The 139921-nt window shown below is 40.7% G+C and overlaps 12 protein-coding genes across 19 annotated transcripts; 6 read left to right on the top strand and 6 right to left on the bottom strand.

The window, feature by feature from the left end:
• Positions 1-8433: 8433 nt before the first annotated feature.
• Positions 8434-20301, top strand: nkpd1 (NTPase, KAP family P-loop domain containing 1). The gene is made up of 6 exons (XM_072380787.1): positions 8434-8624; positions 10562-10628; positions 12992-13108; positions 14396-14724; positions 16224-17654; positions 19894-20301. Exons 2-6 carry the CDS (start codon positions 10610-10612, stop codon positions 20176-20178), a joined length of 2181 nt encoding a protein of 726 aa, XP_072236888.1. The 5' UTR covers positions 8434-8624; positions 10562-10609; the 3' UTR covers positions 20179-20301.
• Positions 20302-21364: 1063 nt separating this feature from the next.
• LOC140302047 (LIM and senescent cell antigen-like-containing domain protein 1) lies at positions 21365-29405 on the bottom strand. 2 transcript variants are annotated; one of them, XM_072380786.1, is made up of 10 exons: positions 29253-29405; positions 27751-27907; positions 27536-27602; positions 26215-26335; positions 25859-26008; positions 25595-25745; positions 23923-24015; positions 23763-23811; positions 23573-23648; positions 21365-22944 (listed from the first exon to the last, which is right to left on the bottom strand). In XM_072380786.1, the coding sequence occupies exons 1-10, from the start codon at positions 29279-29281 to the stop codon at positions 22830-22832; spliced, it is 1008 nt and encodes a 335-aa protein (XP_072236887.1). In that variant the 5' UTR covers positions 29282-29405; the 3' UTR covers positions 21365-22829. The 2 variants fall into 2 exon arrangements, with proteins under 2 accessions (XP_072236887.1, XP_072236886.1); XM_072380785.1 differs by lacking the exon at positions 21365-22944 and adding an exon at positions 22951-23345.
• A 4188-nt stretch (positions 29406-33593) lies between these two features.
• Positions 33594-40583, bottom strand: LOC140302050 (F-box/LRR-repeat protein 3-like). Its single transcript, XM_072380788.1, has 6 exons — positions 40294-40583; positions 38422-38617; positions 37147-37311; positions 36930-37052; positions 36238-36409; positions 33594-35814 (listed from the first exon to the last, which is right to left on the bottom strand). Exons 2-6 carry the CDS (start codon positions 38614-38616, stop codon positions 35174-35176), a joined length of 1296 nt encoding a protein of 431 aa, XP_072236889.1. The 5' UTR covers position 38617; positions 40294-40583; the 3' UTR covers positions 33594-35173.
• Positions 40584-48861: 8278 nt separating this feature from the next.
• tgfbrap1 (transforming growth factor, beta receptor associated protein 1) lies at positions 48862-59704 on the bottom strand. 4 transcript variants are annotated; one of them, XM_072380780.1, is made up of 13 exons: positions 59506-59704; positions 57171-57886; positions 56541-56735; positions 54706-54860; positions 54515-54597; positions 54064-54244; positions 53815-53975; positions 53239-53296; positions 52991-53134; positions 52513-52656; positions 51532-51691; positions 50946-51409; positions 48862-50118 (listed from the first exon to the last, which is right to left on the bottom strand). In XM_072380780.1, the coding sequence occupies exons 2-13, from the start codon at positions 57865-57867 to the stop codon at positions 49930-49932; spliced, it is 2631 nt and encodes an 876-aa protein (XP_072236881.1). In that variant the 5' UTR covers positions 57868-57886; positions 59506-59704; the 3' UTR covers positions 48862-49929. The 4 variants fall into 4 exon arrangements, with proteins under 4 accessions (XP_072236881.1, XP_072236884.1, XP_072236882.1 ...); XM_072380783.1 differs by having other exon boundaries at positions 57171-57881; XM_072380781.1 differs by having other exon boundaries at positions 59510-59704.
• Positions 59705-60616: 912 nt separating this feature from the next.
• Positions 60617-68866, top strand: cul4a (cullin 4A). The gene is made up of 20 exons (XM_072380784.1): positions 60617-61214; positions 62245-62360; positions 62766-62870; positions 63373-63441; positions 63532-63605; positions 63684-63846; positions 64050-64139; positions 64224-64306; positions 64583-64650; positions 65187-65305; positions 65400-65592; positions 65759-65863; positions 65974-66084; positions 66443-66528; positions 66631-66738; positions 66970-67083; positions 67169-67274; positions 67367-67539; positions 67689-67841; positions 67939-68866. The coding sequence occupies exons 1-20, from the start codon at positions 61073-61075 to the stop codon at positions 68032-68034; spliced, it is 2274 nt and encodes a 757-aa protein (XP_072236885.1). The 5' UTR covers positions 60617-61072; the 3' UTR covers positions 68035-68866.
• A 1090-nt stretch (positions 68867-69956) lies between these two features.
• lamp1a (lysosomal associated membrane protein 1a) lies at positions 69957-77002 on the top strand. Its single transcript, XM_072380776.1, has 9 exons — positions 69957-70459; positions 73658-73764; positions 73876-74095; positions 74419-74580; positions 74685-74905; positions 75002-75127; positions 75227-75293; positions 75404-75571; positions 75764-77002. The coding sequence occupies exons 1-9, from the start codon at positions 70405-70407 to the stop codon at positions 75901-75903; spliced, it is 1266 nt and encodes a 421-aa protein (XP_072236877.1). The 5' UTR covers positions 69957-70404; the 3' UTR covers positions 75904-77002.
• Positions 77003-77307: 305 nt separating this feature from the next.
• Positions 77308-83873, bottom strand: grtp1a (growth hormone regulated TBC protein 1a). Its single transcript, XM_072380777.1, has 8 exons — positions 83224-83873; positions 81701-81852; positions 81451-81609; positions 80564-80688; positions 79440-79536; positions 78785-78957; positions 78084-78269; positions 77308-77942 (listed from the first exon to the last, which is right to left on the bottom strand). Exons 1-8 carry the CDS (start codon positions 83301-83303, stop codon positions 77850-77852), a joined length of 1065 nt encoding a protein of 354 aa, XP_072236878.1. The 5' UTR covers positions 83304-83873; the 3' UTR covers positions 77308-77849.
• Positions 83874-88205: 4332 nt separating this feature from the next.
• adprhl1 (ADP-ribosylhydrolase like 1) lies at positions 88206-92966 on the bottom strand. Its single transcript, XM_072380774.1, has 7 exons — positions 91748-92966; positions 90383-90547; positions 90149-90274; positions 89845-89985; positions 89533-89660; positions 89298-89430; positions 88206-89217 (listed from the first exon to the last, which is right to left on the bottom strand). The coding sequence occupies exons 1-7, from the start codon at positions 91959-91961 to the stop codon at positions 89048-89050; spliced, it is 1077 nt and encodes a 358-aa protein (XP_072236875.1). The 5' UTR covers positions 91962-92966; the 3' UTR covers positions 88206-89047.
• Positions 92967-94104: 1138 nt separating this feature from the next.
• On the bottom strand, positions 94105-100295 carry dcun1d2b (DCN1, defective in cullin neddylation 1, domain containing 2b). 2 transcript variants are annotated; one of them, XM_072380773.1, is made up of 7 exons: positions 100193-100295; positions 98243-98459; positions 97983-98151; positions 97736-97866; positions 97542-97624; positions 97184-97280; positions 94105-96414 (listed from the first exon to the last, which is right to left on the bottom strand). In XM_072380773.1, the coding sequence occupies exons 2-7, from the start codon at positions 98415-98417 to the stop codon at positions 96329-96331; spliced, it is 741 nt and encodes a 246-aa protein (XP_072236874.1). In that variant the 5' UTR covers positions 98418-98459; positions 100193-100295; the 3' UTR covers positions 94105-96328. The 2 variants fall into 2 exon arrangements, with proteins under 2 accessions (XP_072236874.1, XP_072236873.1); XM_072380772.1 differs by lacking the exon at positions 100193-100295 and adding an exon at positions 99403-99503.
• tmco3 (transmembrane and coiled-coil domains 3) lies at positions 99940-110270 on the top strand. 3 transcript variants are annotated; one of them, XM_072380770.1, is made up of 16 exons: positions 99940-100248; positions 100446-100507; positions 101005-101158; positions 102197-102510; positions 102785-102952; positions 103670-103849; positions 104021-104221; positions 104338-104466; positions 104572-104664; positions 105470-105656; positions 105838-105955; positions 106050-106245; positions 106360-106510; positions 106628-106707; positions 106822-106971; positions 108304-110270. In XM_072380770.1, exons 4-16 carry the CDS (start codon positions 102253-102255, stop codon positions 108415-108417), a joined length of 2025 nt encoding a protein of 674 aa, XP_072236871.1. In that variant the 5' UTR covers positions 99940-100248; positions 100446-100507; positions 101005-101158; positions 102197-102252; the 3' UTR covers positions 108418-110270. The 3 variants fall into 3 exon arrangements, with proteins under 3 accessions (XP_072236871.1, XP_072236872.1, XP_072236870.1); XM_072380771.1 differs by lacking the exon at positions 100446-100507; XM_072380769.1 differs by lacking the exon at positions 99940-100248 and having other exon boundaries at positions 100334-100507.
• A 3171-nt stretch (positions 110271-113441) lies between these two features.
• Positions 113442-119531, top strand: grk1a (G protein-coupled receptor kinase 1 a). Its single transcript, XM_072380775.1, has 7 exons — positions 113442-114143; positions 114547-114674; positions 114942-115099; positions 116233-116316; positions 117739-117863; positions 118324-118525; positions 118923-119531. Exons 1-7 carry the CDS (start codon positions 113442-113444, stop codon positions 119213-119215), a joined length of 1692 nt encoding a protein of 563 aa, XP_072236876.1. The 3' UTR covers positions 119216-119531.
• A 1752-nt stretch (positions 119532-121283) lies between these two features.
• Positions 121284-138680, top strand: LOC140302447 (transmembrane protein 255B-like). The gene is made up of 9 exons (XM_072381270.1): positions 121284-121462; positions 122120-122262; positions 122413-122475; positions 133612-133701; positions 134532-134625; positions 134955-135051; positions 136552-136711; positions 137342-137488; positions 137843-138680. Exons 1-9 carry the CDS (start codon positions 121399-121401, stop codon positions 138071-138073), a joined length of 1089 nt encoding a protein of 362 aa, XP_072237371.1. The 5' UTR covers positions 121284-121398; the 3' UTR covers positions 138074-138680.
• The last annotated feature ends 1241 nt before the right edge of the window (positions 138681-139921 follow it).

Genomic DNA, 139921 nt, shown 5'->3' with positions numbered 1-139921 from the left:
TTCTAAAGGATACATAGTCCTAGGTCTTCTTTGACATGTTTTGCATTTCATTATGCACCAAATGTTTTCAGTTGGTGAAAGATCTGAACTGCATGCAGGCCAGTCTGGCACCTGGACTCGTCCATTATGAAGCCATGTTTTTGTTTTAGATGCAGTATATTGTTTAACATTGTCTTGCTGAAATATGCAATGTTCCAAAACCTGTATATACCTTTCAGCTTTGATGTTGCCTTTCCTGCCAGTTCAAAAAACCCTAATGCACCCCCATACCATCAGAGATGCAGGCTTTTGAACTGAGGGCTGATAACGAGACAGATGGTCCCTCTCCTCTTTATTCTGGAGGACATGGTTTCCCAATTTTAAAAATAAATCATTCTAGTTTGGTTTCGTCTAACCACAGAACAGGTTTCCCCTTTGCCTTGGCCCATTTTAAGTTAGCCTTAGCAGTGTTTCTGGATCATGTTTGCAAATGCCTTCTTCTTTGCCAGAGCTTTAACCTGCATTTATAGATGGCACAGTCATCTGTATTCATAGATTAATACATTTCTGGAAGTGTTCCTGAGCCCAAGCAGTGATTTCCATGACAGAGTTATGTCTGTTTTTAGTGTGGATCACAATCCAATTTGGATTTTCAGTCTTGCACCTTGCACACAGAGATGTGTTCAGATTCTCTTCATACATTGATAACATTACATACTGTAGATGATTGAATATACAAAGTCTTCACAATTTTACATTGAGGAAGATTATTCTGATTTTTTTTCTTTTTGTGCTGATTGCCAAACCTCTGCAAATCTTAACCTCTGAGAGACTCTGCCTCTCTAAGTTGCTCTTTTTATTCCCAATCATGCAGCTAATATGTTGCCAATATATCTAACTAGTTGCAGTATGTTCCTCCAGTTGTTTCTTTTCAGTGCCACTCATTTTTCAGACTTTTGTTGCCTTAATCCTAACGTTTTGATACGTGTTGCTAATGCTTTTCCTGAAATAGTTAAACGTCTCATTTTCAACATGTTTTCTACATTCTATTGTGAATAAAGTACCAGTTTCTAAGATTTGCATATGATTGTATTCTATTTTTATTTACATTTTGCACACTGTGCAGCTTGGGACTGTGCACTGACAGTCCCAACTTCTTTGTTGGGACTGTCCATCAAAACCAGCCTGAACCTTGTTGCCAAATAAGACCTTTAAATTGTCAAAAATGTTGTTGTTGGGCTCTCCATGCATGCCTCCTTATGTGCTTCCTCCATCACTAGGCCAATTTTTACAACAACCGCTTGATTAGGATCAATGAACAGTGATGTTTATGGTTCAAGGAAGCAAATAATTTACAGTCACATACACAGGAGCTTGACAATATTCAGAGGAAAACACGGAGTGGAGAGCTTGACGTGATTCTTTTGGCTCTGATGAAATTAACGTCATGAAAATGGAAATTGCATTGAATATATCAGGACAACAGCAAATCAAAAGTGTGGAACGACTTGGCCAGCCTGAATCTTTCTGCTATTGAGATAAATAAAGTGGCTACTGTTTGAAAATGCATGGTGTGTTGTTTTGAAATTTTTGATTTTGGACACAAAGCACTGAACATCCTAAAATATTTTCATTTGGACAGAAAAGTTCTTCACATCAAATCTTTAGGAATACTTCATTTGACACAGTGTAGGGTTAATACAACACTGCACAATGTTCACTGTGAAAGCCACAGCTCCAGCCTTAACTATATATTGATCTGTGCAATTTAGAACTGCGTCTCTTCCCTCCAGCTCAGATCTCTGGAGGGTGAGCAGTACTGCCTCATCATACATACATTGCCGACATACAACAACACAGAAAAGGTTACATATGTGTATACAAAAACACACTGTGGGAAGAAGGAGGTGTGTGTGCATGAGAGCGAGTGTAGGGGAGGGGGGGGTTACACTCGAATACATGACTAATAGACTGTCGACACAGATAAATTACTTTTTAAGCAACAGAAAATTGCTCTATGTTCCATTCACTGAACACTAGTTTCCCCTCTATTCTCGCTCTGTCTTCTCTCTTTCTTTGCCTTGTCCTTTCCCCCTCCTCCTTTTCTCTGCTCCTGGCTCACACCCTCTTCATCTCTCCACCCTTGCAACACTGACTCCATTCTTTTCTGCCAGCCCCTCTTGTTCCTGCCCTACTGTACTTATATTCACTTTTCCGGCCTTGTTACCAAAGCAACAAGTAGCAGAGCTTTGAGAGGGTGTTTTTTTCTGTGGTTTGCTGAAGGAGGAGATAGAGACAGATCTGAAACTGCAACAATTGTGGAATTATGCAAATGAATCCAACCAGTGACAATGGATTAGAGCAGACTCTTACACAACTGACAGAGGGGGTTGGAATGAGCTCTGAGAGTCACTTTAAGTGATTCTTGCCTCATTTATCAGATTCATAGTCATGTCAAGATGTCTGCATGTCCACTTTTTTGCCTTTCTCAAGCCTTTTGAATAGATGCATCACATGGGTCCAATGTAAACAAACCTGATATCTTTATAGTAAATTAAATGTCTTTTAAACAAAAAGCAGAAGTAAGAAGACACAATCGTCACATCTTGATGCCTCTGCTACAGACAAATCTGAATGTGCATGTTTTGCTCTGTGTCAGTTTATAATCAACTTTTTTTTCCTGCTTTTGAAAGAAAACACGAGCAACTTTAACATGACACTTCATGTTCAGATGTCACCTAATTTTGGGAATGGCACCTGGATAATGTTCTATTAAGGAATAATAAGTATTCTTCACATTGAAGGCTCTACACAGACAGTGTAAATATCACTTATTCTTGCACTCTGAAATGTTTAATTTGGAACATAAAAGGTGGTTATTGCCATGAAGGCAAGTGCAGGAAAAGGGATTCAAAACAGCAAACCAAAGTCAATTAACATCACATGGTTAGGGCAAGAACTCAAAACTTCTTTGATAGGGTTAAAAAAACAATTATGATTAGAAATGGAAAAAGAAATCTCTTTACAACATGACTGTTAGCCCCATGGACACCTCATGACCACCAGGTTGCATATTCTTGGAACTTAATTATATATCACATAACTTGCACAAAGTGATGAGTCATGGGCACATTTTGGGGAGGAGGACAGTTTAAAAGAAACTGTGTGACTGAAGGGCAAGAAGGAAACGAAGGCAATGAACAAAGGGAGCATAGACTACAAAATAAGCAAGTGGTAATGTTAAAAAGAACACAGAAAAGGGTGAAAACTCACTGAACCCAGACAGAAGTTAGACAATGGCAATGATGATAGTAAAACCAAGCCTAATTAAACAGGGAGATAATAACAGAACGTAATATTAAGAAATTCAAGGTCTAAAAAAAAATATAAACAAAGAGAAAACAAACCCCGTAGACCATGACAATTTCTACTTTATACACAAACACATTTTCATAGTCTCCTGCAACTATGTGACCAGCACTTTTGTGAAATTGTTTACATCAGCAACTGGTGCTGGGATGACTGCTATGTGTTCAGGACTCTTTGGTGCAACCTCACAACTGGCCTTGGTGTTATGATGCAGTGCGTTGTTCCATGTGTGTTCATAAAATATAAACCAAACCAGGTTTAATGCAGTTTCTTATATGATAAAGTAATTAATTTGCAAGTGTGCAGGGAAGACTGCAGGCTGTGTTAACTGAAAAACTTGAGTATGAGTGTCAAGATTCTCAAGAGAAATGTGTGTGCACGAGAGAAGGAATTGGAGGGGTAGATAAGAGGAAGCTATGGAAGGAAAGGAGAGTCAACACTTGTATTTTGCAGTGCATCTAGCTATATCCTCTTCTTTGCCTCTGATAGGGGGCAGATTTCATTATGGCCTAATAACACCCTCCAAGAGGTCTCAAGATATAGCTATTCTATCTCCACAAGAACTGCCATGGTCTTTACCGCCACAATCCAGCCCCTGTCAACAGCCATCAACCCCTACAACCCCTGAGCCGACTGATATTGACAATAAAACAGGAGGCAGGATCAGCAGGTTGCCATGAATGTGTGCACACATGCGTGTAAGTTTTCGTGTTGGTGAAAAGGTCCAAGAGTGGACACTAAGAGAGGGGCTCAGTGTGCACATGGTAGCTATACTCTCACAAGGCGGGATAAAAGCAGATTTCAGGGAGGCATGGAGAGGAATACAGAGAGGCAGGCGCACAGAAAGAAAAATGTATAACGATCCCTGTTGTCAGAGCCATGACTTCTGGACAGCTCTGGTAACTTGCATTCTGCTGCAAAGGAGATTGAGAATTGTAAGCCTTGTCATGCATCATAAATGTAATACCATATGGGACTGTAGCTCTCACACATGGCAGAGAATCGGGAATTTGTGCACTACATCAAGATGAATACATTGCCTTTTATGAGGTTGTGAAGGACATATTGTGCAGCAGGCCTCATAAACATATGCATGTTTCTCTTATGAGTTTTCCGTAGAAATGAAGAAAGTCTTACAGGATGACTGAAGAGGCTTAAGAGCCAGATAAGCACAGACACTATTTACATTGAAATGGCTTTGTGGGGAGACGATGACTAGAAGTCAAAATGGAAAAATATGAGAACGAGATTATGTGATCTTTGGTCTGAATGTGAATAGAAACAAGGCTGAAGGTGCAGGCAAAATAATTGTGCATAGGAAGTTTGCACTGATAGATACAAGATCAGCATGCATACCATGTCTCGTACCTGTGCTCCAGAGAGGCTCTTCAGGGCAATCTTATCACTGCCTTTTTTTTTCCTCCTAATATTTTCTGCCGATGTTTCAAAGAAAAAGTGGATTTTGTGTGGGTGGAGGAGGTATCATCTCATTGTCTCTGGTGGAATTGTTAAAGCAGACACTGTCTATAGATCTTTGGGGGTCACAGCATTCAGAAACCTCCATTTGTTGTCGCAATCCTCCCCGTGGTAACAATGAAGGACAATCAGTGGGTGCGAATCAGCACGTGGCAAGAATCTGGACCCCTGCACCTCAGGGTGAAGACCCTATCATCTTTGCTTGGTGCACAGCTCTGCAGAGGGAACAGATAAGCTTAAGACATCATTCCAAGATTTTGCAGTGCTTACACTCTGGCCGTTTGTCTGTCCTCTCCCTGTGACTTGGCATCGTCTTCACAGACGCTGATCAATAGATCTCACCAACAAGAGGTCTTGAGGCCAATTAGGCTGGGCAAGCAGGGCCAGGGCCAAGTTGGTGTAAGGCTGCGTGTCAATACTGAAGCTTGTCTGTCCTTAGGAAGAATGGATAAAGAATAAAGGCAGATATGATTTACATGAGTGCAAATGTACTCACTATCATGAGATTTTGTGACCTCTTAAGTTAAACACTGACCATGTCAGGACCAGTAATGTTGGGACAAAAGCCCGTTCTTAATGAGGCAAAGGATCATTTTTGAGGTCCTGGTTAGGGTTAGGTGTTAACGGAGGTTAGGTTAAGGTTAGGATTGAAGATTAATGGGTTATAGTTGAAGCTTGGCTGACTATAACAAATGTGAGTCAAAATGTCCTTACATAAGGGTGCCTGAGCTGGCTTGTTTGTGTGCATCTGTGTGTATGTATTCTGCAGTCACTGATTTACATTTAATGACACTTTCCAAGAGAAGTTCCATAACATCTTAATCCCTAGACCGCACCCCATTTTCGATAAATGCCTTCTTCCCTGTCTGGTCCACTCCTACATACCAAATAGAGCAGGGAGATGAAGGACTGCTGATCAAATGTCACAGTCCTGCTTTCATGTACAGTGCTTCAGCACCCTCTGTTGGTGTGTTAGTTGCCACATGAATTTTGAAAAAATATGTCATATCATTAGGCATGTGATCCTGGCAGCTAGGATGGGCTTCCGCCCCCCACAACCCTGAGTAGGATGAAGCGTGTATGGAAAATGGATGGATCTGACTTATTTATGCATCCCAGCTAATGCAAATTATCTTTAGAGTGCCAGCTCTTGCCACAAAACAACTGCCATCCAACAGACCTTACATATTACTATATCAGTTTAATTTCCCCATTGCCTTTAGCAGAAGATTACTCCAAGATGCCCCAATCCTGAGTCGTAATTTATCTGTGTCTGATGCTTATCTCAGATTAATCACTAAGCAAAATTATTCATCTTAATTGCAAAGTTTATATAGTGAAAGGGCAAAGTGTGATGAGGGGTGCATAGAATGGGAGATGATATCCACTTCATTTGGTATTGATTTTTTTTTTTAAAAAAGACTCCTAGCCAAGCAATAAATGAGAACTGTCTTTCACTTACACACACAGTCTCACTCTCTGTGTGACAATCAAGTTAATTAAAGCAGTTGAACAATCAGGTACTTGGAGTAAAGACAGAATTATTCACCCTCAGGCCAAGCCCTTTTAATCTTAATCAGGCATACTCTAATTAAACTTCATCTCTGCAATATGCCTAAAGATTTAGTCTTTTCCTCTCAAGAAGATTTGGTGTGAAGTTGTCAACGATACTTCCACCAAATGTTTGGTTGCAAACACAAAAAAAACATCGTGTTCTGCTGATCACGACGTGTTTGTGAAAGTTACAGGAAGCCAGCTCTGTTATCACGTAATTAGTGGCTTTTGCTTACTGTGATGGTGCCTGTCCTATGAGGACTCAAAAATATTGTTGCAGCAGTGAAACATTCATAAATGACAACTTTATCCTGGGATTCTGCTAACACTCTAACACTGTAACCCCATAAAAAGAGATGTTGAAAAGCAGATGTTTTTAAAGGTATGGTAAAGAAGCAGAAGTAGGTGCAGAAAAGGTGGCATTTATGAAGGAAACCTTCATAAAACAATATAGACTAATTGACCCCAGGAGTTCCAACCAAACTGGCATGTGTTTTAAGGAACAATAACTTACCTCACGTTTATGCAACAAGTGACCTTTTCAGATATTCCCAGTGAACTCAACCAGGGGCTCTCATCTTAGATTTAGTTCAGGGTTTCAAAAAGGCTTTTCAGGAAGGTAATTCTTCTTATGCGGGCAAGATGTGTTCTTGGTCTTTAAGGCTCAAGTTTAATGAGGAAATTTTATCAGACAAAAGCCTAGAAGAAATGGGGGGGGGGGGGGGCAATGAAAAGTAACAACTTATAATTTGCTCATTTTAAATATCCACAGCACAAAATAACCTGAAGTATTCTTACTTTAAAAGCAACATTTCTGAATGTCTTGGCAGCTTCTCGGGTTTATAATGATATACACCTAAAGTATAGGCAGTTATAACCACTAATACAATATACATAATGATGGAAACGTGTCCTCTTTGTCCCTCCAATCTCAGGCATCACATACAGAACCATAAAACATTAACAAACATTAACAAAACATTAAAATTGGAGTTCAATTATTCAGCCAACTCAAAATTCTTTAAAACAAAAATTATGAAGTGCAACACATAAATGATTATGTTGGAGAAGATTAGGCCTAAGGACATATCACGTGCCCTTTGCCTCTCCCTCCTCTTATCAGTGTTGTAAACTCTCGGTTGTACAAAGTTCACCTCACCTTTAACAGCTACTGCTATTTTAACATCAAAAGTAGAGATCCTATATTACACTTTTCTGATGTTAAATCTCTCAAATGAAAAAAGTTATAACCAGAGCATACAAGGTTTTGTGTTACAGTGTAACATACAATATATGTTTACACCAGTTTTTCAAATACATTTGAACATGTCTTTTCATATCTGTCGACCAAAGATCGTCTCAGTCTAAAACCTTTTAATTTCAACCGTGATGCACAAGAAAACTGAGCTGTGTACATGCTTTGAATGAAAAATTAGAACTTTCTGAATTGTAAGCAGCTACCTTGATTTTTTTTTCTTCCCAAGGACAATCTGATGTAGTTTGTGCACAATTTATGTTGCAAAGTGCAATGCGACACCGTGATATAAGTAGGGTAAAGCAGAAAAAAAAGTAAATATGCCAAGGGAAATTACGCTTTTAGCTTGTTTTTCAAAGCTTGACTAACCAGTAATGTCAAAACAAATTCTCCTCCGAGCAAAATGCTTTGGTGTCAGTGTTTTGGCATCTTAACTGTTTTGCATGTCAGTTCCTGCCGAGCACAGCGATCCACTCATTCCCAACCTGGGGGACTCCAAACTAGGAATGCAGGTCATGAATCATGCAGACCCAAGGCTCCGGCATAAAATGACTAATTTGTTCCATTTTTCCATGGACTGAAAAAGTTGGACAGTTGATGCCAGAAGCTATTGGAAGAATGGGGATTTTTCTACCTTGTAACGATTTCAGGCACTGTCTACTTCACAGAGATTCTGTGAATAAAAGGAAGATTGGGAGCAGGAGTAAGGGCTCGGAAAAATGAGAATGGAAAAAACATGCAGCTTCATCTCTCGGAGATAGTGTAATTCAATATTGTGCGAGACCTTATTTCCTGGAAGGCATCAGGCCCATGGACACAGCGTGTGGTTATCAGTTGCCACTCCTTCCTCTTTTCAGTGTCGTGAGCTCTTGGTGATATAAAGTTCACCACACCTTAGCAGCAGCTGCACATTCTCTCTGTTTTAAGATCGAAAGCACCGATTGAAGATGACTTAAAACAATGATCAGAACTGACATTTAGAACAATACAGGTAAGCTTGTGGAACCAGAAAAGCATTTCTACTTTGGAAAGGCATTTCTGTTGTAGTTTATGGAAGCTTAAACCATAAAGAAGTTTTATGATTATGGTTTTCTTCACTGTTTTCACTGGCTGTACCATCAAAGTCAAATATAAACTTAATCGTAAATGGAAGGCTGTGTGTAACTGCTCAGCAGTCAGTTTCAATTTGAAAGTCGAGTTCAGACAAGAACGAAAGTAGAAAATATGTTGCCAACATGGAAGGCGACTGAGTACTAATATTTATTGACACAGCTAAACTGACATAATAGTAAGAGCAGCTGAAACCCGTGGAGAGCTGTACCCAGATGTTAGGATATCCTCTGAAAAACATTTACTTAAATGCATGTGAACTAATTATTGAAATTTTATTGTGAGTTGTACTGAATTTATTTCACTTCTTTTCTTAAAAAGCCAATTCCAGCATTATACCATTTGGGTAAAAACATGTATCACTTTGGGAAAAAAAGGTCTGGCTGCTCTAATAACTATATTGTCCATTAAAGAAACTGAGGAATCATTCATACTCCGAGATTAACAACTTCCCCAAAAGCTACTTGTGGAAATCCAAGTACAGAAATGAGATCAGGTGTGTTGGTTGTGCCCATTCCTTAACATAGGTTACTGGTTAATTACTGAGTCTGAGTCTGATTACTGGCAAATTTTCACATTTCTAAGAAAAAGATATACTGTTGTGAAACATGCAGTGATCACAAAAACTTTCAGCAGGCCGTAGGGTGAACTTTGTAGAGATTCAAAAGCTGCAAGAGGCTCTTAGTACGCATTGGAGAAAAAAAAAGAATGAAACACAGAGGGAAGGAAGGAAAAATGAAAGAAAAGAGAGAAATTAAAATTTTTGCAAAAGTTCACAGTACTTTTGAGGAGAGTGCACATCAACATCAAACTCAATCATGCTTTGGGGCTCCAATGCTACCTCGAGACCTGGTTGCTTTACAGTCATTGAGAACAATGAATTTAGAATTGCACCAAAGATTTCAGGGCACCAGTCTATGATCTGAAGCTATTTCACCTCCTGAAATGGTCCTTTAAGGTTTTAAAGTAATTGTGATGCTGTGACATGTCCTGATCAGAGGTGTTCCATCCAGACAGCCCAGAAATGCTGATTAACAGAACCCGACTTTGTTGGAGGAAACCCGTAGAAATAGCTGATAAACTTTTTCTTGCAGCTGCATTTCTTTACGACAGAAATCATATTAACATTGTTTTCAGTGAAATGATAACAACCAGTGAATACATGTATTAATGTGGCTAAAACAGTACGGTTCAAATTAAATATTGGTGATATTTTCATTCAAATTTAGTAATAAAATCTTATAATCTAATAATCTAATAATGTGGCTGTGTGTTTTTATTCAGTAATGATGCAGTTTTACATTTTGGTAGACTATAACTTTAAAAAGGACTGGCAATTATAAATATTAGTCAGTCACCTGCATATAAATGATCACCAGTGGTGAATGTTAATCAGCAGTTAATGGATTGTGGTGCAACACATTTGTACAGAATATAGGCAGTAAAAAACTCATTTTGTGTTCTAAATAATTTAAAGATGTCACGCAAAGGACAAGCAACTTGACTTATAACCCCATAAGTATTTAAAATACCATCAGTGAATGATGTATTGACAATTAACACATCCTCTGATTACATTTCATAAATCTATTATATCAATAAAATCTATAATAAATCTACAATGAATATTCAAACGTCACATCTCTCTGAAATGACAACATCTCCTGATAAGAATTTTTTTTTGCACCGTCAAGAGGAGGGGATGCGAGAGCAGGAAGTGAGGCGAGACCCACAGCTAAACAGATTACACGCAGCTGCAGAAACATCTCCTGTGCAAAGTCCCGCGCTGAGATCCCTGCTGTTTCTCATTTTTCACAGATCGAAGACATTTTCTGTGAAAGCCGCACGCCCCATCACACAGTCATCATGAACGAGCCAACAACAGGTGAGCTTTCTGCAGCACATCACATGTATGTGTATGTGGCAGAGTGCCTCCCTTCTCCTCAGAAAAAACTCTAAATTTACTTTCACTTTCACTTTGCCAATTAAATTCTTCCAGACACCCTCTGTTAACATTGTAAATGTCTGCATCTGTGGTAGCGACACATGATTTCCCCCTCATTTTGTTTTTATTCTGCTTGGTGAAAATACTGCCCATCTGGGTGATATTAATCACCTGCAGTGAAAATATGTGAGTCTGTGTGGTGACACCTAGCAGGAACAATCACAAAGGTGGTTTGGGGTGCTGTGGCTTGTGCTTATTTGAATAAAATAATGGAAACAGCCTGTTGAATAACAAATCTATTATTTAATATTGCATTGGAAGAGCAGTCATTTGTCAAGTGTTCTTGGGCAAGACACTGAACCCTACGTTGCCTCAAAATGGTGGATCTGTGTGTGAATATGTGTGATAATGACAAAGCACCATGTAGCCTGTATAGACTAAGACATGCTGTATGATTGTGTGAGTGAATGTAGGCACAAAGATAATTCTATTGTTCCATATTAGCTTTAGACAAACTGATTAGGTTGATAGTGAGTTAGAGGATTATTGGTTTAACTCTGCAGTGACTTAAGTAGCTGTGATTTCTTAATGCTCTGAGGTTTCTCTGAACATCCTGGGTTATCCTTCCTCGAGTCCTCTGTCTAACCCCAGCCCAGCGTGACATCAGTTCCATCGAAAACATAATAAAACTCTGCAAGATTTGTTTTGAGACTGTAGACATTTGCTCCAAAATTTGCCCTCTTTGGAGGTTATAATGTCGGGAAGGTTTTGTCATATAATGATGCACAGAAATCAAGAACGGAGTGTCTGCAGAACATAAATAAATCATGTTTATGCACCACAATGATTCTTGTTTTTGTAAAAACATTGGTAGAATAGTCCCTAGACTCTCATTTGAAAACATACCGAACTGTGCCGATGTTTTGATCAACACCTCATTTCTTTATATTTTGCCTCTAATGAACCAGACTTTCGGGTAATTTTGTAAAGTGGTCTTATGGAATAATTCTCCAGGCTTTCTTAAGGTCATTGGCTGTTTTTTCCCACTCATTTTCAGTCCAGTCCTTGTGCTTGACTATTCAGATTTTTGTCTTGTTTTGTTTTTTGTTTGTTTATTATGCTAATTAACACAACTATAACAACCTAAAAAAGACACCCAACTCAAAAGATGAACCAGTATTGTGTCTGCACACAACAGGCATCTTAGCAGAGAACCAATTTTAAATTATCTTTAAAATGTCTTTGGGCACTTTAATAGAAGCGTGTTATAAAGACATCTTTGAAAAATGGCAAAGATAACACAGTTTAACAGGCATGAAATAGTATTTTTGCACCAACAAGGTGCTTCATTAAGAGCTGTTAGCTGAAAAATAGTCCAAACTCAGATTGTTGTATAGTGTGTCCTTAGAAATTTGTGGAAACTGGACAACTGGAGGATTAACATAGTATCAGGTCTAAAAAACGACAGTAGATGAAGAGTATCTGTAAGTGACATCCTTAAGAAATAGGAAAATAATCTGATAAAGCCCTGATGCACAACTTGAGAGACGTATCTCAGCTTTCAGTTAATCCATCTGCTCTTCACTGAAGCCTCATCAGAAAAGGTCTCCATGGAAATGTGGCTGTCAAGAAGCCATTTTTATGGAGGGAAAAACAGGGTGAAAAGTCTGAGGTATGCCAAATGACACAAGAAATTGATTGAAAATCAGAGGCAAAAGGTCATATGGATTAATGAATCCTCCCCTCCTCCACATTATTGAAGCAGTGTGGGATAATCTTGACAGAGAACATAACGAAAGGCAGCCAACATCAAAAGAAGAGCTTTGGAATGTCCTCCAAGAAGCATGGAGAACTATTCCTGAAGACTACTTTATTTATTTTATGTTTGAACATGTTTAAACAAATTGTGGCACATACTTGCCATGTTCCTGATAACATATAAAGAAATCAGGGGTACTGCAAGACTTTTCCACAGTACTATAATCTATGCTTTGGTAATATATATGTCATTCAGTTAAGAGCAGCATCATACACAATAAAAAACTAGTTCCCTTCAATCTAAACTGCTGTCTGTGATAACAGTAAAAAATGGTCCAGTTCTTTCCATGTGTAAAGAAGATTCTGTCCCCTTAGTTTGAGGATTACTGTGGAAGTTCTGAAAGCTTACTGCATCTCAAATAATCCTTCAACGCAAGGTTTTTGATAGAACATGTCTTTGAATAAAAGCGCAGTGGCTGAATATATGTGGATGTAAAATGGAAATACAGAAGAATTTTACCATTTTTTTGTAAATCTGCTTTCAGATGACATCTATGCATACGCCCTGTCCAAGACCCTGACAAAGGTTTCATCACCTGCCACTGTGGGGCTGTACTCTTTGTGTCAGGACCGAATAAACATGATCCTCAAACAGATGGAAGGTATACACCATAAACCTCAGATGATTTGCATGCTCACAGGGTTTATGACACTGTTGCTTCATCAACAGTGTTAGCTGTGAACATAATTGTGTGGAAGTATGATCTGCAGACTGCAAACTGTTCCTGTTTACAGTAATGCTGTGCGACACGATATTACAGCACATAAAGTTATAGCATATGCGGTCTGAACATAGCCGAGTTTGTGAATCGAGTGAACACCACCTCAGAACTGGTACAGGCTTTAATGACTTCTTCACAAGTGACTGACTCAAAGTGGAGATTGTGTTTCTGTTTTGTAGGCCTCTCGGGGATTCAGACAATAATTCTCCTAATCTGTGTACAGAGAAAAAAGAAAGATTCATTTATCCCAGTTAGAGGCGTGCACTCCTCACACTCTTCATACATTTCTCTCAAGACATTTCTTTCACATAGGAAGTAAATAATAGTCATTACAGGTGGTTGAGTTTAAAGGCAACCCTTTCAATCATTACATGTAATCAAACAGTCCTCTCAGTATGGATTATGAAAGAGTAAATATAAGCGAAACATACGGCCCTATGTTCTGCTTATATTATGGCAGTATCTGCAAACCTTATGTCTGCAACTTTCAGAGAAATGTTTAAAACTGAGTGAAAGACACCAGGAAAACAACAAATCACATTCGACAAATGAATTCACCTTGCACCTAAAATACGTGACAACTGGAACCTGAAGATATGAGTCTGTTTATCAACGAGTGACACTGGGCAGACAGGATGGAGTGGGTGCAGGTGTAGCGAAGGGCTCCCATAGAAAAGACAAGTTATTTTGTGTTACCCTGAAGGTCCTGCAGTGAATGGCTGATTTCTCTTCTTTTTTTTAACCTTGGCAGATATACTGCACATGTTGGACCAGGCTTGATAATAAAAATCCACAGAATAATGGGGCTCCAAGATGTTGCAGGACAGATGATAAACAGTGTTATTCATGAACTCTACATTCATTATTTGTAATCTTGTCTTTCCTCGTGACAATGAATTTTGGCAGAGGAGCCAGACTGATTGTTTTCTCTGGTGCAGGTTTCAGATTTAGTGCCATGCTGTTGGGCATTTTATCTATTACTTGGAGCCCAATGAGCAAAATTCACCAACTTCCATTTATCTTTAACGGTTTTGCATCCAAGCCAAACTTCCATTTGCTTTACAAGTCGAGATATCACTCTGCTTTAATTTCATACAAACCATGCATGCACCTCAACCACCTACATGATCCTCAGAGTAATTATTCTAATTCTTTATGTTTTCTTAGAGTACATGGACCAGGAGGCTTCAAACATTGAACAGAAATGTGATGAAAGACCAAAGCCCCGAACGGCTAAGCCTTCGGTTATTGGCTTTCTGGCCCTTATTGGCCGGATGCTCTTCTACAGACCTGTCTGGACAGAGAAGAACCAGCATCACTGTAACGTTAGATTCATTTATGTGCATTTTAGTGCTTGGCATTTTGCAGGCAGTGACCTGCTGTGGGCAGGGATAGCCATTCGACTGATTCAGGCCATGCAGATGAGCTTTGGGAAATTACAACTTGTGCTCTATCATGTGGTTCAACATGATGAAGAGGATGAAATTGAGAAGAAGGTTTGTAAAGATTTTCAATTTTCTTTTATGAAAAGTGACCAATGCTTTTTTGGGAGGCTAGCTTTTGTTCAGTATGTGGTTTCAGTTTGTCGTGCACGTAAAAAAGATTTCCAAGGTTACCAAGATTACTCTAAAGGGAGGTTTTCTCTCCAGCAGAAGACACTGGTCCTGACTGGCCATTCATTACTTACTTCCATTATTGAACCACTTCCCTCATAACGTTTAAATGCTGAAATAAAATTACTATTGTTCAATTCAATTCAGTTTCATTTATATAGTGCCAAATCAAAATAAATGCCATCTTAAGGCACTTCAAAGATACAGTCCAATACTGTCACATATCGATTGACATATCAGTCAACTGAGGTCTTACAAAATCTAATCTCTATAAAATGGACCAACAGACCGAGATAATGCTATTGGGAATTGAATATTTCCCAAATGTAAACTAGGCTCAAAGTAGTAAGATGTAAGGGAATATTAATACAGCGAAATTCTCTATAAAGTTTCTCTCAGTGCTGTTTTCTTTGTCAGACGTGTAAACGTGATTTGAAGATTAGCCCATTAAGACTGTATCAACTCAAGGTTGCTTAAAGCATTTCTAGACTTTTACTCAGCTCTAATAAAATCCTAGCTATATAACTGCAAGTGACTTAAAGAAAACATTGGTGCAGTAAATTCAGCTATACCTACATGTACGACGATCTCCACATATAGACATGCACTTGTGCAGTCCACAGCATCAGGCATACTTAAGTTAATGATTCTGTTCCACTAACATACAATGGTCCACTTAAATAGCCAGGTTGGACTTTGACTGTAGTTTGACTCAACTTTAGTGTGTGCGCAACACAACAGCACGTTTGCGTAGTGGCTGGTTGGAACAAGCAGCTGCACAACACCATTTCTCATCAATCAACTGACTTGGTTTCTCCTTCAATTTGTCACCTGTCTGCTTTCAGCAGAAAGAAAATCAATTTTGACTTAAGAATCACAACAAATGAGAAGACAAGATTATAAATAGGTCCAGTAACTTTGGAGATGTTGCAGTATTCAGTTTCCTCTCGTGGAATGTAAGTGAGAATTGATGATTAAGAGAAAGTAACAATATGATTAAGTTCCAACTTTATATGATGTTTTGCTGTCATCGAATTTAAGAAGAGCTACATTTTTTTGATTGAAAAGTAAAATGTCTCACTTTTAGCATTTGATATGTTTTCTGTTCTATTGTGTAAAAATAAATAAATTAAAAAAAAATTAAAAAAGAATAGCACATTATATTTGTTTTTAATTACATTTTACACAGCATCCAAACCTTTATGGAACTGGAATTCACGACTATGTTAAAACAAACGTCGTATGATCACCAGTTGCCACAAGGATCCATGTTGTGAACACAGTGAATGCCCTTAGATATCTATCTAGAGACTGTTTATTTCATTTTGGACTGTTTCGTGTCTAACCTGCTTCTTGCTGGATCTGTTCTTTTGAAAATTCAGGTTGTGAAAGACGGTCCCAATGACTGGGATTCTAAGAAGATTTGCTGCTGCCCCCTGTGGTTCCTCGTCCCGTTCATTCTCGCGCTCCCAGTTATCATCCTGGTATTGCTGTTGCTTTATGGTTTTCCTAAAGATGAAATGTTACCAGGAGATGGGGAGAATGAAACAAATGACCATGTGAGTGTCTTCGGGGGCCTGTTCATTGCTTCATTAGGAGTCCCTGCAGTGAGTGCACTGAAGTTTGCTTTTGAGATGGGTAAGAAGCTGATATTCAGCCAGGATCTAAACATTAAGAGGGCGATGGACAATGAGCGCATCAGCAGCCAACTAGGCTTCATGAATGAGGTCAGAAAGGAAATGTGGTTTTTATCGCGCTTCATCCAGTTTATGGAGGTGTTTGAAAGGAGGAGGATTCGCATAGTGCTGAAAATCACCAATCTGGACCGCTGCACACCCAAGAAAATCACAGCAGTTCTGGAAGCCATCAATATTCTGCTTTCAGATGAGGAGGGCCCATTTATTTCCATTCTGGCGGTAAATCCAGATGTTCTTCTAGAGAAAGTGAACTTTTCAGATGGATGTTTCAGCAAAGAGGACAGAGCTTATGCACTTTTGAATCGTATAGTAACTCTGGCCTTCACTGTCCCACCACTGAGTGAAGATTTAAAGCGTAATTTATTTTACAGCATCACTAGCAATTCAAAATTCCCTGACAAACACAGAAAAAAGAGATCGTCAGCAGATACATCTGTTGTGGAGATTGCATTGGAACGAAGCCCGTCAATTCCACTGATCGATAGAAATACAGAAGCACTGGATGTAAAGGAAGACGAAGTAGAAGATTTGTTCAGGAGAATCCTCACCAGCAGTGAAAGGAAGCTAAACAAGTACATGTTAGATGACGCCATCTCTATGAGGAGGGTGATCAACTCAGTTCGGGTAACTGTGATAATCATGACGGCCCTAAAAGGAGAGCTTTCTAGACCAGAGAACATTGCAGCGTGGGTGGTCTTAGCTAATCAGTGGCCCTGTCGACTCAGCTGGATCATCCAGTGTGTGGAAGATGCCAAGCAGAGAGCCGCTATTGATGGGAAGAATGCACATGGTGATCAGTCACAGAGCTTATGGGAGGTCTTCAATGAGTCCAGGGAGGAGCTGTATGTGATGAGAGCACAGATTGAGGACCTTCTCGAGCAGGATGGAGATCCTGAGATGTTTGAAGAATTGCTCAAGGATGAAAATTTTGAATTCACTGTAAACAGCTTGGCGACATTCCAAGTGTGGATGGTGAATCTGGATCTGTCGATCAGGAGGGAGCTGGCTCTCATCAGAGGAGCATCCAGGCTGAAAGGTTCTGGTTGGATGAGGGATCTAGCTCCTCTGCCAATCACAACTATCATCAAAATGAGCACAGCGGATGTTTGTAAAGAGGTGAGTACTTATTTAAAGTTATAATCCTTAAAAATTAAGTCTTGGTTGATTTAGCAACACCTAAAGTTTGTGTTAGTAACCTAATTTGCATAAAGAGACTAAGTGTAGTAAAATTAACACTTAAAATGTAACTTGCCGGGTAACAACTTCACTGACTTAATGTATATAAACATAGCAAGAACTAGAATTTATTTTAAAAAATGTCTGTTAGCTTTAGAAACAAAAAACAGCTTTTCAGTGTCATAGCATAAGAAATATGGCATCAGTACAGGAATGTTGATACAGACAATGTAGATAAAATAACAGACCACAGCCTAATAACTGTGAGATAACATATAGAGACACTTTTCCCAAAACCTAGTCCTCCCTACATGTTTCTACACTGTAAGTCACAGCGTTGTTCGTCAAGCTGCAAGTTGCACTTTTAAAGTGAATTTTGGATGTTTTCTTTCCACTGGCCCGTTAAACCTTTCTGCTGACGATCGAAGAATTTATTTTCAAATCCACCGCATCAGAGCATCTGGTTCATATCCTCTATTTAAACTCTTTTTAGATTTTAATTCAACATCGAGTCAGTTTCCTTTGGAAGCCAAGAGCGGCCTCGCCTGCAATTATCTCAAGATCATGAGTTGATTATTTTGTATGTACTAGGGATGGGATTTTTGAGGTCCAATCAAGCCAATTAAAGTCAATTCGTCGTGACGTCACCTGTTGCTTTCCTCACAGGTGCAAACTACGACAGAAACTGCGAGTAAAACATTAGCCTCCTCCTGGGTAGTCAACAAAAAGTAGTCGACTATGTGCGCTGTTCTAACTAACCGACAAATCGATTAGTCGTGCAAATCCCTGTGCAAATACCTTGAGATAACAAAGCTCTTTTTTTTCTTTATATAGGTAATAACATGTTAATTTGTTGTGATTTGTAAAACAAAAAAAAAATGTTATCATTAGAAAGCGAGCTCGGGTTTTTCAAGATAACAAGATAATTACTTGAAAATTACTAGCTGCCATGTTCACGTGATTTCATATGCATGCATGTGTAATTCTGTGTGCTGCAGTGAGTTTAGTAAATATCTGTTCTTGAGTGGCGTCCGTGGGCATAGAGTTGAGCCTCAGCCAGTATTTGCTCTTTTGGCAATCACACTGTTTGTGCTGACAGGAAAACTTTATGATGTTAATTAATAAATTAAAATAATCAATTATTTTTGCAAAAATTAGCCTAGTTATCTTGTGATAACAACACAATTAACCCGTTAGCACTACAAAACAAGCTAGTTGTAATGAGATAATTAACTCATTTTTAAAGCATGGTCTCTCTTGGCTCCCGCAATTTTCAGCATTAAGTATTAACAGATTCAATTTTGATTGTGAGTAAAAGAAAATTAAAAAAAAAAAACAGGTCAGGGACAATTTCAGCTTGAACATGTGTTCATCTCTTTATGCTCAGTCTCATAACTCTCAAAGGAACAACCACGTAGTCCTTCCTCAAACAGCGACACTGAACCTCCCAGCGTGTCACTCGTCTTCATCTCAACTACAAAAGCACCGAATCATAGCTCCTTTATATGAAGCTTGTATGCTACCATAAGAATCAAACATTCATCTCATCATGCAATGAGCAGTGTAAATAAAACCAGATCTTATCTCATGCAGCCGGCCGATTTTGTCGTTGGTCAAGACACTAAGTAGAATTTCTAAAAAGGCTATTTTGTTTCCATTTGACATTTTCCCTCCATCTTTTTAGACCATGTTATCTGCCATGATCTACACAAAAGTTTGTCAGAAAGTTATATTGTGAACATGAACTGAAGCATGTCTAATTTAGTTAATAGATAAATACATCACATGCTGTTTTTGAAGATTTCTCTTTTTTCCCCCTATTAGTGCCTTTATATGACCCCCAAATCTGTCTCACCATCCTTAAAAGCTGTTGTACTTTAATAAGAAAAAAAATCCTGTGTAGCTAAATTACTTAATATTTCTCCATCTCACAGATTCCTCTTGAATCAAAAGAGGTTAAAAATTAAAGAGGAGCTCTAAACATTTATTTGACAATGAAAAGCTCATTTACTGTTACTATTTAAAGAGGTAAAGGCGTTTTACTGAAAATGCTGTTAGTAAATTTCACTGAGATCTTTGTCACAAAGCTGTATTTGTTATGCACAAGAGGAATTATCAACAAGAAATTATTTGTATTACTCCACCATGTTTCCAATCTTATATTTTCTGTTTTTCTTAGATGGAAAGACTGGAATATGACAGTAAGTACATTGATATTGTGAAAGACAATAAGCTGAATGGCTCTGCACTGGTTTTTGGTGACACAGACGACCTTAAAGCCCTGCTGGGTATGACCTTTGGTGAGTGGGCAACCTTCAGACTTCACTTTTTGAGTTTACCCTCACATCGACGATCACATTATAAGAACAAGCTGCCATCACCTGTTCATTCCGAGGACCACCTGTTAAAACACGCTCCCCACCATTACTCATCTAATCCCAATCTGCTTCACAGCTGCATGTAGAAATCCAAACCATCCCAATTAACCGGCTTTTACCGGGACAGAAACAGTATGTTGGCTAATCCATTACAGATGGATTAAATCAAAAGACATTAACGGTGCTCAAAAAAAACCTAAATGTGAAAACCATCGTTACTTTCCTGTGTGTGCTGCATGGGGCTAACTAATACGCGTAAAACAGAGCAATGATAAACATAGCATGATAAATAAATGTTGTGGTGTAATGTCTTTCAAAAAGGCTTTTTGCCTCCGCCTCCAGCATGATCTATGGGATGACCTGTGGGCTCAGGGATTTGTGGCTTTTATTTACTGTGCCGCTAACTTTTATCCCGTCTCACTGATTACCTGCAGCTAAAAAGTCTTCACGTCTTCCCATTTGCTCCCTCATTCATTTTACCTGTTCGGCCTATTCTCTACAGATCCTTTTAGGGGTTTCAGCTCTTCACTCCAGACATTGTCCCATACAGAGCATCGATGAGGCGCTGCAGGCTTTACATAATACAGGAATAAATTAGATATATTGGTCTGGTTTATGACACTGAATCCTAATGCTTAATTTTTTTTTTGTCTTACTTGAAGGTCTGGTTTAATCCTCTATAATTGTGAATGAATAAAAAACAACATTGTTTTGGAGCAAGAAATGAAGTGCGTGTTAAATGACTAACACATAGATATATATTTACTTGAGCTGTGATGTGCCGGCACTGCTGCGGTATTATTTGAGTGTTCAGTCATGTTCCTTAAATGCTTTTCTCAGCAAGTATTTTGAGATGTCGCAGTATGAGAAGCACAAGTGACAACAAAGTTAATGATGCTAAACTCCCATTTAGCAGTGTCAGGCGACCTTTAGAAAAACATCATCCAAAAATTTAAAGAAGCTGTGAATCACATGAAGAAACAAACCAGCTGCTGCCGACAGTGTTAAAAAATCATTTGCAGTAATTTACTTTTTTTTTTTTTTAATAAAAATCAGCCGATTGTCTTTCTCTGTAATTATTTTGCATGTGACTCAACAACTGTGCCTACTCTGAAACCTGTGAATGTTAACAGCTGGTCATACTGGTATGCTTCTAAAACCGTAAGTCGTCCCTCAGTTAACATCAGAGCGTTAAATAGATGGTTTCATGAGGAAATCCTTTACTAGAGATTGAACCAGCTTTATTACTTAGTTATTACATATGAATCAAACTTAACAGAGATGTCCATTTTATTGATCATTCATCAGGAAGCACAATACTGTATGTGAAGTACAGTAAGCTAATTCTGCATTTCATGCAATTCAATTAAATGCAAACTGGAAAACTAAATGTAAATTGCTTCATAATAAAAAACGCTCACCCAAGCAAATCTGTTTGTTTTTTTTTCTTTTTGTGCATAGCACTTCTGATTATTTCAAAATACATTTCAAGCTTACAAACAGCCCGAGCAATGTGCTGACTCATTAGCGATATTTTCACATCAAAGCATTCTCATGTTAAATAAGCGGCAGGAAATTCATTCCATCTGGATCCCTTTGAACTTTTCAGAAAGTTGCAAATGTTAATTTAGCTAAAAATATCAAACACCCCCGGGGCATTTACACAACACAGCATAACATTACATTATCATACACCCAGAAAGGGACTTTTTTCTCTACATTAATGGGTTATTTCAAAAGGTGAGTCAAGGATTGTGAGGTCTTTTGAAGACAGCTGCACCTCTGCCTTAAATTCCCCCAAAGTAGATGCTCACCTGTAGCCATGCAGCAATGCTTTGAGTGAGTTATCTGAAAATACTCTCCCTCCTGCTGCCTTACTCGTCGACATTAAGGCATCGTGAACCGAGTATTTAACATCACAGACTTCTGACATACATTTATCACAGTTTGACATATATCACGATCACATAACACGCCAAAGATGAAACTTGTTCACAGTAAAAATTAATTCACAATTGCAAAGAGGCACCCAAAGAAAACAGTGGTTATTCTTTTACTCACACCGAGGTACAAAAGATCATAATGAAGACTATTTCATTTCTGCTTTCAGTAGACACCGTCAGAAATAGATACGAAGGCATGGCTATTCTAAATGTGCAGGCAAGTTGCATTTAAACTTTTACTGGCATTTACATAAACTGCTCTCAAAAATCAAGGCACAGGCGTAATTAAGCTGAAGAATCCTTTTCAATAAATGTTTTACACACAACCGCAAACAAATTACACTCAGAGGCTTCATGAAGTGGAACATTGCAAGTATCTTAACTGAGAAAACAACAAATACAGGACAAAGGAATGTATTTAAAAAAAAAGAAAAAAGAAATAAAACAAGGGGAAGAAAATCTGCAGTTTGTTATGTAAAAGATCACAGTGGTAAACATGTATTTTAAAGGGTTTCCAGGTTTCTATTTTCTTTCATACTTTCTTTCGTTTTGTTTGTTTATTAGCAGGATTACTTTAAAAGTTAAGGCTGGATTTGCACTTTATTCCCCTGGAAGAGAGGAAGGCCCCAGCCTATAAGTGATTATCTTTTTTATGCCGATCTGCATTAGAGACCCACTTTTCTCTTAATGAGCTTCAGAAGACTACTTTTAGATTCACTGCAGCCGTTCCTCTGGATATTTCATCACCAAAAGACACAGCAGGAGCACTTGCGGCTTCTTTATCCTGAGACGGCTCATTTTCGTCCCAATGACTCCGCCAGCTTCTTGAGCCTTTTCTTTAGCTCAAGAGGAAACTTCTCATAACACTTTTTACAAACAGGCTTCATGTCAAACTCTACAAACTTGTTCCTGCAAAGATGAAAAAACAAACGAGACAAAAGGATAAACAACAACGAAAACAAACGGCTGATATATCAATTGTGAAAATAACTAGCATAAAACTGAGCCTTTACTGCAGTCCAACAGAGCCATGCTCATATTTAATTCATGTATATTCAGAGGCTTCCCAGACAGGCCACTAACACTGCTTTAACTTTAGAAAACAAGGAACACCAGAGAAGGAGAAAGGCGGCGACAGGAGCAACCAACGGACAGTTGTTCAGAATAATAACTACAGGCCGACGGCAGGCTTTTTCTTGCGGTCTTTGGCATCACGCTCACGTCGGGCGAGGCGGCGTTTCAGCTCCTCGGGCATGCGTTCATAGCAGTGCTTGCACACTGGCCTCAGGTCTATTTCAACAAACTTATCTCTGGGTTACCGTAGATGCAGCAAGCGAAGCATGTCAAAGGAAATATCAGAGGAAAAGAGCCAAAGAGGAAAGTAGTGTAGGAGGAGAGTGAAAACACACACACAGAGGCGTTAATGCTGGAAGTGTTAGAGAGAAATGAGAGAGCAATAACAATAAAGTGCTCTAAACGCACAGGTTCTGATTTTCAAGTTGGTTTGTTAAGGCAACGAGTGCACAGTATCACTTACTTGAGAGTGAGTTTGGTGTTGCAGGTGGAGCACGAGAAACAACTGACACACCAGGCTTTGTTGAGAGCAGACACAACTGTAGGCAAAGAATGCATTATGATCACTCGGCTGCTGTATCTTAAAGCAACACTTTGTAAATTACTGAACCATGCACCATACTAATTTAGCACTTTATCACACGGATACTCACCATCGCCCTCAATCACACGGTTGCAGAGATAGCACACGTCACCGAAGAGCTTGACGGCAGAGAAACGAGGAGATTAAGTGTTGATCGAGAAAAAACACCGGTTCTTTTATTTGGAACTTCACCAATATTGCAACAACTGTGCCAAAATGTTACTTCTCACCTGGTTATAATGAGTCTCGCAGTAGGCCAAACCCTTTCTTTCATAATGGCGATGACCGAGGAATGGCTTCTCACACTTGGCACACACAAAATGCTGTAAACAAAAACAAAGGCTGCTGAGGAGAAGGGGTACCTCTGATGAAAGCTCAAACAAAGACTTGTGGAACTGGCTAAAGCGGTCGGTGCCAACACAGATGGAGTGGGTGCTGACTTTTTGTGCAGTGGTTAGAAACATAAACATTATGCAAGCCTTTTATGGGCATATTTACTGACGGGGAAAAGTTACTGATTGGACCCCGAAAGGAATACTCACTCTGGAAATACTGGTGAATTCCCACAGGGTTGGTTTTGTTTTGATTTATACCACATTTATCTAATGGAGGAACGAGTCAGTGGTGAAGTGCCCAGAGTTGCCCGCCTGTGGGTAAGCTTCTAGATTCATTTAGCAGAAAATAAAAACATCCATCTGCCTTTGCTGCTTGATAGTGGTGTTCATTTCGAGCCACACTAACATCACAACAAACACCAACGACAGCTCTCTGCTCTCTACAAGGACACAACCTTTAAACTTAAAGCGGCAGCGGCGCGCGGCGATGATGTCATCCCAGTAGACGAGTGTGTAGAAAGCCCTCTATAAGCCCCCCGATAGCTGCCAATAACAACAGCATCGCAGCTATGAACTAACAGAGCTATAGTACGCGTTCATTCATTCATTCGTCTTAAAGTATTGGTGAAATAAAGACAGATAATGCCTTATTTAGAGGCTGCATCGTCTATGCCCCGTTCGCTCCGTTATATGGATCTCGAGGAATCTAAATATCTTCCGAAGGACGCCGACTTTCACCAAACTGTTCTCAGTGAGTAGATGAACATATTTCAAGCCAGAAATAAGGTCAAGGTTTAAAAATACTGGAGTTCCCCTTTAAGTGTACAAAACAAAGGCTGATAAATACAGGTAGGAACACTGAGTTTAGAATTTTGAAACAGAGGCGTGTGGTTGTAAAATGTACGAAGCACATAATAAGAGTAACCGGCTGGGCTTTGGCTGACAGCCGAGTCTCCTTTCTAAAGCCTGTCAGATGTATCCCTTAAGTGATTAGAAGCTAAATGTATCGAGCCAATTACCATCTTTAGCATTAGATTGCCTGCTACACACGGTTTATAGCCTTGAGCTTTTTGAAGACTATGAAACTCAGCAGTCAAAACAACACATCATTTGATCTTCTGCATTCTGCTTTGAGAGAATTAATTCTTTCACAAGTAGCCGAAAACTGCACTGCTGATAATATGTACTGTAAGGAGGGGTTACCTCTGACATCTGTCCACCATTATCATCCTCCTCCATACTCCTTCTGAAGTAAGTTTTTAACAAAGGAAGTTGTGCCATTTAAGCAAGCGAGCCTATCGTGAGTCTTTGTGTTTAATGACATCGTTGATATTTGGACCAAACTGGCAAAAAAACTGTGTCTGTGCTTACTTTTTTTCTTCCAAAATCGTTCCATAATCATAAACACAACGCACTTGGTTTAGGTTTCTTCAAATAAATCCCTGACACGAAGCAACCTCCTTCGGTCACATAGGCCTTGCCACAATTCAAAGCTTCATTTGAAAGTGTAGGAATGCAACACTGCATGAGGTGTACTGATGAATCATCTCTGTGCTTGATCACAAACCTCCACGTGCCACTGCTTGCCCATGGCATTGACCACACGTCCTTCGATAGGCCTCCTGCAGGCACCACAGATCGGAACACCCATCTTGTCGTGGCAAGGCAAACAGTAGAGTTCTCCCTTCAGTTCTCGGGCATCTGCCGTCAACTCCTTGCTAGGGTGACAGAAACATTTGAGCAGATGAAATGGTGAGTAGGTCTTAAAAATACCATAGAAGGAGATCATTTATCAGGGGATTTTATGTACTAATAGTGATGTAGGACTGACCCACAGTTGTTGCAGTTGAAGTGATCTGGGTGATATGGGTCATTCTTAAAGATCAGCGGCTGCTCCTCAATGATCGCGTGGCACTTCTGGCAGATGTACTTGCCCAAGCCACGAGCTTTCTCACGGTTGTGGCATGGGCGACACAGGTGCCTGGGGAGAAAAAAGAACTAAATGACTAGCTCTGTCAAGAAAGCTTAGATAGTCTAAAATAATGTTCTGATGCACTCCATCATAGCTGTAAATAATTCCATTATTTGTCAAAATGCAAAGCGAGTAAGCAGCTTGGTGAGCGTGACCACCTGCTCTACAGGCTGTCGTGCTATTTCATTAAGACTTCAATAAGACTGAACGCTTACCTGCCAGCATTTTTGACAAATCCCACATCTGCAAGCACAGCCTGGCAAATGTCGCAGCAGAAGCAGTCAGGGTGCCAGCTATTGTTCATGGCCTTAATGACACGACCTATGATGAACTCCCCTGGGAGAAACAAACCATGAGGGAGAGATCAGCCCGAGTTGAGTGTGACTTTGATTTTCAGCGGGGCTAAGTGCAGTTTTACAACATGTTTCACTGTCCGATTGTAAGACAGCATTCTGCATTACTTTCGTTCTATGATCACAACACAAATTCAACTGCACTTCACTTTATGTTCTCTATGCCCTTTAGTGCACCTTGGGGAACATAAACCTAAACCTAAGAGGGGGGAGGTCTAAATTACAACTAGAACATTTCTGTGAGGGTAAAGATCTCATCTACCAAACAAAAAAATTACCAACAGCGATGCTTACGTCTAAAGTGGGAGGGCTACAAAACAAAGAGTAATGAAGAGAGACAAAAAGGATGAATGCTTTGATTTATACTACCACAAAGAAAGGGGAAGTCTGTGAGAGATCTGTCAATATAACACCAAGCAAACCACAAGGCTCATCTCATTTGTCTAATTTGTCCTCCTGCTAGTGATGATGCTGAGCAACACTGTCCCCTCGTGTCTCTCCTCATCCTCTCCACTCAAATATAGGGTGGGAGGGGCTAAAGCACGAGGAGAGACCTCAGAGTCGCACTGATTGGGAAATGAGATGATGAAGTTTGGGAACCGACGTTATAGCCTGAGTGCAATTGAAACAGAAAAAAATTAGATGAATACTTAAGCAACTGTTTTATTTACAGCGCCACCTGCTAACCACACAACGTGCTTGTCTTGTAATCAGAGCAACACTGATTTCCCTGAAATCTGGGCCATTTGTCTGGGATGTAAAAAATTTGTCTGCAACATGTGAAATCTGACACAGAATCTTGTCATTTGAACCAGGCTTCAGAGAGTAAAGTTCTCACCAACTCAAGGTTTAAGTTCAAAACTCCCAGACTGACACTTCAGGACGTCAGTCCACTCATCGCTCGTCTTTTTACAAAACAAGTTATTCCTAAATAAGAATACATCCAACTGGCCTTAAAGAGGGCTGAACCCTCTGCTCAATCAGAACATTTGTTTGCGAACCAATCAAATATGGACGATTTTTAGAAAACCAAACATCTGAGCAACAATTTCTACTCATCCACACACAAAGGCCCAGAGAGACAAAAGCTGTCCCTCCTTTGGTCGCCGGGTTAAGCGCAGCAGGGATCATCTTTCTGTATGTTGTGAGCACAAAAATAAAAAAAATCAAACACAACACTTACCACACTGGTGACAGCAAGGTGCAAAGAGCATCTGGAAGTCATGTTCACAATATTTTCTTCCCTCAAACTGTAAAAGAGAAACATTCAAAAATGTTTGTTCCATACTGCATACCCACACAGATTGTTTTTAATCGAAGAGCATGGCTTATTGTTTTGCTTATGTCTTAAATTAGACTGACTAAGAGTGACTAATATACGGTATTGGAGTGCACTACCTCGTAGAAGAGTCCCTCGGGAAACTGCTGGAAACACTGAGCACACACAAAGCACTGCTCGTGGTACAGCTCTCCATTACTATTGACTATCTTCTCAGTTGGAGCGAAGCCACTCTTACAACGCTCACAGGCTGCGTTGGCCAGGGCATTAGCAATGCTGTTGCAAGAGACAATAAAGCACATTACATTATACTGTATCATACATTACTCTCCTGATCCCTTGATCCCTAAATCAATGGAAAACTTTTTTAAATCAAAGGCATATGCTTTATGAACTAAAGAGAAATATGCTTGTTTAACACAAATGCACTGAGTATAGGTTTGTCCAAGTGATTCATTCTTATCGATTGTACATAACTCGAGAACTTAAAATAAGAACTTGTTGAATGGACATTAAAAAAAAAACATGAGAAAAGTGTCCACACTTTGAGTGAGTGGGTTGAACTAATTGCAAATTATCGGTCGTGTCGTTTCAATTCAAGACCGACAGAATTCAATGACAAAAAAGACTTGTTCATACAAGCAGGTTCAGATTTGTTCCAGTGAAAATGATGTCAATCTGCCAGAATTACCGAATGCTGAAAGAAAGCCATACAGTTATGTGGAAATTTGCTCAGCGTTGATCACATTTATGAAACAAGTTATTCTTTGAGGGCGGCGCCGGTGAATAACTGTGATGCAAGTCTGGGCCAATGTTTAACATTTCTCCTACATCTGACTGCTGGACTTGTGTTAGCAGCTGTGACTCAGGGAATGGAAATAATACTTGAGCTCACTGCACAGCCTTTGGTAAAATAATAAATGTGCAGAGTTCTGAGTGAGACTGACTGCAGGATGGAAACACACGTGATTATTAATGAACTGTTAAATGAACAAATTCTCCTTTTCTTAAACACATGCTCCTCCACACGTTCTGTAAGTGTTTCAGTAAAGTCAAAACTGGGACTGAGACAGTGAGTTGAATGCAGAGAAGCTAAAATTTAGTAACGGACTAAAACATCAACTCACACAAACAAACCGAGTTAAAAACAGTTGTTGTACGTTGTCCCTGTACGTTGTCTCTAGTGTTTTACATTCCATGCAATAGTTTATCTGAAAGCAACGTTAAAACATTAGTTTCAAGGAAAACTGAAGTGGCCGTGAATGTTATTAATTCGCATCAGGTTGACAACTACAATAAAACTGTGAAAATTATCAGAACTAGCCTCTACGGAGCCGATAATTAGCATGCTACCTGTACGATGGGGAGCAAACATTCTTCACGACAATGAAAATACCTTTAACCTCTAACAAATAACGCATATAGTGTATATGTTAATCACCAGTGAGATCTCAGTTTATGTCAGAGTATGTATATTTTCCAACCAGCCTTAGCCCCGTGGTTAGCCACGTTGCATAGCTAATAAGACATTAGCTTTAGCTCATTAGCTTCCGAAGTTAGCTGACCGTTGATGGGTGGACGTGAGGATTTTAACGGATTGCAACGAACTGAAAAGTCATACCTGCCCGTCATTCCTGCCACCCCCAGCATCACCTTTTAACAAGACAACCTGAGGAACGTAGTTGATCAACTAAAAACGGGACTTGTTTCTTTTACGGAGTTAACGAAGTTTGCCGACTTGTATGAGCTGGCAGGGGCTTGTGTCCTGCCCCAGTGGGAGTGACCGCAAAAAGCTAACATCGTTAGCTTTCCACATCAGCAGCAAACTGAGCTGTGCTGGGAGATCATGCCAAACACTTTAGTCGAGAACTTCTGAGATTCACATCAGACTGAATCACAGAAAGCTTGATTTCGTCCAAAAAAATCTAATGAATAGGGAGGATTGATCAGTTATTGCAAAATGATGTCCAAATCTATCAGAGGCCTGTAGATTTTTTTTAGAACTGTAGATATTTTTCAGTTCAGTAAATCTTATGTATGGTTTTTGGATAAATTCCTCCTCATGATATTAGGAATTAAAAATCCAGAATTGGTCATTAAAACGAGGACATTTCACGCTTAAATCTCATTATACTGTTTTTACATTTACAATTGTTACAATTTTACATTTACCTAATAATTACTTAGAACCCTGAAGTATTGCTATATTCCTCTATTCTTGTTTGATTTTGTGTTATTTTGCAAAACAGTTTCACAAAAGCTGCTTTGTCTGTGCCACGCTAGCTTCAGTTTGGCAGGTAATACTTAATTGCTTCAGTAGAAAGCAACTAGTCATCCCTTCTTGACTCCTGACTTCTCTCATCTGAGAGGCTTGGTTAAATATCTGACAGCTACTTAAGTTAACAGGCATAAAAAAAAAGCATCCAGGAGCGACTGGGTCTGTTCAGAAGAAAACACAGGGAGACGGGAGGTCTGTGGAGGTAAATTGCTCAAAACTTTAAGAATTATATTACTCAGAGAACTTTTTTGCTTCAAAGAAATCAAAGGAACAAGCCAGCACACCAGTAATGAATGGCTGTGATCTTCGGGTTCTCAGGTTGCACCGCAGTAAGAGTTAGTAGTGGAAACTACAGAATGAGTTCAGGGACACTTCTGAAAACAACTGTGAGAACTTACATCTGCAAATGTAAGTTAAATCTAAAAACGAAAATAGAAAAACTCACATTTTATGTAATAAAACAAACAAACAAACAAAAACTGACACCATATTTAAGATTTATGTGAAGCGGAAAAATCCAACAGTAGTGATGATCCAGGGTGCATTCGGGCTTATGGGGATGGGTAACTTACACATCTGTGAAGGCATCATTTATGTTGAATGATAAATTCACATTTTGGAGTCACATATGACACCAGCCGGAGGGGGAGATTTTCAGGGAAGGCGTTCCACATTTCAAAAACACAAATCCAAACCCATTAATTAGACTCCACTGTAAGAGTCTAATTACAAAACTGGCAAAAGTCTTTCATCAACATGTTGTGCGTTCTGAAACAAAAAACATGACAAGGAAAATGAGCTTAAAAAAAGAAGATTATACTGACACCAAACGGCAACACTGTTGAATGCACTCAACTATTCAGATGGTACTACTGGACATTTAAATGTTTTGCTGCAAATACTCAAAAAGGTAGGAGGAAGAAAAAAAAAACGTAATTTAACCTTACCAGGAAGCCATTATCCTCCAGCGCCACCAGGCAAAGCTGACACCCACCTCAGGTGTCAAGAAGAAAAAGTGTTAAGTGTTCAAAGACATGTCTGAGGTAGGAGAGGCAGAAACCAACCACCTCTCAAGATTGTGCCAAGAAATGTCCAAAGACAGATTTTTCAAAGGTTTTATGGTCAGATAAAACGAGAGTGACTCTTGATGGAGCAGATGGATCACTAATGGACACAGAGCACCGCTCTGAGTCAGGCACCAGCAGGGTGAAGGAGAGGCCCCGTATGGACTGCTATCATTAAGAATAATGAGCTGGAGCTCTTCAGGCTGAAGATGGACAAAAAATCCAATCTCAAACCCAGCCGACGGTTTGTGGAAGCTGTTTTCTTCTGTCAAAATGCACAAAAACAACGCCATTCTTCTGTCTCAAATCTCAGCCCCAAGTCTTCATGGCAAAGACTGTGAAATTCACTTTTCAGCTGAGATGTTCCAACAACAGCTTTCTTGGTTGCAGTTTGGTTCGACAGCCACATGTGAAAGCACAGACAGACAGAGCTTTTCAAACAGCTGTCAAATAAGTGTCTTTTGAGAGGAAATGAAAAATATTGATTATTCTGTCAAGCTAAACTAAACTAAGACCTGTACAAAGATGGATCTCCGAAATCCTCATAAAACTAACAACAGAACACAAGTAATCTGATTTCATCATCAGTGAAATGCGACCAGCTTGTTTCCCCTCCAAGAAATATCACTTTTAAAATCCTAAAACCTAATCATTTTCTTGGCTTTGGCTGTTTGACTATTATTCGAGTGTGTCCTGTTGTCTCGTGTCTGTATTTATGTCCTTGTTTACTGTTACTTAGGGAAGAAGCTGGCTTTGAGGTCGGGCTGTGATGTATGTAGAGAGTTTACTCATATTTCACACCGTTGTTCTACTCTTCCGAACATCCCTCTGGAATATTAGAGGCTTGATCTCACCTCATACATGGTCGAGTTTAAGCGTATAACCTTGGTAGAGAGATGTTTTTCTCCAAAGTGATATTTGGCCTATTTTTCTTTTTAATAAAAACATTGTATTTCTATTAGACCTACAAACTGTTTGCAATAGTGTAGAGCATTGAGACTTAATGTTATTTGATCCATTGAAGCTTATATGAACCCAGCTTTCAATCGTCTTTTAAAAAACTGTTTATGGACCAAAAAAATCTAATAAAAATCCTCCATGCCTCCCATTTGAGGGCAGTTCAAAGAAGCATAACCGAAACCTTTTTTTCATCCTGTTGAGGCTTTGCATTCATATCTCTTTTAAGACCCTTTCTCAGCCCACTTCATCCCACCGAACAGTGAGCTCACCATGGTTTCATGTGCTGTACACAAAGCCAAAACTGAAGGAGGAAGATCAGCGCTGGGTTTCATCCTCAAGACGATGCGAGGGCAACTTCGACAACTTGATCTGCTGATGAGAACCGTTACCCCATGAAATTGTGATCCAACATCTTCTTCAGTTTCTCATTACACCAGAATGCAACATAAACGAATGACTTTGACACGTTTTATTGTTTTAAGGTCAGCTTCGCAGTATTTCACTCCACTGGGTGGAGTGCACCTCTGTGCAGAATGACTAAACTGACCAAAGCGAAACTCACTGAAGCAAGTGTGTTGTTTATAGTGTTGAGATTATGTGGAGCCATTTCAGTCAAATTAAGTTTGGCAGTGTTCAGTTTTGCTTCTTTTTCATGTAGACTGTACCAAAGCCCAGTGATGAGGAAGCCAGTATGATCGCTTATTTTACGTACAAACTGTTTATGTCAAAAATAACTCCAGACTAAACACGCTTTCATCCAGGGTTTCTTTTTAATGCGACTATACACTTGACTCAAATATTGCATCTTTACATCTTTGGGAAAAGTACAAGTTACCTTCCTGTTAATCGTTTCAGTGCAACGTGCCTCGATTCAGCTGAACTAAAGACACCACACTTACTGTGACCTCCACAAGGAATACGCTGCAGTCTGTTAGCCGGTCCTCTAAGGTTATAATAATCATCTTCATGCATCCATAAGCACTTAATACAATTAGAAAACAATAAGCAGCAGATGGCATATTTCTGTAAATGCAAAGTAAAATTAACTGTGTGTCAGTGACTGACGTCCGCTGACAGACCAGGCCGACCTCCAGACAGTAAAATTCATATTAAGACGTGATTTTACACCGCTGCAGACTATTATCACAATTACTGTTTGTCAATAAACTGCAAAAAAATAAGAAAAAGAAAACAAAAAAGGGACAAACACCAACACTGTTAACCAAATATCTATTCTTAAGAGAACAAGATGGTTTACAAGATGATTTACAAGCTTTATTGCACAGCCCCACAGCCCAAAGCGGTCATCTTTTCAACAAGTCCACAGGCTACAACATCGTTGCTAATTCCATCTTTTAATTACCGTTTTGCTCCTCTGTAACAGATCAAGAATGAGACATAAATATTTCATGCCTACACATTCAGGCAAGCGTTCAGTTACGTGAACAATGAGCTGCCACAATGTCCTGTCTGCAGGGCTGCACAATTTCCTCATTAAGATCCCATTTTCATCGGTTACATTCAAGCATGCAGCAGAGCTTCTGCCCGATGTGGTGCATCATGCTTTCACTGAAGACACAAAAAGTGATCCAGAGCCACCATCAATCTGATTAGTGAGAATTCTCATTGCTGCCCATGTGATTTCTCACAGTTTCCTCAGCTTCCCCAACACTGATGTCAAACAGCATCGGAAAATAGAGTAACTCGAAAAAACATTTAATAGAAATGAAACATCTATCTCATCAGCTTGAGAATTACTGATGGTGCGTCCCTAAAGCTTTATAAATGCTCAGCCCAAACATAGAAATAATATACTTTATTTTATAGGTTAATAACTGTGGAACGGATAGTAGGACGGTGCATGATTGCGTTGTTGGGCAAGTCCGTCTTGCCAGAATAATTTTTGCCTGTCAGACAAAAAAAATAAACAATTCTATCTCCAAGTATATAACTCTAAAATGCTTGTTAAAATTGAAAATAGCTGTTCAAAAGCAGGTTAATGACCAAAAGAGTTTCAGACAAGTGCTAAAGATGACCATCAATTGGCTGAAAAACATTTACATTTCATATCCTAATGGCACTGAAGCTCGTGTTGCTAAACTTGGGACCTTCATTAGAGGAAAAAGTGCATCAAAAGCATCCATTATATGTATAAATAAACTGTATAATGTCAGTATGTTGAATTTTTCCATCCCACTTCTTTTTAAATATATACTTTGATATTAACAATAACAACTGGGACACGAACCAGGAAATGCAGAAATAGAACAACTGTGAATTACAAACATGTTAAAACGTCTCTCATAGATATTAACACAGCATTTTCAGAGTTAGATTAGAAGTCTTTTGAGATACCTGCCCTCACAAATGGCTGCTCTTAGAAAAGGGAAAAGGTTACTGCCTTCAGCTCAGTCTCCGTCAAACAGAAGCCAGAGAAGGAGACGGGCAGGTTTCTTTTTTTCTACACGAGACGCAGAAACACATTCGGAGACGTGAAGCGGCGCTACGCTGAAGGAACGGCGGGAGCAGATGACACACCGGCCGAAAACTCAACAGACACGGACAGATTCAACAAAGAATCCAAGTGTGCCGCTGCCTCCCTGACGGAGCTCACAGGACCTCCATCCAGACAAAAGCAGCTTCACATGCGTGGAGGCAGACCTTTTACAATGAAGTGCTTGTCATTACTTCACTTGTGTCCGAAAATTAAAAAAAACTTCCACGAAAGTTGAAATTTTGAATGTCAACAAACATTAGCTTATAATGGTGATCATCCCCATCTGATACATGTCCCGCACCAGCTATTAAACAAAGATTTTTCAAACTGCCTGCCTACAAAAACAATGTGCATCAAGTGCGATGATGGCACTCATTTTTCATGAGTTAAAGCAAAAATTTAAGCCGTTTCTTGCTTTTAAATCAAAAAGCTTGTTACTAAGTCCAGTTATGATAAGGCATATTGTATATTCAGATATGTACAAAACATATATTGATCTGTTTGCGTGCCACAAGTACAAATGTGGTGCATAAAAATTCCAGACAATCCCATCAGTTTCCACTGATGCGTCACCTCGAATACCCCTGACATAATGACAGAAATACATTCCAAAATAAAAAAAATCATAAACACGGAGCAGCAAGGTGGAGTTAAAACGAACGCTACATGATTTTAAAAGCAGATCAAAATCCAAGCCGGTGTCATTTCCTGGGAAAAAAAGACCTTTCTCACACACCAGATTTCTACCATGTGGGCATCATGTCTGGGAACCAGACGCGACCCAAATGCTTTGACACCTCCCAGTGGATATCATCCAGCTGATAACGGTGATCTGGAACCAGCACTTCCTCCATGATGGAGAGCTGCGTCAGCCTGTCTCCGCACATCTTAACAAACTCCACGAAGGCGCTGCAGGACACTTCGCACTCTCCCAGGCCGATGGCGGACAGCTGCGTGCAGCGCTGGGCGATGCGGATGAGCTCTTCGTCCAGCGGCCGCAGCCCGTTGGCGCACACCACCAGCTCCACCAGACGCGGACAGGTGAGCCCGACGCGGCCCAGCACGTCTTTGCTGACGGAGCGGCCAAAGTAAAGGTGCGTGACGGGGATTTCGTCGCGGAAGAAAGGGCCAAACTCTTCCTCGTAGAGAAAGAAGTACATGACCAGATTGAACTTGGGAGAGTGGCGTACCATGGCGTCCCAGCTGCTCTTCTTGATGCTGTGGAACTGTTGTCCCGGGTTCTCACTGACCACGTCAATGCGAAGGTGCTCAAGGTGAACGTGCTTCTCTGAGGAGAGCGCGATGAGGAGCTCGTCGCTCAGCAAATGATAGTTGAGCGCCAATTCTCTCAGGCCATGGCACTGATCAGCCACACACAGGATGCCTGCAAACAGAAAGTGTATTAGACAGGTGATGTGGGTGAGTGAAAGAGAGGGTCTCATCAAAGTAAATCTGACTGGCATTAAAAACACAGCAAGCAGGCAACTCGTTGGTGGCGAATCTGTCAACTAATAAAGTGCATTAACGTGAAAAATATTGATAATAAATGTACAGAATTTTAAGTTATTTTTCCTTTAAGATGCAACTAGGTGTTATTGTGAGTTTTCCACTTATTAATCAGTAATACAGTTCAGATAAAAAATGAGTTTATACTGGAGTTCCTAAAATCTTTTGTTTTAGACTGACATTGGCACCATGCAGCCCAGTAATTACTATGAAGCAATACAATCCCTAACTCTGTTAATCAGTGACTTCCACACCTTCTACATACACATATATACAAATATATATATATATATATATATACCTGCGGGTGAAACATGAGGGCAGCTGCTCATTTTCAGCAGTTTGAGTGTGTCACTGTTGTTGGCCACCAGAACTTTGAGGGAGGGGTCATCTACAGGCGTGTCATCGATCTTCAGGGAGGACAGGGATTTGGAGTTGACAAAAACCACCGTCAGGGCTGAGATGAAGTGAGACTGGTGAACAAAAAGCAAAACACAACAGCATTCAGTGGCCTTGTATGCTGGCTTTACTTGCCCACAAAAAAAGCAATTCAGCATGCAAGCAACACGCTGAATACAAATCTTTGGACTCCGGATAACAGATTTTAGGAAATAAAATATATCTGCAGGGGAGGATGTGAGCTTTGAGATGGTTTGCATTTACTCCCACGAAAAATCTGAATCCTGCATGCAACCAGAACTCCTTCTTTACGAGCAGATATACAGCAGCTGGGTATTTATTTCTGGCCTCAGCAGACTTTGAAAAAAAGAAACCAGGCACGTGTGCAGCAACACCACCTTATGCAAGATACGTCCCCTGAGATTTATACAGGAACAAAAAGGCTGGGAGTGACATTTCAATACGACAACTTGGGAGTTCTTAAATTCAAGAGCTTCCCACAGGCACTTGGCATCAATCATTCCCGCTGTATTACAGACATTCATCAAGGATCAGGGCAATAAACCGGCGATTTGTCACATGCCTTCGGCTTACCTTGGGCATCTCCATGAAGCTGGGCCTGGCTGTGGAGATGAGACCCAGAGTTTTCAAAGAACAATTCACAAGCTGAGAGAGGATGTCGCACGCTGCCTCTGCAGACTCTCTGCTGCTGTCCACCTGCATGCACCACAGAGAAGAATTCACAGCAGGAGTCAACCTCACCGCACGCTCCTTCTTTGTCACTTTAACAGCAGACTGCTCTCCGTCATACCTTGACGCTGACGTATTGTAGGTGGTTGGAGTGCCTTTTGATGATCTGTTTGATTAGGTCTGGGTGCGTTGCCTTCAGGTAGGAGCTGGCTGGCTGGTTCAACTCGAACTCAAAGCAGCGCCACAGTTCGGGCATGTGGAAGGCCTGATTCCAGCCCCGGCAAACCTGCAGGGACAACCCGACTCACTTCACATCCGACAACTCAGACATTTGTTTTCTTAACCTGTGCAACAAAACAAAAAATGTTTTTTCTCCTGTAGCCAACTGACAAAATATGACCGCCAGGAAACATCTTTTTTAGCCGCTGTGGCCTTCACTCCAGCAAAGCCACAACTGCTGAACAAACTGCTAAAGTTTAAGGCCTAACTGAACCAAACTGAACAGCTGTCTGAATGACTCGATGCAGTTGTTTGATCCGACAGTTAATTGGTTACTTGACAGCATTGAATAATATTCACACGATATTGTTAATAAGCGTATTAACAACCCGCGTGTGAAGAATCTGACAGAGAGGACCTGGCTCCATGAATTTGAGGGATTTTGTTATTTTGGCGTCAGCTCAGAGTGTGAAGTGTGGTGGAAGAAAAACACAGCTAGTTTCCACGGTGTGGAGAGATGTAAAGTATACGTGAGCAGCTGAGGCATAAATCTCATGTATTTTGGCGCTTCTGTAAAGTTTTGATGCAACATGTTCGCTGTGCCCTAATTATTATGCTATGTTCTCATATCGGTGTTGAACAACCACAAAGTATCTGGATCAGGAGGCCATTCTGCTTTGTGTTTGTGAAGTCAGTGACGTGAAACTGAAAGTTTTTCAGTTGAGTACAACCCCCCCCCCCCCAAAGAAACAATGAGCTGAACTAACAATTAGCCCAGAGCCAAACTGTGTGCCCGACCGGCTTATCTTAACGCGCTGCTGTCTTCTTTTCTCCCAGAACTCCTCGGACAGGACTACTGAACAATAAATGGGGGAACGTGCTTAACATTTTCATTTGGTCTGCTTTACTTCTCCATCAATCTCCATCAAAGAAAGTGTGTTGGCATGGTAACGCCTGTGTTACGCTTTAAAAAAAAAAACAAAACATTCAATTCAGGCTTATATTCAGGTCTCTAATGACTGATAAGACACTATTGAACCTTCTCTCCTTCTGAAATCAATTATAGTTGAGGTAATATCTGGGTTAGTCCATTCAGACTGTCACAATAAACGCATCTTGCAGGCAAATACTTTCCACAAAGAGCAGCAACAGAGGCAATGTAACATCATATGAGTACCTGAGAAGCATAAGCCCTGTCCAGAAGAGGCAGGTACTGGAAAATGTGAAGCAGAATCTCCTGTGGCAGACTCTCCCATCTGGCTCCCTCGTCCTCCACGCTCTTCTGCTTGCGGGATCGTTTAAGAGTCTTCTGACACCCACGGCTTGGGCCTCCTCCATCCTCCTGCTCATTCCTTTCAAGACCTCGTTTCATCCTGGGTAAACAGAGGGGTTTCACAAGCTCTTGATTACTTAACATGCAGCGTGTTAATCCTTGTTTTAACAAGCCCGCAGTACATAGCTGGTAAGCTGATAGATGGTTACGGATGTAAATCATTTCAAAGTCACCCTCTGGTTAAGAAATCACTTTTTTTTTTGTCCCCGTTAACGTGTCCAAAAAATATTTATGTGTTGTAAGATGTGAGCGCAACATGGCCAATAATGTTCGGGCTGAAGCTTTTTTGCTTTAAATACGAAGAGCGTCAGCTACAGAGTGTGAAAAGGTAACGTCAGAAAGTCCGAATGTTCCACAGAGAGGAGGAGGAACCAATCCTGATACATGCTGAGTGGTGTTTGGCAGCTAATTTGAATAAGGAGCAAATTAAAAGTGAGGAGGGCAAACCAGGAGACGTTAGTGATGGAGAAAACCAAGAAGGAGAAGTTTCCTGTGTTTTGCTCCTGTTGAGAAGAAGTCAGAGGTGACATGCCCCGTTTATAGCTGCGGCAGCAACAAACACGATTCTTTTAACTCTGCAGTATTAAAAGGATAATCCTAGGGAAGGTCAGGCAACCACCAACACAGAACAACTCCCTTTTCTTCTCTCTCTCTTCCTGATTCAACGTACAGCCACTTAATGATAAATAGATACTCAAAAAAAAACATTCAGAGTGACAAAGCCAGCTCGTTGGACCATGAATACATCCCGCAGAGGATCTCTCTCTCCAACTTGGTCGCCAGCAGGCTCCCCCCAGGTGAGCAGGCATTTTGACATTCCCCCGTCCATCACTGAATGCTTCAGCCTATGACGGAGTGTTAGTGTGATGGTGCACTTGTGAGAACCGACCATAGTCGAACCCCCGCACTTAGCCTTGCTATCCACAGGACACCCACCCTCACAGTGGGCTGCTGTGAGGGCAGCAGTGGGCTGGATGGGGGATCCCTGTCCCACGACTCCCAGTCCCAGCCTGCTCCTCAGAGCCTTACATTTCACATAGTTCAGCTGTGTGACCTTGGCTGTTGGAGTGTTATTTAAGTCTTACAAAAGGGTAAGACTCAGATGATGAGGTAGCTTTACCATCGTGATCCATTGTTGCTGTCAGTAAAACAAACCTTTCCATGTATGAGCTCACCCTCAACTTGAAAATGGTTTAAACATTTCTGCCTTTAGAATAAAGACATTAAAATATTACATCAAATAGGCGTACTTATTGTGTATTTAGACTGACTGTCCTGTGTTTGCTTATGTGTTTATCATGTGTGTGTGTTACTCAGACATGAGTCAAAGGCTTGTGGTGCAGCAGCTAAAGAAAACCCAGTTTCAACAACCAGATGCCTTCCGTGAAAGCTTCCCCAGCTCCCACAATGAAGACGTTTTACACGAAGGACACGCCTCCCTCTGCTTTTATCAGCCAAGAGTAAAAAGTCACATGTTAAAAGTTAGTTTAACTTAAACTGTTTTCAGTCCGCGTATATGGTCACGAACGACGCACTGTTGGCGACATATTGACAACACAACTACATAAACCAGGAATTAGCTCAACCCAATCGAACCGCGCATCCTGCTAATTATTACCCAGCTGTGGCTACTTATTATAAAAACACAAACCAACGCAGCTTGCTTGGTTCGTTAAACTAACTTCAGATAATTTGTCTTCCTTGTAATTCTCTCACCTGGCTTTCACCTCCGCTGTCGGCTGTTTGTTTTGAAGCGATCACTCAACGTCAACCGGGACCGACACAAGAAAACTGCGTTCGAGCTGGCCGACCGATCAAACACATTGGACCATAGGGCGGCACGGTGTGACGGGAGGATAGCAAACACCGGCAGGAGGCTTTCGAAGTGAGATTTCCAAAAGTGTTGAGGGTTTTCCTGGCGCCTGACCTAATTTCGCTGCAGAACTCTGCCCGACTACTTTGCGGATAAGCTAAAGATGGCGTTTGTGTTGTTGTGCGGAGCGGATACAGGGGGCTGCAGTTGTAGTGAACAGTCGGTAGGGGGAGCTGTTTCACCCATAGGCATTTCCCAAACCGACAGGGGGCGCTATGATGATTTTACTAAAAAAAAAAAAAATAAATATATATATATATATATATATATATATATTGAAAGTTTGAGAAATTCGCTATTTAATCACATGTTCTTAACTGTATGCAGCGCATTAGGCCAGTACCTTAGCGGGATTCTGCTATGTTTAAGGTTTATAAAATTATATAAAATTATAATTTTGGTTCAGGGCTTCAGTTATGAAGTGCCTTGACTCACATGCTACAAAATTTTAAATCAAAATTGAACCGTTCAGTTATTTCTATTAAACAACAAAACTATTTGCATTGTTTTTTTTTTGTTTTTTTTTATTCAAATCAAAGCCATTTATTGACTATTTTTTTAAATAATCTTTGATTGCATCTTGTGATAATGTAATTTAGTTTTTGTGTGGTGAAAAGTCTGCAGCACTTGACAGCAGGAACTCTAGATGTTCAGGCATGTGAAAACAGACCTGGAGCTATCTTCAAAATCGAGAGGTCAAGTCAGCTGTTGAGTCATGCTGTGTTCATGCCAACTTGTACATGGTAACTGGTAGGTCAGCATTGCCTCTGATTAACAGCGTTCCACTTCAATTTTATGGCACAATACACATGAAGAGGGCCAGAGTTCATTAGGTTATCTTGACTGAAGATACGCAGAAAAAAAAAACGGGTCTCTTATTCACGGCAAAATTAAAGCTGTTGTCTCACACAGGTAGTGGCGTTTGCCACCACAAACAATGTCATCCCAGGAGTTAAGCCAGTCATCTGTTTCAACATTGTCTGGGGGTACGATGGCAACACAGTCCTGCCCTATATTATCCGTGTCCCAGGAGGCTATGGCGTTATTTGGCTCCAATTCCTTCCAGTACTTGACATTCCATTGGATCCTGTCCCCATTGACCCAGAAGTGGACGTTCTCCTTCACCATGTCTTGCAACCCAATCCAGGCAGAATGGAAGTTTTCTTTAGGATGGTTCATTACATACTGAACAGTCATGTTGGTCAAGAATGCTTGGTCTTCAGCATTTTGAACAACAGCCAAGTCCCCCATATTATCCAAACAAATCCTGCGAGCATTTTCCCACTTTTCTGTGTCTTCGGATAGAAAGAAGCAGCGTGAAGCGGGCTCAACCCAACCAGGCAGACAGGACGAACACTCCAGTGTGTCATTGTCGCAGAGATTCCATAGGAAGGACAGTCTGTCTGAGGACAAGATTGAATGCTGCTTTTGATTTTTTGCCCTAAACTCTGCGCTGCCCTTTAATATTTTTCTCAGCTGGATATTTTCAGCTGACAACAAGGTAATATTGTACAAAGTGGTATTTAAGAGCAGGTTCAGCTTGTCATATTCATTTTCCAGTATGGTAAAGTGGAATTCAGAAGTTCCTTCAGCTGTGCCACATTGTTCCTCGCAGCCATTATCTCCTCTGACAGTTGATGTGATTTTGCTGTCGGTCTTTGTTGACTTATCACCACAGCAAAGACGGCGCTGGTCACAGCAGAGAAAAATGCACTCAAAATCATGATCAAAACAAGTTTCCAGTCAGATTTCATGCAGCCAGGAGGCTCTTCTTTGCCTGCTGCATCTCCAGTCACTGAGGCGTCATCATCTGCACTAAAGACAACAAAAACCCCCCAAAAAATCTGAAATTAGATTCAAAGATTTAACACTGTTCTCACAAAACGTTATGCAACAGAACAATAATCCAAAACACGGCAGGGAATCTACTACAGAATCTCTGAAAAAGAAAAAAATCAAGGTGTTACAATGGTCCAGTCAAAGTCAAGACCTCAGCCTGATGGAAATGCTGTGGTGGGCCCTTAAGAGAGCTGTGCAGAAACAATTTTATGCAGACCACAGTTATTTGAAACAACTTTGTAAAGTAAAGTGAGCCAAAAGTTCTTCACAACAGTGTGCAAGATTGATAAAGTCACATAGAAAACAATTACTTCAAGTTGTTGCTACTGAAGGTGGTTCTACAAGCTGTGGAATCATGAGATGTTCTTAGTTTTATACAAACCGCTTCTCCATTTTAGCCTTATGTTGGTTCAGCAATAAATGACGCAGTGTAATATGTCATGTGTTGGAGGTCATCTGAAGTCACATCTAACTCATTTTAAAACCCTCAAACTGTATTTTGATAAGGGATTAGTGGCTAAGTGATGTAACCTCTGGGCTCTCAGTGTCACAAAGCAGCTTCACATTTTACTGCGGTGAATCTCCATAGCAATTTATCACATATAGGGTATCACTCAGGGATCCTGCTTTTTAGTGTCGACCCCAGGCTGCTGTTCAAGGCAAGGTTCAGCATGAGTAAATGTATCACCCACTGACCAATCAAATCTCTATTAAAATTTGAAAATATTAAATAGACATTGTTGCATGGACAGTGAGGATTTCTGTCTCATTCACCTCTCAGAATTGAACTGATTAATTTCACTTAGAGTGAGAAGCATCATTATGAGAGATGTAATCATCTTTACGTACAGAGACAATGATCAGCCCCTGATGAGAATGTGATTCACAAACAGTGACCTAAAAGTGTTCAACCTCTGCTAAACTGCAGATGCTTACTGAGAGAAAGCATAGTCTCAGTCTCAAGGACAGTCCACCATATCATCAAGTAATGATAGAAGCATAGTATAATATAGATATAGTCGAATCATGCCATCATTATGATTGATATACTTGAGCAGAAAGCAAATTGGTCAGGTCACATAAAACAACTTTAAAAAATTATTGATTTTTCTGAGTTTTCACCAGATCTGGCATTTGTGGCGGCATCGCAGTGAAGATTACCAATTTTGAAAAGCTTGTTAAGGTACTGTGATCAGGAAAAATACATTTTTCTCTTTCTAAAAATATTAACTTCATGGTGCAAACACAACACAGGGCACCATCCAAGAGTGAATAAGTTGATAGTCTGTCACTGCCATCCTGAAGTGGCGGTTATAAAGCTAAAACCATGGTTGGACTGTTATCAGGAGTCTGTGCTCAGACATGGAAAACTCTATCTGCAAGTCAAATCTATACAACTTAATAGGAGGTCACACTGAAATGCCCCTCTACATACAGGTGTGTGTTACTGTATTTACATGCTGTTCATATGTTACGCTGACCCTGATGACTATGTTAGACCTGATAATAGAGTCATTTTTTTGTCTCTGAAAAACCAAAGAGACTATTTTTTTCTTTTAAAACTGTTTGTTTTTTATTGCCTGTCCTTTTCCTCACCCAGTTTCTGGTCTTTCTCCTTCTTCTCCTCTCTTTCCTTCCCTCTCACAGTTTGTGCTGTCAACGAAAAGGCAAAAATAAGAGCCAAACAAAGAATTCAGAAATGTATCCAAATCCACTAATTAAAAGAGTCGAACAGAATGTTAGGGTGCTACAAATGCAGTTAAGCACTTTAGAACACATTTGCAGGCTTGTTGGAGAAAAACTGAAAGTGCTTGATGTTTAAAAGCATACAGTGAATATGCAGTCCTTTTGAGCCACTTCTTATTTCCCCATATATTGCCAGAAAAACAGAGAGTAGGTACAGTGATTGATTGAAAAATGTGTAAAAATAAATGTAAATACAGTATATTCGGCAAAAACAGATATTATACAATTCTAACCAGCTGAAAGTCAATGTTTGTTCTGAGCACCTTTATTCTTCAGCACAGCCTGAACCCTCTTAGACAAGCTTTCTTTACATTTCTTTAAGTAGTCTTTGCAGTTCTTTGGATGTTGGCTGCCTTTTGTTCCGTTTTCTGTCAAGATGATCCAACACTGCTTCAATAATGTTTAGGTCCAGGCTCTGGGGAGGATTCTTCCCTCCAAAAGTTCTGTTTTCACTGATTTTCAGTCCAGTTTGTGTCATTTGGCATACCTCAGCCTTTTCTCCCAATTTACCTTCCTTAAAAATGGCTTCTTGACAGCCATCCTGCCATTTCTGATTAGGCTTGGACCATTTCTGATGAGGCTTGGGCCAACAGTACATGGATCAACTGAAAGTCGAGATCCATCTGTCAGCTCCTCTGGCAGCTTCTTTACTGGATTTTTTCTCGTTTCTCAATTACATCACTTTTAGAAACTGTTCATTTGCTGAAGATAGTTTTACAGGATTTCCACTTCTCTTTTTGTCCCCCACTTATCCTGTTTCCTCAGATCTTAAGAACAAACTGTAAACTATGCTGATATGGCAAGTTTTCAGCTAATAGCTCTTTGGGAATTACCTTGTTGGGAAAAAAAATACTATTTCATACCTGTCAAACTGGGAATTTTTGTAGATGCAGCTATAGAATTGGGAACATATTGTGTCTATACATGTGTCTTTGTGGTGGGTTGCTAGTAACAAGGTGCCTAAAGATACCATTGGATGTAGAGTATAAACTATGTATCTGTTCCATTTTGAGGAAAAACAGGTCATACTCCTGCTTTAATATTTGCTGCAAATATTTGTTTTTTACCCCTTGAAACAGTGTTTGACAGTAATATCCCCTGTGTATATGACATTGTGTGTAGACACAATACTGATTCATCCCTTGAGTTAGGTGGGTTTTTTTATGCTTGGATGATTCATAGGTCATCCAAGCATAGGTGGCAGAAGAATAGTGACAAAGCAGCCAATCTTTAAAAAAAAGCAGTTCTTCAAAAAGCCAGCTAAACTATGTCACACATAAGCTTAGCTCATGGAAATGTATTTAGTTATAGACAAATAACTTCAAATAACTTTGAAGTTTACAGGTGCATTCACACCAGCTTGGAGAGATGACATTCTGCAATTTAAAGTAATTTTTTGAGCTAGCTACCACACGTCACGACCAACTTTGACGCTGCTCAGCGCCACCTGCTGTACGGGAGGTTTAACAACCGTCTGTCACCAACATCTGTTTAATGAGGCAACCGCAAGACGTAAATTGTTTGTCTCATGTCTGTAAAATGTACGTTTTCAAATAATTTAAAGATATAACTTAAATACTGATGACAGGCCTGCGTTTTCTTTTTTAGGGGTGCTGAGATTAGATTTGAATGTTTATGCTTTAGGCATTTAGAATTTAAGTTAATTAGTTTTCTTCTTCGCATAATCACTCAATTAAAAAATATTTCCCTGCAGTTTTCTCATACTGCAGAGACTGTATCCTAGCCATTCGACACATGAAAGAAAATGACATCTTCTTAAATGTTTTAACAAAGTAATGTACCATCTGAGAGCCTGATGACTGAATACTAACTCCTGTAGAGCCATGAGACCGTTTTTGAATGATTATTTTAAAGTTTGACTTTTGTATAAAGAGTATTCTCAACGATCAGGTTTAGACATTTGCACAAGACTTAGAATAAGCTACATGTGTGCGTTTTTTATTTTGATTCTAATTCCTTACCGAAGTGTCAGCTGGATCTCTTCTGGATCAGCCAGGTCAGTTTTCCAAACGCGTCTCTACTCCTTCGGAACACTTCATCACTTTCTAATGCGTTCTTGTGCGTCAGTACTTGGGACACAGACTTGGCGTTAGATGGTGTTAAAGCGCAACCAAGAGCTACAGCTGCCTGAGCTTAGATATTGTGCCAACCGTCTAAATGAAAACTGTTTTCGTTCTTGCTCCTGTTGCCATGCCAACGCTGATTCTGAACTGAACTGAATGAAACTTTGTCGATCACTCAAAAGGGAGGGGGAAGAAGTGATATTGTCACGGTATAAAGTATCGAGGAAACATTTTTTGAAAGTCAATTGAACGAAGTTTGTTGCGTAATTTTAACAGCGCTGCATCTGAAATCACAGCCTCGGAACCCTTTTATTTGAAAAGTACTTAACACTGACCTGTGTTCAAGCATGAAAATGGCACCTTACGCAAGGGATGAGCCAGAAATCTGTCTATACCTAATGTCATACATAACATTACAAACATTATTACAAAAAAAACAAAAACAAAACACAATTACCAGCAAACATGAGAGCAGGAGTCTGACCTGATATACATGTCTGTGTTTATTAAAATGGGGCAGATTTACAGTTTGTACTCTCCAGCCAAGTTGGCATTGACTTAGAATGCAACAAACGGGTAAAAATGCAGTATATACATTCATTATACAGAAATTTATAAAATGCAATAAGCAGTTTTTCATACAGTTTTTTTCCCCCCATTTGAAGCCTTTTGAAGAAGCTACAGTCAAACTCTTCAGACAGAAAGATGTAGCGCACAAGCTGTGACCTTCTGTCACGGGAGGCGAGTCCAAAACACAATGAGCAGGTTTCCGTGATGGAAAACGTTTGCACAAAGTTTGATACAGAAATGGGTCGCCATTAGGCCGTTTCAACAGCACAAGCAGAAAGACAAAGCAGATTTGGTTGCACGAGTTTAGAATGACAGCCGAGCGTTAAATGCCACAGTAGAACATGATGTGTACAGCCTGTTAAACACAACTATGTTTATAGTTTTTTGTCAGGGTTTTCTCTCATATTTTCAATATGCATCCTTTGCCACAATTAGTTTTTTCTTCCCAAGGAAAAAAATAGCTCGTCATAGTCAGGCCCTCAGGCAGATATGTCCCTGATTCAACCCGCTCAAGCAGTTGAGCTACATAAATATCTTATGTCTGTCTGAAGGGGATATTTATGAAGTCCAAGCTGCACTTCATTGTTTTGTGACACATACACAACATTTAGAGAGCACTAAAGGACAGGGCAGCGTTCTGGGATGACAAGCCTGTAAAGAATCTCAGGGCTTCTTTATGACAGAAGACAGCTGACCTCCATTTCTTTCCATTTTTTGAAGAGAGGTGTCATGATTAAAAGGTTAAAGCCATAACTCCAGCATCCCCGATGAAGGCAGAAGTGAAAGTTGCTCTTGGTCCATCAAAGGTGTGGATGATAACAGGTTTTGTTTTCTGAAACTATGAAACTTAAAAAAAAAAAGAAAAAAAAAGAAAGTTTAGAGGTTACGTGCATTGCAATTTGATGCAATATTATTTTCCATCCATATGAGCCACTTAGTGACAGTATTTTGTACCATCATAACATGCCTGAAACAACAGAATGAGCCATGAATATGTAATTATTCACTTTTTTTAGGTGAAATATCATAATGCAAGTGTTCAAACAGCCGTCCTAATGGACTGTGGTGTGTGATGTGAGCGTCAAATTGAACAAAATGGAGCAGGCCTGCAGAATTGCCATGATTTGAAATGCACATTTATAGTAACAAGTGATGCTGAAGAATGCCATTAACCAATTTCCATAAGACTGCAGTTCCTTCCATTTGGTTTAAACGTGTTACACATTACTGCCATCTGGTGGTGAAAAATGTCCTGAGTTTCCACAAAGAGACACGTTCAACCAGGGGTGGCAAACAGGAGACCAGTAACAACTGCGTATCTGTCTAAGCTGTATAAAAACCCCAAATAAATACTCATCGAAAGACCCTCTGATATAAGTTTTCAGTAAAATCTTAAAATGATTAAAAAAAATAAAATTAAATAAAATTAAAAAAAAAAAAAAAAAAAACTTCTGACAACTATTATTTTTAAGTGTTGGGTATTTGATCTTGTACATAATTAGACCAAAGAATGGAAAACAAAGGCCCAAAAGTGCAGCCATTCAGCACACCTTTCATACACTCTGAGTTTAACTGGATCTTCTTTACCACAGATGATACCGAGTGATTTTATTTGCTTAATCTTCCCCTCTCCAATTTCCCCTTCTCTCTTGAGCAGCTGGTGCAGGTTGGCTTGGCGTCCTCGTCATGTTGGAAGAGACTTTGTACTGGACTGGGAATCATGCCGTTTAGTTTTTTTTGGGGGGAACAAACTTGAATTATTAGTAACAACAATAAACGTCGTCTCCCACACAGCTTTTGCAGTCAAGCTGCCCAATCCGGAACCACGTTTCACCTTTAGGGCAGTAGCTCCTGATGCCCTTGTACAAATTTGGGACCAACTTGCCAACTTTTTCCAGCAGTTCCTTACCACATGAGGCCATGTTGCGTTAGGTATATGAGAACAGGGCTGTGACAGCTGCAGCATTTACAGGTTCTTTTATTAAACCGATTGTGTTTTGCTCTACTTGAACTTTAGTCGCAGTGGTCAGAGCTGAACACTTTTGGTGCATTGAGGTTTTACTTTAAGGTCTGTATTTTCCATGTCTTCTATTAGACCCGTTGGCCTTTAAAACACACAAACTCAAAAACCCCACACTTCAACTTAATAACGCAGTTAGTTTGAGATTAAACTATTTGGAATCATTTTTATTAATATTTCACAGGGGCGTTTTCAATTTTCAGTGTTTCATAGCATTGTGTCACTATACTGTAGATATTCTGGTCAAAACAACAAAAACAGTGACATTCATCACAACAGGTGAAAGCAACAATGAAAGAAAAAACTAAAAAAAAAAAACTTTACTTATTACTCACAGCCAAATGTAAGACTTCACATGGTTTGCAACTGAGCCCGAGCATTTGTCGCCATGTTTCACACCACGTTTACCAATAAAGTGACGATGACTCGATTTGCTTTAAGTCCTTAGAATTGGTCCGAGCTGCAGTGTTCAAACTGCAGTTCCACTTCCACAGTTCCACTGATCGTCCGTAAGATTTCGTGTTGCTGCTTCAGAGATAAACAAGAGGCATGGTTTCTGACTTTGATAACAAAACATTCAAAACCTGATGGGTTTGGATCAAATTGTTGTTTTTTTTTTTATAGAAAAGACAGACTAAAACGCTCCACTAGCCTTACGGCTGACGGGGGAAAAGCAACTGCAGTGTCACAGACACAAAGAGCGTTTCAGTCAGTACGGATGAGTGTGTGCAGCATCTCAAACCAAACACTGCAGTGTGCAAGTTAGGACAGTATTAATGAGTTGATTAGGTCAGAATCACAGGAGTTTCAGTAGAATTTCATGCGTCAGAAATATTTGTAAGAGGATTTAAAAAAGAAAAAGAGTTTGTTCTGTAGTTAAAACTTTTCTCCGATTCAGGTTTTCAACCATGTGAGCAGAGACAGGGCGGCCCCAGAACTGAACAGGACAAACATTCAGTCTGACAATGTGGTATAACTGCGGCACATGAATAAATAGCTGAAATAATGTGTTTTTCTCTCATTCGCATTCCCTCCAGGCCAGCTTTCTTTGCGTTTTTTGTTTTTTTGTATTTTTTAACTCCACAGTCGGCGCTGCCATGGAAATCGATGTTCTGTGCTTCTTGTTCACGCCGCAGTCCTGTGCCGTCCAAAAGCTCAGTGTGGTGCTGGGGTTCGGTGCCTCCAGTCACAGATCAGAGTGTAATGCGAAAAGTCTAGTCTCACGTATGGTTACTGCTATTAGTCAACTGTCTCTTTGTGGGGGAGTCTCTTACTCTCTGTGCGACACAGTGAGTGTGGACAGGCACTCCTCCCGGCAGACACACCACGGCTGGCTCACTGAAGGTGTTGTGGCAGAGGTGGCATCCCTTCTTTTCGGACACAAAGATGGGTTTCTTACGCTCTTTCAACTGGAAGAGAGGAAAAAAAAAAAAAAAGAGAGAACAGTAAAAACAAGTTAAAGCAGCACTGAGCACTTGGATAACACACAAAAAAGACAGTTGAACAAAATTCTACAAATTTTTAGAGACTTGCAAATTTCTGGATAACAGCATTTTATATTCACTGACCTGTAATCATGATTTATTAATAAAGCCTTGGACCAAGAAAAGGGGAATGCTATTGCCCAGAGTAATCAGATGTCATATCGTAATAAACCAATAAGCAGAAAGCAGAAGATTGTCTCAATCATAAGATAACAAAAGCATGAAATATTCATGTTTGAGAAGCAAATGTGTGGCATTTTCTTTATGAAAAGAGTCGGTCACAAATCAGAAGAACGTTCTCATAATCAAATGTCCAATCTGTGCAGCTCCACAGTTATTTTTAACTGGTTAATTGAGCAAACTTTTACGTATTTATGTATCTTTTTCTGGGTCTTTTTACCCTAAATACTTCGTAAACTAATCGTGTCTCTTTCTGCGAATAGCAAATCCAGGGCCAGGCGCATAAAACTGTGTATAGTTTCAGGACTAAAACTATCAACCCACCAAGGTAGAACAGTACATGTGCATTCTTTTCACAGATTTATAAAGCTATCCACACAAATCAGGGTTAAACTGGTCTGAATGCGAGAGGTTCGCACATTCCAGACTGTGTGGAGGAAAAGGCGTACACATGGTTTTTGTGGGAATGCATCTGGTCCATTCTTAAAACCAAATAAAAGTCATCCAAGGGATAAATTCAGCTTTTATTTAACTAAGTTGCACAACACCGTGTTAGTTCTTTTGTTTCTCACCCTGTCATGTAGCAGCTGAAGGTTTTCAGAGTGTGCGAGGCCCACAGCAATCTGTGATGTGCGGCAGGCGTGCATATTGGCCCTAATGGCTCGATTTAGAAAAGGTCGCAGCAGCTGTAGTGACCAGCCTTCTGGGAGCATTCGTAGGACACGGATGGGATCAAACACCTCCCCGTGCCGATTTAAGAGGTCCACAGCCGCCATTTCCAGCTCACCACCGCCACCACATGCCGCCTGACCTTTCCCAGGAGGATTCCCATCCAGATACACCCCCAAAAGCAGGTGAAAGAGCTGCCGTTGGTACGCAGAATCTCGACTAGAAGAGGCCCATGTACAGAAGGCCTCAGCGGACGGGAAGTCTCTGAGCTCGTGCACCAGTATGTGCAGTGCTTTGTCATGTTCCTCTAATTTTCCATGTAGTGTTGCACGTTCCAGCAGTAGTTGTTCACAGCTCTCCATTTTACCTAAACAAAGCATAGCACAAAACATCAAGAGTCTTAACCAGGAAAGGCAGAAAGACAGTGCAGATGTATAAGGATCAAAACCTCAACTCATGTTCACCATCACCTCTAGATATGCATCTTACCTAAAATAAACTGCACACGGTATAAACTGGACTCCCTGAGCAAGGCCTGCAGCCTTTCTCTCGCTCTGTTCAGCTGCTCTTCACCTGTTGGTGACTTTGACAGTAGTGATAAGACCTTCTCCAGGTACAACACAGCCAGATGTGTGTGGAACTTTTCCTTCTGCATACACAAAATATAAATAAATAAAATGAGCCTTATATAAGGAAGGTGCTCAGCTGAACCGTAAATAAAAGACAAAATCTTCAAAACCGTTATCCCAAAAGACCCATTTCATTAAAAATTAAAGATTATGATCAATTAAATTAAACAAAGCTTTTATAATCTGTGAAAGCATTCAATCTTCCATTTTCTTATGTAGTTTAATCTAATGTACTTCACTCCCAGAGCTCAAAGGTCTGGAATGAGGCACAAAGTCAGGGACTGAGCTGCTGTGTCTCATGCGACCGGCTTCATTAAAGCGGTTTTGCACTGGGGGATGTGGTAGATCGTGAAAATGTTGCAGTCCATGTAAATCTATCAATGACAACACCGCAGCTCAATGCCTTGGAGAACTGATACTGCAGGGAAATGCCTCTTATTATGCTCACCATGCTGCAGGAAAATGAGCTTTTGTTGGATCAGTTACAAAACAGCATCTCCGGCTTGTTAAGACTGCGATTGTTGTGCAGCTTTCCAACAAAAACTATCCGAAATCAACTTATTCATGCGTCTGTCCGATGTCTGCAGGTTGTGCAGCAGACATTGGACAGACAATAATTGTGTGTGTGTGAAAGTGACAAAATGCCCGACCATAACCTTAAGATGTATGTACACAAAGATTATTGTGATTCTGTTCTTTCCCAGCATTTTACCTGTGTAACTCATAAGTATAGCGATTATAATGTAAACACTGGACACTGTTTTTAACTACACGAGGACATTTAAAAACGGTTAACAACAAACGTTGTGGGTCGAGAGGATTTTTAATCCATTAGTTGTACCTGTATTCTTCTCTCCAGCACAAGGTGCTCCAGGTAAAGAAGAAGCGCCTGGTTGTGCTTCCCCAGGTAGGCGATGACATCATCAGGGTTCAGCTGTGAACGATCTTTATCAGCAGGCCTCTTTGTAAAAATGTGAACACCTATCTATGAAGAAAAAAAGAAAAGCTAGGTTTAGAATTAGGAAAACAGCACATTATTCAAAGAGAACGAGGAAGTTTAAATATTTAATCATTCACAGTCATTCAAAACCATGCAGTGCACAATGAAAAAGATATTCATTGGATTTGTTTTTCTAACAAACACACTGAGCTGTGCGTTGATCTATCAAAGGAATTCAATAATAATCACTTTATCAATGAGGAACTGAAGCAATATCTTGTGAGCCCTGGAAGGTGACAGATCTCATCTCTCCAAAAACCGACTCTGGGTTATGTTGCACTAATAATTAGATAGCAGAGTTACATTTTTGGTAACCTACGGTGGGATCCTTCCGCAAGGCCCAGTCTGCATACTTCCATACGAGCTCCAGACTGCAGGAGGAGCAGAGAAAGTCCACAATGTACTCAAAAAGGTCAGATCGTGTCGAGTCCTGCAGATCCCCATCTGCCACTCGAATCCACAACTAAGAGAATTAGAAAGGAGGGAATAGGACAAACTCTTCAGCATCATTTTGATCCAGATTTGTCGAGGACATCTAAACATGAAGAAAATGTGGGGGGTGCATACCTGAAGAGCAGCTGAATCCTGACCGTTATAATGATAAAGAAGCCCAAGTGCAAAATATCTGGAAGAGAAACAGACTTAATGAATTAAAGCTTCTCCCTCGTGAATATATCTTTCCTTTCTGAACAAACTAATTACATTGGCTTGACTAAACTGGACACAGTTTTCTAGCGTTAACAGGGTGGTAATTAATAGCAGAGGACACCGAGAAGTGTTCAGCCAACAAAGCCCCAACTCAGACTGTTCCTCCAGGAATTTGTTCAATCTGGGACCGCAATAATTAACGAAAATACTACTAATTACCACAGTGATCCTCAGCTGTAACTTTACATGCCAACTTGTACAGCTTCAGAAGTGAGATCAGTCATTTATCCTTCTCGGTGTCTATACTGTAGATAATTCAAACACACAGCGGTGCAATGTTTTTTCCAAGTGTTTAGGAGAAGTGAGTGTATTCAATAACCCGAGCTTGTATAAAGGTGACGCCTCCTGATAAAACTCTGAAACTTTAACTGTTTTCTAAAGGACACAAACCGTTTGAAATACATATTGTCAACACAACAATTAAATAATACACACTTGTGATATTTCTCCAGCCACGGGATGCTGTCTGCTAGCACGCAGGCATTGTCTGAAGCTAGGAGGTCTAAAAGGCTCTCATGATCCTGCTCAGCATAGAGCTTCAACAGCGCCGTGTCCACGTCTTCTCTGCAGCCGTTCACCACCTCTGTGCTTCGTACCTGTGGGCCGAGGAGGAACAGAGTTACAAAAGCTGAAAGCACACTGCAAAATCACTTGCAAGTCGATCCATTTTTCTAATCCAGTTACCTCTCCTAAATAACTGATGAGGAATCGCTTGCATCGCAGCACTTTTTCTTGGTCACCCTGTGCTAAATGGTTGAGATCTGCAAACTCGTGGAGGGGAGGATGACAGCGCGTGAACGACGAGGAGGCCGGGAGCAGGAGTGGGTAGAGAGATATCAGCTCCCGCACGTCCAGCTGACCCTTCCTGAGAAAGCAAGATCACAAAAACGGCCGCTGAGCGAGGGAATCCCAGCGGAAAAAAAGGAAAACGTAGTAATAACTGTGTTTTCCAATTACAGTAAGGTAAAGTTCACAGTTCCCGAATTCTTAAGAATTTTTTAAAGTTCTGTAAAGGATTTCCAAAAGTAACAATTTAAAAAAAGCCAGTTAAATTATAAAAAAGAAAAGTAAACACTCTACAACGATGCTAAAAAACAAAGTACAGAACAGCTGATGCTATCAGACACACGCTTACCTGAAGTGTTCTTTAGCTTCCAGAAACTGAAGCTGACCGAACTGTATGAAACCTGCCTGCTGGAGGATTCTTTTGTGCAAAATCTGAAGCAAAACACAGAAGACTTGCTTTCAAATGTACAAATAGTCTGAAGATCCTGTTATTCGTGTCCCACACAGCTTTTTAACAAATTCTGGCTCAGTGTTGCTAACCTGGAACTTGTCTTTGGGAATATTTCTCTGTGCTCCCTCTGTAAGGATGAGAGCCTCCTCCACTCTGCGACTGGCCAGCAAGTCTTGGATCTGCCTCTCGAGCGGCAGAGGCACCAGAATGTACACGGCCTTAGTGGAAGCCAGCATGACCTTTCCTAAAAACAAACGCCGACAGGTCACACAGTGATTTCGCAAGTTGCTCGTTCATAAACAGTCGGCTCCGCTCAATTTTAATCCAGTGTCTTACAGAGCAACCTTCAAAAAGTCTTCAGCTCTGAAAAGGTAGCTTTTCCACTGCAGTCAGACAAGAGGAAACAAAGCATGTCAAAATCCTCTGGGTATCCTGCTCCAGCTTAGAGCTGGTCTAGTTCCAAGCACATCAGAACATATTCAGCCCTTAAAATCCTGTGGATCTGTGCAGAGCAATACATTACTCACACTCCTTATCCTTAAAGCTAGCCTGAACGAGATTTCTAATGTGACACTGAACTGAAATGTTCGCCACAGAAGGAAAAGGTGAGCCGGGCTTTCAGAGCACATTAAAAGGAAAGTCCCTCGTGTATTGCTCGACACAGCTTTCAGCCACTTCCCATTCGAGGGTTTTGGTTTCTTGCTCCAACGAACCAAAGCGATTAATTCCTCCCACCGCGTTTAATACTCTGTGCCTGTTGTTCATTTATCAATAAACCGTGAGCAACAATAAAGCATTTAAGAGCGAGAAGCACCCCAAAACTTGAGGTTATAGTAGTGCGACACTCCCGAATCTGTCAGGGTTGGGTTGTGGCTGCAGGCTGTGAAACCAAAAGAAGAATGCTGAATGAAACTGCTGCCCACTGTTTTAAGAGTCCACAGGTTATAGTGGGGCTCACCAGCAACACTTCGATCATACTGCTTGGGATAGAGACATTCTACTCGTACACTGTATAAAGAACAATCTGCGAACCCTCCAAAGACTTCATCCACTGGTTTGTGCTCTGCTGTATGGAAACCTCGGCTTCTGCGATCAGCCATCGCCGTGGTAGGCTTTGAAGATGGCCAAATTTGGGACAATAGGTCAGGTCTGGATAATGACCCCTTGACATCTGATTGGACAAAAGCGAGTTTCTTTGAGGAGGTTTCTCTCTGGAATGCTTAAATTATTTTCAGGGGGACCTCCAGCAAACTAATTAAAGGGTGTCAAACTAAGACCATAACGACTCTTTAACTCCTAAGAAGTTGAATTTTTTTGTTTTTTTTTTGGAATGGGAGTCAATTGAAGCCAGAGATGTTCTAAAGCCCACAAACACTTTAAAGCACTGCCACACAGGCTTCTCACCCAGTGGCAGATGGCTTTGTCTATTACTTATTCAGTCTACACTTGTAGTCCATTTTCTTTGTAACCAGGGCAATGAGACAGGCCGTGATAAGTGGCTGACCAAAGAGAAGAGGAGATTTTCAACTCGTTTGCAACCGTGCAAAACTTGGGGAGCCTTCTGGAGTACTTTCTAAGTGGTTGCATATGCAAGTATAACCATAAGTCATGGTAAATAAATGTTAATGAGTAAATGAGCAGCAGATAGGACATCTGGTGGGCTCTGTCTCACGACCTCTTTGGCCATACCCTTTTATCTTGAAGGGATAAACAACCTATTTTCTTTTGGGTATCAAGGCGAAATTGTCATCTAGATTCATGTACTAGTTGCTCACACAACCATTAATAATTAAAAGAAGAGAGTCTCTTAAAAATGCATGAAAGTAGGAGTAATAGGGACCATCACTATCTCTCTTGGATAATATGTGGTTTGATTAGACGTAACAACCTGAAAGGCCATAAGAAAAGCATCACATGAGGATACCTTCGAAATCTTGCAGAATGTGTCCATCCCTGAATGAAAGCGTCTGTTTCAGCTGTTGGTCCAGCATGCTGTGGATGGTGATGAAGTTCTCATCCAAAGCCACCACGTACGGAAAAGACACAGCAGCAGCGATGACACTCTCTGACCAGCTGACTGGAGCCCGCTGAGATATCCCTTCAGCATTGGCAAACATTCCTAGATAAATACATTCAAAATAAATAAATAATTTTTTTTTTTTTTTTTTTTTTTTTTTAAATCAACAGGGACAAGTCAGGCAAGCATTTACTTGAGTAGGAAACCACTTATAACCTTTCAAAAAACAGAACAAATGCTACTGAAAAGAAGTTTCACACAGTCTGAACACTGTGGAAGTCACCCTGACAATACACAGATAACATAATTAATTACATCAATTAACAGGACTAAAAATAAAAAGATTATTTTCTACATCAAGTGGAGGTTTTACAGCCAAAAAATGAACTTTAAAAACAGACAGTACATATTAAAATGAGATACTTTTGCCAATCACGCATGTAAGAGGAGATACTGAGACATCACTTAAGAGATATTATCCTCTACTGTGCAAATCTAATTTAAATCACTGCATCACATTGTGATGTACCGACTTACCCAAACCACCGGGTGCTGCGAGGAGGAACTCTTCCCTGCTGATCCTCTTCACAATGGGTGTCCTCTCCTCGCTGTTGTAGGGGAAGAGGTCTTGTGAGGTTCCTGTGTTGTAGTTCAGGATCATGTACTGTGTCGCGAGGGCCAGGCACAAGAAGTAGCCATCAAGGCTGACGGCACAGGGCTGCTCGGGAGTGCTCACCTCTTTGACCAGCTGCACTCTGTCCTCGTACACCATGTAAATCTGAACCGTCCGTCTCTTGGAAGAGAGTACACCGATTTCCACACAAAACGGATCCCCACTCACTGGGTTCTCATTTATACAGAATGCAGTCACACCTCTGATCTTGACTCCACCCCCTGCCGCCGAGGGCATAGTCTCCAGTGTCACCATGTCAACAAGGAACACTATGGCATCGCAAAGCACTATCAGACGCTCCAATGCAGAAGCAGCCCGCAGCTCGGCGACTGGTTTCTTGAGGCCAAGGTATTTGTGCAGCAGTTTCTGGGACGAGTAACTCGGTTTCCCTTTGGACGAGGTGATCTCATCCAGCAGAAAGTGGTGGATGAAGCAGTCATTGGTGCCCACGTACAAGTGCTTTCCGCAGCATTCAATGCACTCAATGTTGATGCGAGCTTTGTCGCCCATGAGGAGATCTCGCTCCACAGCGGGGACAAGCTCAAAAGCTTTCACACTCATCTCAGCCAAGGCATCTACACTGGAGGGGGAAAACAAACAGCCAAGCATCAACAAAACTGCGCACAGACCGTGTACTGCACAACATTTTTTTCCTGTGAACAAACTTCAGAACTATTCTGCTGCTTTTAAGCAGCTCAAACACTGAAATCTTTCCAACTGTTCTTGTTAAAAGCATCAAATTCAACCTCAGCAGTGCAGCGAGGTTCATTTATGCTCAGTTAAGATCTTGTCTGTCTGTCAGCCCCATAAAAAGAACACAAACCACTACTGGTTCCGCAGGGTTGGGTTGGATTTCTTTGAAATGTAGTTAATTACTGAATATAAATTACAGGGTAATTTTACCGATCAGAACTGGGATTGACTGGATGACATAGAGAAAAAAAAAAAACAAGTAATGGAAGAATTTGCTCTTGTGATTCCAAACTTGCTTGAAATGTTGATCTCACATTACCACCCAACTCCAGAACTCAAAATGACAAAACACAATGAATTAAATGTACTTAACAATGATAAAGCTGACAACTTGAGGATAATTTTACTTTATCCAAAGCAGAACACATGACACGCTGGCAAAAATGTCAACAGGTGCCCTCTCACATTTCATTTGTTCATATTTTGGTTGCCATATCTTAAAAAAAAAAAAAAAAAGTAGTCAAAAGGTAATAAAGTAATTCCTGACAAACTACAACCGCACACCTCTCTACATGCAGCCTGAGTCGATTGTCGTTATTTTGTGTAATCTGATTAAATGTACCATGTTAGTTCGCTGCCCTGCCTGCACAAAAAGGGTGACACTGGAATGAATTTCCATTCATTCAAGCATTTCATCCTTAAGATCTACACTTCCTGAAACTGCTTGCCTGATGTCCGTTTCACATGGCTGATGACTACAGATTACAACACACGTTTACGTCTTAGTCATATGACTTAGTATGTTACTTTATGAACGTTTCATAACTTTATACCGTATGTTTTTTAAACATTTTTCTTAATATACAGATGCATTAGTACATAGAAAAACATCTTTATAACATAAACTAAATCTTTACGTGTGCTCTATTACAGTAACACAGCTAATTCCCTAAAATGTCCTATTCAATTAAAAAAGAAAAAAAATCATATGGATTAAACGAGAAACTTTTAAAGACACTGACGTGTGTTGCTGGGACAGATTTTTGCCTCAATATTAGACAACGCTGTCATGCTGAAGAAGCTAATGACGTTAGCTCCAGTTAGCTAATCAAACCAAGTAACGAGCAGTAACAAAAAAGTTCACTGGTTAACACTGATTGTCTAGATATGGGGAGGTTTTATTCGTATGAACTCACAAAATTAACTATGTCAGGAAGAAGTCAGTTTTTAGGTAGCTTCTGGGTTAGTTAGCGAAGCTGCCACTAGCTTAACCCGTCCCTTAAAAAGCGAGGCTAATGCTAGCAAACTAAGCACAGGGAAGCTAGATTTACTTTGCGGATTAAATTGGGACAGTTCACCGTGTGTTCAACAAAAACGTGTTGTTTTCTCTTCACTAAAAATGACGACTTTAATACCGATCGACCTCTCCACGCATGAGATGATGCTTTGTGGACCAACTCCCTGCCTAGTTTGTCCCTTAGTATTCGGCGTTAGCAGTCAGCTTACCTACCGCTGCAGGAGCGCTCAGGACGGCAGGCCGGATAATCACCAACAGGCGAGCCTCACTGCTCCCGAAACAGCCAACATGGCATGTATTCACGATTAAACAGCAATTTAGCCATAGTGCGTCAGATAGCACCGCACTGACGAGAGGCAATGTAACCCGACTGGTAGCGTTAGGTCTTCTGATCCAGAATAACACCGCCCATTTGAACTGACCCCTGCTGACTGCAGGTGACACATAGGTGCGTTCAAGACCATTCAGCGAGGGCGGAAAGTTTTAAGTGACTGAGTAAAACAACTAAAGAGACTTCAGAGGGGACAGTGATGCATTTCAAAAGCATCTGTGCATTTATGCAAAATTAATCTAATATCTATACAAAATATTTCATGACATAACCAGAAAAATACAAATGTACAACTCTAATTTTACCTTTATTTCAGACATTATCACATTTATAATGCTTAATATCACTAGTGTGTTGTTGTTGTTTTTCATTTCTAAAGATGTAATGAATAATTTACTTGAACTTTGATGTGATTTCCATAGTAGTTATGCATTTTATTTAATCAAAATAGTAGGTCATTTTAATTAAAAAAGTAGAAACAACAATTTAGAGGAAAGACACTACATCACATGGTATACTTGTAGTTGGTCCTAGTTCTGTTTTGACAAATGAAATTTAAGTTGTCCAACCGTAAATGCAGCAAAACAGGTAAAAAAAACTTTCACCATTTTATTTTCATGAATACATGATCATTTTTACGGAACCCAAGATGGTATGACAATGAAGATTTTTCCTGTATAAAGTTTTGTTTTTCTTATAGATGCTCTTTTTTTCTAAATAAACTAATAATATGTACATTCAGTTTTATTTTATTCCAGTGGATTGTACTCTAATCGTAAAGACTCTCATCTAATCTGTATTCATTAACTGAAATTTCAAAATAATTTGACAAAACTATGACACATCTGAGGAAAAAAAAATTATAACTGACATTCGAAGTTTCAGCTGTTCCTGAACGCACTTCGGCTGCTTTTCACCCAAGATGCACCTGTCCAACTGAACTGTCTGAGAAAAGCCATTTTGTTGTGCTAGCTAGCTCCATGGTAAAGACAGCCACTAATAACATGAGTCTGTTATATCAACGCTAATGATTTCGTTGTTATATTTTGGTTTACTTTTGCATAATACAGCAATTGTGTTCGTTAAAATCTGTAAGTAGTCAACACTGACATGGACTAGCCTGCAAAGCTAAACCGCTGTGAATAAGACGGAAAGTGGTAGCTGAAGTGTGCTGCAGTTTTAGATAACAACATTGTTAGCTAGCTGTCTGTTTACTTAACTGTCGGTAGTTATGTTGTCTGATTAACTAACCCTGCGGTAGTCAACTGTGTGCTTTTACATGTGTTTTAAATAGGCCGCGAGTTGCTGTGCTTTCAACCAAAGACGTGTGGTTCAACAAAGAGACAGTGTTGCTGACAGTGAAGAAACAGGCGGCAGAACAATCCAACAGTAACTTAGCAAAACACTTGAACCATACTGCGTTAAGCCAAAGCGCTAATCTGATAATGGCAGAGGACACCCGACAGGACAAGAGGGCCAGCTTCTCGGCTCTAACGGAGCACAGCACAAACGGGATGGCCAGGACGTCCGCAGTGGCGTCAGGCAAAACAGGCGCCTCAAAGAAATTAGTGATCAAGAATTTGAAAGGTACCGTTTCTGAGTGTTTTCTCCTGCGTTGTATAACTACAACTTAGATCACAACACTACAGAGGATGTGGCTTTGGATCGTACTGTAAAAAAACTGCCCACCTTGTACTGTGTTAATTTGGCAGCAAACAAAGTTACTATTCTTACAGTTTTGATCAGTTTGATGCTTTCTAAGGCCTCTCAAATCAGAATTACTTCGGGCCTGTTTTTTTATAGTCTCTCACAAACTCTTGATTGTCCCACCTGAGATGCGTTTATCCATCTATAGGTTTTAATAAAGTTGTAAAGTAGGATGTGTACTAAAGTTACCAAACAATTAGCGATTTTTTTTCTGTGTGGGGGGGTCTAAAACCAATTAGTAAAATGTTGAATATTTTTCCTGACTAAATGTTAACTCAACTAAATTTTAGATTAAAAAAAAATATTATTTTAATTGGTAATACAGATCATAAATCGCAAAAACCCTTCATCACACAGTCCAATGCAGGTAGTTGCTTATAATGATAAATATTAATAAGATTTAAAAATTTGAAGATCACATCAATACATTTCTGTGAATAAATTAATGTAAACAACTTTATATATATGAGAATTAAAGGAAATCTTCCTGTATGACAGAATTTGATCAAATATCTGCAAAATGTACAATGCATACATGTCTTCATACACATAACTCATAGAAATAAAGATAAAAAAACTTGGTGAGATGTATCTAATGATGATTAGAAGCTAAGTGAGATTTGAACAATTTCAATAAAAATACCAAGGAATTAAAATAATTAAAAAAATAATTAAATAATAGTTTTTTACTGTTATAGTTTGAGTTCACTGTACAAATAACAGTGATAAAAAACTATTTGTGACATTATTTTAGAGATTAATTTTAAAGAAAGTAGTTTTGTCCAAAACTTTTCACTGATACCGTAGATTTGATTCTGTTTGTGTTAAAGATGTCCGAACCTATCCGGCTGCTAACGCGGAAATAGATGAGTAATCACAAATTAACTTTGTTGCTGTTGTTTTCCAACAGACAGGCCGAAACTAGCTGAGAACTACACAGAGGACACGTGGCTGAAGCTTCAGGATGCAGTGGGCGCCATCCAGAACAGCACCTCTATCAAGTACAATCTGGAAGAGCTCTATCAGGTCTGTCTGATTAAACTAATGTTAGGGGTGTTGTTCTCCCAGGCTCTCATCCATGTGTAACAGGGCTGAGCTCTAAAAACATAGCGGTACTAAACGGTTAAACATGAGTTATATGTGCTCTGTGTTTGATAGTAGTTCTTATTTTTTTTAACTCGTGATCTCTTTGAATGTCAGACAAACAAAAGGGAAGCTCAGCTCAGGGTAAAAGCAGACTTTCACAGACAGATTTGTTCTGCAGATAATCTGCCAAGTCATGAAGATAATCTCTGCCTAATGATTGTTAAACAGGTGCTCGTTAATGTTCGTTATTGTTGTGAAAAGGCTCCAGCACAGCGTTGCAAAGTGTTCACTCTGTGACGATGTTTGCCTCTTGTGCTTTTGTCTCTTATGAACCTTCTGAAACAGGCGGTGGAGAACCTGTGTTCGTATAAAGTCTCCCCCACGCTGTACAAGCAGCTGCGCCAGGTGTGTGAAGATCACGTGAAGGCCCAAATCCATCAGTTTAGAGAATATCCTTTTTCCTTTTTTTTGTGCTTTGTTTGAAACAAGAGAGCTGTGTAGTGACACTTTGAGGTTTAATAAGCTGTGGGAAACAAACCTGTTTTCTCAGGTCCATCCTCAAGCAGCTTCTTCTCATAAACTGCAGTTCCGACATCAGTGTTTATACACTAATTTATTAGATAGTATGTAAAATGGATGGATAATTGATGTTTGACAAACTGTGTGATAAATGTGTAGCTTTATTGTTCTTTTTTTATGATGTTAAAATCTAATTTACTAATCACTCTGAATATGCCGCTTTTGCTCAGAGACTCGAGACTCACTTTAAAGATTTCAGCAGTAAAATGTTTGAACATGTTCAGAAGAGTAAAAGCTTTTGGTATCAGGTTTTTGTCCCCAGCGATTAGACTAATGTGTTTATACGTCCTTGTGGTAAGGGTTCTGTGTAGGTGGTCAGATGTAATGTTAAATGATGTGAGTTTGATGTTTTCTCCTTAATGTGGAGCTCACAGAGTCTTTGGACAATCTTTCCTTCCTGAAGCGAATGAATCGTTGCTGGCAGGACCACTGCAGGCAAACTGTGAGTCGGGAAAATTTGCATCTCCAAACTGTTCAGGAAAATGTACTTGAGTTGGGGTAATTAAAGGGTTAACTGTTTCTCTCTTCATAGATAATGATCCGAAGTATCTTTCTCTTCCTGGATCGTACCTATGTGCTTCAGAACTCTCTCCTCCCCTCCATCTGGTAAACTTGCACTTCATTCCAGCTGCTCTGTTTGTTAGGGTGTCCTCTAAAGGCTGATGTGGTGCTTGTTTGCTACAGGGACACAGGGTTGGAACTGTTTCGCACCCACATTGTGAGCGACAGCGCTGTTCAGAAGCGAACAGTGGAAGGCATTTTGGAGCAGATAGAGCTGGAGCGGAACGGAGAGACTATTGACCGCAGTCTGCTCCGAAGTCTCCTGGGCATGTTGTCAGATCTGCAGGTGTCGTATTTTTTTAACTTGACGTTTTAATTAGATCTTTTTTTTTTTTTTTAATATGTATTTCTTTAATTGCATTTATCGTGTTGCTCCATTCTTGTTTCCACTATGACGACTCATTTTCCCTCCGGAGGTTAAAAAAGTCGTCTGATTCTCCTCTCTGCCACATCAGCACACTGACAACAAACTGCCTTACTTTTGTTCAGGTTTACAAAGACTCCTTTGAGGAGAGATTTTTGACTGAGACCAATCGTCTCTATGCCACTGAAGGACAGCGACTGATGCAGGAGAGAGACGTAAGTGAGACCACCCAATCGCTCTGTGCATCATGTGGTCACAGTTATTCATCTGAAGTACTGAGGATGTGTGTATTTGTCCAGGTACCCGAGTACCTGCATCACGTTGCCCGCCGTCTGGAGGAGGAGAACGATCGGATCGTGAGCTACCTCGACCAGAGCACTCAGTAAGATTTGCAATCATGTCATCTATTAGCTACACTTACCCGTTACCCTTTACAAATGACTCAAGCTCATACTTGCTGACATTACATTAAGCGCCCCCATCTGCGTTTGTTTCATAGTGACAGATAAATTGCCAAACAGTGTTTTAGTGCTTCAGACAAAGATTTATTGTAGGCCAGCAATGCATCACACTTTCAGCTCACTGCTTACACTTTCGATCCCCCTCAAATGTAGCATTTCACTTCCTCAGAGTTTCTTTGTTGTTTTTCGATCCACAGGAAACCTCTAATTAGCTGCATTGAGAAACAACTTTTAGGAGAACATATGACTGCAATCCTGCAAAAAGGTGAGACTTTATTAGAGTTTGTGCAGTTACGTTTGTGGACATGATTGTGTTAGTTTTATAGTTTTAGTTGTGTAAAGGCTGTATTGATTTTATAATGGAGCCCTGATCTATGTTGTTTGTTAAGCTACATTTATTTTGGGGGGGTCCAAACTGCAGCTTAATGGCGACACACACTGCATAATAATAAATGCCCACACTGGCGCAGGTTATTTATGTAGGTGCTCAGCATTTATCTGACAACGATGCATTAATTCAGCCCTTGTTTTGACAACCTCTGACTTGATTTATTTAGTTCACTTTTGTAATCTTTATCAAAGCTGATTACATTGAATGTTTTTATTCTAAATTTATTTCATTATAGTCCATCACTAAATAGAAAAAATAACTTGAATAACTTCCCTGTCTTGCTGTAAAATGTAAGTTTCCAACTTGTTAATTTGATTTAGTTGTGTGACAGAAGTTGTAAAATGTTGTGATTTCTAGTTTGAGTTTTTGAAATCCAAACCTCTGCATTCATGCCTGGTTTTGGTGCCCAGGTCTGAGCACTCTGCTGGATGAAAACCGTGTTACTGAGCTAGCCCTCCTCTACCAGCTCTTCAGCAAGGTGAAGGGAGGACTAACCACGCTGCTGCAGTTCTGGAGGGATTACATCAAGGTACAGACGTCAAACTTATACGTAGATACAAAACACGAACATAGTCTTTCAGTCTTGTGTCTCACAAACACATGTATCCGCTCTCTGACTGCAGTCGTTCGGTGGAGAGATTGTGTGCACTCCAGAGAAGGACAAGGACATGGTTCAAGACCTGCTGGACTTCAAGGACAAGATGGACAATGTGGCACAGAGCTGCTTTGCACGAAATGAGGCTTTCATCAACGCCATGAAGGAGGCCTTTGAGACTTTTATTAACAAGAGGCCCAACAAGCCCGCTGAGCTCATTGGTAGGTCAGGCAAATACACAATGGCAGTGATTTATATTCAGCCCCGCTCATTTTGTAAAAGAAAAACCTGTGTTCTCTTGAATTGATTTACACAGCTCAATTGATCTTGTTTTGTATTAGTTCCAACACATGATAACATCTCTCTTGGCTATTGCATCCCATCCAGCTAAGTATGTGGATTCTAAATTAAGAGCTGGGAACAAAGAGGCGACAGAGGAGGAGCTGGAGAGGATCCTGGACAAGATCATGATAATCTTCCGCTTCATACACGGTCAGTTACACTTGTGTGTGTGTGCGCTTGTTACTCAGTTAATGATATTTATGGCTTCCAGGCTTGTTACAGTGTGATGAGACTTTTTGATCTCCATTTCCTCCCTGCAGGAAAAGATGTGTTTGAAGCTTTTTATAAGAAGGACTTGGCCAAGCGTCTGCTGGTTGGCAAGAGTGCCTCTGTTGATGCTGAGAAGTCCATGCTCTCTAAACTCAAACATGGTGAATTAACAGTCTCATGTCTTCTATCTTTAATCAGCAAGTTGTTTTAGGAAGCAGATTAACCTGCGATCTAAAGGATTTAGATAGGGTCTGAATTACCTTATGTGGTGTATACAGAGTACTCTTCATAAGACTAAACTTAAAATTTTAAAAAAAGTTGAACTATTCAATAAGATTTGAAGCTGAAATTTGATTGAGGAATGATGCTTTTATTAACTTTCCACTATCAAATAGATTGGAGAAAAACTTTCCACTATCAAATAGATTGGAGAAAAACCTGAAATGGTCTGCTGTCAGTGTATATAAGGGGGTGTGAGAACACGTCAGCTATGATATTTGTTGTTTTCACTTCCTGCAGAATGCGGAGCAGCATTCACCAGTAAGCTTGAGGGGATGTTTAAGGACATGGAGCTATCCAAAGACATCATGATCCAGTTCAAACAGGTACTGGACACATTCAACTGGAAACACACACTCATTGATGCTGTCTGCAGTTTGTTGCATGCATTTTTTAGTGCACAGTGGTAAAATGATATTTTGACTCAGTATATACAGAACCAGAGTGAGCCAAGCAACATAGAGCTCACCGTCAACATCCTCACTATGGGCTACTGGCCCTCATACACACCTATGGAGGTCCACTTGCCCTCTGAGGTAAGCAATGCTATGTTTGTGCTGCTCTTCTCTTTGTGCACACACGTTCTAAACCTGCATGTGGGAATTATGGAAGCAGATGACACCCCTGAAAGCTCAGGGCTATAAGGCTCAGTGTTGTGCATTATGTTGACCTAAACTGACACTGGAATGAAAACACTGTATTTTATTATTGTTGTGATGATGGTCAACAGTCTTTGTAAGTATCAATAATTAGTATCGTTTTGGTAGATGGTAAAGCTCCAGGAGGTGTTCAAACTGTTCTACCTGGGTAAGCACAGTGGGAGGAAGCTGCAGTGGCAGCCCACACTGGGCCACGCTGTACTAAAGGCGGAGTTTAAGGAGGTAAGGGCTCAGCACGTCTTAATGGGGCATGGAGCACAATGGACAAACGTCTGAACTCTACTCAAGTAACTATCATATCCTGCAGGGGAAGAAGGAGCTGCAGGTTTCCCTGTTCCAGACGCTGGTGCTGCTCATGTTTAATGAGGGAGAGGAATTCAGCATGGAGGACATCCACTCTGCCACCGGCATAGGTTACACGTGTTCTTTAATATGTAGTGTGCCCGTTCGGTCGTGGCAGAAGTGTCCTCTGCCTCACACTGTCATTCTCTGTTGTCCTGCACAGAGGAGGGAGAGCTCAGGCGTACGCTGCAGTCTCTGGCCTGTGGAAAAGCACGTGTCCTCAACAAGAACCCTCGCGGGAAAGATGTGGAAGATGGAGATCGTTTCAACTTCAACAACGATTTTAAGCACAAACTGTTCCGCATCAAGATCAACCAGATTCAAATGAAGGAAACGGTAAAGATCTCATTTCCTCTTTTTTCTTTTTTTTACACCTTCCTTCTTCTAATCTGTGGTGTACTTTTCTTGTTTTTAACCACCATAGATATGTCTTCCTCCACAGAATGTTACTTCTCGCTCATTTCTTTTGTACATTTCTCCACCAGGTAGAGGAGCAGGTGAGCACCACAGAGCGTGTGTTTCAAGACAGGCAGTATCAGATTGATGCCGCTGTTGTGCGCATCATGAAGATGAGGAAGACCCTCAGTCACAACTTACTGGTGTCAGAGCTCTACAACCAGCTGAAGTTCCCCGTCAAGGTGACGCTATTAACGCCTCGTCCTCCTTTTCATTTTACTTCCTCCGCACACACAGAAGGCCAAAGCTCATCATTACCTCCCTTTACTCTCTCCACAGCCTGGAGATCTGAAGAAGCGGATCGAGTCGCTCATAGACAGAGACTACATGGAACGTGACAAGGAGACTCCTAACCAGTATCACTATGTTGCCTGAAGGCGCGCCGCTGTCACCGCCGTGCTTTTCTCACAGCAAGCGTACAGCTGGCCCCACAGCACAGGATTACAGCCCCTCAGCCACCCGACTCTCCTCTGGTGCCGACTTTTCCCTCCATCCTCAATCCTGGACACAACGTCCAGAGGACCCAGAGCTCCAGAGAGACGAGAGACTTGGCTGTGCTGTTCCCATTCTGCAATATCTTTAGTGGGACTCTGAGATTGGGCTGGAGGAGTAGCCCGGGTTGTTGATGGTTGGTTTATGTGACTTACAAATCTGCTAAAGCAAAACTCAACTGAAAATAACTAGCACTTTCCTGTTTTTTGTTTTGTTTTTCCTGGGATTGGGGTTGGTTTTTTTTTTTGGTGGTTTTTTTTTTTTGTTTCCCACCGTCACATCATTCTAAATCACTTATTTTCTATCATAGCTGGTTTGTCATGAGTTTTAAGTTTTATTTTGTGTTTTTTCTTTTTCTTTGTTTTTCTTTTTTTGTTTGTTTGAGGCGTTCTCCCTTTGAATGGCTGCATTACTGCTGGGTGTTAACCTGAGTAGTTGGTTGCTTTACTGGTTAGAGAAGCACCTGTTGAGGACAAAGAAAGAGAGACTGGAGGCTTGAGAGGGAGGAAGTGAGGCGGAGAGCTAAATGATAAGTGTGTGTAACACAGGACGCTAAATGATGCAGGCCAGCCACTTGGGTTTTACTTTTGGTATCTTGTATGTTTTGACCAAAATGTCCAATGTCCCGTGCTGATGTTTTTGTAGATCAGATTGTATTGTATGTAAGAGCGTGAAAAGTGAACCTGAATAAATGGATATTTAATGATTCAAAGAATGATTTATAGATAACAAACTAGTATTTTTTTTCTTTTCTTGTTTTAAAACCATTAGAACCTTCCTTCATCATTTTTCCTTCGCCATCGTATCCACAGTAAGTTAAAGCTCTTGTTATCTTGGCTTGTGTTAAACAGCAACCTCTACAGTCAAATCTGATTTTATCAAACGGTTGTTTGAAAAGGATAAATGGGTCAATAAACTGTAAGAAGGGGGTGCTTTGCTAAGTAAGAGATGCATTTGCAGTGTTTCCCACGTCACAACACCGGTGTCTCTTTTGTTTTTTTACCCAAGTAACACTTTTCACCTTAACAGAAAGAAGACATTTAGTGTTTTAATATCTCACATTACTGAAAAAATGGAAGTGAAAATTAAAGTTTTTTTTTTTTTACTTTTGTTTGACTCCAGCAGGGAATGTACAGTTTTTGAACATTAGTGAAGAATAATTTAAAGCTCATTTTTTTCCCCTGACATTAAGTCTAATTTTAGGACCAAAAAAAGAGACAAGAAATGAATGTCTGTTTTTAAAGTAGGGTCAAACTATGCAGTGAGAATGTAGCAGGATCCTGCTAAGACTTGGACAGCAACATTAAAGCTGCCACTACGTTCCCTTTGGGGTTTTTGCACAGCCTCGTGAACTGATGAGAGTGTCAGCTGACTACCCACAACACATGTACTTTGCAGCCTGCACAGCACAGACTGCAGACTCACCCCATGCACTCTATTATGCTCAAGACACTTTAGATGCCGTGAAATTTAGCTTTCTTTCGCAATCCCTAAGTATCCCCGAGGTAAGAATATATCTATAGATATATCAGGAAGAGAAGAAACATAAGTCTGTGTTTGCCTTTATTTGGCTTGGTGTTCCCCCCATGCTTATTACATTCTAATTAATCGGCCCTGTTTATGATGCTTGTGTGAGAAGTCTTCTTCATTTTTCCTGGAAGCGCACTACTTTTTCTGATTAGGTGTGCCACTTGACTTCACCCATTTGGTATCAGCTACCCAACGCGTGTTATTGCGCAATTCTGTTCTAATCAATTTTTAACGACTAACCTCTTTTCTCAGTCAGTTGCACAGCGGAAAAATTGCGGTTACTTGGGCTGCAGCCCGTATTAATGACAGTCGGTGCGCGTTTATCTGTTTTTATGGCGCTTCGATGAGCTCAGTTCACAGTGGAAGAAGGCGGGGCGTCCTCACGTGACTGGGCAGCTCTAAATGCCTCCAGTTCACATGACAGAGATGGCTTAGTCAGACAGAGCGCCTGCAGTCAGCGTCTAACCGCGATTAATGGTCCTCTCGACTGGCTGTAAGAGCTTTTGGATTATTCCACACTCTTTTCATCTATCTCCGGAAAACAGAGAAGGTCAAACAACAACCGGGAGAGCAACATCAGCGCTGGTTCACTTTGAGCTAACGTTCTGTGAAGTCAAGTGCAGTTGACCCACCTGCGCCTGCAGCTGCGACACGACACCACATCTCGGGGCATTTTCCTTTCTACCAGAAGAACGAAAATCGCGCGGTGGCTTGGCTTCAAACATGAAAGTCTTCCCGTGTATAGCATCACTCTTCGTCGCCTGGTTTGCGGTTTTAGGTGAGTGTTTTGCTGTTTAAAGCGGCGTTAGTGCAACCGTTGGACCGAACGGCGTCACGTAGCCTAGCGTTTATCGGTTGTGATGTCACGGACGTACCCGCCGGACCAACTGTTGTTGATAACAGGTAGCTGTGCTCTCATTTACCTGAAATACGCAGCCGATTAATCTTCAACGAGAAACGGCAAGGCTCGTTTACCAATCAAATGTCCAGTGGCCCGAGACAATTAAATGCAGTCTCTGAAGTCAGTGATTCAACGTCCGAATAAAATATTAAACATTTGCACCACTAATGAAGAAAAGACGCTGTCGGTTTCCCCGTGATGTACCCCAACGCTAATCTTAATATTTGATTTATTTCGACTTGATTTTTGTCGAAAAGCCGTCGCAAAACCTCATCGTAGGAGTTTAGCCAAGTTTAAGCCATGTATTATTTTCATCAACAATACAGCTGAGGTTTAAACTATATTTAAAAAAAAAAAAACATAGCCCAAAATATTTTTTTTAAAAAATGGTTTTCTGATTGATAAATTCTCACAGAAAAGTAGAAAAATGTTGTCATTAATAATTTATAACGAGCTGACTAATTGAAAACATGACTTCAACTTCAGGATGTTGTTTGAAGGGTGAAAATTGTCAAACTGTCGGCCATTTTTAAACATAATTCGTACTTCAAAGTTATTTTACATCCTTTGTCTTAAATGAGCCCGTTTGTAGACTTTTTTTCGACTAAACAGACTATTTTAAAACTCCTAAGTAGACTTTTCTGGACATGTTGGATACATTATTTATATGCTATGATGGATTTAATTGTCAGTCAGTCTACTGTTACTATTTTCTTGAGTCCCGTTTTTTCTTGTTTCTTCTCTGTGATAAATGTCGTTGCAGCCGCTCAAAACGATGTTATAAATTAGTAAATAACCGCAGGTGTATTCTAGGTGAAGCTATGTAATCCTCGTGGAGTGTTATTGTCGGTGAGGTGAGGAGTTTGTCTGTCTTGAGCCTCCTGGTTAGGATCTATAAGTTATAATGTTCCTTCATAGCTTCACCAAGCCTGTTACAATTAAGGGATGTTGTGGGAAAGGTGGTGAAGGCAGGTAATTAATGGAAATTTCTAAGTTCAAATCCAAGGTTGACCAAAAATTGAATTAGTGCTGTTTGAGACTTTAGACTTGCAGCCTTTTGAGGTTTTGCACGCGTCTGTCTTTGAAAATCCAAACCCGAGTTACTGGAAAAGTCGCTGGACTTTATTCAGTTTTAATAGCCTCCTATCCTGATGTAATGGCCCCGTTTTTTGTTGATGTTGCGGACCGGCAAATTGGCCTCTTTGTTGTGTCATTTCAGAGCTTCACACGACCGCCATGATGGCTTTGTGTTGCAAACCGCTCTGGAGGGCCCCAATGACCGTGTTGGTTTCTGACTGCTTTAACCTCTCTGAACACACACGCACACCTGGTGCTGACACAGGAAAACAGGCCAACACACATGTGGCTTGAGTTGGTTGACTTCTAATGTTCATTCTAAAGTCTACTCTTAGATCACTGTTGCTCTTAAGCGCAGACTGTTCTCACTTTTGTTTTCAACTCGGCAGCATCGGCGTGACCTTTGGAAAAGATGCCTGCGAGCAGCAGCATGAGATGTTCCTCCGTTTGATATTTGCATGTTTTGGCTATCTGCAGCTTGATACTCGTTACACACAACAGCTGTAACCTCATGACCAGATTTCAGTGTTGTGTAAACTGTCTGCTGAGTGTTTACAGGGTGACCAGAGAGGAGACACTGGGGTTACGTCTCTGTAAGGAGTCTGCGATTGACAGGCAGGCCTGAAGCCCTGTGCTCTAAACATTAAGATTCGCACAGTGATAAATGGAGGAAGTATTAGAAATGAGGAAGGGGTTTGGAAAGATGAGTGTGTGATAAGTAATAAAAAAGAAATAGATGTATCACTTATAGTGAGAACTGACTACGCCTACAGGCTAGTTGCTAGGTAAGATTCTCTCAGTAATGCAAGCTGGCAAACGACTGATGTTTGGAGCATCTCTACCATTCCAGAAACCTTCATCACAGCAGTTTTCACCATGGAAAGAGAAACTGTTATGTGCTGTTGTCTGCCTACAGTTTTATTCCGCAGCAGTGAACAGATTTTGATCCGACTGGGAAGTGAAATGCGAGTGGAAACTCCTGTATTGCGTTATTGCAGCACGAGATTGGTAACCTTTTATAATTTTTTTTTGTTTTCTGTGACGCTGAATGTTGTGTGGCTGATTAAGTATTCAGAGTCCTGAATGGGCGCTGTTGCTTTCAAAGACAGCGTTTGATCAGTGCAGCCACACTCGCACAGCTCAGACATGCAGCAATGATTTGGCAGTTTTCAGAGTATAAAGGCATGAATAGTCTGTAGTGTAGGTGGGAAAGTTGCCAGACTGGCTCTTTGAGTGAGCTAACAAGAATCTGTCCTGACTTTAATTCTCAGGACATGTTCAGTTACACCTGCTTCTATCATTCCTGAAAAAGGGGAAAGGAGTCCAAGGTTGGGTTTGTTTGTCTCAGTCTGTCACTTTCAGCCGTCTGTCGACCCCTTGTGGCGGCTTGCGTGAACTGCCTTATTTTGTATTTAGGACTGGACATCATGCAACAGTGTCTCTGCTGTGCACTGTGACTTTTAAAGTTAAAGATGCAACTTTCAGGTTATTTATTGTTACACTATGCAAGATTGTTTAAGGGAAATTCAAGGAATTGGCCCAATCAAACAAACAAAAAAGGGTAATCGTTGTAGGAAAGTATGGTCTTAATGACCAAAATGGAGTTCTTTTTAGGTGCCAAAAAATGTCCAGGGCATTTGTTCTTTGTGTGGGGACACGAACGTACATAAACCTGTTCTGAGATCTGCTCAGAAAAATCCGTTGTAACAAAAAAAAAAAAGCCATGTGTTTTTTTCTGTCACGTGACTGCTGATGACCTTAAACTGTGTTTCTGCAATTTACACCTGGAGGAATAATCTAAAGAAAGCGCACATTACTCACAGACTGCCAGTGAATCGGCAGTCTCGTCATCAGTTGTCACTGCTTTTAGAAAGAAAATCACGTCAGACAATTTAAACCTCCGATTTGTCCCCGTGTCGCATGATTTCCTTAAACATGGAAAGGAGAGTTTTTCTGCTGTAGTTTTTCAACCTCTCATCATCGTGTTTTCATCTGCAGGCTGCATTCAGGCTGTTCCTCTTGACGTGAAGCAGGAGAATTCTACCTGTATTAAAGCTGAGCTCTCTGCATCATTCTCCGTCACATACAACACCTCCAGCACCACAGTATGTACCCTGACTATATGTTTGCTTTTTGAATTCCTAGAGCCCCTTCACTCTATCGCTTGTGTCCCATCTCCTCGTGAACTCTAGTCATCAAACTTGTCTTGTCCTCAGAGAACTGTGGTGTTCCCTCTGCCCAACTCCACCACGGTCGACACGGTGAGCAGCTCATGCGGCTCAGACGGCAGCTCACCGCGGCTGGTGGCGGTATTTGGATCCAGCCACGCGCTCGGGCTTGGCTTCTCAACCAATGGCAGTGTGTATAGTATTGCTAACCTGACTCTGCAGTACAACCTGAGCGACACGTCACTGTTTCCTGACTCCAACAGCTCTGGTGAGAACAAACTGCCTCGACTCACTTTGTCATCGGCTGTGGTTGACTGCTCTGGTGCTTGTATTGACAGTAACATCCTAATTAGATCTAAATATTACCAAGCAGTCCAGGTTATTAAAATCAGAGCACTGGAAGTCTGGCAGAATATGTTATTATTGTAATATTATTACATAAACGCAGAATTAGGCTAATTGAATTTGAACTAAAGAAAACAAAATAGATCCCTGAGAGTGAAGTTAATCTAGTTAGTACGCACGGGCTTGTTTTGCACGCTTATGTTACAGATTTCTAACCATTCCATGGTTTGCTTGCCTGTGTCCTAGATGTGGTCACTGTGGTGTCCGCCTCAGTTGGGATCTGGGCGCAGATCAACACCACGTACCGGTGCCTGACTCCAACCACTATCGGGGTCGGAGGAGCTACAGTGACCTTCTCTGATATGAGGCTGGAGGCGTACATGCCGGGAAATGAACTGAGCCCAGCAGGTGAAACTCTGAGGATGTTTCTGATCCTCAGTGGGCAGCTTTGAATGGTTTTTAGTTATTTTGTTTTGTATTTTTCACCTTCTGTATCATAACTCTCTTCACAGAAAGCGTGTGCATGGCAGATCAAGCCACTACAACAGCTCCAACGACCACCGCCGGCACAACACCAACACCAACAACTCCAGAACCAACTCCAGAACCAACTCCAGCAGGACTGCCTGAACGGGGCTCCTACTCTGTGAAGACCAGCAACGGCACTGTGTGTCTGCTGGCCCTGATGGGGCTGCAGCTCAACGTCTCCTACGTCTCTCAGTCTCAGAATAAGGTAACGAGGAGCAGAAACCTCTCACAGACTGCGTATGGTCCGTCACTCGTCAATAGAGATGAGTTGAAACAAAGCAACTTCTTTTCTTTCTGTCAGACTGTGCAGGAATTATTGAACCTGAATCCCAATCGGACAAGTTCAGCAGGATCATGTGGAGCCAGCAGCGCTTCTTTGGTTTTGACACAAGAGCCAACCACCACGCTCAGCTTCACCTTCACAATGGTAAATTGATGATCACCCTTTTTTATTTATTTAAATGAATTTTTGGGTTTTTGTTTGCATAAATGCAGCATCCTAGTCAACCCTTCCTCTCATCCACAGAACTCAACAACCAACAAGTACCGCCTGAGCGGGATAAACCTGCAGGCTAACTGGTCCGATATGAGCGGTACGTCACCTGTCATCCACAACTAGCTTCTTTTTTCTTTTTTCTTTTTTCACCCATTTCTCTTCTCCGATTTGCTGTAATTGGAAAAATTTGGATCTTTCTCTCCTCAGCTCCCTTCTCAGCCAGCAACGACAGTCTCGACTATCTTCGGAGTACAGTGGGCCGCTCCTACATGTGCAATTCAGAGCAGACTCTGGCTGTGGAGCCGACCTTCTCTCTCAACACGTTCAGACTGCAGGTCCAGCCGTTTGACGTCACAACGAACCAGTTTGCTGCAGGCATGATTTGATATTTGCCGTTTCTTCAACTCTCTTCTCTTTATGAGTTTTAATGTGAAAAAACAGGGAGGAGTGTAATCTTCACATCAAGCTGTGGTAGTGTTTTCCAGCGTCACTCAACTTTATTTCACGTTTGCTGAAAAACTCTGTCTAATCTCTTCTTTCCTCTCCTCTTTTTCTCTCCGTGCGCAGCGGAGGAGTGTCAGATGGACCAAGACCAGATGCTGATCCCCATCATTGTTGGAGCAGCTCTGGCCGGCCTTGTGCTGATTGTCCTCATTGCGTATCTAATAGGGAGGAAGAGGAGCCATGCTGGATACCAAACCATCTGAGCAGACCCTTCCTTTAACTTAAACCTGAAAGACTGAATTGTGGAGACATGAACCGACGTGTGACTGGGCACATAATGAGCTGTGAACACGGGTGAATGGTAGCGGTTCTCTGTGGTGAGTGCACGCCTGTCGTGTGTGACCTCTGGATATTTAATTTCCTTTCACTTTCTCTGCAAACGATAAAAATCTAAATACCAGCTAACTTTAGATGGTGACTGAGACTTCTAAAAGAAATCAAAGTCGGGGGATGTTTAAATTTGCATTAATTAGCAAGCCGACCATCAGTGGTTCGGCTCTGCTCTTTTCATGTTCAACACATCGGACTGAATTTGTTTGAACTGCTTTTTTTTTTTTTGCTTGAGCTGCTGTTTTTAACCGTGATTGTTCATGCAATTAAAGCGACGGAGGGAGTCCAAATTACCTCTAAAACCTTTTTAAAAGTCCCAAGTAATAATACTGTAATTTAGGCAGTTTTCTTATGTCAACTAGTGTGTTTTCAGCTTCATAAGCGTATGATCATCCTAAGAAAAGGGAAAGCTCTCAATGTGCATCTTTTCCAATCACATTCCTCCAGTGAAGATCGTTCAAAGGAAAATTCTTGGATCTTTCAACTGGGCCCGTTTATTCCCATATGTCAGGGTTAAATTGTTCAGCGGTTTAATCATTTTTAAGGAGCCATTTGAACTTTACGGGCATCTGCTTTTAATTTGACTCGAGTATACAGAAGCAGTTCCTTCGGGTTTTATAGAGAATTGCCGGGTGTTTTGATTTGAGTCGGTAATCAGCAGCATACAGACAGGAACGGCTCCATCCGTTTGTGGCACATCTCGCCATGACGTCAGTACCTCCCAGTCCTGAAATGTTCATCTGTGAATGCCAACAAGGGTGTGGAATAAAAAAGCAAACATTAACTGAAGCACTCCACTCTTTCCACGTCACTTCTCTGCTCCTTTGACTCACAGGTAGAATGTTTTCTTCAGCTCGCTCCTCCCCACTAAATGACCGTTTACACCCAAGCACAAGTCCAAAGATCCTGGAATTTCCCTTCGACAGATCAGGCAGACTCTGATCTTGGCGACAGAAATGTTGACTGGTTTTGGGGAAACATCAAAATAATCAGTGTTGTGGTGAGGCCACATACGAGTGAACAAATGAATGGGTTCATTGTCTCGTTTCACCTTTTGATCTTTTATTTTTCTAGAACGGGGTTGACCTCGTTTTCTTTAATGCATCTTACTGCAGTTTAATAAAAATGTTCCAAGTCCAAACCTCTCCTTTTTATTTTTATAGATGACATGCTTTCAGAAGTTGTGTGAATAGAACTGTTTCTATGTAGAACATTACACAGAAAACTCAGAGCTGGAATCAGTGCCAGTGAAACAGAACAAACTCGACTCAATGCTGTTGGAGATTGAGCAGGTGTTGAGATTATATTTGTATTGCTTCACCTTAGTGCAGCTGGATATCTGCAAAACCTAAACACAACTAATAGCTTTGTGTTAGTTACTGATCTGTCTGGAATAGAAATCACTGAAATAATTGTAAAAGTGGAAAATTGTCTTGGAATGTTCACGACAGACAAAATGCTGTGAAATGCAGCAGACTTTTCTCCTTGGCTGTGCTTACAGTGTGCAACACATCATTTCTCACCTGGCCACTTTCTGACTATTGAAATTCTGGACTAAAGTGCATATTTCCACATAACTAAAGAAAATCTAAATCACATCATTTTCAAGCAGAATCATCAGCTCATACATCGCGTTATTAAGAATTAACTCTTACAATCACAAACACTTAGGCTGCATGATTGTCTCCAGATATAGTTTAAGACAAGTTTACAGTGTAGTAGTCACAGTGGCTCAGGTAAAGAGAAGAAAAAAAAAAAGAAGCTGCAGGGTGCTCGTCCCTCTGGAATGTGTTCTGAGAAACAGGTGTTACAGTGAAGGTCAGGATTCCTCTGCAATGATTCGAGCTCGACATGTCGCTCGCAGCTTAGTCAGGGTTGCCGTGGAGAGGCTTCCTGGTTCAGTGAAGATGTTCTAAGAAGATAAAGAAACACCAGGATAACTGGACAAAAGGAATGAAAATCATGACTGATGTTTGTTTTTAAACTGACCGACCTTTCCTGTGAAATTACTCAACGAGCAACAAGGGGACACGTTCCTCCGTCTGTTACATACCTGCATGAAGGTGTGGCACTCGTCAACAAATGGTCCGTGGGTAATCTGTTTGAAGCTTTGACAAACGTCCGGCAGCGATCGGGCCTGTTCAATCAGAGCCTGGTTGTGGTGGATCAGCGTCAAAGCGACTCGGAACAGGATTTTTGAACCTTCATAGAAGAGACAATCCCAAATCCGCAGAACTGTCTGCAGATAAAAATGGCAACAAAGATTTAAACTTCACCAACAATGACGTGTAGAGCACATCACTTTTGACCTTCATCTTAAGTTCGACAGCTGCAGCTAAAGTAACTTTTTACACTTCAGCTTCTTTTACCATTTACCAAAGAACATGCAGTCATTACAGTCTCGGATCATCAGTTTAGGAAAAACAGTACGGAGTCATGTCCTTGTTGGCTACAGTTTCTATCCTGACGGCATGGTGTGAACATCTGCAGGGGTTACACCCCAATAGAAAAGTTCCATGTGTGTTCGGTGAGCAAACACTCTCACCAGAGACAAACTGTATGCTGTATGAGGAAAATGGAAGAATTGAATAGGTGCAATGGCTTTTATTCTTTGAGAGATCTCCCAGAACTCCCACACTGATGCTGAGCTATACTCAATCTTTGTAAGTATTTAAAATGAAAGACATAAATTAGCCACAGGAGTGCTTGCTTCCTTCCTGGTCAAACTACAATGGCAGACATAACAATACTCACCTCTACTGGCAAGATGTCTATGTAGAGACAGATGAACCACCGGGACACTACGAGGGTCCACATGACGTTTTGGTCCACCATGACTTGCCACACTCGAGGGATTTTCATTTTAACCAGCTCCCCCAACACCTCCTGGTCCATTTTCAGGCCCAGCATGGCTGGACTGTAGTAGTCTGTAACCAAACATGCTTCCAGTTACACACCCCTCTCAATTAAATGCAAACAGACAAATTACTTGTTTGTAATACAAATAGTTCAGTCTGTTACGGTTCAAATTAAACAATTTCAGATGAAAAAGTCCATCATTGAACACAAAACCTCTCAATATCACTCCTTTTATTGCCACCACCACCAGGTTCTTATTCAGACTGACACACCTGTAATATGTGAGCACGAGAAACAGATGCAAACATATGTGGACCCCCATCCTCCCCCATCCTGTCCAGCATTATGGCAGCAGAATTGTAATCTGAATACCTTTATGCCAAACAGATTTGCTTTGCCAAGGGAAGCTTTATGAATGTAAAACATATGTGAATCTTAAGCTACGAACAGTTCAACACCAAGTGACGCCAACTGGATTATTCTTATCCCAGAGCACTGGCACACATTTATCACAAGAGCAGAACAATAGTAAGTTCATGTTGACACACACCTGGTAGAATTCTACCGAGTAGTGCGTCCATCAGCCAGAAGGATTTCTCTTCATCTTTTGTGATGATAAGTAGATACCCAGCAATAAAGTTCATCCCCTGAAGTAAAAGAGACACGCTCAGGTTAAACACCATTCTTCTACCCTGTTTGAGCAGGTTTATGACACCGTAGGGCTCTTTAAACCATTTAGACTTGATGTGATATAAATATTTGAAAACCTGAGAGCGTTCTAGTAACTCGGCAGAATTGTCGATACTCACTTTCTCAGCCTTTGAAGAAATTATAAACTAAGAGGTTCAATCAAAGCTAAAAAAGCTTTTATTATAATTAACAGACACTGCCCCGATACTCAGCAATTCATAGATAAAAAATAAAAGTCTCCAGCTCTAAAAGAGACAGAGATGCATCATCTGTTGTTGATGGATTAAAGCACTGAGCACTCCTCATAAACTGGACCCGAATTAAGGAAACAAAAGCACATCCAAACTGAAGCAGACTACCAGAGTATCATGAATGAATGGCTTCCATTTAAACTGTAATAATAAATAACCGTCAGTGCAGCCTTGTTTGAATTGCAAACCACGCTGCATACTTTAGTGGATGAAATTTGTCTTTCAAATACTGATAACTGACACAGGAACATACTGAGCTGGCTCTGACCGGCTCTGACAGCCTTCCTACGGATGTACGAGCAAGTTACTGATGATGCTGGATGGACATTAGGGAGGCCCGTTAGCGCTTAACTGTGAGGAGCATTCTCAATAGGACATATCCAACCAGACATTTTACACATCGTATGCATGTATATTTTTATGTTCATGTTGCCCAATTAATTTATTTTCAAAGATTTGAAGACTTATTGATTCGTTTTTGTTCCGAAATCTTAAAAAAGGCTTTGTGCATTTCAGTAATGCAGGACAAAGCAAAATTATATAACAGTGCAAAAAACCTGTCACTATATATATATATAAAAAAAGTAAACTAGATTTCCTTTATCAAAAAATAAATACCTCAAAATAATCAAATTAATTAACACATTAACACTTTTCCACTCAAGTATCCTCAATTAAGAGTAAGTTGTTGTGCAAAAGTCCACCTTCAGGTTAGATTTTGAGTATGTGTTACCTGACAGTAGCCCACACTTGGATTGTGGTGACCATAAGCCAGCAGCACGTTGTACAGCGCTTTCTGTTGCGATGGGTTGGATGTCCTGCGGAACTGGATGTTGTCTGGAAATGTTCTGTTCAAGTCTGAAAGAAACCAAAAAGACACTAATCACAATTCCTGCAAGTTAAAGTGTGTGCATGTTTAATGGTGAGTAGAAGAGACGGAGCAGGAAACGGATGTTAATCTCATAGCTTTCACTTTGAACTTTAAATTGAGTATCTGAGTATTTTACTTTGCAGGGAATTCAGAGAGCATGAGGAGAAGATGTTCTCCTCTGATGGAAAAAAAAGTAAGTAAATTAACTGTTTGGGCAGAGCTCCAATCACCACGAGTGGTAAACAACAGGCACTGTTCATCACCTGGTAAATATCATCCCTGAGGTAGCAGCATTGGTAGCAACAAGGGTGCTGGTAGGAGCAGAGGCAGGGAGAAGCGATGTGCTTAAACTGAGCTGAATACTTGGAGGAGCATCTGCATACGAGGACCTGAGACTACGCTGATATTCACATATCTGCTAGACTAAGACTCAAGGCATACAGCCAAAACAATGCTGGGGCTGCTATGAGATAAGTCAGAAGCTTGTGAGCTTGAGACAATCTGTGGAAAAAAATAAGATAAACTCCCCAAATCTGGGTGTATAGAGGTTATGAAGGCAGACCCGAGGGGACTTAAAGCAGCAGTTGCTGCCAACGTAAGTTAAAATCACATGATGGAGGTCAAATTCATCTTATAAAAGATGGAAGCTTATAGGAACAGTCTGTTCTTTCAGGTTGATTTGGTGTGTACCAGGACTTTCAGGAGCTCTGACTGAAGGGTGAATGAGAAATTGTGAGAAACAGCCTGACCTGTTTTGATGGTCTCCACAAGTTTGGGGTCATGTTGGGCTGCCAGCAGAGACTGGTAGTGTCCTGGGTTCTTCTCTAGCTGGTCCTGAGCCCCGCTGACTGCCATCCATATCAGGCCCCGGTGCTCATTGGGAATCCCCTTACGTACATAACGCTTCACTAAATGAAAGTAGAAAGTTTACGCGTTGCTGAGTTATGATTTATGCACTCATTCTATGAGGATACTGAAGTATTCAGAGATAGCACTCACATTTTACACTCTTTTGCACCTTGCTTTTACCCTTCAGTAGTTTGGACCACTTGATGGCTCGTCGGGTGAGCACAACCAGATACTCAGACATGAGCTCCTCATAAGACTCATAATCAAAGTTCTCTGAGCGCTCAAAGCCGTATGGATCCACTCTGTTTCAATAAATAAATAAATTATTTGGTGCTTTCAAGAAACAAAGTACTGTGCACCTTAAACTAAACACATTTCAACTAAATGAGCAGAACCTATCTCAGCGTTACGTTTTAATTAGCTTCCACTTGTGTGCTGGTGTTTTATTTATATCCGAGACAAAACAACTAGAGTGGATAATGTAATGTAATGTAATCTTTTGTCAGTATGTGCATCTACATTTCCTAGATGAAAAAGATGTGGGTGTAGATGTCTGAGCCTAATGCCTTAGGTAACATGTTAATCTCCTTGCAGCTTAACCCTTCCACAAAAGCAAAGTCATTCCTGAGGAGCTAATGCAGGCATACACCAGCAATGGAGCAGTCTAGTACATGTGTTCTGAACCTGTTCAAGCAAACTTTGCGGCACCAAACCATTTCACTGTGGCGCATACTAAACACACACTTCAAATTGGGTGGAAATAAAGTTATCATTATACAAAGGCTGGGTTTCACATTTGAGGTCGTCCTTGTTGCCAAAACAGAAGCGAGGGTAAACATTAGATGTTCTACTGTGATGCTCGTCAATGTGATATCAGGCCAAGAGTTGGTTTGTGTAATTACCGTGTCTAACCTATGCTTTGAAACAAACAAACAACCAACCAACAAATGTTTAAATGCTTTGGCTTTTCCTACATGAACACGTGGGAATCAGCTGCACCCTATTAGCTGCAATTTTTCTTCACATCTCCAGTCTCAACAGAAAGTAGACATTGTAATCTTCTCGATGGTCGAGTTTAAAAGACCACATTACTGTTATTGAAACTTGTTCAACACAGTGGCCAAGTACCTTAATCACAGGAAAACAATTTTATCTGCAACGGAGTGCCATTAAAAGCGTATTTCGCTGTGCAATTGCAACAATTAACCCAGATTTTGACTAAAACAAATCAGCACCCGTGTCTTGCAACAAAGCAAAATAAGGGAGATGCTTTATACGAAGAAATACTAAAGTACACTAAACACGACACCGGTCAAAATATGTAGAGTAAAACAGCCTCACTATAAGTAATGCCATGCAGTGAATTTGAAGAACACGCTTGCTGTGCAGTCATTCATCACTTAATCACTTTTTAAGTTAGAAACGGTTATCAAAACTTTAGCTGTGAGCTAACGTTAAATGGGCTAATTAGAAGCTAACGACTCGAGTAACGGTCGAAACTAATTAGTTTTGCAGTGCTTTCAGCTTCCACAACAGGAATTCGGCGAGTATCTACGTCTTGTTTTTCTAAGCAGGTAAGCAACTCGTAAAACCACGGGCATCCCACAACAATAAGACGCAGTTTTGAACGTTTTCAACATGGTGAATCAACCGTTAACGCTCGCGAGTATTACCTGTCCACTCTGCCTTTAGCTTTACTGTCGGTGTCGGTGAGGGAGTGGGTCCCGTTGGTCGACTTTTTCTTCTTCTCCATAGCCTCTTCTGCTCCAGTGATATCCTGAAAAGTTAACTTAGAATCCCAGCATGTATAAACCGTGCGGTTTACTCCAAAAGGTTAACAGTTTACAACAAGCACGACATCAAATGTTGAGGTTTAAGTAAGTTCGCCTCAACGGTCACTTTCTCCATGTTACGTGCGGAGAAGACCGGACAGGACGTTGCTTTTTCCAGGGATTAACACGCTCTTCTCGAAAATGGAAAACAGGTAAGGAATTCTTGTGTTTTCTCCCAGCTCAATGAGTAGTTTTCAGATGATTCCTGTAATATTGACCATCGATGGTCAAGCAAACCGTGTGAAGAGATTTGAGTTTGCTTCGAATTTTATCGCCATCCGCAGGCACCTGCTGCTGGTCGCTGGCTCCTCGTAGCGCAACTAACTTGCCCGATAAGATAATGAACTTCAAACAACGAGTAGGATAACGCTACCTAATGTATTGTAGCCTACTCCTGTTGGTTAATCCCTTATTTTCGTGTAGTCCGGTTTTACCCCATGGAAGATTTTGGACGCGTGACGTTTGCCCCGGGACAAACGCCTCAATCAGATCTATTGCTGCTTTCATGTGACTCCCGTAAAATCGTACCTCAGAGATTTGTGGTTTAAAGTGATTTATGGTGCATTCATGGGGCTTTGCAAAGAAAAGAAATGCAGGCATCCTGAATTTTTTTTAAAAAAGAAAAGAAAAAACAGATTGACGGTTCAAATAGCGTTAAGTTTGACTTTGCTCTTGTTGAAAATCTGTACGATTTTAACTAAATGATGATAAATATCCTCTGACTTAGAAACCACTTTTAACAGAAAACATACACTTTCTCGCGTTGTAAAGAATTATTGTTACTCATTGTGTACACACATTTTCATTACTTTTGGTAGTATCTTTATTATTGAAGAACAATTTAGCAAGCATTCTTTTACACACAGGATTTTTTGCCACGTAAGAAACCATTTCCAAACAACAAAACAAAACAGCACATCTCTTTATTCTTAACTGCTAACGCAGGCACAGACAGGTTTCCCGATGTAATTATACGGGTGCTGGTATGTCCAATAACACATAAATGCAACAAAGATGGTAAATAGACGCCCTCTCCTGCACAGCCACGTAATAGAGGTAAATACAGCCACCTGTGAAACTGAACTTCTTCCCAGGCAGCATAAGTCATCTACAATATACCTGCAATCAAATGTGGGGTGCTACATGGCTGAATCATGGCTACTACAGACCTCTGAAGATGATGACAAGTTCTCAGTTATGACAACACATTGAATAATAAGTCATTTCAACATTCAGCTTTACCTTAGGGGGCAATTTTTGACTCAGTGAGCTAATTATATGAAAATCTGTGTTATTTGAAAGCTTTGTGAAAATTAGAGGAGAAAACCCTGCTCGAAGTCTCAAAAAAAATGTCACCAGACATCAATTTGATTATATGCTGAGACAATCTGGAGCACAGAGACACCTTTTCAGCACTGTCATCAAAACACTTTTGTATAAATCGTGGCTGAACTGTTGCAAAGTGACACCAAGATTGTTCTGGAGGCTTGATATGGCACTTGTTGGAGAATTTTTTTCCCCTGAATTTGAATAACAACTACAACAGTGCACAGTAGTTGGAATTATTTGACTCTGGGTTCAAAATGATCAGAAGTAAAATTGCGTGCTGTCATGGAAACACGGCAGCCACAAAGAAAATCACCACCCCGCCTTAATCAAATTTCTTTAATCTCTGAGCATGTCTGACCCAGTAAAGTCACAGGCGAGACGTAGGTCTCAGTCTTGTATCCTCTTGTGAAATTACCAGAGTAAGTCCAAAGGCAGACTCATTTTCTTCTGCAGTGGGTAGGGTTATCGGCTCAGTGACTTGGATGAACATCCAACTACTGACATATTTGGCACTGCTGTGTGACTATTCATCTCCTGTGAACAAGCCTCACTCTGTCCCTTTTTAAACACAGCCGAGTTGTGTGTAAGTATTTGTGCCACACACGAGCAGCTAGTAAAAAGTAAAAACAAGGAGAGAAATTAGTTGATTCAGCATTTGATTGCTTACATGGAAGCATGAAGCATGAATTTTTTTGCATCCTCTCAGACAGACAGCCCTGTAACCAACCGTGTTACTCTGTGGCTTTAAAGAATAAAATGGGCAGCATCAAGGCTGTGCTGTTATAGTTTCAAGTGAAAACTAAAGGACAAAATTGTAAAAAAAACAAAAAAAAAACAGTAAATCAGTTGACAGTAACTGACACGTTTCAACTTTGTAACACTGTTAACCAGTGAGTCTAAATGTTGTCGATGGCTTCTTTCTTTTTACATTTACCCTTTCATGAATTTCTATGAAAATGCACCATACATGTGTCTGAGCAGACTTCTGAGTAATTGCTCATGATCACATGCTCAGCTTTAAATGCAAATTACAAATTGAACTGTTGCTTAGTCGTAACGCTGCTTTGTTGTTAAGGTAAATAAGACTTCTGAAAGTAGCAAAATTTTGACCTAGAAGGACAAAAAGAAAAGAGTGCTGGACAAGCATCCACTTAGAAAGTAAAGGTGTCAGTAAATCGTATGATTTTGGGTTTATATGTTTGCTTGACTGAAGGATCCCCGTAACAGATTGTTGTGTACTTTGGTTTCTGTTTTTTTTCGTTGTCTCTTTCAGGTTGAAGCTGGGGTAATGTTACCGCAGAGATCGCACAGTCTTCAGATGCAGCCTGTGCCATCCTAGTATCCGTCGTTGCTAATATTTCAACGTCATCTTTCCCTCTTTCCTTGTTCTCCTTGTCTTTTTCTTGCGGTTCACCTTTTGCTGATTTGTCTCTTGTTATGGTATGATTGCCGGTCTCGTGAGAAAAATTTGCCGTTGTCTTTGCCATAGGGCTAGGAGCAGTCGTAGAATTATGAGATTGCGACAGCAGATTTGTAGGCAGAACAGTTAAAGTTTCTGGGTGTGGTGCTGATTGACAGGAGGAATTATTCTGCTCAGTATCATGTGTGTCATTGAATCTGTAAACGCGTGGGATGACGTACTTTGGCACCTCACTCTGAACAGTCATAGCTCTTGGGAGATTTAAGTCTCCACTGGCCATAGTTTCATTACATGTGTCTGTGGAGAAGGCCTCGGTTATTGCTTTGGTATTGCTGTTAGCTATCACTGCAAACACTTCACCTGCAGCTGACTCACCGGAAGAAAATTTTGGGTTTTCTTGAGGACTGTTTGTTGGTTTTCTTAGTATTTTGTTCAAGTTTTGTCTTTCAGAGGCTTCAGGTTTACTTCCCTTCAGACACTGCTCAGGAGAGGAGTCCAAACATGAGCACCACACAGGAGAGCAGGACACGATGGTGGCCACATGCCAGTTTAAAGGGAGTTGTTCCTGCAGATAAAGCCTGTAAGGTTGTGGGAATGACCACTCGGTCACAGATGTTAACGAGAAAAGCTCCAGTGAGCCAAATTTGACCTTCTGTGGAACAAACTGTGTTTCATCAACTGTAGGCCGAATTTCACTGAATACTGTTGACCCCCAATCCTTAAGATCGATGTCATTAGCTTGACCCTTTATATGTTTTAATGACCTGTAAAGTTCTTTATCTGGGGTCTGATTGTCCACTTGTTCATTTGTAATTTGATTTCCTTTTAACTTCTGCACAGACGATTTCCTTTTTGTCTGCTTTGGTGGGTTTTGTTTGTGGACGATTGAATCTACCACATCTTGTTGCTTTTTTTCAAGACAAGCGACCTTTTCTTTTATATTAGATGGAACTTTGACTTTTTCAGGACACCTTTCTTCTAAACAATTGAAATCACTTCCCTTACATACAGTAGCAATGGTCTCAAACTTCTCCATTAAGGAAGACAAGAGGATCCCTCTTCCAATTAGTCTTGGTTTAATTGGCTCTTTCTTCATTATTTTCAGTCCCTGTTCATTTTGCTCAGCCATGGCAAACTTGGCAACTATATCCTTCACGCTGCATTGTCTCTTAAGTCCTTGTCTTTTGGCTCGATCCTTCATAAGCACGTCCTGTTCACTGTCTTGGTTGTGCTTATTATGACAAGGCGTTCCCCTGCTGCTGGACAGAGTTCCAACTTCCCTCTGATGGGTGATATGAGGTTTGGGCGAGGACCTCAAGAATTTAGATTGGAGGAGCGTGAACGTGGTAATGCGCCTAGATATTAGGTCTCCTGCTCTTTGATCTGCTTTGAATTTGTTTTCTTGTGGATTCAACCGGCTCTTTTCAGAAACAGAACTAGTGCCAGCACTTTTTGCCTGGGCCCCTTTTTCCGCCTTGAGGCGACGAACCCCTTTGCAGCTTGTCTGTTTCACAGAAGTCACACTTTGCTGATCGAAACAATCTGTGTTTCTTGTGTCGTCTTGTGTTACAGTACCGGACTCTGCCATTTGCAGGTTTCTGTTCGAAGATCTCTTGGGCAGATCCTGTATTAGGTACTGGAGGAGACTCTCAAGAATCCCTCGGAGGACTGGATGGCATTTAGGATCTCTAACCAACTTCCTCAACGTACTGGCATCAGGGCTGATTCCGGTTTTCCGAGAATCTGGTCTACAGAGAATAGAGGACATTCAAAACTTAATCCCTGCAGGTTTTTTTTTTTATTTCTTGAAACTGATTTTTTTTTGGGTTAACTTTTACAGGGATCAGTTTTTAAATCAGGTCATCTTCTGAGAAATTGTCTTCATTTTGCTATTCGAACTGAATATTCCATTAGTCATTTTAATCCTGCAGCAAAAGTTAGGAGATGTTCAGACTTGGAGCAAATCAAATGTTATTGATAATTAATTCAGGGGACTGTAGAAGGGAGCTGTTAATTTATAAGATAGTCTTTAAAATTAATGTTGTAGAGAAGAGGAAGAAACAGGCACTTAAGGTTGGAGAAATGTATATCGCAGCCCATTTTTATTTTCCATGTTATGGTGCTCTGACAGTGCAGTACACATTATGTGACATAAGTATCACAGTGCAAATGATAATTATAGTTCTACATCTTATCGTTCATAAGAGTTCAGATCATTTTACCCACATCCACATGCATAGCTAAGCTAAAGACTGACTGGTTGAAACCAAGGTTTTCCTTTATTTTACAGCTTAGATTTGGGTATGTTTTTAGATAAATGCAGGAGATCAGATGTGCTGAAGCTCATGTTCAAACCTCATAATTCATTGTTTATACCTCCTCCGACATTGTTTGTACAAAATGTAAGGAGATTTTAAATCAACTAGATACTCAGTGTTAATACAAGTTAGGTTTAGAGAAGGCAAAGTTATCAAAATATCCTCAGATTATTAAGAGGATGCATTTTCAAGTTACTAAATGTTATATAGGTCCAGACATTTCCTTTTCCCCACAGCTCTGTCATTTAAAAGCAATAGAGACATTCTATTATAGCAGTATTTATGTCTTAGTCATATTTCGCATCTTCTGCCATTACTGTAGAACTGTATAATAAACTGATGACAGACGAAGGATGTTACTTAGCTCCACGCCTCTAACAAAAGGTGATTTTCTCTCTTACAATTCATGACAGATCTGTGGATAGCAGACAGAAAAATCAAGGCCAGCAAGGCAAGGAGGGGTGAGGAGGGGACAGGAAGCCACCTGAGACTATACAGGGACAAGGGGGTAGTATCGGGCACAGGGAGGCAGTTTTAGCGTCATGTTCAGTTCAGTTCCTCTGACAGCCTGTAGAGTTCAGGTCACTGAAGATCTAGATTACTTGTCTGTGCATTTCTCTGCAGATGCTGCCTTGTACAGCGCCTCTGCCAGCTCCTCCAGGCGCTCTCTTTTGTCCAAATCCTGGTAAAGGCTTTGGGGAACCTGGCTCAGGCCGTGCATGAGGCCATAAAGACAACCTGCAATCAGGCCTGTGGCTTCACTCTCACCTAAAAAAACATAAATAAAACATATTTACAAAGTCACAAACAGCATGACATACATCTTGCAGATCCAGTGTAGCGCTCACCTCCGTGAAACATAGCTCGTTTACAGAGTTCAGCCCAGTCACTCCCTGCAGCCAGAAGAGCGTCATAGGCTATCATGGGAGCGTCGTGACCTCTTCGGCCTGCACGACCCTCAGAGCTCCAACGCTTGTACATCTGTTTGGACAAAAAAAAAAGAAAAACAGATACGCCCCATGCCTCTTAGGGACTGAAATCTTTTCCCCTGGAAATATCTGTGAAAAGCTTAAAACAACTTACTTTATCTCTCCCCTCAGCATCACAGTGCTCAGGGAATGAAGGTTTGTTCTGCCCCTCCTTGTCAATATCTCGCTCTTCAAGGTAAAACTGCCACTTAGCCTCAATATAGAACCAGTTTTCCTGATACTCTGCATAAAAAATAGCAATCACACACATTCCTGGCATCAGTTGATTCATACTCTCAGACATGTATGTACAAGCCAGACTTCCAATTACAGTACTGTGTAGATTTATATTACTATTTTACTTTCAGTTGGCTCACTTGGCCCAGCTGTAAAATTATGTTAGCATGGACAGAAACTCACGCCCAACCTGCCATGTGCCGTATGGTCTTCCTGCAGTACTCTTCAGCACGACGGATGACCTTCATGAGTTCACGTCCCCAAGTCACAAGAGGTTTTCCCTGGATTGCAAAGGATGCAAACAGTGCCGTTGTCAGGGAGCCAAGGAAACCTAAGACCAAGAGTAACACCACTAATTACTTTGCTGATTTTGTCTGTTGACCTGCTAATTATGTGATATTAACTCAGTGTTCTAGACACTATCATTTGGCCTGCACAACTGTTAGCCTGTCAATGCTAGGTTTCGTATTTTTAGAAACTATCGACATCATCACCTGTTGGGTGGTTGTGGGTCATTCTGCCAATCTCAATGCTGACCTCCACCAGGTTTTCGAGTCTCTCAGGCTGCCAGTATCTCATACCCACACACATGGCTTTGGCTGCTGCCCCAAACCCAGACCCTGCACATAAACTCAGTTAGAAACATTCAGATCCATGTCTTACTGTAGTTATGTCAGGTAAAAAACAACCCCATTTATTTTTATTTTTATTTATTTTCTCCCAGTGACCTTTTTCATTGAAAGGTGTATGCCAGGCGAGCAGGAAGTTGTGAGGTTTGAGATGAGCACAGCCCTCCACTGTGGCAGGATCAGGGGTTCTGCCCTGGAGAGACACCATGGCTTCAACATAGAGACGCACCAACTCTCGGTACAGATCCTCCAGACACCAGTAATCTGAACACACACACACACACACAGTGTTTGAGAGGGATTCGTGACTGGCATGCAAAGCAAGACGAGTGGTGCTGTGATGAGCTAAGTTTAGCCTCTGCCTGCCAGACCACAGATTAGGACCAGAATGCCTGAGGTTCATTTGGAGTCACTTCCTCATAGTGTGAGTTGTCCATACACAATTTATTTATGAGTGTACTGTTTGTGCGGGAGGGAGATTCTGTGGCGATAAACAATACCCCGAAATTAGTTTTCCAGGACTTTAACTCACCTTGAATAGATTTCAGATTCTGTTACAGACAGGAATATTCTCAGTGTGTCTTTATAGTGAATGATAATAACTGGGCTACTCAAAGGTATTTTAACTGTGTAGACTGCTTGTTCTTGTAGTCACACACTTTACTGCATTCTACATGGTAACCTGTTTTTTTTCCATCATGAAATTCTTTGTAATAGTCGGAATACAGACAAGACAAATGCCAACATGCCCAACATGAATTACACTCTACACATTGTTTTTTTGGTTGGCAGGTGTACTTGTGTGTGTTCTACCATATATGTAGGCAATGGCACGCTGGATTGAAGCTAAATAGGGCTTCCTAATCTTAAAAAATGTATCATCATATTTTGTTGGGACCCCCGTCATTAGGTTTGAGCCTCATCCGCAGCCAAACATGATACCAGCAGATTATGGGGAGGTCTGACCCGCTATTGTTCTGTAAAGCAGAGCTGAGGATCAGATTTTCCAAAGTAGACTATTTTAGACTCTTCTGCCCTGGTAACTGACTGAGGGGCTTTGAGATGGCATTTAAATCAAGGATTCAATCATTTTATGGTAAGATTTCTCCGAGGCTTTGTTCTTCTCTTTGAAGTCCTGTTGCAGAGATGGATAACGGAATGTCAGCAGGTTTAGTCGTTCAGGTTTGGTTATCAGCAATTTCCACTGACTTTGTAGAAGAAGATATTTATAGGATTTGATGATGTGTCTGTAGTTTTTGGACATGTTAGGCTATATATTAAGTCTATGCTTTTTTTTTTCCGACAAAGAAAGAAAGTTTTAGTTTTTCATGTGAAGTGAAATTCTACTTTAAAATGATGTTAGGATAAATTAAACTGGTATTTACCCTTTCAACGCCCTAATCCGCTTTTTAGACTAGCTTAAATCCTCCATGTCAGGCTTCTTTTCATCAATCTCTGACATACCTGTTATGAGTGCTTCTGCTGTGGTCATGTGCATCAGCACTGCATCACTCAGAGGCCAATTATCAGGGTCCAGTTTCAGGGCCCCCAGTCCTCCCAAAGAAGCCAGTTCCTCTTGGATCTTCTTGCCTGATGTGCAGCTCTCCCAGCGTCCCTTCCTGTAGCCCAAAGCATCGCCAACAGCACCTAGAACCATGGCTGCTTTGAATTTCTCCATAATGCTGGCTGACTCAACCAGCTCGTCAGAAGAAAAAGATTTTCAGTCAAATGGAGTCGTCACACTGGGATTTAAACAACGCTCTCCACTCTTTTAGGTCTTATTTACCACCTCAACAGATGCACAGAGGCAGCGCTTTGAAGACAAAGCAAAACATCCTGAAGAACCTCTGCCTTTCCCGCTCTTGCTGTTATGCTAAAAGTTTGATTTTCCCCCTCTCACATCACAGTTCTGCCACTCGTCCATCCTCAGAGCCTGCCTCTAGTCTCTTACACACAAACGTGAAGTGCCAACAGTGGACAAACGCACACACCAGCACAAAAGCACGGCATTATCAGCCTCAGCTTCTTTATGTTGGGCGGCAGTGAGTTAAGCTGTGATCAGGAGTCTCCTAAAAAGGCAATCCCGATGGTCCCACAGCCTAGAAGCTGGAGGACGGGTGTGGGGTGGTAATGGAGGGTGGGGGTGGGGGGGGTGAGCTGGACACACAGGAGGAGATGCTAATGTGGCTCTGGGCAGGAGTGCAACAACGTCAGCTGGTGCTGAAGCTTGTCGACATCACACCTTTTTTCTCTTAATTAAACGTATTTAAAAAAGGTTTCCTGGCATTACATCAGCTAAATTTACTCGTTTTGTGCACTCCATCCAAGAGTCCTTTTCAACTTCCTTTTTACCTCATCTTCACTTGATTTTGACCTTTTTTTTTCCCAAAACCCCTTCATACAGATCCCTCTTTTAATTCATCAGCGAATGTTTCCCTGGTCATATTTAGAGTAGACGAAGCATTACCAAAGGATCGGGTGATGATGATATGCAGCAGGAATGCAGCCTGATAAGGGACAACTGTTAGCAAGCAGTGGAATCTAACTCACTCTGTTGGGTCGGCTGGTTTCTCTATATACCGCTGGTATGTCATTTACATATCTCTGAGAGTTGGTGTTTGGCTTGCTGACTCTAAGGCCTGCTTTGGAACAATTTTTGCATACAAGTAGCATTATTACAGAGTTCAAGTTTTTAAATCACCACAATACACTGCTTATCCTAAAAAAAACAAAAAAAACTGGAAGGATAGTGGTGAACCATGATCTTGTGGTCGGGAGAAAATTTTGAATGATCAGGATGATTGATCATTAAAACTTTTGTTGAAATCGAATTTATAAATTCAAGTCTGCCGTAGACCTCATGGCATCGTTTAACAGTGAAAGTAACAGCATTTTCCAACACATATATATATATATACACATATATATATATACACACGAAAACACAAGATATTTTTTAGTGGACAGCTGTGTATCCTATCAGTGAGACTAATAATTATAATAAATCATTAAAAAAGGCCAAACTGTTTGCCGAGTGCATATTTGCCCTGTTCCAGAGTGATGTGCACATCAGGATAAGAAGGGCAGTGATGAAGCAGTGCACCCATCATGCATTGCACCTACTGTACAAGCCTGTGGGGGCAGCGTTATGGTATCGGGTTGCTTAGGTTTAACTTGAGCGGGCTTATGTGCTCAAAACAATGAAGACAGCTTACATAAATATACTGAATCACTATGTTTTTCCACCCACAGATTTTTTTTAATCTTCCATAACGGCACAGGCATATTTCAAGATGACAATACTAAGATTCATCAGGTGCATATAGTTAAGGAGTGACTCAGGGAGCATGGGACATCACTTTGGAACATGGATCTGCCACCAAAGAGTCCAGACCGTGACCCTGCTTAAATCTTTGGGAATAAGCTGCAGAACTTTACTCAGTGGTCCAGCTCTCCCATCATAAATACAAGAAGCTGGCAAAAAATGTATGAAGTTCGACAGAAATACACTTTAGGACCTCGCAGAAGCTTATCAAAATGATGTTAAGGCGAATGAGCGGCATAATAAAAGCTAAAGGTGGTCTAACAAAACATTAGTGTGTGGTGTCTTTTTGGCGTAGGTATGCCCAGATCACTGACCTGTAGCACATTTAAGGTGATAGTTTGATAAATATTTGGCACGTTCATCCTGATTCATGAGATATAAGTTTCGAGCAGCAAAGTCCCTCTAATCAATATTCAAAATTCAAAACACCAACTGACATCATACACACATATTGTTCGGGGCAGGTTCTGGACAGAGGTACAGCTTTTACAAGACCGTTAAAAACAACATGCTTTATTGACTTTTTTGTTTTAATGACACCAACAAACATGACAAAACATATTGTTGTTCTGTAAATTCCGGTTTTCTTTGTGGCAAAAATAATACTATTTTTATAAGAGTGATCTGTGTGACAATAAACAGCTGACCAAACATTTGACACCTAAACGGTACCGCCTCAGTATATTAGGAAGTGTTTTTCTCGCTCCTGAATCCATACATCTCACGGACTTGACCATGCAACCTTAAGAGGGCTGACAGTTCAACGGAGGAGTCGCAACACAGTCAAAAGCCCTTTTTATAGGAGCTCTTTCATTTGACCAACATATTGAGCATCTTGCCTCCTAAGTTTGATGAACAATGTGACACCTTCATCCGCCCCTACGAGGACTTGTCTTTTTGCTACCGAATTCACCATAAAATTCAACCTGAAACTTTAAATACTACCTAGATTTTTCTGCACCCCCCATAGTCTATGACGACTTACGTTTACATCAACAGGAGAAGTTTTCACAGAGGTTTTATTTAGCCTGAAAGGCAATCATTTGCCTGTACCTTGCTGTGCAGGAAAATAATGAAACACATGTCATAGGTGTTATTATGACGACAAAAACTGACAGAACGAGATCGGCGCCGCAGTTCAGAACAGAAAGTGTGGTGAACGCTGATGTAAACACAGGAACCCACATACTGCTCATGATGACTGGGAGATGACGGGTACCTGAGCTCTACCTCCTGTCACACTGCATTTAACACATGCAGGGCTGTTTAGTGTTTGTAATTACACTTAGAAAGTAACACTTAATCTTGTGAAAAGCATTGTTGTCCTGACTGCTATCAGTAAGATGGCTCAAGTCTTTGATGTAGCATCCGCCTACAGTACAAAGAGAAATGCTATAATCCTCTGCTGCCCCCAGATGGCAGCGCAGGCAGCCACCATTGACCTGGAGGTGGCAATCCATAAAAAGCAGCAGCTAACCTCCAACAATGTAAACAAACTTAAAATACCGCCGGCTGTGATATAGTTCATGAAAAGATAAAAAAAAAAAAAAGATAAGTTAAAAACCTACTGCTGTGTAAACTGAGTAGCTCTGTAGCTGTATACAGTGCTGCCCGATTTAAAGGAAAATCCTACAACAGAGGATGTAACTCAGTGCAGATTGTAGAGGTGAGCAGTCTTTACCTGGAAAACAGAAAACAGTCAACGCACCTGTCAGTTTCTCTTTGACTTCAGACATTCACACACTGCAAGACACTCAACTCTAAACAATAAAAGTGATTCCAAATGCTTGTCGAGCGCTAATCTAGCTCATGAAAGTCACCACCTGGTCTTTCTGGTATACATTTGTTTTTCCTCCTAAGAACAGCATTTTACAACTGAAACGATATGATTCTGCTGGTGCTGAGCTCAGAAAGCACGCTGCTATGTCCAATTCCTCATCGGAATACACAATGTGCACCTGAACCTTTTCATGGTCACTCGGTGACGGTGTATCAGAATTTCCTAACGTCATATATTAACAAATAAAATTATATAGCACTGTATGGCATGGGGGGGGGGGGGGGGGGGGGGGGGGGGGGGGACGTTCAAGCCCCACCAAACACACACAAACATACAATATCAAGCAAGCCCACAACTAATCTGCTCTCAGTTGTACTGAGAGCAACACATTGGCAATCTCACTGAAAGTAATGTAGATCCTTTTGTTTTCCCCCTTAACACAAATGGCACCGCTTAACACTAAGTGACAAATCATGCAGATTTCGACATACTGTTCCATTCACAACTGTAAGAGGCCACATACTACTGCAACTATAACTTAATCCTGTGCATGTGCTAAAAACTCACTCTGACTCACGGTGCTGAGCGTGCTCGTCAGTGAGTCCACAGAAGCAGTTCAAAGCTAAACCCCGATGGTAGTTTGATAGATGAGTCTAAGCACACTCATCATTTTCATATTGCAATTCCAAAGTCAGTCCAGGCCTGCAGACAAAAACATTTTCTTTTCTTTTCTGTTGATTTTCTTCCTGCTTTCCTTTCCAAAGTAGTTACTACCCTCCCAAGGCATCTTATGCAGCTGGACGAACAATCTTTATGACAAGCTGCAGACGGACTTACTAAGAAGCAGTCTCTTTTTGTCTCAATTGTATCAAAACCTCGTTCAAGGGAAAGAAACTTGGAAGAAACAAAATCCCTCTGCTGCATGAAGCTGGGACCAACATTATGTTTGTGTCATGTTGCGTTTATTCCCCGTCACAATCGGCCGAGCAAACTCCACAAAGTCGTCAATGAGAACAGGCCAGGCACCTGAGGAGAGGGCGAAAAGGACAATGTTACAAATCTGTAAGGTTTAACGGGTGAAATCAAATCGGCTTTTCAACAAAAATGTACTAGACAAAATATGTAAAGTATTTACTAAAAATATAGTCTAAGGGATGTTTTCTCAGGTGATCAAGAGTTTTCAAACCAGTCTCAAATTTGTCCTCATGGAGGAGCCTATTTGATCCTGAGCAGCTTGGCTTTAAGAGTGGCCGCCTCACTGACGTGGCTCTGCGGTCTGTGACAGTCCCTAAAGGCAGCGAGGGCTGTAGCTCAGGTCAAGACGAGCGTCTGGATCCAGACGGTCCACAAAAGCTTGATGCTTGTGCCCTCTTACTATGCAATTTACACCAATGTCTTGGGTTAACCCTAAGGGTTAGGGTGGAGTTGGATGATCCAGCTGTCCTGTCCCTCCTGCCCCACATAACCCCAGAGTTCTAGCACGGACCTCAGCATGTCTCCTTGGGTTATTCTAATGGATGTAGGAATGCCACCATCAGCTAAAGCTCTTTAATACTGATCTAATGGGTCAGCCCCAGCATGTCAGTTCATCCAGCAAAATAGCAACATTAAAATCTCCTCTTCATATGGCTCCCTGAGAAAAGATGCAAAATACTTGAGTGTCATGACAGATGTTCAGTTATCAATCTGATGGCAACCGCCTCTCAATCACGTTGCTTTGCACATTACAACGTCAGAAACTTCAAACTGTACGCGCTTCAGCATTCCACCCTGTGATTTATCTTCAAAGGCTCACCTTCCTCGTCGTAGTTCGACATGTCGTCTGCGATCATGTTGCCAAAGTCCAGGAGGAGGTTCCACGTGTCTTTGGGAATTGACCGCTTGTGATGCTCCTGAAAGCAACGCAGAGCAGGCAAATCTTACCCGTGTACCCCCTTAATGGAACCTGTTACCACTTTAACTCTGTCCAAAAGGTATTGCTTTACCACTGTGGTAATGTTTGGGAAAATAATCCTGGGATTACATCAAATTGACACTCTTTCATTTATGTCAGTTTGGAGGAAAAACTGTGCTTGAAATTTTAAATATTGTGGATATTTGATGGGAATAATGAAATATCTAGCTAAAAAAAAAAAGAAAACTACCATACTTACCAGCAAGAAGCGGTTCCAGAGATCCAAAAACTTGAATCGGCCGGTGAGAACTAGATTCCAGTAAGCAACAGCCATTTCTAGGTCTAAAACAGTGAAAAAAAAAAAGAATTGAATCTGTATGTTTTGTGAGAATCATCTAAAACTGGATATATTTTGGTAAGAAAAACAACAGTTTTCCCACATGCTCTGCTTACCTAAACCTTTCTGGCCTGGGTTCTTGGCAAAATTGAAGGTAAACTGGTAGAAGTCTTTAAACTTCCCAGTATCTTTCAGCTCCTGCTCCAGTCTGGGAAGGGTGGCCTTGAGTTTATCAGGACTGTCGCAGCTGAAGAGCAGAGACGAAAGAAAACAACAAATATGCAAAGTCTGAATTATGACATTTTGAAACTCCATTTTGCAGAAATTTAGCACATTGTTCATTTCAGCATTACAGTTTCTCACCCTACGTCCGACATGCCGTCCAGGAACTCCTTTCTGCTAAACTCGCACTGTGTGGCGGCTCTGAACTTCCACGCCACCACAAGTATGCTCATGCTCGCTGGGTCCAGAGTCAGGTCATCGCAGAACTGCTGGATCCCATCAATGCCTATCTTATTCTCATCCTGGGGGTCTGCAAAGACAGCAGAGGAGTGAGCAAAACAGGCAGAAGGCGACAACTGAGCCAACGTTAACATTTGGTTGGATGAAATTAAATTAAATGCCTTTGTATCTGTTGTAGAGCTGTTCCAGCTTCTTGCGGTCCACTGAGGTTTTCATTGATTCTTTGTAGTAGAGGTCTGGGTTCTGGAAGTAGTTGTCTGTGGCGACTTCTAGTTTCCAGTCATTCTGCGTCAGGCAGTACACGGCTGTCCTCTCCCCTGCCTGCGTGAAGGACATAAACTGCCGAACCTTGTCCTTCTGCGATGACTTCAACTTGTGCTGTGAAGCGAGGAGGCTCAGGGTGAATACAGGTTACCTCAACTGTTCAACAGTAATAACCTGCACCGTGTAGGGACAACATCGACTGTATCAGAACGAGTATTAAAGTTAAAGTTTTTTAAACGGGTGCCATTTTAAAGATGTAAAAACTTTAGATAACTGCTAATGATTACACCACCACAAAATAAATTACCATAACTGACAAATATTGTGACTTCAAGAGCTCGAGATTTTAGTGACCTGGGTTATTCCTGTCATGGGTGAACGGGATGCAGAGACATGTGGTTCAGTAGAGTGCAAAGATATGATCCCCATTCAAATACGGACTTTTATGAAAATCCAACACTCAGATACTTTGTAAAGGCCAATAAAGGTGTGATTTGTAACGCCTGAACACCACTGACGACTGGAAAACAGGCTCGCAACAGCCTCTGTGTTAGCATGTCTGAAAACGCTCACTTTCGAAAGCAACGCGGCGAGGTTCCTTAGAGATGAACCATCCCGTTAATTTAATGGAGGCGGGTCATCGGGAGGGTTGCACATCTTTGCAGATGATTGCAGAACCGCAAACCTAACTCACTCGAAATCAACCCGCAAATTCACCAAGACAGGTAAGTGTCCGGTGACCCAGTTCTGCTGCTCAGGGAACGTCCAGTTATGCGAGCTCTCCTGACCTGGTGCAGCAGCACAAGTGGCTTTCCAAAAACGGAGAGGTACGTAATGCAAGCGAAGGTGTCCGATCTTAAAATACCATCAACTGACCTTTCAATCCCCTAATTTTCTTGACACACACAACACAAACTATGCGACACTTGACTGAGGACACCCTGATCCCGCACATATCGGAGCTCCCGCTAGCGTTAGTGACGGTTGCCAACGGTTTGGGGACTCGTTGAAGGGGACTGAACAACTCTGTCGTATTCGGTTTTTAAATATTACCTACCATTTTATCATCTGCTGTTTTGGCCAACTTGATATCCAAAGTAGACATACTCCGCGTGCGCAGAAAGAACGGCTACAGTCTGGCCCTCATAATCATGGGAAATGTAGTTTTTCAGCGTTACTCAACAGGCCATGTACATGTTACAGTCCAACAGTTTTCTTTCAAAAACAGAAAATTGTTGTGCAAAGATTTATCCTCTTATTAATAAAACTTCCTCTCACTGAAAACTATGCAAAGGAAAACGTTCCTGTGTCGCCTTGAATGAGCAAGACAATGTTGTGCAAGATCAGTCGACACAAACTTTACGTTGTATAAGTTTAAATCGTGTTGTTTTGATGTAAAAGAAGCTATATAATGTTTAGCGACACTTTACACGTGTGAATACAAACCGTGAGGAGCTGTCAAACAACAACAACAAAATATCTGAAAACTACAACTCCCATATCAAACCCGATAACGTTGTTTCGGAAGTCATCTGAAGATGGATCTAAACGACAGTGAGATGATAATATTCAGAATACGATGTAAATGTTGTTCGCTTGAGCCGATGTTTCTCTAAAGAGCCGTCTCAAGAAAACTTGCTTTTGTTAATAACGTTTTATTTGCTAATGTTAGCAACGGCAGCGTTGTGTCCCTGGACTGTGTGTACACAGCTGGCTGGAGCTGGTCTGACAGCTCCGAGGAGGAATTTTTGAGGCTAACTTTTCTTCCAAACTCCAGAGTAGAAAAGTAGAGCTTTGTATACAGTACAGATCCGGATTGAGAAGGGATTTTGTCAAGTTGTACTCACCGTTAGCCTGCCCTCTACTGACACTGTCAACGGTTGGAGGTCAGAGTAAACCAGAGGTTAGTTGCCAAATAAAAACAGGGAACGCCTGAACAGCCGCTGCCTTCAGCTATGTGGCAGGGGAGGAGGGATGTCGGTGGTACTGCAGTACAACAACCTCATTGTTCCTGTCCACTTCTTCCTCTTATGCTGCTGCTTCCTCCTTCAAATCGTGGGTTTGAGATCCTGAATATATTTGATTTCTGTGTTTGGGAAGGAAGTACTCTGTGATTGGGATACACAGCAAATGGATGATTTCACCGACCATGGTGTTTCCTGGTATGTTTGATTCATGTGTGGGGTTGGTTCAACTTCGCGAGTGTGTTTCATGTAGGGTTTGAGTTATTCGTGACAGTTTTTTTCCCCCTTGATCATTCACTATGGCTTTTTTATGGGATACAACCACCAATGCGTGTATGTGAAAGCTCATCCAGCTGTTTCTTCCACGTTATTTTATCCATAATAATTTTTCAAATGAAATGTAATACTTTGATTTAGATAATATACTGTTCGACTGCAATTCATCTCAGGTCAGAGTTCAACACTTTTACTTGTACAGTAGGTATTCTATAGTGTGGTAGTATTAGTTTTACTTGTGCTTCTTGGGTTATACTCTCAGCACTGATTCTCTTAAGACCCTTGTCTGCTAAAGCTGAGAGAAAAAAAGAAAATGTAAGGAGAAATTAATAAATTGCATGTTTTTTTTGTTTGTTAATGAATTCAGGACTACTTCTCGTTTAAGCACCCGTGTGTTTGTGTCTGTTTGTACTTCTCAGTCATACAGGGTGGAACAGTGGCTCTACTGATTTCTGGCAACATTAGCGGAGTGGCTGCAGTCCAGCCCTGAGGAAGAAGGACAGAGGAGAGGGTTTGGGAAGAAACGATCACACGGCTTGACTCATGCTCTCAAAAGTGCAACACTGCTTGGCCGTAAGTTGAATGCTTTCAGTCAAAATGCTGTGTGCTGAAAGATTAAGTGTAAGAGTAATATACATATATATAAGTCTAACATCAGATTAGGTTTTAGCAGAAAAAGAAGCAGTACTGTAATTTATACACCTTACATATTCTTTGAAGTCAGTCTTCCTTGTAGCCTGCGGCAGCCTGTTACACCCACAGGTGAGTTACCGCACCCTGCCTTAGGATTAAATGTCCATTCAGGCGACAACAGTAACTAGCACTTTACACAGAAGGGCAGAGTAGCTCAAGTTAACCCGTTCAGACCCAGAGCTTTTTAGAAAAGCTTTTTAAGAAAGGGTTTTCTGAAAAAACAACAACTATTGATTCAATAACTTAAACCTTTTGTTTTTCACCTTCTGAGGAGACTAATGATGTGAAATAAAAAAAAACGTGAGGTGTTAAATCTTTGGCTTTCATGGAAAACGATTCAGTTCGCTCTCGAGATTGTGTGTGTGTGTGTTGGAAATGACGAAGTCAAACTAAGACGTCATCACTCATATAACTCGCATGCCGCATCGGGTCCAGAGATGTTTTTTTTTTTTGTGAAACCCTTTGTGGATGAAAACATATTTTGGGGGGGGGGATACTGTCGCTGTGGGTGCATTGCAGGATATGACTGGCAGTTTAATGTCCGTGTGTTGCTCTATTGTATTTACAGTAGGATGTTGTAGGTGTAACTTATTCATCATACGTACACCTGTCATGGATATTTGTAGATCGAGCTAGTTCAAGTGACGCACAGGATATATTCAATGACCTTTTATACCAGCAATGAATAAAGAAATGGAGGGGGGCTCAAAACTTTTACCAAGTGGTCTTAAAAACCTATACTGAGGAAATCTTGACAGAAGTACGTCCCCTTAAGTTCTGCCACACAATCTTTTCACACATACAAACATATTGTAAGATGCTGTATCCGCATCTAAGAATATCTCTGCTCGTCTACAGCTAACAATCGTGCCCCATATATGCATATATGTCTCGCTCAACTTGTTTTTCCACTTCCAGGTCTCGTGCTCTTCATCAAACCACTCAAACTGGTGAAGACCGAAGCAGAGGTTTGGATGCAGGTTCTATGCTGGCTGCTGTGCCTTGGCCTGGCAGGAGCACTTGCTGTACTGCAGAAAGACCATGCGGCCCATCATACCATCAGTCTCTATCGGAGCAAAACGACCACACGCGGTCGCAGCTGGGTGGCCAGTAACTGCAAGCGTCTGGTGGGTCTCCTGAATCAGAAGAATGTGGCTGTCAAGAAGCTGGGAGCCGCTGCTGATGCGGTTGGACGTGACCAAAGCCTTTCAGAGCCGGAGAAACACTTCCAGGTAGCAGACTCGGGGGAAAACATTAGATGGGCCAAAGATTTTCTTTTGGAATCAGATTGCAGATATTTGTTAAAGATTACACAAGGCTAATCATGCAGATTCTATTTCTCAGAGTAATGCCCCTTCTTCCCATTGTGAGCCACATTATCTGCAACTCTGGATGTCCTTTCTCTGAACTGCACCGCACTAAGGCCACGCTCAGGGGCTTCAGCGGCTGAGGGTGTGAGAAGCTTTGCAGTTTACTGACAGTCTGGTGTCTCTTCTCTACATGAAGGTTCACACTCTGGAGGTTTTTCAGAAGGAGCTGAACGAGAGCGAGCACCTGGTGTTCCAGGCGGTGCACAGCCTGCAGAGGGCGCTACAGGGAGACTACAGGGATGTGGTCAACATGAAGGAGAGCAGCAGACAGAGGCTGGAGGGCCTCAGGGATGCAGCCATAAAGGTACAGTCAGTGTAGTTTCATTGAAACCCCAGCTGCAGTCAGATAGTCATTTTTTGCTCTCAAAGGTTCATAACTAAGTTAAATGTCCTGCAAATACCAGAGTGGCGGACGTGATACGAGCTGGTCAGGTTCTCTAAATGCTAAGGAAAGGGGCATCTTGTCCTGTCTGCTTTAGTATTGAATACACATCCCAATCCCTTATCGCAACAGAGATAACATTATCCTACACTTCCTCCCTGCAGGAACATTGAAAGCGATGCACACCAGGTTTGTAATCAGATCAGACAAGATACAACTCTGACTTCCAAGGGATCATTTCACCTTTTTAAGTTGGTTGAAACTTAAAAATAAAATGTACAGGAAAATATTTGTTGGCCTAGTGCTTTATGCCTATCTTATATAAAGTCAACAGTTATTTTCAGACAGTTTTACTAAGTGAGATTCAATTCAATAGATGTGAGTAAACAGAGCAGCAAACATTTCACTATCTGTCAGTGGTTGTATTGTCAGTAAATAACAGTGATATTTGCTTGTAGTCTGTCACTGTAGCTTCAACATAGCAGACCTGGCATTCATTGTCACATAAGATAGTAACAGTGAAGCTGTATATATTTATATGTACATGTATATATGTATTATATGTATGTAGATGAGTGTACGCTGGAATATTTTCCTTTTATCGTGTGTCACATGTTTCACTTTGTCGTCACCCTGCAGGAAGAGCAGGAGTATGTGGAGCTGGTGGCCGCAGAGAAGCACCAACAGGAGGTCGTGAAGAGTGCTTTGGCCCAGAACAAGTCTCTGTCCATGCTGGATGAGATTCTGGAGGACGTCAGGAAGGCAGCAGATCGACTAGAGGAGGAAATCGAAGAGCATGCCTTCGACAACAACAAACAGGTCAGCGAATGACCGCTTTACACAGAGTTTGGCTTCTTAATTCAGAAGATGACCTGGAGATTCAGGTTATGTTTGAGAGAACATTAAGTGGGAGAACATTACAGGATTGCCACTGATGCTTGTTTAAAGAGTCATCCCATGGTGTCTCCTTCCATACTCACTGCTGTGTAGATGAAAGGAGTGAATGTCGAAGCAGTGCTGAGAGTGGAGGAAGATGAGGAGAATGGAAGGAAAACGAAGAACAAGTCCCGGCAGAAAGAGGTGGAGAACGACTTGGGACTGAGCATGCTCATTGACTCCCAGAATAACCAGTACGTTCTGACCAAGCCACGAGACTCCACAATGCCAAGAGCCGACCATCACTTTATCAAGGTTAGCTGCTCCTCTCTGCTCTGTCTGCTTGATCTTTTTTCATCCAGGCTGCTCAAGAAGAGGAAAGTTTGCACGATAAACCTCGAGTTGAAGTCTTTTCAACATGCTTTGTGCAGGACCTGGTGTCAGTGGTGATGCTGTCCCTGCCTTGCGGCTGGATTTGTACGCTGGTTGGTCTTCCTCCCATGTTTGGATACATCATCTGTGGGGTCCTGCTTGGTCCCTCTGGTCTCAACAGCATCAAGGTATGTGTGTGTGATTGCAGTATTTGGGCATCAGGTCAGAGAAAAGAACAATGCCAGGTTTAATGTACTTTCTGAGATGGCTGTGTCTGGCTCTGTGTCTTACAGTCTATGGTGCAGGTGGAGACTCTGGGGGAGTTGGGTGTGTTCTTCACTTTGTTTGTGGTGGGTCTGGAGTTCTCGCCTGAGCGTCTTCGAAAGGTAAATGAGAAAAATGTTTGAAGATCTTGCAACGATCAGAATTTTTCTGTAGTTTTGAAGCAGTGCAATACTATACACAACTACTCAGGACTGACGACATGCCGTATGGTCATACTTGTTTAATCTCTTTTTTCTAAAGATATGTTTAACTGCACACACAAAAGAAAATGGCTGCAGCGACAGGGATTTTTGTAGATTTGTTTCCTACCTTTACAAACACCAGTATGTTTTGGGAGAAGCAAAACCTGATTGATGCTGTGTGACCTTGGAGGGGTCAGGCTTGTGATATATAGCGGCAGTAGGTTCAGAGAAAACACAGGACATGTCAACATGGCACCAGTATGTCTGGACTCTCCTTACAGAAACCATATGAAGAAAATAACACCTAAAGACAGACGTGTTGTTTTGCACGTACCTTAAAGTATAAATAGGACCTGGTTTCTTTGTTTGAGGTCTCCCCTCTGATGCATGCGAGCTGTATGACCCAGTGTACACCTTATTATAAAAAAAGACTCTTGCCTCCAGTCTCATTGATTCCAGCCTCATCTATTTTGACTCTTGGTCCTGATGACATCAGAGTGACTGCCCTTACAAGGAGATATAGCATTTTATCAACATGATATACCAAGTTGTATCATCAGGGAATATTAAGGTTTTACAGTAAACATTTTACAGCAAGTACATGTCTTGTGAATTTTTCTATAACCACCAATGGTTATATGATTAGTGTAAACCTATGTGTTGGGGAAGTAATGAGTGTAAGTCAGTGTAATGTGGAACCATGACTGTGTGTATGTCTGCACAGGTTTGGAAGACGTCAGTTCAGGGATCGTGCTACCTGAGTCTGCTGATGATAGGGGCCGGTTTGCTGTGGGGACAGTTTCTACATATTCAGCCCTCTCAGACTGTTTTCATTTCCACCTGTCTGTCCCTGTCCAGCACTCCACTAGTGTCCCGTTTCCTAGCTGGAGGAAGCAGGTTGGACAAGGAAGGTATGCAGATGTGAGATTTGCTAAAGATTCTGTGTATTTCAGACTAAGGAAACTGGTTAGGACACTTTGCATTAAAGAGTTTCTCACACAGCTGAAACCTATTGCCATTCGACATTGTTGCGTCATATATAGAGAATAATCTTGCTGGCAGTGTTGATGTGAGCGTACGTGTATGTGACAGGTGAACTGGACTACGGCAGTGTTCTCCTTGGGATGTTAGTGATGCAGGATGTTCAGCTTGGCCTCTTTATTGCCGTCATGCCGACTCTGATCCAGGCGCAGAGTGGGGACGTGGACAGGTCAGAGTTGGTCTTTTTTGATGTGTTTTATGTGTTCTCCGCCCTCAAAATACACAGAGCGCTGTACATATGTTGTTCCATTTATCTACCCCAGCTTTCTGTTTGGAGGTCTGCGAGTGCTGTATCTCTTGGCCCAGGTCCTGCTGTCTCTGGCTGCTGTGCTGCTGCTGTGTTTGGTACTCAAATCATTCCTGATTGGTCCCTTTTACAAGAAGCTTCACACCGAGAGCAAAGGCAACAAGGAAATCCTGGTGCTCGGGATGGCAGCTTTCGTCTTCTTCATGCTGACGGTGCGCTCTTTGCTTTCGTTAATTTGTTCTTAAATGAAGAGCTCATTTCCTGTTTTTACCGTTGTTATCCGATGGAGTTTTTTTTAACTTGCTGTGATAAAACTTTCTTTGTAGGTAACAGAGTTTATGGATGTTTCTATGGAGCTGGGCTGTTTCTTGGCTGGAGCTTTGCTGTCCTCACAGGGTCACATGGTCACAGCGGAGGTCCTGGGATGCATCGAGCCAATCAGAGATTTCCTCGCCATCATATTCTTTGCTTCTATTGGTCAGACAGAACATAATCATTTGTTTCTTCTTTTTTTTTGGAGATGATTGAGTTTCACTTTTGTATCGTTTACAGTGAGACTGAACTGAATTATCATATGTCTGTGTGATGCTGCAGGTCTTCACGTGTTCCCGACATTTGTGCTGTATGAACTCACCATCCTGCTGGTGCTGACCCTCACGCTCGTCATTATGAAGGTTCAGTGATTTATTTTATTTGTTCAGGGTTTTTTTTTTTTGTGTTTGTGTTGTTAGCTCTTTTTACGATCGCAGTCCCTGCTCCCCTTGTCCTAACTCGGCATTTTCTTCCAGTTTATCATGGCCGTATTGGTGCTGTCCGTGATCTTGCCTCCGAGCTCCAGACACATACGGTGGATCGTCTCAGCCGGCCTGGCTCAGGTCAGCGAGTTCTCCTTTGTCCTGGGCAGCCGTGCACGTCTAGCAGGCATCATCTCCAGAGAGGTCAGCGATGACTTTGTTGAATTTCTTTTGCTCAGTGTTGGAATTTGCTTCACTTATTTAGTTACACGATCACTTCTTATTTGCTTGTGCTACTTGTTACTCTTGATTGTTAACTTGTGGGAGCCTGTCTGGTTTTGAGGGGTGCTCTATAAAAAAGTGGGGATGCAAATAGTGTTTCATTTAATTATAGTTTAATTCCTCAATAATAACTTAGTTTATAAAATGCTGCCTGTTACAAGTTCTGAGACCCAAAACTACTATTTTCGAGCAAAATTTCTTAACTTTTCGACAACAGCTAATTAAGATTAAATCAGGTGAGAATGCAGCTTGGAGGACCCTCCTGGCCCTTCAATGTTTTACTCCTGCTCTGCTTCTGAAGCACATGCCTGCATCTTGCCAGCAGCATGCTGAGCAGGTGGCATCTGCACACCAAACAGCATGTCTGCCAGCTAATGCTGGTGATGGTTTTAAATTTCTCTCTGTGTCATATTTAGTTTTTCAACAGTTAATGACACTATAAACTTAGATCACTCTGACACATCATTGCTGTATTAAGGTGTGCCTTGTGTTTTTTCCCCTCCTTCTAAGAGGGTTAGCCCTTCCTCGATATACCTCGATATTCACTTCTAACCGTCTCGTGGCAATAGCAAAAGGAACGGACCCAAAAACTGACACCCGTTAAGACTCAAGTCACTTTAGGGGCACCTGGGGAAGTCAGAGGAACCAGTTTTTTTCCTTTTATTTGTCTCATGTTTTGGTTTTAGGATGTAGTGACAGTTTCACCTAATATGACAGTTGGGTCTGTTGAAGTTTTGCTTTAACAGTTGTCTAAATAGCTTATCCGTTTCCCGTACACTTTCATCAGCGATTACTTTTCCTCTAATGATAATTATTTTTGCTGTTAAAGTTTTCCTGATATAATTTTGATTTAAAATTCCAAAGGTTACAGAGAGGCTGCAACACAGCTGAGGAAAATGATCTTTTCTTTTAGTGTCCTGAGAGTACGTTTCCATACGTTTCATAACCTTCTAACCTTCTAGGTTTTTAAGAAGGCATTAAATCGTGAGCGTTGATATCAATATTTAAAGGTTTTAATGTTCCTTTATGTGTTATTGTTTCTATGTGGAAATCCGGGAGGACAAAGCAATGTTGAAGTTTGATATTCTAAACAATGTTTTTCATTGCTGGGAGCAATATTCCAGCCATGGTTTTACATGATTTTTTGTTTCCGTGTACACGCTGTGTAGATGTAAATGATCGTGCTGAACCAGTTTACTTAAAGCAACAATTACATCTGATAAATCATCCTTTTCTTTCTCCGTCTGTACTCAGGTGTACCTGCTGGTCCTCAGTGTCACCACTCTCAGTTTGCTGCTGGCTCCGCTGCTATGGAGAGTTACCACACGCAAATGGGTTCCTCGCACAGAACGCAAAACAGTCACATGACCAGACAAAGTTCAGGGTCAAAATATTCCCATGTGGATTTTTTTTACAAAACTGGCAGTGACATCACCAGAAATCTTACTTCACTCATGTTTGACCAAACCTACTCTTATTTTTGTTGCTTATGAAAGGTAGTAATCGGTGAGATTTCTGAAAAATGCCTCATTCAGACTGTTATAAAAGTCTTATGAAATACATTGTCCTTTATATTTTCACTGTGTTGAGCAAGGTCCCCACCAGTTTTAAATAAACTGTATTTGATATCATGTATCTGAATAGTTTTAGGCCATAGACTTACAAAATGATCTCTTATAAGTAGGAATGTGCATATAAATATGAAGAATCTGTCAACAAGGGACAGACGTATTTGGGTTCCACTTGTTGGCAGAATACTGACCAATCACATTCAAGCTCGCTTTATTTGCTTTCATGCAAACATGTTAAAGGGGAACTCTGGTATTTTTAAACGTAGACCTTATTTGAAATTCGTTGACGTATCCATATGGCATGTATCTTCCGAAGGACGTTGACTTTCACCAAACTGTTCTCGGTGAGTAGACAAACGTATTTCATGCCAGAAATAAGGTCTAGGTTTACAAATACTGGAGTTCCCCTTTAAGAGTGTTTGTAAAGACATGTAAAGATGCATTTGCTGAAACACCAGCTGAAAAATCGTCAGATATTGTCTGACAATTTGTTCTATTATTGGCTTAAAATGTATCTGTGTTTCAACTATGACAAGTACACAGAACAGGAGGTTTTGTTCCAGAATATTCGTGATCTGCTGGCTACACGGGAAGCTAGTCGCTTCAGAAAAGCCAATGAGTTCAGAAAACTGATTGCATTAATGAAATCCTTCCCCTTCCAAAGTTTTAGCAGCATCTACCTGAATAAACAGCACATCTGCTTTACAGTTTAGAGCAGAAGCACAAAAGACCAAAGGTCCCTTCAACACTGACACCTTTAATGCATCTTAAAGTAAGCATTAATAGTAAGAAGTAGATATGTTACTTAGAATTTAACCTTAAGTTTACCTATTTCATGGAGGAATCAAAGGGAATATTGTTTACCATTACTCTAAGTAAAATGTTGAGGGGCAATTTCTGTATAGTTTATAATCCCCTCTATTTTTGCTCAGTATTTGCTATGATATTTCTATTTGTGAATTCTCTGTTCAGCTTTAGGATAATGTGGATAACAGGTTTAGAATCTGGTTGTAGTAAAATGCCTCAATCTGCTGAATTTAATCAATGGCACCTGAAGTTTATTCTGCTCATTCTACTACTGTGATTTTCTGTATTATAACACTAGATAATTTGCTGGAAAACTGTAGTAAAAAATCTGCACACTAATCTTGCTTCTCAAATTCCAGAAAGTCACAACACACGACACTGCACCAAAAAACCAAGAATGTAACCTGCAGTAGTAAAAGCAGAACCACAACAGTTACGCATGAGAGTTTATTCACTGATGTTAGATTTGAAGAAAACCTCTGCACTAGTTACCAGTGAATGTCAAACTTGTGTGGCCGCTCAACTCCTCTGTGCACTAAAAATAAGACTTTGTGGAGCGTAATCTCATTTTCTGACTGAGATGGAAACATCCATGGCTGATAATTCATTATGTGCAATGTAAATGTGTGCAAGACAGCCACGTGTCACTGTATAATTTAATAATATTTATATCATAAAATAATTACTTTCAGAATGTCAACTGTGAGTTTTTTTTTAGTTTAAGTATGTGTGTTTGCTGTCAACCATCACTGACGCTTCTAGTGCCGCTTCCATCCATTTATCCCCTTAGTTTAAGTTTGGTGGACTCATTAATACATTTATTAAAAATAAGATGACAAACAAGTGTTTTTGTGGATCTCCTTTGCTTTTTCTTTCTTTTTGTAATGCATTACTTTATTTGGATAAATGTGCAAATGAACTGTTTATCTCTGCTGAGCTCTTGTTTGTAGTAAAAAGACATACATCAGGGGAACATTTCTGAGTCAGTTATGTGATATACGATGGTACAAATCTGTTTTACAAGACGAAAAAAGTTCAGTTTTTGTGTCAAATGTATGTCTTTCTTGTTCTTATATGGTATCTACGAACACAAAGTGTGCATCTGTTGTCCTATTTGTACAACACCTGGCTTGTAAGAGCTAAGGAAACCCTGCCTATTGACTTTAATAGTCAGGTGTGGCTGACAGACCTACACGTGTACGTGTGTGTGTGTGTGTAAGCATGTGAACAGACCTGTTCAGTGTAAGCTGATAACCAACAAACTGTGCAGTCAGCATATCTGAGGAACCTCAACACCATCATCATCCTATTAGCAGGAGTAGACTGAGGACAGTTTAGAGCTGATAGATGAAAAGATTTTCAAACTGAAATTACTTTGCCTGAAGAATCCACTTGAGAGTTTCAGCCATGATTCATTCAAAAAGGTTTTGTTCTCACATCTGCCTGACAAGAAATTTTAATTTAAGTCACCACCTGGGTTTAAAACAACAAATGATCTGGATTCTATGTTTAGTGCCATCGTGTACCTAAAAAGATGAAGTCAGTCTGAACATACTGATATCCACATTTTCCATCAATAGATTTTTAATTTCCCTGTCAGCATGGGTATATTCCAGTGCCAGGATTTCTAAGAGTTGCTCCAGAATCATGAGACTTTCACACGTGAATTTGTCCACCCCAGAGTCTTTAGGATGTGCTTGAAAAGACTAAACGCAGAGGTCCGACTCTCCCAGTCACCAGTAAAAGACCTTGATGAAAAACGTATGCATTCTTTGACACCGCACAAGCTTAACGGCAGGATGCTCCAACAAATTATTAAAGCATGTGTCTTTTTTGCCAGGCTGTGTATATTTTACACTTTATCTTATGGCTAAAACTAAATAGCGGATGACAAATTTCACAAATCACTGCAAAACTGTGAAAGCACCACAGAGCACAGAGGTTTCTTCCTGATTACTTTGAGGAAGAAGATGACTTTCCTGTTGTAAGGTTTGTGGATGTTTTTGTCATCAATCTTGTCAGAAACCACTCTACGATTAATCTGAGCATGCCTCTGTCTGACCAGGTGAAAGTAAGCTGCAGAGAAGAGAGAGCCAGACACTGCAGACCTCTATGAGCTAGATGTTTGTTTGTTTGTTTAAATTTCTAATAAATTAGGCTAGTTATTTCTCCCTGTATCCTGTCTTTTTGCTAAGCAACTTCTTAATGGCTAGATAACCATATCTTAAAGTGCTGGGTTTCTTGTCTACCTCTCAACAAGAAAAGATGTAAATGTTTGCCCCAAATGTTGAGCTGCGCCTTTCAGGATGATTAAATGCCACAAAAAAAGGCAAAGATGCAGACTTATGAAGTTTTAAGATATGCTTTTATCTGTTAAAGCAGAAGATGGGGCAGCTGTCCCCTGCAACGATTTTCACACTACCGGCTATTTCATGTGATTGTGAATAAACATGTATCAATGCTAACACTTCAGGAACTCGTGAAGGATTGGAAATTTTCAATAATTTCCTCTCCATTGCTGTCTGGCTACACTGGCACCCCAAGCGCACAAGCAGAGAGCTGTTCAAGAGGCCCTGATGTTCCATTAGTTGTCATTGTTTTACACTATAACCCAGATGGCAAAAGAAAAGAAGCCATTATCAGCTAGTAGGGGGCAACATAACACAGGCTGATGTACACTGGGTAGAAAGATTGATGAATTCAGTTAATATGCACCTTCAGAGTTACATCAGGACCTCTTGTCTTGACTACACCCCTGATTTTGTGACATTGAGTTTTGCTGCAGATCTTTTCATCGAGAAGCTGTAATTATGGTCAAGACTAACAGGGCAGTTATGCTGAAAGTGAAAAACACAGAGTTCATATCGGTCTCCGTCGACTGAAGCTGAACTCAACCTGACTGCAGCCTGAAACAAACAGACAGGTAGACTACAGCTGGTTATCTCTCTCTGTCCACATGCTGTAATCGTTCACCCTGCTGCAGTGAAAGAGCAGAAAAAGGCCTCGCAGATGTGCCCATGATGTATGGCTGCACTCTTTTTCAGACTTTAACCCAAATCTATATTTCTATTCACAATTACAAGTTCTTTTGCGAGTCCATACACAGAAAATGCAGACTTAACGAAAGCTCATGAAAGTCAGTTATTCCTAACTGACAAACTGACGTTAAAACTTCTTTAAAGCTGAATATTAGAATTATGTTGCACTGTCTTCTATATCTATTCAAGTTGAAGTCTGTCATGTATCTCAAGTATTTGTGGGCAAAAGAACAGGTTAGTGTGTCTGGCAGAACTGGTCACCATCAGTCTGAACTGAAGCAGTAAAGCACAGAGAAATGCTGCAAAGATCATTATATAAACAAAACTCCAGTGACAGACTGATTGTTACAGGCAGAAGCTAATGAATAGCAGGACGAGGTAGAGTAGTGTCATGCTGGTTCACGACTTTTCTCAAGCCAGAAATATATCTAAAGTGTCAGTGAAGTGCAATAACATTTTGCACAGACATAATCTTTTGTCAAAATCAGCAAAAAAAAGAAAGTTGGTACTTGAGCTTATGACTAAAAATACTGACATTCTCGTCAGCCTCAGCCCTTTATGTTTGGCGCTAATTAGCAAGTATTGCATATATTTTACTCCATTCTCTTTGCATTTTTCTTTCTTTGTTTCCCTATTCGTTTCCCTCCGGTCTTTTACAACTTGTACGTGGGTTAGCAGAGGATAAAGCATTACAGAGACACATAAATCCCTCTGGGGAATAGTGATGAGTCAGGTCGATCTGCATGTGTGTGAAGGGAAGAGAAGAGACTCTTAGGTTTAGTGATTGCCTCTGAGGGAAGTCACTGAGCTCCTTGTGGCTGTCTGCAGCAAGTGGATGACAGGTGCATGGTAAACTACTTCTGAAACACTAGAGGAAGAAGAATCTATATACCATCATCTATTTTTCTGAAGAACTTTGTTCTTCCGAAGACTTTCTTGCCTCTGCCTTCTTTTTTAAACTATCCACCGTGTCACCATGGATATCGGTGGCCTAACGACAGTAGTGGCCAACTCTGCTTACATCTCTGCCCGTGGGAGCTTTGATGGTACTGCCAACCCTGCATCCAATCGAGACAAGAAGTACCACTCCCGCTTGAAGCTGCCTCACATCACAGTGTGTGAAGGCCTGCGGGAGACTTTAGACCTCGGCTTCCAGACGGTCTGTGTGGATCAGCCCATCGGAAAACGTCTTTTCCAGGAGTTCTTAGACTCCAACAATGAGTATAAAGGCCCCTGCCGTCTGTGGAAGGATATTGAGGAATACAACTTGTCTGAGGATGATGAGCGAGTCAAGAAAGCGAGCAAGATCTTGTCTCGGTACATGGAGCCTAATGCTAAGCATTACTGCCCCTTTTTGCCAGAAAATGGCATCACAAAGGTCAAAGAGAAACACCAAGAGGCTGGGGACGAACTTTTCAATGAGACACTGGACAGCGTGATGGATTTTCTCAAGGAAGTGCCCTACACTTTCTTCCTGGAGAGTATGTATCTGAAGAGGTTCCTGCAGTGGAAGTGGTTGGAAATGCAACCCGTTGGAGATGATTGGTTCTTGGATTTTCGTGTATTGGGTAAAGGGGGGTTTGGGGAAGTCTCTGCCTGTCAGATGAAAGCCACAGGAAAACTGTACGCCTGCAAAAAGCTCAACAAGAAGAGACTGAAGAAAAGAAAAGGTTATGAGGTAAGAGGTTTATTCAGCAAGATGTGATACAAGATATAAGTTTGTCTGGATCAAGCAATACAGGGTGCAGGGTTATTTTACACTCCACATCGTGCAGTGGTTTGTCTCTTGTCTTTCAGACATTGATTACACAGTATTTTTGTAATCCTCTTTAGACATCATTCAGTATATATTGAGCCATGCAGACAACTACAGGCCCGCTGGCTTATATGATTAGTCCTGTCAGCATTAGTACATTTTGATCTCCTTATAAAGAGCCAATCCTACCACATCTCCATGCATGATTTGATGTTGCAACTCAATGGATTTCGCAATCAGAATGAAATTCAAATGACATCATCAGCTTGTGCATCTCATAACAGGAACAAGTTCTCTTACATCTGCTGTCCTCTCCTGCCTGTAGGGAGCGATGGTGGAGAAAAGGATCCTGGCTCGAGTTCACAGCAGGTTCATTGTCTCTTTGGCTTATGCATTCCAGACGAAAACAGAGTTGTGTCTGGTCATGACCATCATGAATGGAGGAGACCTAAGGTTAGATCTCCTGCCTGTTCTGTTCCTCAGTTTTTTCTGTTTCGTCTTTTTAGTTTACTGTAGACACTGTATACCTAATTATTTATTACCATTCTGAAAGTGAGATCCTGCTTAGAAACTTAAAATGATGTCTGCAACGTCCACAGACTGTTTATTCGTTGGTGGCACCTATAGACAAGCCCATATTGAAGCACTAACAAGGTGCCACATAAAGTATGTCGCCTCTATCTCTTTGTAATGCAACTTCATAACTTTACTTCTACTAAGATATCACATCTACAATGTGGATGAGAACAACCCGGGCTTCGATGAACCACGATCCTGTTACTATGCTGCACAAATCATTCAGGGCATGGAGCACCTCCATCAAAAGAGAATCATCTACAGAGACCTCAAACCAGAGAACGTGTTGCTGGACAATGAAGGTCAGACACTCATCTACTTCGACAAAGATGAGGCCTTCAGAAGTAGGACCTCATTTTAGTTTGGATTTGGTAAACACATCACCATCTTGTGTGAGACCATATAGTTCAACTTGCTGCAATGGTAGATACGACAGCTTTGCAGTGATCCTGATCACATTTAGAGTAACTACTAGTTTATCTTGATCCAGTGATGGGCTGCAACCAACCTCACAGTGTTGCTCTGTAACGTTATCCCACTGGAGTCACTGATGCGTTATCATTTTACGTTAAAAATCTCCTCCTGAATCACTAAAATCAGTTGATTAAAAATAATATTTTTTTGCCATGTTGAGCTACTGTGTATCACTGAACAAGTTGAATAACATTATCAGGAGATTGATCTTTTTTGTTAATTACTTGCTACATCATAGCCGTTTAATTGGAGAAAAGAATAGGTTTCATGTGAGTGCTTCATATCTTCCTGTGGGGTCGTGTCAAACCTCGTGTCATTGCAAATTCTTCACTTTATTCATCCACCCTTGTGGCTGTACATCTCGGCATTCGCTCACAAAAGTGCTCGACTGGACAGAGAATTTAACAGTTCGTTTCATGATGAGATTGAGTTGAGTTTGTTCTTAAAAGATTTGTTCTTGTTCACAAGCGACACAGTTGAATTTGCCTGCAGCCCAACCATCCTGCTAAATTTAAATATCTTAAAACACAAGAAAATGAGTCATAAATCATTTTGTTGCACTTTACCAATCTTTTAAAATGAAAAGGAATAAATATTGACCTTAATCTTTGGCAAAAACTATCTCCAGCTGTGTATGGGTAATGTCAGATCTTGGAATTAATGTAATCTTTATCTAAATAAATAGTTTGACATATTTAGGAAATTGCCTTTTTTCTTTAATGCAGAGAGTTGCAGGAGAAGATTTATTGGGCAATATGAAACCAAGTTTGCTAAATTAAAAGCTTGCATACACACACACACACACACTTCCCACAAACGGTGGTGCCAGACTCCTATAACATCAAGAACACCTGTGAATTCTTGTATTACTTCAGATGAGTTGGAGGCGCAGTGTGCAGTTTAGCTTTTGTACCTGTCATGAGCACATCTCTTGACATTACCCTGCAATTTGTTCTCACAGGTCACGTACGTATTTCCGACCTTGGTCTGGCTGTGGAGCTGGCAGATGATCAGTTCAAAATCAAGGGCTACGCCGGGACTCCAGGTACAGTCAAACAGTCTTTTACCTGGATACAGATGATCTAACAATAGGATCTCTAATAGTAACCATTTTCTCAGGCCATAATAGGTTACATTTAACATGTTTTAGATGATTGTGAATGGAGTTCCTTACTTGCTGCTCCAAAATAAACAGTGCCATGTTCCTTGTGCTGCTTTTTAACTCTTTTATATGCGAATCTGTGCATAATTGTCCTGGAAGCCCCCATTGGTGTCAGTTACCCAAAATTGACAAATACTCCTTAAAAATAATCTTACCATGCAATGCTATTACAAGACGAGGCGATTTCCATGTTATGCTGTGGGTGGCTAAGATACAACAAAAAAATGACCCATCTTCCTCAGGTCTCAAGCAGCCACGGAGACGTTGTTAACATTCCACATGATAAGAGTTCATAAGCTGTAAGTGATCACAAAGTCTAACTGGAGTTAAATTCACTTCAGGATGGGCCACAGCCAAAACAACAAACAAAGTAAACCATCTAAGCCAGAAAGGAACTTACCTGTACAAAATGAAATGAAAGAAATTACAACCACTTACCTCCCTAATCTAACAAAACAGGAGGAAAAAATGGAATGGAGAGAAAATGGCCGCCCACCTCTACAAACTCAAGGTTATTGATGCATAAAGTTACATCAAGCATTAACACGTGCTGCAAACTGTCCAGCTGGTTGAGAGGAGAGGGTTGCACCATCATCCCAGGTCTTTCAAGTTCATCTGTTCTCCAGGAGCCAATCCTCTGTGAGCTGTGGGAGGTTCAACCAATCTCAGCCTGGCACTTGCATACTGCAATTTGCATAAATCAAGCAGTCTTAAACCATAGCAGTCATAACACACCATTTTCAAACAGGAAACCAGGATCAAAAGCTTCTGTGGACTCTTAATAAACTGTTTTGTTTTATACTGGTTTGGCTTTGCTGTCACTTGAGTTGTTGTTCTATGATTCTTGACTCAATGCTTTTTAATGCTCTGCGGTCTCTGTGACAGTTTCTCAGAGTCAGTTCCTTGTTTGTATGCCTTGATGACATTAGTCACTGGTTGCTCTTGAAATGTTTGACAATTGGTCACACAATTCAACATACACTGAAGCTCAGATTCGTTAAGAATTAAAAAAAAAAAAAGGTTGTATCAGTTAGAGGATATCTGCAGTGCAAATGTACTTTTGCACTGCAGACATCAGTGTTGCTGGCAGTTATTTCTTGATTTGTTTTCTAAACCCATTATTATAACCTAAATATCAGGGAAGACACTAAAACTAATTTCCTTTGTCCTTGTATCTGTTAAATAAAGGTTCAAATTGATTACCAAATGACAGACTTAAGTTTTTGTTGCATTTTTGAAAACTTCCCAACTTTTCTGCCAAAAAAGCGTGTTAATTAGATTGTGACCTCCTTCTGTCCCCTGCAGGTTTCATGGCTCCAGAGCTGCTGAAAGGAGAAGAGTACGACTACTCTGTGGATTATTTCACTCTGGGGGTCACTCTCTACGAGTTTCTGGCTGCCAAGGGGCCCTTCAGGAGCCGGGGAGAGAAGGTAGACCCGACTTTGTCTCTACTATCCTGATCTCGGCCTAAATTTGGAGCTAAAACACTGTACACGAGAGCTATTTTTCTCTCTTTCTGTCATGTGATGTTTAACTCTGCTTTTGCTGAGCCAGTGAGACCACACGGATTTTCATGGCTCAGCCTTCCCAATTTATGGCTTAATGATAACACAGCTGTGAAAAACTGAGTCTTCACAATGAATTTTATTGAATTTAAATGCAAATCCATCTGTGTTGAATAACTATAATACGGTTTTATTTTGTGGAGGATTGAGAATGGTAGTTTAGAGCATATATTTCAGATGATTTTGCTGGAGAATTAGCCTGAGTTCACCTGCATGAGCAGATAAATGCAGGGCTTGTTTATCCTCCTTATTTTACGGTACATTATAGAATGATAAAAATGTGTTTGGATTAAACATGACATGCAGGTTTAACTTATGCCTTCAGGTGGAGAACAAGGAGGTTAAGAAGCGGATTCTGAATGACCCCGTAATTTACCCAGAAAAGTTCAGTGAGAACGCCCGGTCCATCTGTGAGGGTCTGCTGCAGAAAGAGGTCGACAAGAGGCTCGGTTTTAAGGATGGGTCCTGTGATGAGCTGAGGGCGCACCCCTTCTTCAGCCAGATCAACTGGAGGAAACTGGATGCAGGTTAGGTTCTGATTTTAGCACTACTTTTTTTGTCTGTTGGCATCATTTTTTTTAAGATTTCAGTACTTTGTTTAACTTGCCAGTTACTACAGCACATACATGTCTTCAATCGTCACTCAGCTTGTGGCTGTCATCCCAAGAAAACACCCTTGTATCATATTTTTGTGCTGCAGTTTAGAGTTGATCGAATCCAGACAGCGTGCCATCACCACTTAACTTCAAGTCACGAGTTCCAATAATAAAAAAATATTGAACCAATTTACTTACTGAAAAAATGAACTTGACTTGAATCTTCTTGATCAGTGTGGGTTGTCTTTTGAGGGTAAATCATGTAGAAAAGGCAAGGTGAAAATCCCAGTCTTCCACATGGTCATATTTCCGTGTTGTGCCTCCTCAGGGATCCTGACGCCCCCTTTTGTGCCAGACTCGAAGACAGTGTACGCAAAGGACCTGGATCATGTCGGGGCCTTCTCCACGGTGAAGGGGGTGCAGCTGGAAGACATGGACAAGGATTTTTTTGATGAGTTTGCCTCAGGGAACATCTCCATCCCCTGGCAGGAGGAGATGATCGAGACCGGGATCTATGGCGAGCTCACAGTCTGGGGCCCGGGTGGCGCTTTACCCAACGACCTGCGGCGTGAATCCATCCATGAGCAGCCGCAAAAATCCTCCACCTGCACGCTGTCGTGAGAGTTTACGTTCCAACACGAAAACCCCTGAATGTTAACAAAAGATTTTTTAAATGATTTTAAATCATTTGTCAAGCACTTTTCATGCAGGAGCTCAGCCCAGGCTGGTGGTGGATTTAGAGAGGAGTTAACGTTGATGATCATTTTAAACAAAAATGTCAGAGCAGCTCCAAGAAATAAGACATTTAAAGTGATATTTTAATCTTTTCGCACAACTTTGCTGCAACGCTTGCCAAAGCTTCATAGTTAAGTTATTTGAATGATTGACATCCTTAAACCATAAATTCTCTTAAGTTTATTTGAACCAGTACTATTTTTTTCTTCACTTTTTTTTTTTTTTTGCCATAACCTAAAACCCTCCAAAATAGATCTGAATGAATACATGTTGATAACGTGTCATGCAAAGATGTATACTTGAGACCGCTACTGGATTTGCTTTTTGGATTGTGATAGTTTCAGAGCCTTGGAAGTGTAAACAACCATGTCTACTACTGCAGAGGTGGTTTTGGAAATGAAATAAATATTTTGCATTAAAAATCTCTGTGCTTATTTTCAGCAAAAATAATATCCTTCTCTTACAGCTTTTGGGCAGATTTATGGAAAGGTTGTGGAGATTCATTTCCAGAATAAATTTCGTCATTGTTTAATTGTTCTGTCACAAAATGGTCCAACGTGTCTTTCAGTTGCTTGTTTTGACTAAACAACAGTCAAAGAACGTTTTGTATTTATCAAAATGACATTTATAGATGGCACCATGACTGCCTGTGAAAATATTTGCTAACAAGGTGACTCACAATCTCCAGAAAGTTGACATAATGGGAGGAATATGCCAGCATCATAATGATCTAAAACACTGAGTTCGTACAGAAGTGAAGGCTAATTATACTGCCTGACCTGAATCCAATACAACACCTCAGGGTTATCTTAATCAAAAACGTACAGCAAGTCACCAACACATGTTTCAAATATTTATTTCATTCAGAAAGTAAAAAGAAAAAAAAGAGGTAGACGTACGGTATGAGGAAGATAATATATGGTATATCAGCCATTTTCATTACATTGAATGTACAGTGAAGTACTCACATCTGTTAAATACTATATAATCCATGCATAACACTTAATGAATTCCTGCATTTCAGCCCTGCAACACAGTCCAGGCCTGAAATACCTGGAAGCTTTTACCACTTAATGATGTTGCCATTCAAGCATTAAAAGAAGTTCTGGTATTGAGGATAGTGAGCGCTGAAGAATTCAAGGGGTTATTTCACATTTTTCATTTCATTTCATTTCTCCACACCTCTTATGTGGACCAGTCAGGACTGCGGGCAGGCCCCCCTCCCAAATGTTTTTTGTAATGTGCTGCGGACCAGACATGCAAACATGAATGTCAGTTAACAACTTAGATTAAACAGACAAGACAAAACATGAAATATCTCAGGTTCAAACAATCTAGAATTAAATATAAGCTTAAGTGAACCTAAGAACCACTGTGTTTTCATGTCTTCATTTTCTTTGACAATCTTTTTCCATGCTGTCCCAACCTTTTATTTGTCGTTGTACTTCTAATAGAAAAGGAAAAAAAAACACAAACAGGATGACTATCAGAGAATCTGAAGAAAGAAGACGAGGCGTGGGGCCTGTTTTATCCAGCAGAGGGCGCTGCACTCATAATAATTTTTCTTCCACATCGTCTCTGCAGCATCACGACTGGTCAAGCATCTTGCTGCCTGCACACATTAAAACCCCATTAAACTTACCATGCCCATTATTTAATGACACAGTCTATAGAGCTTACGCAAATTATCTAAGTAATTTCAACATTAATCAAATTGAAATGGTTTAAAACTTACATAAGATAGATCATTCAATAATTTATCAGTTAGGTGAAAACGGAGAGCTGATTGGTCTCTCCCTCTCTCTGGCTCTTCCTCCCAGGCTTCAAGTAAAGTTGAACCCTCCTGAGCTCAGAGACAGAGTCAGCTGTGTTCAAAATTTCTACGAAACCTCTCCCTCGATCATCAGACAAATCAGTGGATTGTGAAGACGAAACCCACCTGTGACATAGAGAAGGATGGAGAAATTATTTTGAATCAACAGGAGAACAAGCCACCTCCATTAAGACATAACAAGAGACGCCTGTTCTGTGTTCGTATTTCAGAGCTAATTCATCCGGACTGGGTTAACATGCAGCAGCCTGAAACCCCACAGACGACTCGGCAAACAGCCACAGAACCACTGGACCATGCAGGTGAAGTCAGAATCCTTTATGAATTTGAACATATTTTGTTTATAGCATGCTTCAGGTCGGTGTTGCTGTCTGTATAGAAAGTGTGCTTCTGAATGAGTGACGATACATATGTGAGCAAAAAGACTTTAAAGAGTTCTCCGAAGCCAAGCTTCTCCAACAGGTGTGGGTACATTTACTGAGTGCTTGGCTTTCATGCTGCTGTGTACCTCAACTTCACAAGAGTACAGTTTCTGTAACTCTCCACTGCATTCATTTGACAGACCTTTATTTGTTAGCTGTTTGATAAACCTCTCAGTAAGAACCGTGCAGTGATCAGAAAGAATCCTGCAGGCTGCTGATGACAAACTATAATAATAAGAAAGCAAATATGATGTTACACTATAAATCAATTACAATCAACACCGCAGAGAGACAATATCGTGAAAGAAACCACTGAAACATTCATGGGATTTTTACTCACATATTTCATACTTTTGATCTTAAGAGAAGACATTTTTTGTTAGATTTTAAATGAGGAGCTTTTACATTTTTGGATGTGGTCAAATGATTTCAACACGTGGGAGATTTATATTTGGATTTTAAAATCAGAACTGGGTTCTGGGGGTTCAGACAAAGAGGATACTGACTGTAAAGCAGCTGTGTCTTCCTCCCTTTCAGCTCTGTACATCCGCAGGGGGAAAACGGCTCTGTGGGTCACCGTGTCCCTGCTGGCTCTGGCTCTGGTGGTGCTGACCGTGGGTCTGATCTCGGCCACCCGCACCGACAACGTGCCCGTCTCTGGATATTATCCCGGTATCACAGTGAGTGACAGTTCCTTCATAATCTTTATTATTTCCTGTGCCCTAACACTTTACAACTGAGGCATGATGTGCATTGTTTTTCAGCTGCTCCTCAGCTAAACCTTAACATTTAATCTAGTGTCCTCCGCTTTGATCTATTTGTGTCTCCAGCTCAGTTTTGGAGCATTTCTGGGCATCGTTGGCATCCATCTGGTGGAAAACCGCAGACCTATGGTGAGTCTAAGCATCTGACTTTCAGTCAGAATTGAATATTAATGATAATTTGTTTGTTTGATCAGATCCAAGACCTTTCTGGTCTTAATTCAGACAACAAAAATAATTCAATTGTGGATCAAAAATGTCAAAACTGCTGCAGACATGGTTGCAAAAATATCTTCCGGGAACCCTAAATATACGTAATTTATTTAAATATCTTCTATATAACTAACAATATATATTTTATCTTTGATCTTTCCAATCTAGTTGCAACATCCTGTTTATCCCCCTTACACACAGAAAGAGCAGAGGAACTGACAGGGCTGTTGAATAGCTTCTAGTTGTTAGCTTACACATTAAATTATACTGGTAATTTATACATTGCTGCCATTTGATGTAACACATTAAGAGGCCAGCAAGTCCATGGGAAAAACAAATACTGTGAAAACAAATCAATTTCAAATGCACATTGTGACAACTTCAAATCATCTGTCTGTCTGCGTCGTCTTTTATGCGCACAGAGAATCATGGATGTTTTGAGAGAATTGAGGAGATACAGATGCATCCTTGAAATTTCACCGAGTCACAAGTCCTTCAAAGGATCCTTGACGCTGAAAAAAATCCTCTGACAAGAATTTTCTGACAAGAGCTGACATCCCAGGAATGTAGCCTTTAAGGATCCTTCCTTAACTTTCAGAGTTTACTATCATATGCTATCTTTTTTCCTGGATTACATGATTTCCTCAGAAGCGTCTGTGACACAGTTTGGACGAAATTCTGCCGTTTCAACACACGTTCTAATACCCCGGTTCATAGCGGCAGGTTTTAGGAGGAGTAAGTGACTTGACTCTTCTTTGTGGTAAATCTTTGCTCTAACATGTGAAACATGGGAAATTGGGATACAAATGACAATGTGCTGTTGATGCTGCTTTCAATACCAAATGGGAATAAGGAACTTCTGAGTGGAAAATTAAAATTTGAAAGTGATTCAAAATCAAAGAAAACAGCAAACAAAAAGTCAGGTTTTCTGGTCAGGATTTTAAACATTAGGTAAAGTAATGATAGAGTATTAGTTTAGTGAACTAAATGCTATGTCCAGGAAAAATAATTTAAACCCCTTTTGCATGGAAAGACCAATGTAATGGGGGTTGAATGATTTTTCCAGCCACTGTAAATAATTATGAGAATTTCCTATTAAATTCAAAAGAGCTTTAACTTCCCCCTTACAAGATACAGTGAATCCAACATGATTTGAAGTTGTGGTGGGAGATAAATATGAGAAGGCTAACTAATTCCACCCTGAGCTGGTGCTGTGATGTAACAATACCTCGCAAACCTGAATAGCTAACTGAATAATGTATTTTCAGACTAAGGTGGACGCAAACAAAGAGACTGTCTCACTTCTGACGCTCAAACATATGCTTTTAATCATAGAAAAAGTTTTTTTTTTTATAATATGTCCTCTTTTGAAGAGCTCAGTTTGAATACAGCAATAAAAAAGATGCACAGATGTTTAATGATTTACAGACTTACCATGACAACATCAATTGTGCAATGTCATACAACACTGTATTCAACTGCTTGTTCTGTGTCAAGGTGACCTCTTGCAGTGCTTTGAGCTATGAAACAATCATTGGCTAAAAATGAGGTTCTGTTCCTGGAAATCAGGAAATATATGGCATAAATTACAGGATTATATTACAGACTTTGCAAATTCGCTAAACTGTTTTGTGGGAAATTGCTCTGTTGTGAGCAAGACACAAATCAGATTACTCGATGGCGGCCTAATGACTTCATGGTCTTTCTGCCCAGGTCAGCGTACGTGACTGGATTTGTGGTTGGGTGATTTTTTCTCTGGACAAAAAGGAAAATTGCATTAGTATTGGCCAGTTGGTGACAGCGCTCCTTTATTTTAGACAAGAACATAAATAACATCAGAATATTTTCTCAGTACAACAGGGGATTCGAAAAATGATCACGTTAACAACTCAAGAGAAGCCCATCTGAAAAGATTAGGGCTCAGAAAGCTGGCCTGTTAAAACAGTTTAACAGCAGGCCACACTTATGAACTGACTCCCAATCAATCTGTAGCCAATATCAACCAGTTTGTGACAACAATCAGTTGAGCAGCCAGAGGCAACCAGAAGCTGTTCTGTGTTACTCAAGTAGTCAGTATCAGATTCACAGTACTTGAAACCCAGTGATACTAACTGTGTCTGAAGAGGACACCAGTGACATAGAAACCTGTTTTTCACCACTGAATTTGTCCTATTATGATCCACACATCCAATTGTACAAACTGTGTCTTGAATCGATGGAGAAAAGTAATGTTATGACCTTTTCTCAATTTACTGTTACATATCCTCTTTTTTTATTACTTTCCTTTACAGGAAAGATTAAGTGATGATACAGACACAAAATGGGGAAGACGGTTGAAATGGCAGGGAAATAAGCCATAGACACTGTTTTTGGCTACCAACATCCCTTAATTTTTCCTTCATCCCTGAATACATCTATGCCTAAACTACAATATAGAAAGTAAGAGAATAACCAATAGTTAAAAGAAGAAAGATACATTTCACATTTCAACAAAGATATAAACTTAAAATATCATGATATTTTCTTATTATTTTGCTACGATGATGTTAGATAACAATAGTTGTATTTCTTTCAAATGGAAAAACTCTTCTGGAAAAGATCAGATCATTGCCTGGAAATAAAAGATAGGCATTGCCACCAGTCTCTGAACTAAAGTGGATGTGGAAGTGTCTTGAAGTTTAAAATATCTGATGGTCACTGGGACGGAGGAGGAACAATCTAATTACCTGTGTATGGTACTATCACGACTCCCTGATTATCTTCTCTTTTATTTGAATAGAAAGTTGGTCAGAACAGTCCAATCTGATGGTGAAAGGAAACAGAAACAGGAAAGGAGAGTAAATCTTACTGGCTGAAATCGAATAATGGTGCCAAGGAACAGCATAAACAACATAGACCCATACAATGATCAACTGGCTCCCATAAACCAGCTCCACTCACATTTTACATTTGGTTATATCAAGTAGAAATGGACAGAGATTACTTTAGAGGATAGTCTTACAATATGTGAATAAAAAAGATATTCCCAATGTGCAGGATTCATGCATATAAAAGAGCCAGCAAGATGCTTACAATATGACATGCAACCAAAACACTGATCCTCAACGATTCATAATTTCTTTACACCATTTCAAACGGTTTCAACTTCTCTCATGAAGTGGATGAAATGTTCCCTCACAACATTACTCACCATTCACTAATTTGTTGCCTGATATGTATGCCGGTGGGGCAACTGAAAAGCATTCTGTAAGTAAGAGGATTATAATTAATGGCCATGTGCCACACACCCCTTACAACAACATTTTAGTCCAGGCTAATTTATTACTCCCAAAGACACTTCTTAACAATCTGAGCTTGTCAGTGGTCAAACCAGTCTCACTTTTACATGGATAACTGCCCGTTGGATTACTTTGTGGCTGTTTCACAAAAGCAATCTCCCCTTCAGATTCCTACAGTCTGTGACAATGGACCCTATTATCGTTTAGATCTTAAAGTGATTGACAACAGGACCCAGAATTAAAGATTTAAGGGTCAGAATTTTATTTTCAACGCAGATTAGAGACAATCTATCCATTAAAATACCTGAAAACTCAACCTGACGGTATTTATGCAGATAGATAAATGTTGCTGCTTCCATACTAATAAAGAATATAATGTGGTTTGGAAAAGATAAAATATGCAGACAACAGCTTTGTTCGATTTGGAAACATTTACCTTATTTCAGCCTGCTGTTGAAGCATCATTCCCAAATACCTGAGTCTTTAAAAGTAGAAATGACGCAGCTCTTAACTGTTTTTCTTGCTTCTCAGATACGTTTGGCTAAAGTTAGCTTGGTAAGTCTACATTTATATACCATTGAATAATAAGAATAAGAAAAAAATGTATGAGTTAAAAAATGAGAATGGAAAAATAAGTCTAAAAACATCCAGACTAAAGAATGAAAGAGCTTTACAAAAGTAGCAAGAGAAGCAGCACTTGACTAATGGCCAATTTTGCTAAACTTTAAAAAGTAATAGTGACTAATCTGACCTGTTGTGAAAGCATCAATATTTATATGAGCATATCCAAGACGTGACTTATGTGTCCAAAACACAAACCTATGGTTTTGGTAATATCATTAACTATCATTAACTCCTTGTTATACTAACTAAAGCAAAATAAAAGTCAACAACAACAAAACAAAAGAACAGAAGATGATAAAGTTCAGCATGATAACTATTGTCATTATCATTTTTACATCTCAATAAACATTTTCTTAAGACAGGCCTGGTGTGAAAGAGGTGTGTTCCCTGCGCCTGTCAACATGACCGTGGTGCATGACTTTGTGTGTTGTGAATTTTTCATGTGGCGTCCAGGGTGTCGTGTGCCTGGCTTACATTATATGTACTGTCTAATCCAATCTTCAGTGAGACCAAGATGCTGTTTATGCCTGAGTAGGGATGTAGCATTTGTGTCCGCATAGAGCTGACATTGTACAGTATAAAGGTTAGGTTATATTCAGAGGGAATTTACGAGTTTGTGTTTCCCACATGGGTTTAAACGTGTGAACGCAGAGGAAAGACAACAACCTGTTACATCTTGTCTGCCTCTGTGGCATCTCTCCCATCTCCCTTTAAACTTTAATAGCGTGACTGTCGCCACACAAGTGCTGGTCTACAGTGTCTCCTCAGAGGCACGGTGTTTGGCCTCACACAGGTGTCTAATTCTTCCCATCTGAATCTGAAGCTCACACTGTAACATGAGAGCTGGCTCTCACAGTGAAGCCGCTCATTAAAGAACAACTAAGCATACCACAATGCTGTGGACACCCGAGAGCTCTCGAGCTTGTCTCGCTTCCTGGATCGCTCAACTCTTTTGGTCCTCGGAAAAATGTAATGGAGAATATAAGGAATATTTCAGGTGATTCTGATGTATCCAGTCAAGACAGCGGAAAGAAAAATGATCAAGTAATGCAAAGCAAACACAGCACAGATTGAAGTTTCTGACAAACTGACAAAACTGACAAAAAAGTACTTATCGAATGTTACAAAAGAAGAGTAAAAAAGAATATGTAAAAAACTTAATAGTTGTCTCTAACTGTAAATGATTTTCCCTCTCTCTGATTTCTATAACTGAACTGACTTGACTAACATTTCTGTTAGCTTTACATTTTTAACACAAAGTATATATATATATATATATATATATATATATATTTGAGGAGCTGAACAACAAAATGTTTTTTTTTAGTTCAGAAGCAAAAATGTAGCAAAGAATTATCAGAATGAATTGACTAGATTAATGAAATACACTGACCATCTTTGTCTCAATAAAATGAGTAAACAAACAATGTAGAGGCACAGGAGAGCATGTCTTTGATGTCTTTGAGTCTCCATTATTGATTAGACTGATAGCTTTAACTAAGATCAGCGATCCAAAGTAAGTGTCTGCAGACAGCAATTTGGTTGGATGTTGACTATCATCTGATCAGAACAAAGGAATCAGACACTCAAATTATGTTCTTCTGAGCAAGATTCATTCTGTTAAAGCATTCATTGTTCGTGTGAGCTATAAATAAAGGAGTGCAAACACACATGGGCTGTACATGTGAAACAGGGCTAATGAATAATTATGAATCAATAGTTCACATTCAGCTCGTGTATTTAACTCAGACATACTGTAAGGCTGAGAAAAGCCCTAAACCAAAGACATAATAAAAGAACTGAAGTGGCTGCCCCATGTGAAGGTGAAAAGCATCAGTGAAACACTGTGCAATCGTTAAATGGTGCCATCAGGTGAGTGCCTAATCAGGCAAATGCATGTGTTACAGGGGTGGAAAGCAAGAGCCAATAATGATGAGGAAGGAAGTCAAGTAAGGGAAGTGAGAGAGGAAGGTTAGGAAAAAGGCAAAGGAAAAAAATCTTTATAATTTCATTCAGCATGTAATAATCAGACCCTATGCATTTTACTGCGCTGGAAAACAGATAAATTCCTCTTCCCCAACACACATTAGTGTTAAACTGGTGTCTTTTTCTAAAGCACTGGGCCGTATCACTAATGTTACGGAGACCAGCCCTCACAGTGGACACGGATATTTCTTAAATGAACCTTTACAAATCTTAATGACTTGCACAGTGCCATGTCTGATGTTTTGGGAGGATTGTGGACCATGACATCCTTTCTCTAAAAGAAACAAGAACAAAAGGAAGAAAAATGACCTATATATCTATTCTCACGAGCCTCTCCGATAGCAGATTTTGCTGCACCGATACTTTCTAAGATTTCTTTATGACTAAACGCTTCATGTAGCTCATGTTCTCTCCTCCAGCAGCAGCTCCTGTAGTTAGAGCCCGTATCTCACACACTGCAGTCCTCATGGTCACCTTGCCGTTTGGAGTTGAACCTTTAACAGGCTGTATTTTACCCGACAAGCCATGCCACAATCATTTCTTATTAGCAGTGTATCTAGCGATGGTGATGATTGGACACTGGACCACTGAGCACAGGAGGAAGACCTTGCAGCGGTCAGCGATTCTGGTTACATAACCTGATAGGGATCTTTAGTAAGGCTATAAAATTCCTCCTTGTGTCTTTATCTATTTGTCAGTAATGTAAAAGTTCTATTTTGTGTTTCTTTGTCTTTCCTTGCCATTGTGCCTTTACTAAAGATACTAAAAAGCCAAAAACAACAAAAAAAAATACTCAATTACAGGTACAGGTTTTGGATACAAAATGCTCTGTAACAGTTTATTAAAGCAGGAAAATGTATTATAATACATTATTTAAAGTTACAGTTTAAACATCTAATGTGAATAAAACAAAAAAAATCAAAGTCCAGTATAACTTTAAAATCATAAGAGAAAGCAAAGATAGGTAAGGGAAAAGAGGCAAACAGACCAATTGTTTCTGCTTTTCTTGTAACTATTTGCTGGGTAATTAAACAAAATGCTTATTTTTTTTTTGCCAAAAGGCTTAATTTGTAAGTAGTCATTAAAGCGCCCATAAAACTGCAATGAAGAAGAAGTGTGGCATTCAAAAGAAAAGCCCTGCAAATGCTCTGAACTCACTTTTAACTATTTTAATTGAGGAAATGGCCTCAGTCTCATTGAACCGCTTCTAATGTGACAACATGCAAGAGGTTCCTCTTACTGATCAGCTGATGCACAACGAGTTTAGCTAACATTCCAACAAACAGGGGTGATTAGAAAAATAAGGGGGTTTGACATGGGTTGACATCTAAGCAATGTGAACGTGCTGAACTGTTGCAATAAGAGAGGTAAACTCCTGCAAGCCACATACTTATCGCACGCCGTTGTTTCAACACCCAGCACAGTGTTATGAAGAGGATGGGCAGTGTTGTTCTTGATGTTCAGCAATTTGTCCAGGTCCACGGGCTCCAGAGCAGTCCCCAGCACAGATCCAGCCTTCTTTATCAGTTTTTTTAGTTTCTTTGAGTCTCCGGCTCTGATGCTGTTGCCCCAACAGATGGCTGCAAAGCAGATTGCACTCTCCACGAACAGACTTGTAGAGGACATACAACATCTTGGCGCAGACATTGAAGGACATTAGCTTCCTCAAGAAGTAAAGTCTGTTCTGCCCTTTCATGTAGACAGCCTTGGTGTTGCATTTCCAGTCCAGTCTGCTGTCCAGGTGAACTCCCAGGTGCAAGTATTCGTTAACCACATCTACATCTTTTCCCAGGATGAACACAGTGTTTGGCTTTTCCCTGTTCCTCCTGACTTCCATGTTCAAGTTCAACATGAGATGATTGTTCCCACAAATCGGTAGACCAGTTCCCTGTACTCAGCCTCTCGTCCATCACTGATACACTCAACCACTGCAGAGTCATCTGAGTATTTCTGGAGATGACAGGACTCTGAGCTTTACTGGAAGTCTGAGATGTGCAGAGTAAAGAGAACCAGTGAGAGTACAGTCCCCTGTGGTGCTCCCGAGCTGCTGACCTCCCTCTGAGACACATAATCCAGTCTTACAAACTGTGGTCTGTTTGTCAGGTAGTCTATATAGATATGTAAAACAAAGTTGTGACTTCACTATTGCTGCAATGATACGAAGATGTTTTGGAAAGATCGTACATCAAAATCATCTAAATCACTGTACAGCCATCGGCTGTATTACATGTGCAGTTTCCTTCTGCAGTTTTATGGTTTAGCTTCACACTTTTCACTTGTTTTGCTGTAAAGGGCATCTGTTTTCTCTTAGTGTAACATGAAAATAATCTCATTCTTAGCATAATGATGAAAGAGCTCTCATCACAAACACCAGATTAAAAATCCTAGCAGGCTATTTGCTGCATGCCATATCTCTCTTACACCTCTTATCTTAATATCTATTGCCCTTATGATATAAAAAAAGATTGAATAAAGTAAAAAAACAACCAGAACGCTCAGGTATACATGGATGAGAAACAATGGTTTTAGATTTAGGTTTATTTGGAACGCGTTAGCAATGTGAACTTTTAAGTGATAACAGAAGAGGATTGTGTGGGGCCTGACACATTCATGTAGAAATGATTCATTATAAAAAAATTCCTTCACTATGAATCCTACTCAGTACAGAGAAATATTGGCTTTTTTTTAAAGATGATTTAGGAATTTGAAAATGTACTTGCAAATATAGTCTAGTCAAAGTAAAAAGCATAAATTGGAACCACAGTCATTGGCACGACTGCTGAGAGCAGGGAAATGATCTACAGTGTAAGTCCTTAATGTTTTTACAGTATATGATTATTCAATATTATCGGAGCTTTGGGGGTTTGGGTGGTGTGAATGTTTTATGTGCTGGCAGCTGGTGCCAAGGTAATGTGAAGTAATGCAGTTGTCAGGCTCTATTGTCTCTGCTGCTGGCTTCATCTCCTACTTGCAGCTCATAAAATCAGAATCATTTGAACCGCTAATGAAGTGAGGAGTCTGGACCAGTGGCAGATAAAGCCTGCCAGAAAAATCTCATTTTCCCAGCCTGGCTCTTTATTCCCTTTCCTGAGGAAAATTCATTTTAAAAATCTTGTTTTAATATTCCTTTCACATTTGTTTGACAGTTCTGTCACATCAGTTTGCTTTAAATCTTCACACCACTTTGCTGAACAGCCATGTTTATATCTGATACAAAGAAATGAACCTAAATTGAGCTTGTAACTTACATTTTTCCTTTCTAAAAGACAAATGCTAAGGCGGACACGCATGTTCCATTACACGCAGGTTTGTGCGTCTAGCTGTTTAAAAGCAGGAAAAAAATAAAATAAAATGAAAACTCAATAAAAAAATTGGACCATGGCTCATCTCTTGTAAAATTTACATAAAAAAGCCTTAAACAACATAACTGTGTGGTAAATAAATAGCAGGTCACTGACAACCTGAATGGTCAGGTTAGGTTTAGGGTTTAAGGGGATTTATCCTTTCACAGGACATAGTGTGAAAAGAAAGGATGACACAGAACATGGATAGGCCTGTTATACCTTTCTACAGTTCCGCCTGAACCAAACCAACCACATAAGTACGGCTGTTATTCGGAGGTCCAGAGACAGAGGCTTTTTCTCACAGCTCAGCCCTGCCAAAATCTGACTCCTGGTTTGTTTTGTAAACCACAGATTTGAAATGGAGACTTGAAATGACAACAATTAAAAAAACAAAAAAGAAAAAACACTTGTTGTCATCGATTAAAATGTACTGGACTGTCTGCGGTAAAACTCGAAAGCTGTGACACAATTGAAGTGCAGTTCACCAAAAGATCTCCATTACCTGGAGGTTTACCATCATTCCTGATACCCACTGTGGGCTGGTTGACCACAGTCAGACAAAACATCACCTTATTTTCACCACAGCACCTACCAACTTCTTAGTGAGCAGAGGTCTTATCAGCCAGAGGAAGTGAAAACACCTGGACAGGTGTGCAGGACCTCCTACTACTCACCCAGTTTATATGCCACTGATCACCCTCACATCTTCTATACAATATTCTTATCTAAAGAAAGACAATATACTCCAAAATGATTATATTTACTTTCAAATTATGGTTTCGCTTATTAATGCATATTTGAACTGACAGGATCAAATTAAATATGACATAAAAGCCATTTGGACTTAATAACACAATAACATAAACAATGCAGCTGAAAGGACCTCAGCAATTGATGCAAACTAGTTTCTAATTTCTTAAGCAAAACATTAGTTTTTTTTGTTGTCAAAACTTGTTGCCTAAAGTTTAGGACATTGGATAAATAATCCTCAGAAGAAACGTCTCTGACCTGAAAAAAATCACCTGTGTCTATGCCACAAATTCAAATGGAATTTAAAAAAAAAAAAAAAAAACTGGCTTTGGTCCTGAAGGGGTGATTGAACCGTCAGTAACTGGTGCTGAGTGATAAACTTTATGATCAAACATCTGCGATCCGCCAGCTGGGCTGAGTGGGTCATATAAGAAAATTACTGTGTCTTACAGTGGAAGACACAGGGGTTTGTGACATAGTTCAGCTTGTTTGAAAAGTTCAAGTTTAAGGTTACTGATCGGTGATTGGAGTAGAAAACAACTTGGATTTCTGTGAGTCAGATTGAGGGAATGAGATTGACCCTGCAGATACCAGAGGTCGTCCCTCTGTCCTGCTCGTGGGCTCATGCCTGTAAATCAGCCACTAACCTCCTCTGTGTTGGCAGAGAAAGGAGTCGTACATTTCCTTTATCGTCCTGCAGCCCAGATGCTGCAGACGACCAATCAGGGCAAACACCAGCAAAGACACCAAGCTTGTGTATGATCAAATCTTGACTTTTTCCGTACATGATGCAGCTCTGCATGTTAAGTATTCCGGAAAATGATGCTGTGAATTGAATTATATGGTGAATTATATGATTCAAAACCCTGATATTTTTAGATTCCACCCTTTTGATATAAACTGATTTATTTCAATTTATTTTTCATTTGATTTACTGTAAAGTTTATGTGTTCACACCACTGTTTCCAATCCATAACACAAGCTGTGCAACTGACTCTGTAGGTAGCTAATGGTTCATTTTGCTTACGTTTCTTGCAATCTCAGTTTTTTCCCTTCCTCCATCTCTGTTTAAGCTTGTTGCCGCAATAATCTTCATCAGTATCGGAGTCATTGCGTCTTTCTTCTGTGCCATTGTGGATGGGATCATCGCTTCAGAGTTCATTGTAAGTATGGCGCGTATTTACTCACACCTGTGCTGAAAATTCAGAAGAAAAAAAAAAATCAGGTGAAATATAATCACACATGAATCAGGCAGGTTTTTGCTACTGAAATGCAGGTCAAGACTCAGACAGACACGCTGATCGGATCAGGAAATGCGGGTGACAGATCAGATGAACTAATCTAAAAGCTCGAAGTGCAGAGAGCTGCTGAAAGATTCAACAGACAAGAGCCCAGTAACGTCTGCCAAAAGACTTCAATGCAAACAAATTTACTGTAAATTAAGGGGCAAACTCTAGATTTTATTCACTCAAAGACTAAACTGGTACACGGGGAATCCAGTTTTCTCTTTATTTGGATGAAGAAATAAAAGGTAGAGGTCTGATAAGGTCATCGTCTCCACTTTAACAGACATCGGAGAGTTTAGAAGTTGGACAGAGTCCCCGATATTGATCAGCAGGGCTATCAAACCTCTGCAGATATATTCATTTTGTGCTCTCGCTACCATAAAAGTCATATTTATTGCACATTCAGGATTTGGAATGTGAAATGATCTTTAATTACCTTTCAGGTTGCATAAAGCTCAGTGAGGTTTAATGTGGTGGGTTTTGTAGTCCAGTGCAGTGGGCAGCCTTGTGCAGAAACATGTTGTAAAACCTCTCTACTTCAGAGGAAGAGGAACATGACACGAGGCAGGATTCAGACTCACGTGGTGCTTTGTGGTCAACAAAAAGACCAAAGCTGACACCACAAAGTCACAGAGATTTAATCTGAATGTGTATATCCGTATTGAGTCTCATGTATGTAACTTGTGTCACGGATCTTCTGTTTTCAGGACATAAGGCCCTTGCAGGAGGACATGTGTGACTTTTACAGCAGTGGATCGGGATATGCCTACGACAGCTATTATACAGAGGTGATTCTCATCCATATACATTGTTTGTAAACAGCTGATATGTTTGTCTGTCTAGTATCATTATGAATAAATATTTGAGAAAATAAAGCACTTCAAAATAAGGAAATATGTATGTTTCATTAGTTTGTTTTGATTTTTCCAGCTGTTCGTGCTTCATTCTGAGATTAACAGTGCATGTGCTGCCATCTAGTGGTCAAATAATGCTACTGCACAGACTAACTGACGCACATCCCAGTGGCAGTTTCGTAAATTAATTTAAACCTAAACCGAAACCTTTTGTTCAAACTCCTGCTCCTCAGGTTGTTGTCCCAGGATTCATGACCCTTTTTAACTTGTATCAACTATCTCTGCAGGTGACGTGCCGTTCCTTCAACAAAGAATGCAAGCTGAAACTGAGGAGCAACACCTGCTATTGCTGCTACCTGTACAACTGTGAGAGGTGAGACGTTCTGTCACGTCTGAACCACATTAAACTGTGTGACTTTGGATAAAGAAGCATCTCACAACTCAGTTTGGACCTGGAAGATTTAATACTTTAACTCCACTTTCCATGTCCTTTACACTGTGTTTTAGTTTGTAAGAACACAAACAGCTTAGGCTTGTCCTTGCATCAGAAGGATTTAAAGTGGATGCCTAATGAGTTGAACAGTCAAGAAGATTTTTTGTTAAAAAGTGAGTGACGGAGGGTTTGGAGAGATTCAAATAAATCCTGTGGTGTGCAGTGGACAGCGGGCGCAATAGATTTAAATTATTGTTATTATTCAATCACAGTTAAGGAGATAAGAATACAAAACAGGTAAATCTGTAGTTTTGAAACATTTGTTTAACCTTTATTTAACAGAAACAAGTACAAAGGAAATGATTTTCAGTGTCTTCACTAACCAACTTCATTGCATCAAAAGAAGAGAAAGCTGGGACAGAGGCGTAATTACCACTGTTTAACTACAGCCGTCCTTTAATTACACTTATCAGTCGATTGCATAGAATAATCTGTGTTTATTCGTGCTGAAAACAAGATTTCAGCTACTCAACAGTTTTTTGGTTGTTATTCTCTGATTCTCCTCTTCATGATGCTCCATGCATTTTCAGTAGAAAACATCTGGACCGCAGGAGGGACATTTAAGCATTTTCCCCAAAAGCAAACTAAAACTGACCGCAGAACAGCTGTCCGCTGTCTTTCTGTCCATGTGAGACGAGCTCATTCTCAGAGAACTGAGATATATGATATATGGCTTCTTCCTCATGTACTAGTTTTAGGTTACATTTCTGGATAGTGGAGAAGTTTGAAAATGGTTTTTCAAAACACTCTCGAGCCCATATCGTTATACTGGTGTTGTGACAGTTTCTTGTGCATTGCTGCCTGAGGGCTCCAACCTCAGTTCCCATCTTTACGCTTACCCCAGACAAACTACATTTTTTATTTTATTTTACAAAATTAGGCACAGAAGATGCTGAAAGACCAAAGTTCTTTGCAATGTTGTATTGAGTAATAGTTTTCTTTTTAACTGTCTGTAGAGTCTTCCAGAACGGTGTGGTTTGCAAAGATTAACCTGTTTTTCCTTCTTTGCCTCTCTCACAACTTTGTGCGTTACAGTAAAGTTGGTCAGTAGAAACACGGAAAAATCCACTGTAGTTTTTATAAAGGCTTGAATGAATTAGATTACACATTTAAGTTTTTGTTACATTTTTGACTTTTTGATTTGAACAAGTCGAACACTGACATCTCATTTCAGGCCTCCTTATCCTACCGACCGATGCAGTTAAAGGGGAGGGGGGGCGTCTTACTAACAGATGTACTTTTCCTGCCAGGTCACACCGTCTGCTGTGAAGGGGGAATTTTTTAATCTAAATCATTCATGCTATGCAATTTATAGCAGTGATATATAGGATATGACATCAAAAGCCTCGCCGGCTCACAGCTGCCTTCTCCCTCTTCCAGCACAGAGTACCACGCACATTACTACGAGTTCACCGGGGTCAGCTGCTGCTGGGATGTGATCCACCTGCACCGTCTGCTGTGGGCCTCGGTGGTGCTCAATGTGATCAGCTTGTTCCTGGGCATCATCACTGCCGCCATCCTCGGAGCATACAAAGATATGGTGAGCAGAAGGCCAGGAATGGTTTCAATAAAAAGAGCTCTTTGAAGTGAAAAACCACAGAAATCATAAGAGGGAAAATTTAAAGGCAGTCTTGCGTGAAATAAAGGCTTGTAATATCAAATGTGGCTGACACAGATGTTCATGCAACCATAAAGGTTTTATATTATACTTGTGACCTTTACTTACTGCCCATTGGCTTTGAAGACTCCCTCACATCTGTTTCAGCCTGTGTGTAAAGCTCAGGACTTTCCAGTTTGAGTATTAAATGGTTATTTTAATGACAGCAGAGGCTTGAATTGCTCGCTCTGCCTGATAATGATCAACATAGCAACTGAAAGGGTCCCTTGTGAGACCAAAAAAATGATGCATCAGCTTACTAATTTTCTGTATTTTAAACTGGAGTTGTTCATGTTTTCTATATCTAGCCAGAGTTACATCACCAGAGCTTTTTTTTTCAGTGTTGCGAGTGATGAGTCAGCATAGGACTTTTTTTGTCAGGTAGCCAGTTTCAAAGACGCAGAAATTTCATCTAACTTTGTTAACCTGAATGCTCCTCATATGACAACTACTTCCAGCCTTCTTTGATGGTTTCCCATTTATTCTAAAACTGAATTCATTCATTTCCTACAGCAGAAGCCCACTCCTCAGATTGCTCCCAGCCCGGCGCCACCGCCTCACATCCTGTACAACCCCAACCAGCACATGCTCACTTACTCTGGCTTCTGCCCCCCAGGACAGGCTCTGCCTGCCTACCCAAACTATCCCATACCCATGCAGGTAGGCAAACTGGACAGTACAGAGGAGTATGTGATTAAACATCGATTACATGGTCCCGGTGTTGTTTAAACTGACTCACACATGGTCAGTACAGTCTACTTGGTCACTGGAACAGAACCATGGTTAATAATTCATCGTTAATGAAAACAGGAATGCCTGGTCTAAGTTATAGTAAATCATTTTGACTCTCACCCTGGTAATTGATGTGGGGCTAATCTTTACTGACATTTTTGTGGCTACTACCCCAGCGACCATCCAACACACTTCACATAAAAATATCAGAAGCGATTTTAGGTATTTCTGGCTTCACTTCCACGTATCGTTGCATCTTTTCATTCCATTTCTCATCCACAGCATACCGGCAACTACCAGGCACCTGCTACTCCTCAGATGATCCCAGAGGGAGGCTCCACCTCTTGCCCCTCCGAGGAGAACCAGAGCCAGCAGCCGTCTCAGAACCCCAGCCAGACACAGCCACAGGGAACCACCCAGGAACCAGGAGGATACATGCTGACCCCCAACGCTCCCGTCCTCTACGGATCCTCATACAGCCCCTTCGAGAAACCTCCTCCGTACGCCTGCTGAGCGCTGAGACAAACAGGCGGGGCTGTGATGGAGAAGAATGTCTTCACCTGGTCAGACTGAATGTAGCACAAGACATTTTGTGGTCGACTTTGTAGCCTCACAACTACATTTCAGTTCTGTGTCTGATGGGCTTTAACTGAGCAGACACAGATAGTTGTAGTTGCAGTGTGATTATATAGACACGAGTAAGTTATTTCCAGTGTAGTAATCAAGAAAACATCCTTATTCATTTTCTTTTTGAGTAACACGATGATGGGTGCTACTTTGAAGCTGCAGCTGGTTATCTTGGCTTCAAGACTGGAAAGAGGTGGAAACAGCAAGCACGGCTCTGTCCATATCTGCTTACCAGCGTCTCTTAATCTGACTCATTCAGCAGAATAGTTAATGTTATATCTTGTGTATTAAATCTGTGAGGTGAGTAAGCAAATTTCCAAAAAACGTCAGCCTTTTTCTCCAAGCCAAAAGTTGGCCCTCAGATGTTGAGTATTCTATGTAAATAAGTGTATTGCACACTTGACATCTGGTAGTCTGGTCTGTGATCTGGTAGTTTCTGCTATGACTTGTGTATGACTGTGTATTTTCTTCTTATTTTGTCTACTGCACAAGTAATTAAAAGGGCTCTCTTGATATTTGATGATACTTATGTTGCTCTTATTTATGTTGCTCGTTTAATGTGCACTTTAGAGTCGAAACACTGTTTGTATTATTGATGATGCATGTTAACTGTTGGGAGTCTGTGGCTGCTGCAGCGAAACCTATAATGTCTTCAGCTGGTACTAAGACAGATGTGGAGTAAGGGCTGTACCAAAATCTCACATTGAAAAGTTAAAGATTTTGGAAAATGAACTCATTTGCCAGTTTTCCGAGAATTAGATAAGACTGGAGCCTCATTTAAGTTTACAATCTCCAAAAAAAAGAAAACAAATCAATCAGAAAATAAGGAGATTGGTCAGGTTCGCTCCATTTGGGAACACAAGCTGCCTTCCAGCATCGTAAAAGCTGAATAAAACAAGAGGGACTACAAAAACTCTGGCAGTAGCTTCACATTTGACATACAACACAAGTGGCATCAATTGTCTCATCTCTCCTCATGAAAGCACATTCCCCAGAAAGATTACTTTCTTTTAAAAGCTGCCATTGAAAGTACCTCCAGTACGATCGTTATTATCAGTGCCAGATGTTCTCATTGTACCGTTTCACTGTCGGCGTACCTTTTTAAAGAGAAAAATACCATCATCGTGTTTAATTCGTAAGCAATAAAACATGCTTCTGCTCAGCTCCGCAACAACCTCGCTTCGTCTCGTTTGATCAGTAGTTTTAGGATGAGATTTGTAACCTTTACAAGCTGTTCGTATGACTCTGCTGTTGATGTATGACCTGTGCTGCGATTTAACAGTTTATCCGTCGACTGACACGGTCATGGAGACTTTCGTGGTAAGTTCATCTTACGCTATTGAGAAAACATTCTAAACTGAAGGCCAACTTATTCTAAGTTGGGGTCCATTATCCCACAGCATCAAACCTGCTTTTGAAAATTTGTTTTCTCAGCAAACTATTCTGTCTATTCGAGATTGCTTTTTTTAATTTTTGCTGGTGGTGGAGTCCCACATTCCAGGACTGAATCCATGCATTAGGAATTAACTGGAAAGCCATTCCAGGGTTACAAGAATGCACACCTCCATTTCATCAAAAAAACAAGCAGGCCTGGAGCTCAGGGGGCTCCTAAAGCTCGGTACTAAACACTCCCCAGTTTCTACCACTGAACTCTAGATAAACAAAAGGTGCAATCTAAATGTTAAAATCAGCCTGACGCCTCTACTCTGAAAACATCGTAAGGAAGACTGAGAA

Source organism: Leuresthes tenuis, unplaced genomic scaffold (genome assembly GCF_036924035.1).
Source record: "Leuresthes tenuis unplaced genomic scaffold, fLeuTen1.0.hap1 SCAF_2, whole genome shotgun sequence".
NCBI classification, from domain to species: Eukaryota; Metazoa; Chordata; class Actinopteri; order Atheriniformes; family Atherinopsidae; genus Leuresthes; species Leuresthes tenuis.
Note: the sequence above shows the minus strand (reverse complement) of the source record. Positions and strands in the feature narration are given on the sequence as shown.

Excerpts from the sequence above, each read along its gene's own strand:
- nkpd1 (XM_072380787.1), top strand. Across the intron at positions 13,109-14,395 it reads GATCCTCAAACAGATGGAAG|AGTACATGGACCAGGAGGCT; the intron begins GTATACACCATA and ends ATGTTTTCTTAG. Across the intron at positions 17,655-19,893 it reads CAGCGGATGTTTGTAAAGAG|ATGGAAAGACTGGAATATGA; the intron begins GTGAGTACTTAT and ends TGTTTTTCTTAG.
- LOC140302047 (XM_072380785.1), bottom strand. The coding sequence starts at position 29,281 with ATGCTGGGGGTGGCAGGAATGACGGGCAG. Across the intron at positions 27,603-27,750 it reads CCGAGGGACTCTTCTACGAG|TTTGAGGGAAGAAAATATTG; the intron begins GTAGTGCACTCC and ends TCTCTTTTACAG. Across the intron at positions 24,016-25,594 it reads GCAAGCAGTGGCACGTGGAG|CATTTTGTGTGTGCCAAGTG; the intron begins GTTTGTGATCAA and ends TTTTGTTTACAG.
- LOC140302050 (XM_072380788.1), bottom strand. The coding sequence starts at position 38,616 with ATGAAACGAGGTCTTGAAAGGAATGAGCAGGAGGATGGAGGAGGCCCA. Across the intron at positions 36,410-36,929 it reads GCTTCATGGAGATGCCCAAG|TCTCACTTCATCTCAGCCCT; the intron begins GTAAGCCGAAGG and ends TTTGTTCACCAG. Across the intron at positions 35,815-36,237 it reads CCCTCATGTTTCACCCGCAG|GCATCCTGTGTGTGGCTGAT; the intron begins GTATATATATAT and ends TTCTGTTTGCAG.
- tgfbrap1 (XM_072380780.1), bottom strand. The coding sequence starts at position 57,867 with ATGAGTGTGAAAGCTTTTGAGCTTGTCCCCGCTGTGGAGCGAGATCTC. Across the intron at positions 54,861-56,540 it reads CATTCTGCAAGATTTCGAAG|GAAAGGTCATGCTGGCTTCC; the intron begins GTATCCTCATGT and ends GTTTGTTTTTAG. Across the intron at positions 53,297-53,814 it reads TGGCTGGAGAAATATCACAA|ATATTTTGCACTTGGGCTTC; the intron begins GTGTGTATTATT and ends TTTCTCTTCCAG.
- cul4a (XM_072380784.1), top strand. The coding sequence starts at position 61,073 with ATGGCAGAGGACACCCGACAGGACAAGAGGGCCAGCTTCTCGGCTCTA. Across the intron at positions 62,361-62,765 it reads ATCTGGAAGAGCTCTATCAG|GCGGTGGAGAACCTGTGTTC; the intron begins GTCTGTCTGATT and ends CTTCTGAAACAG. Across the intron at positions 64,651-65,186 it reads GACTGCAATCCTGCAAAAAG|GTCTGAGCACTCTGCTGGAT; the intron begins GTGAGACTTTAT and ends TTTGGTGCCCAG.
- lamp1a (XM_072380776.1), top strand. The coding sequence starts at position 70,405 with ATGAAAGTCTTCCCGTGTATAGCATCACTCTTCGTCGCCTGGTTTGCG. Across the intron at positions 74,906-75,001 it reads TCTCTCAGTCTCAGAATAAG|ACTGTGCAGGAATTATTGAA; the intron begins GTAACGAGGAGC and ends TCTTTCTGTCAG. Across the intron at positions 75,294-75,403 it reads TAACTGGTCCGATATGAGCG|CTCCCTTCTCAGCCAGCAAC; the intron begins GTACGTCACCTG and ends TTCTCTCCTCAG.
- grtp1a (XM_072380777.1), bottom strand. The coding sequence starts at position 83,303 with ATGGAGAAGAAGAAAAAGTCGACCAACGGGACCCACTCCCTCACCGAC. Across the intron at positions 80,689-81,450 it reads TGTGGAGACCATCAAAACAG|ACTTGAACAGAACATTTCCA; the intron begins GTCAGGCTGTTT and ends GGTTTCTTTCAG. Across the intron at positions 78,270-78,784 it reads TAGACATCTTGCCAGTAGAG|ACAGTTCTGCGGATTTGGGA; the intron begins GTGAGTATTGTT and ends TTTTATCTGCAG.
- adprhl1 (XM_072380774.1), bottom strand. The coding sequence starts at position 91,961 with ATGGAGAAATTCAAAGCAGCCATGGTTCTAGGTGCTGTTGGCGATGCT. Across the intron at positions 89,986-90,148 it reads GACCCACAACCACCCAACAG|GTTTCCTTGGCTCCCTGACA; the intron begins GTGATGATGTCG and ends TCTTGGTCTTAG. Across the intron at positions 89,218-89,297 it reads ACGAGCTATGTTTCACGGAG|GTGAGAGTGAAGCCACAGGC; the intron begins GTGAGCGCTACA and ends ATGTTTTTTTAG.
- dcun1d2b (XM_072380772.1), bottom strand. The coding sequence starts at position 99,450 with ATGTCTACTTTGGATATCAAGTTGGCCAAAACAGCAGATGATAAAATG. Across the intron at positions 97,867-97,982 it reads GACGGCATGTCGGACGTAGG|CTGCGACAGTCCTGATAAAC; the intron begins GTGAGAAACTGT and ends TCTGCTCTTCAG. Across the intron at positions 97,281-97,541 it reads TCTGGAACCGCTTCTTGCTG|GAGCATCACAAGCGGTCAAT; the intron begins GTAAGTATGGTA and ends CGTTGCTTTCAG.
- tmco3 (XM_072380771.1), top strand. The coding sequence starts at position 102,253 with ATGCAGGTTCTATGCTGGCTGCTGTGCCTTGGCCTGGCAGGAGCACTT. Across the intron at positions 106,511-106,627 it reads CATATTCTTTGCTTCTATTG|GTCTTCACGTGTTCCCGACA; the intron begins GTCAGACAGAAC and ends GTGATGCTGCAG. Across the intron at positions 106,708-106,821 it reads TCACGCTCGTCATTATGAAG|TTTATCATGGCCGTATTGGT; the intron begins GTTCAGTGATTT and ends ATTTTCTTCCAG.
- grk1a (XM_072380775.1), top strand. The coding sequence starts at position 113,442 with ATGGATATCGGTGGCCTAACGACAGTAGTGGCCAACTCTGCTTACATC. Across the intron at positions 114,675-114,941 it reads ATGAATGGAGGAGACCTAAG|ATATCACATCTACAATGTGG; the intron begins GTTAGATCTCCT and ends ACTTCTACTAAG. Across the intron at positions 118,526-118,922 it reads CTGGAGGAAACTGGATGCAG|GGATCCTGACGCCCCCTTTT; the intron begins GTTAGGTTCTGA and ends GTGCCTCCTCAG.
- LOC140302447 (XM_072381270.1), top strand. The coding sequence starts at position 121,399 with ATGCAGCAGCCTGAAACCCCACAGACGACTCGGCAAACAGCCACAGAA. Across the intron at positions 122,476-133,611 it reads TGGAAAACCGCAGACCTATG|CTTGTTGCCGCAATAATCTT; the intron begins GTGAGTCTAAGC and ends TCTCTGTTTAAG. Across the intron at positions 136,712-137,341 it reads TCGGAGCATACAAAGATATG|CAGAAGCCCACTCCTCAGAT; the intron begins GTGAGCAGAAGG and ends CATTTCCTACAG.